Source organism: Pseudonaja textilis, chromosome 7 (assembly GCF_049901715.1).
Source record: "Pseudonaja textilis isolate UNSWEBS1 chromosome 7, rPseTex1.2, whole genome shotgun sequence".
NCBI lineage: Eukaryota > Metazoa > Chordata > Lepidosauria > Squamata > Elapidae > Pseudonaja > Pseudonaja textilis.
The window spans coordinates 42,516,370-42,660,548 of NC_141996.1; positions in this window are offsets into that span (position 1 = coordinate 42,516,370).

The following is a 144,179-nucleotide window of genomic DNA, read 5'->3' on the forward strand; positions in this document are numbered from 1 at the left end:
CCTCTTGCCAGTGAGCCCAAAGTCAGATTTCTGCTTATTCCGATCTAACGCCGGGTTAATCTGCTGATGAGAGAATAGCGCGCCAAAACAAGCGGCAAACTGCAGGCGCCATTTTCTTTCTTGATTTAGAACCCAGCATCACACCATAATTAAATCCCCGACAGAGGTTTAAAATCTTAACAAGATAAATGCTATAGGGACATTTACATTGCTGGCTGATAAAGGACAGCCCAGAAAGAATTTGAAATTCAGTGACTGTTATTATCAGATCCATTTATTGCTGAATAACATTAAATAAGTTGGCTGTTCCCTCACAGCAGTTTAATCAGCAGACCAAGAGCTAGCACCCAAGCCTGTGACTGCCTGTGCACTAAAGCTGTTAGGCTCAGAAAAAATAATATATTATTTCAACTTGAGTCTATCATATGTGGGCAGATCAGGGTGAATTCTTATATTTGGCACATTTGGATTTAATCAGATATATACTTATACATTATTTTAAAAGGGGGGACAGTAAATTAATTTTGGGAGTCCCTGCCCATTCCAGAGCAGGTTTCTGAGGCATGCCAACTGTCTCTAATTGTCAAGCCTCACACATTTACAGCTCCTGCATCCAGGAGTTGCAATGGCAAGTGGAAGCTCTATTAGCTCCACTGCTTCAGGATCTAGAGTGGCAGCCAGAAGGGCCATGGCCAGAACTCAGAGCAAGACAAGGGGTTCAAAGAAGCCTTCCAAGGCCCAGGAGAAAGACACCAAGAGATGTCAGAAGGCACCTGAAGAAATGCCTTCGTGAGGCTGGAAAGAACAAACATACATCATCTCCTCCAAGAGTCGCTCCTGTTCTAACCCCCATTCCAGCACCTCCCCTGGATCTGTCAATGCAATCCAGGTGCAGTACCGTCTTTCCAGACCAAGCAGCCACTTCAACTACAATATCTGTACCAAGAAGGGCACCTGAGGCTTCACCCCCATGGCAGCTGGTCTTTGTGCAGAGGAACCTTTTCCACCAGAAATTCTTCCACATATGAGAGTTTGGATGGAGCAAGCTATCAACAAGGCATTGCAGCAGGAGTGCAACAGACCCTCCTGGCAAGGCAACAGCAAGCAGGTCCTGATCATTACCTTCAATCTCCATGGTCACTAAGCAGAGCAGAATCCATTCAACTTCAGGTACCTCCCCAGGGGGCAAAACTCCCAATAGTTGACATGCCTGATCAGGGCATACAATGCGGGGAAAACCAAATAGATGAGCTGGAACAAATGGTGTCAGTATCCTCTCAAGACAGTGATTCATCCTTCAGCACAGGAGGACCCAGATGACTTAATATTTTCACAACCTGTCACCGAAGTGGAGGTCATTCCAGTCCCACAAATGTTCACTGATTTAGTTCAAAAACAATGGTCCTCTACTGGTGCTTATTCCAATCCAACGGGATATGACAAAAAATTAACCTAATGCCGGAATTTTCTAACTCTCTTGTGGTACCCATAGTAGATGAACCTGTACTAGCCTCTTCCTCCATTATATCTAGTGAAGCGGAGGAAGCTCTTAACACCAGAGGAAAAGAGAGTGGAGTTAGCACTTCACAAGGCTCATCAAACATGAATGGGCCATTAGAGTGGCTATAGCTGCTTCATTGTTTACTAGATCTTCCCTAAAGTGGCTCTCTCACCTGAGAGATCCATTCCTACATTGAATACCAGGCCGCATCCGGACATAGCAAAATTGATGGCAGCTGCAGAATTTCTCTGCAGATGTAACTTTTAATTCGGTAAGATTTTATTGTAGAGCCATAGCATCTCAGATAACAGCACGGCACTTTTTTGGCTCCGCCATTGGCATGTGGATGCAAAACATAAGTGGAAGTTGGCATCCACCCCCTTAGAAAGGAACAAACTCCTGGTGGAATTTCAAAATAAGAATATGATCCTCCCCTCCCTTTTTCATAAATCTGAACCTAGATCATCCCAGTCCTTTCAGAGGGGTTCCTTTCATCTCTTCTATCAAACATCCTACTTGCAAAGATCACAAAGGCCCTTTGAGTACCGACAAGGACAGCAGTCGGAAAGATCCAATTTTGGGGGCAGAAATTGGAAGGGAAGGCAGAAGAAAAGGCCTTTTCGTGGGGCAGGGAATAAATCCTTTTGTTACCCCAAGTGATATTATTCCTGACTCTCCCATAGGAGGACCATTGAGGCTATTTGCAGATCAGTGGGAGGCCACAACATCAGATGCCTAGGTCAGAGAGACCATAAGTTCAGGTCTCTCTCTAGAATTTCTCTCCACATCCCTGAATTTCTTCATGATGTGCCCTGTTTCAAGGGATCCTAACAAAAGGACCCTTATGGAGACCACAATCCTGCATTTGCTGAAGATCCGAGCAATCCAACCTGTTTCGATGGATCAACAAGAGCAAGGATTTTATTCACATGTATTTGTGGTCCCAAAGAGTTCTGGTGGTGGTGGAAAGCAATGCTATATTTAAAATGCCTGAATATCTTCCTGGTCTTCAGGAGGTTTAAGCTCCCTTCAATCCATTCTTGTCAGCATCAGACAGGGAAACGTCTTAACGTTGATAGACTTAACAGAGGCGTATTTAGATATACCTATCAGACCTTTGCATAGCAGATTCTTGAGATTTTGCTACAATGGCCTGCACTACGAGTACACAGCCCTTCCATTTGGTTTGGCCTCAGCTCCATGAACCTTTACAAAGGTTCTGTTGGCTTTAGCACACAATCTCAGGAGTAAGCCAGTCTGGCTACAATGCTACCTCAATGACATATTAATCTTGTCATCGTCCTACTGGCAGGTGGAACTAGACCCAAGTCAGTCTGCAGAATCTCCAACTACATGGATTTTCAATACCCTCAACCCTCATGGGTTTTGACACCCTCAACTCATCTCCTACACTTGGGAGCTATCATTGATACAGTGGCTGGGAAGGTTTCCCTGTCACTGGATAGGCAGAATAAGGGAGCATTAGGGAGTTGTCAAGAGACATTAGATCTCTCAAATGAGTACCTCTGGCCCAAATATCCAAACTATTAGGAAAAATGATTTCATATATTTCTATTGTTCCCTGGGCCTGGCTTCACATCAGAACCCTTCAATGGTTTCTGCTCCTGTATCAATGGTCAGGGAGAAACAAGATCATGTCTAAGGACACCGTTCTGTCAAAGGTCCTCATATTGCTTCACCAGTGGTCCACAACAAACATCAACAAGGACTGCCTTTTCAAGGACCCTCACAGCCTATCACAACAGATGCAAGTCTGTTTGGATGGGGGGGCGCACTGTCAATCCCTTACAGCTCAGTGTCGTTGGTCTACAACAGAACAAACCTGTAGCATAAACTGGCTGGAATTGAGAGAAGTCCATCTGGCTCTTCGCAAATTTCTACCACTGATCCAGAGACAACATGTCCTCATCTTGACCTACAATATGGATACAAAGGCCCATATGAACAGGCAGGGTGGCACCCATTCAAAATCACTAATGAGAGAGACAGAGAGACTGTGCCAATGGGCAGAGAGGAACTTGATCTCCATCAAAGTGGAACACATCTCAGGAGAGTACAACATCTAGGCAGACTGGTTGAGCAGGGCCACTGTCGACCATTCCAAGTGGCTCCTGCACCCGAGACTGTTCCAGGAGATGTCACATCTATTTGGCCAACTGATCATGGACCTCTTTGCCTCACCCTCAACACACAGCTCCTGAGGTTCCTTTCCAGGTTTCCAACACAAGGAATGGAGGGAGTCAATGCTCTACGCTGTCACTGGTCTCGAAGTCTTCTATATGCATTTCCTCCTCTCCCACTGATTCCCAAAGTGGTTCAGAAACTTCTAGAGGAGAAAGCGGAACTATTGTTCGTGGCACCTTATTGGCCCAGTCATTGGTGGTTCACAGATCTCAGGGATCTATTGATCACAGACTCATGGAGAATCCCGCCGGACAGAGTCTTCGCTCACACAGGATCCAATTCAACATCCGGAGCCACAATGGCTACATATGGCACTTGAGCGGAGACGTCTGAAAGGTGAAAAGCTCTCCAATAAAGTCATTTTTACTATCCAAGCGGCCAGATGTCTTTCCACAAACCGTATATACAATACCACCTGGAGCATCTTCTGCAGGTGGTGTGACAAGGTGAAAATAGACCCCACCTCTCCATCCATGGCACAAATACTGGACTTTCTCCAGGAAGGTTTGGACAAAGGACTCTCACCAAACACCTTGCATAGACAGGTGACAGCCTTAGCATCAGTCATTCCCTGTGGTGACCTATGATCCCTTGCTCATCATCTGAGAATACACAGCTTTCTCTGTGAGGCCACTAATCTGAGACCCCAAGTGGTCTACCAGTATTCCACCTGGGATCTAAATAAGGTTCTCACGGCGCTCACAAAACTACTCTTTGAGCCTCTAAGAACCACGAGTCTCCACCTACTCATATACAAGGTGATGTTCTTAGTTGTGATAACATCTGCAAGACGAATTTCTGATCTAGCCGCTGTGTCAGTGAGACAAGATCTCTGCATTTTCCATTCTGACAGAGTTGTCATTCGCTTAGATCCAACTTTCATTCCCAAAATTAATTCAGCCTTCCACAGAGCACAGGAGTTGATACTCCCCAACTTCTGTCCTAGACCATCTCATCAATGGTGGGATTCAATTTTTTTTACTACCAGTCCTGTGGGCGTGGCCTTGTGGTTGTGGCAGGGGAAGGATACTATAAAATCTCCAGGCAGAGGTGGTATTTACCGGTTCTCCAAACTACTCAAAATGTTTGCTACCAGTCTTCCAGAACTGGTCAGAATGTGCTAAATACCAGCTCTGCATCTCACGGTCTAGAGCGACAATGGTATCTATTAGATGTGTGACATGCACTCCAAATCTACATAGACAGGACTGTCTCTTTTAGGGAGACAGAGGCGCTCTTCATCTCTTTTCAACCTGTTACTCAAGGAAGAAAAGTCACATTATCGACAGGTGGCAGGTGGCTTCAAGCCATGATTGCAAAGACTTACGAGACCCAGTCATTGCCTGTACCTATAGGTATTACAGCACACCCAGCTCGGAGTACTGCAACATTGGCTGCTTGGGCTACTCAAGTGTCGATCAATGAGATCTGTAGGGTAGCAACGTGGGCTTCATCATCGCCTTTCATAAGGCACTATAAGCTGGACATTTTTGCTTCTGCAGAAGCATCCTTTGGAAGAATGGTCTTACAACGGGTTCACACGTAACAAGTGGGAATTCGAAATCAGACAGAGACCCTCCCTTAGGACACACCAGCTTTGGTATGTCCCAGCCCTGGATGCTCTGAACAGCTCATCTGGAGAAGGGGTGTTGGTGCTTACCTGATATGCCCATTCTCTGTGAGCTGTGAAGAACATCCATCCCCACTCAGAGTCCGTCTGGTATGGGTCCAATCCTAGCCAAGACTACAGAGCGATGGAGAAGGAGAACAACAATGAACTTATCACTTCAACTTCGCCAAAACTGGGGACACTAAGGAGGAGCCTCAAGGAGGAATGTCCTCAGAAATCAGCTTAGCCTATTGAATAAAAGACAGAAGTACCTCCCATGTCTGGATGCTCTTCACAGCTCACAGAGAATGGGGGTATCAGGTAAGTACTAACGCCCCTTTCATTTAATCCAATTAAAATTCATCAATAACTGAACATATTAAATGGTTGTATAGCTAGTATAAACTGAGTGAAGTATGGCGCTTTGGTTCAGTTCCAGTTCAGACAGGAAAACCTACCTATTAATAAGGTAGTGTTTTAAAGTATAATAAATTAGATAAAATAATTAATTTACGATCATGATAATATGTTCTGAATGTATCTGGGAAAACAGTTATTTTATATCCATCAAAGCACATATAAACAACTGGTAAGGCAACTGAAATTGAAAAGCATTGCTTTGCCTTTGATTTTAACAAAAAAGAATGCATATAAATTATTTCATCTTGGTGCAATATATAAAACATTTTTTCAAAGATTGATGCAAAATGTTTAATTAAATGTAGTCATAAATCTCTGTAAGGGTACTGTATTTTCATGATGGTATTCAGGTCAGTTACAGGATTATATAACTCCAAGGATATTTAATATAGCTTAGTGGAGTTTGTTTGGTGGTTCATTTTACAAAATGAGACTGCGATTAAAAGTATAGTTTTTTCCCCCGTAGCAGAAGTATCTTCATAGTGCTAAAGACTCCAAAACAAGACAGCAAAATAAAAATCATATAGATTATCCAGTTTGTTTACAAAATTATACATAAATATAAAACTGCTGAAGGAATCATTAGATCTATTAAGTAAACCAGTTAGAATCAATGAAACAATCAGTTTAAATTGCATTAATTTCATTGATTTGTGGTAGGCATGAGTATGTCTGCTTCAAACTGATGAGTACTACATATAAAATGTATCCATCTAATTCCATCTTGATATTAAACCGAACAGTGCTTTTCCTATATGTGAGAAGAATAGTTTTTGTTTAAGGCACTGTTTTAGATATCAGCAACAATGAAAGACTTCCCAAAGGATATCATAAAACTCTGATTAACTATTTACAATCAGATTTTGTTCTTTAGACCATTTCTTTCATTGTCTTTGGTGGTTCTGTTGACCTTTATAACATTTTCGACAGTTTTGAAACCAGTATATACACATATGTATGCTTCTCATACATGCATGCCCTGTTTTGTTGCCAGTTGAGGAGAAGACAAGTTCCAACTAGGGTAAAATGCCCCCCCAAAAAACTTGCAAAGAAAGAAATATACTGTATATCAATTCATGTCCCTCTAGCTTGCTAGAAATCCTCAAAATATCATCAGGTTGGTATTTCCAGATAGCCAAGATTACAATTTCCACATCTGAAACCATACCTTGTATGCTTCTGGAAATATTTTCTCATAGATATTCTTCCATATCAGGCAGAACCATTACCTTGAAAATAGGGTGGCTCCTACCCTATTTTTAATCTAATATTCCATTATACATATTTGGGAGTATAGAAACTGCTACCTAATCTGCTGTCAGTTCTGTATAAACTTTTCTCAGTCATTTGCAGAATACATTTGTCATTATGATCTGATTAGATTTGTAATTTTATAAGATTACAATTTATATGTGCCATATACGCATAAGTGCTTAAGACCATATGAAATCTTACTAGCTGTACAGTAAATCAATTTAAAAACATTTTTCACAATTCCATCATTTTAAGGGCATTTAGATTGCTCAGTGTCTTATGAAATTTCAGGGAATATTAGACATATGCATTTAGAATATGCTCTAGTAATATTTTAGAATATGTATATACACATTTAGTGTGATTATTTCAGTACTTCACATCTGTCAGATTCTAACTTCTGAAAACAAAACACAGATCAGAGAGGAAATAAAATGCTTGAAAAGAATAATTAGAAGCTATACATGTAATCTAAAATTATATATAATTGAATCCTGCTAAATTTAAATTGCAACTAAGGCTGTAAAATACAGAGAAGGTCTTGTTTTAGCTTCATAAAGAAGCAAAATAATTTAAATAAGTTATTAATGCGCATAATTATTTCTGCCTTTGAAAACAATTCTAAGATATACTTCTATGATTTTACTCATTGGCATTCAGTTCACACAGTTAGTTCTGTGTCTGGGTGTCATCTTTTATTCCCTCTACTAAACCTTAAAAGGTTGATATATTTCCACAGAAATTCCCTAAGATACCATGCTGATTTCTCCCATGGATTTTTAGAGGCTTGAGATGTTTTATGAATTCCATATTTGCAGAGAGATCACTCTCTAGAGTGACTTTGTTAAAGCAAACTGAAAACCATAAATCTAATACTTTATATAGCTTGCTTTCTGTAAATACTTCATTCCATGTGTACATATAATACAGTTAGTATTAAGATTTGAATATTTCATTGTTAGTTCAGTTAATAAAATTTTAAAATATTCTGGTAGGCAAGTTTAGTAAGTTGATTATCAGTGTTTGATTGTTTCTACAATCTGTTCTGAGCCAGGCTTCATCAAATTTAATAAAACACAAACTGATTTTAAAAGTAAAACTTATTTTAATGCAACACTGGGAATTCTTTGCATTTCCAGCCAAAGCTAATTATACACTGTTCCTCCAGATAAGAGCACACTTTTCAGTGCTGTAGTACGTTGCCCAAAAACAGAAGCCCAATTAAGGCTAACATAAACCAACCCAAAAACCGAGAAAAAAATTGACTAGAGTACAGAGCTTCAAGAAGGACTCAGAAATTACTGAACTGCTTTGTTTCCTGCAAAGCTTTTCATCATCGAGGTCTGACTTTTATCCCTTATAGGAGCAGCAATCACCTCCCAGCCTTACTCCCAAGTCATCCCTTATGCTTCAGCTGCTCTCGCCTTCTAGCAGCTCTGAGCACACACACACACTGGGAACAGGCTCCCCTGGGTCCTCTGTGTCGCTGCTGCCAGACTCCGAAGGCTCCGAAGGTAGCACCCCACTCTCAAATGGTCCTGGCTCCATCCCTGACCCTTGTCCAAGTCATCTCCAGACTCCCTGACTGGTTCCTTTTCGTCCTTACTGTCTGATACCTCTGTCATCTGCACCAGCTGCCGGTGAACCACAACACAATCAGTACTTAGAATTATGAATCATAAAGTAATATATTTGTTACCTTATTTATGTAGCTTGTATATTTACTGTATGAATTAACTGCTGCATTATCATGTTACTATGTTTCAAATATATATTCAAATATTTTTATTTCAGAAAGGCTAAGAAGCTATTATGGAAGAGGTTTAATAACTGTGTTTTTTTGTTTGTTCACTCTATGTAAGGCTAAAAGCAGTTCTCTTTTTAGGGGGCTTTCTATTCTCCAGTTTTTGATTATTCGTTGTTTGAATAATGGCTGATTTGTTTATAAGACTGTTTTCTTTTGACAATTTTAATCTTAATTTTCACAAATATCTGGTGCAAGCCTGATCTTGAATAAAATTTTCAGTTGTTTTTTTTTTTTTCAAAAAATAAATCCAATTTTATTACTTGTTTTAGATTAAGAACTGCCTTAGATATATTTGGGTTATCAGTGGTTTGAAATAAAAATAATGTACCAAGGTTTCCCTCATACAATTTTTTCTTACGTTCACCCAAGAGCTGCCTTTTTTCTTGCATCATACTAAATTAACCTTCCCCATGGGCATCCTAAGGGGATATAGTTCCAGTTTTTGCTCCAATGTGATTTTCTTTCCACAATAGTCTTAAGATCTCCAGGAAGCTGTGGGCTCAGGAAGATTCATGGCTTCCCTGGCATATGATTCTGGTCCCAATATCTGCTGCAGTGCTGCATCTTACAAAGTGTGGGACAGTCTTGGGAGATGTGCTGCATACATGTAAGATAGTATACATGCTGATTATACTGCTAAGAAACTGAGTTACAGGCTTCCAGAGAAACCTGCATGCACTTCTGTGAAGTGTTAGGATATGGTATGGTCTCAAAACTCTTTTTGTTTGGGACTTAATGATGTCTGTTTAATATATATAAATTTCTGGATCAATTCCACAACTAGGTAGAAAATCTGTAACTTGGTGCTGATTTCTTAATTGTTATTATATTACAAACTAGTATGGCTATAGTGTAAGATAACTGGGTGAGTTTCCTGTTAGAAGTTCTTTATCTTCTCCAATCTAGTTAATAGTTCATGAACTGTGACTACAGCCAACATGATCTCATGATCACTATAAACTTGCTAAACTCACTGATAAACTTTAAGATTTTCAGTTTCCAACTGCAGAACATATAATAATTAACAACATAAATAAATAGCCCTCTTGTGTATTTTATTAAAAATTAAAATCATTCATTATTAAACATTTTAAAGTTATACCATAATACTAAAGGGAATGTTTAAAATATTAGTTTAAATATAGAGTTTAATGGATTAATGTGTTGACTGTTATGGATTTATTATTGTAGTATTGGTTTTTGAAATAGTAGAATGTACTAAGCAGAATCTAATTGGGATTTAGGTGTTATTTTAAATTTTAATTTAGGGGAATGATAGAAAGGCATCATACTCTGATTAGTGATTCCAGGGGAAACTATTCTTTTTTATATTGGAAATGAGACAGATGTAAATGGAGAAATGGACAAAAGATATAAAAATATTTTTCTTTAAAGCAAGATTAAATATATAAAACAGAATTAAAACGAGGGAAAAGTGGAGAGGAGTTATATAATAGATATAGAATGGTAAACAAGATAGGTAATGGTATATAAGAAGAGCATGAATTCAATTGAAGTCCATACAAAAAGAGGTAATCTGGGGCCAAGTTGCTTTCTAAAAGAAAGTTTTATGTTTTTATGTTTATGTCTTATGTGTGTGTGTTCTATTAAGAATTAAATAATAAGATCTCAGAGGAAGACTAGATGAGAACAATTATAAACAAGCCAGAGGAAAATATAAATGTGATGATTGAATAGCAGATAAATTAGAAAGGAAATATGATTGAATAATGATTAAAGAGAAACAATGTGGAATTTGGTAAAGGGAATTTACGTGTTTATATGGAAATGGGTTAAATTATAAGTATGTGATATAAAGCAATGTGTTACCTGCCTTGTAAAGATTTACAATGGAAAGAGGTTTTATGTTTTTAATGTTTAATGATGTTTTGTTTTGTTTGTTTGTAAAATCAATAAAACTTGTTTTAAAAAAATAAAAAATAAATAGCCCTCTTAGCATACAGTGATCATACAAATAGGTATCTCATTTTGGAAAGATTTTTGATATTCAGGAGTTTTATGTTCTGGTGCTTGTTGACAACACTTATTGTTAGCACGAATAGCAAAATAGAATGATACACTGTGCCATAGAAATAGGCAAGTTACAGGCAGGGGTGGGATTCAAAAATCCCAACAACCGGTTCTCTGCCCAGTTGCTGGGTGGGCGTAGCCATGGTGGGTATAGCCTACCGGAACTTCCAGGAGGGCCATTTTTTGCCTTCCCAGAGTCCAGAGGCTTCCTTGGGCCTCTGGGAGGGCAAAAATGGCCTCCCTCTGGCTCTGGAGGCCCTCTGGAACAGGGATCTCCAACCTTAGGAAGTTTAAGACTTGTAGACTTCAACTCTCAGAATTCTGGAGTTGAAGTCCATAAGTCTTAAAGTTCCTAAGGTTGGAGACCCATGCTCTGGATGTCGGAAACAGGCCCGTTTCCAGACTTCTGGAACTTCCAAGAGGACCATTTTTTGCCTTCCCCAGAGTCCGGAAACTTCCCTTGGGCCTCTGGGAGGGCAAAAACAATGTTCCCTGGGTTCTGGAGGCCCTCCGGAAGCTGGAAAGAGGCCTATTTCTGGGCTTCTGGAACTTCTGGGAATGCTGTTTTTCGTACTCCCAGAGCCTCCATGGAGACCCTGCATCAAAAACAGGCTGCATGGAGACCCCTGGGAAGGGTGGAGTAGGGTGGGCAGGGACAGCCAGTCAGTTCAACTACCAGTTTGGTGAACCAAATGTAAATTTAACATCTGGTTCTCCTGAACTGGCCCGAACTGGCTGCATCCCACCCCTGTTTACAGAGAACATTAGTAGCTGTCCGGGCAGCAAATTGGACATGCATGATCTAGATAATAATAAATCTGTTAGGAGTTATTCATAGGCAAGAATAGGATGGAATGAAAACTCAAACCAATATCTTTGTCCCTTATACTCATAGACAGATCTATGGCTAACACTAAGGAAATAATAGAATTCTAACATTTGGAGTGGAAAAAAAGATGTTCAAAGGAAATTATTTCTTTTGTCATGCTATATTTTAAAATAGTATTTATCTTATGCTTAAATGTATCAGATGTGTTTTTATAGAATGTATCTATAGAATAATCAAAATTAACAACAATTTAGTATGCTATTAATTTTAATATTAAAAAGTATAGCAAGCAAATGTGAATTTTATTATGTAGACATACATACAAAAATACTTGTGTTTCTAAAAATTAAATAGAGGATATCATTAAAATTAGGGTATATAAAAGTTAATATAAAGTATTCATTTGTAGTAATTACAATATTATAGACAGATGAATCTGTTTCTTTTACCTCAAGGTAGGTAAAGCAAGAAAAAATACCACGAGAAAGATGGTTTATTACTTTTATCTGTACAAGCCAAGTGTTTAGAGCTACTTTTCACCTAGTAAATACTAGTCCTTATCACACAATTATATTTTTGTTTCTGTAAAAAAAAATGTTACTTGTAGTTGTGGGATAATCTTTTTCTTCAATAGGAAGTAATGTTAAGTATAGCCCTGACATTAATCTTAGAAGAGTTTTCATTTTACTGAGATCTCTCCTTTTAATATCACTGCAGGACTCTTAAGTTTCTTTTTTCATATTCTTTGCTGTTTTTCTCAGTTTCCCAAAATTGGGAATAATCTGATCCTAATATTTACAATAACATATTTATTTAAAACTCTATCCATTGCAAAGCAGCTAATAACAATTAAAAATAGTAAGATGTATATTTTCACAAAAAAGCAGTACTATTACTGTTGTATGACTAAAATAACAACTTTTATTTATTAATAAAACAATTCATTAAAATAAATTAATAATTAAATCCTTTATGAAAACTAACAACTTTTTTTAAAAAAAAATATTACTATGAGAGTGATGACCACATGCAGCTCCTTGAAAGTGCTTATTCTGACTTGGAAGCCATATAAAATAAGGCTTACATGCCAGATGTATGACTTACTGGCAGAAAGGACATCTTCAAAAGAACTTTTTTGTTGATCTAAGTAACTAGATAAATGGGGGAAAAAATCACTTGATAGTTAACTATATTTATGGATCTAAATATCAACTCAAACACCTTAAATTATGTCCATTAAGCATTTGACAATCTGTGGAACCATCTTCCTATACTGGAATCACATGTTTCCTGTACCTTCTACAGATAAGGAAAATAGCTGTTAAATTTTATATTGATTGCAATTTCCAGGCACTTTTAAGAACTGTTCCTGTTATATCTGGGAGGACGGTTCAAGAACGGAGGCAAGACTCAGATAGTAACTAAAGCTCTTTATTTGTGACTTCAGATCTGAGCAACTAAACCCAGCCGCAGCAGCCCCTTTTATAGGGCTGGCTGCGGCTAGGCAGCCAATGAAGGCGAATTGAGTTTGCCGCTCTTGGCAGGGCCAATCGCGGCAGCCCGTTTACTGGCCAATCGCATCAGTTTATGGCGACCAATCACGATCGGCTTTCAGCGGGCCAATCAGATTTGCAGGCTACGAGCCTGCTAGTCCAGAACACCCCTCCCCTCTCGGTTCCGTTTAAGGGGTGGAGTAATATAGTCTTGAAGGTAAGCAGGTCTTCGCACCTGTCTGCCTGACTTACGCAGTTCCGCTTGACCCTGTTCAAACCCGGGTTCAGATGGACTGCTTGCTGGATCAAACGGGAACGGTGAACCGGTGTCATGGTCAGGGCTCTCCTCTGGTGCCTCCGGGGTGATGAAGTCCTCAGCCTTGCTGTTACTGTTCTGGCTCCCGGGGCTCGCTGAACCTGCCTGGATGCTGCTTCCTGGCGAAGCGTTCGACTGTCCAGTCTCAGTTGCAGCTGGTGAGTGTTGCCAACCATGGAGCGGTGATCTCGGTGATAGCTTGGAATAGACAGGTTTTGGTTCTAATTCTGAGTTCACTGCTTCCCCTCCCCCCCAGTGTCAAAGTTAGGGTCAGGGTTGGAAGATGTGGTTAGTCTGGAGCGCAGTTGGTCAATATGACGTTTCCATGGTCTGCCATCAGTGGTGAGTAGATGGTAGGAGCGGGGGCCCGTAACTTGAGTTACCTGGGCAGGAATCCAAAGGGGATCCCCAGAAAATTTTTTTGCGAAAACAAGGTCTCCTACCTTGAAAACACGGTGCTTGCTGCTGGAACCCAGGGGCTTTTCCGGGTTGTAGGCAGGGTGCAAACGATCTAGAGGCGATCTGAGTTTCCTGGCCATCAGGAGTTCAGCTGGGTACTTGTTGATCGTGCTGTTTGGTGTGATGTGTTGTAGGAGCAGCATTCTAGTGACTTTGTCGTGGATGTTGCCTTGATCCATTTTCTGCAGGGTTTTCTTTGTAAACTGAACCATTCGTTTAGCCCTACCATTCGCCGCAGGATGAGCCGGCGATGTGAGTGCGTGTCGGATGCCCCGTTCCGCTAAATACTGTTCAAAGGCTAAGGCAGTAAATTGGGGCCCATTGTCAGAGACCAGGACATCTGGTAACCCGTGTGTGGCGAAGAGTCTGTTCAGTTTTTTAATGACTGCCTCAGTAGTGGTTGCTTTCATCTTATTGACCTCAAGCCAGTTTGAGTAGGCATCTACAGTTATTAAGAAGGTGTGGCCTCTCGTAGGTCCCACAAAGTCAATATGAATGCGAGACCACGGACCCCTGGGTGTTTCCCATTCTGTTGGTGGGGCTTTAGGTGGAGCTGAGTGGTTTTCCTGGCATTTGTTACAAGAGGCGACCCAGTTTTCGATTTGTGTATCTATACCAGGCCACCAGGCGTAACTTCTTGCCAGCGCTTTCATACGCACGATGCCCGGGTGTCCATCGTGTAGCATTTGCAAGACCCTTTTTTGTAACTTAGTTGGTACAACAACTCGGTCTCCCCACAAAACGCACCCTTTTTGTGAAAAAAGTTCCGTTTGTCTGTTTTTAAACGGCTTAAACAGTTCCTTAGTGTCGTAATCTGGCCATCCCCTCTCCACCCAGCCAAGAACTCGTGCCAAACAAGAGTCTTTTTTGGTTTCAAAGGCGATATCTTGAGCCGTTAGTGGAGGCGATGGCATTGTCTCTATTTGCAGTACCGGGAGTGTGGGAGCTGGGTCTTCCTGTGGCTCGGGTAGCGGAGAGCGGCTCAAGGCATCTGCGTGGGGAATAGATTTCCCGGGGCGGTATTTTAATTGATAGTCGTAGGCGGCGAGAAATTCTGACCATCGCGTCATTCTGGGGGAGAGAATGTGTGGAGTAGGTTTGTCGCCCGCCAGGATCCCAAGTAGTGGCTTATGATCCGTTATAATAGAAAACGGTCTCCCATAAACATATTCATGAAATCGTTTTATTGCAGAGACAATAGCAAGGGCTTCCTTATCTAATTGGCTATAGTTTCTTTCTGTTTTTGAAAGAGTTCATGAGAAAAATGCAATTGGTGCTTCTAAGCCGTTTGGTAGGACGTGGCTCAGGATGGCCCCTACCCCAAATGGTGAGGCATCACACGTGACAGTCAAAGGTAGTGTCTCGTTATACTGAATTAGTACTGCCTTTGAGGTAAGGAGGTCTTTTACTTGCTGGAAGGCGTGTTCCTCCCGACGTCCCCAATTCCAGGATGCCCTTTTATCGAGTAGTCTATGAAGGGGCTCAGCAACAGTCACCTTCTGGGGTAGGAAGATGTTATAAAAATTAATAAGTCCCAGGAAGGCTTGGAGGTCGGTTTTGTTTTTAGGTCTTGGGGCGTTTTTGATAGCTGCCAATTTTTTTTCTGTGGAGTGGATTCCTTGCTTGTCAAGGAGGTAGCCAAGAAACTCCACCCTTTCTGTGCAAAGCTGGCACTTTTCCTTCTTAACCTTGAGGCCAGCGTTTTTGAACCTCTGTAGGACTATTCTGAGACATTTTTCTAATTGGTTTTTTGTGGGTGCTGCTATTAATACGTCATCAAAATAGGGCACGACCCCTTTTTTCCCTTGTAATAGTCTCTCCATCAGGCTTTGAAATATGCCTGGGGCTACTCTTACACCAAACTGGAGCCTGTTGCATTTGAATGCACCATGATGTGTGACTATAGTTTGGGCTTCTGCAGTCTCGGGATCAACTGGTAGCTGTTGATACGCTTGGGCCAGATCTAATTTGCCAATATTTTGCCACCCCCAAGTGAATGCAGGAGATGTTGAACAACTGGCACTGGGTAGGCGCTCTGCTGTAGCGCGTGGTTGAGGGTGGCCTTGTAGTCACTGCAGATTCTCAAGGACCCATCAGGCTTTATGGGGGTGACGATTGGTGTCTCCCATCGGGCGTGGTCAATGGGTTCTAACACGCCTTGCGCGATTAATTTGTCCAGTTGCTCGTCAATTTTGGCTTTAAGAGCAAAGGGAACTCGGCGTGGCTTTAGACGAATGGGTGCTATGTCGGGGCGAAGATTAAATGAAATAGGGGACCCCTTGTACTTGCCTAGGCTTTCGTTGAACACTTCTCGGAAGTCGTGGACGAGGGCCGCCTCCCAGTCATTGTCTTCAGTATGATGGATGCCAGCCATTCCGATTCCTAATGGCGCGAACCACTGAAGACCCAATAGACTTGGCCGGTCTCGGTCTACGACGGTGAGTGGTAGAATTGCCTTATGTCCCTTGAACGAGACCTGCACATGGCGGGTACCTGCGACTGGAATCCGGTTGCCTTGATAGTCTTTTAGTATGAGTCTCTGACTGCTGAGGTCTTGCCGTCGGATGTTGGGGATTAGCTGCTTGAGTGTTCTCCAGGATACCATGGATAGAGATGACCCAGAGTCGACTTCCATGTTGCACGGTTTGTTTTCAATCGTGACCTCTACTCGGATCTTTTTAGCGTCAAGTAATGAAGCGTGGCCGATGGTGATGGTTTGATGAGCCTCCTCTCGTCTCGTTAAACCTTCGGGGTCTGCTGTACCAGTTCCACTGGTTGCTAGGGCGGTCCCTCTGCGTGGTGGCATTGCCATCGTTTCTCTTTGGGCTGCTCCCTCTCCATCTGGGGCTAGAATTTCTCTTGTTTTTGCATACCTTCGTGATGTGTCCCCGTTTCTCGCAAAAACGGCATATGGCATCTAAGAATCTGCATTCGGATCGGGAGTGGTTTCCCCCACATCCGGCGCATTGGTAGTTGGACTTGCGACCCCGCTGGTCCCGTTGCTCACGCTTCTGACCGGAGCCTGTGGACTTCTTCTTCCTCGCTGTCTGAGGATGACTCGACGTCTTCGTGATGGGTGGTTGATGTGTACTTGTCTGAAGGTTTCCCAGCATCGTTGGTGGGTTGGCGGTCGGTCCCACTGGTTCGACGCATTCGTGCTGTCGATTTACGAGTGGCTTCGGCTGCTGTGGCGTCTGCTATGGCATCTGCAAGCGAGATGTCTCCCTTGGCCATGATCTTGCTCTGGACGGTGGGGTCTCTGAGGCCAAGGACGATGCGATCTCTCATGGCTTCTTTGAGGTTGGTGAAGCCACACAAACCACCCAGGTTCCTCAGGTCTACCACAAAATCCCCAACGCTCTCACCTTCACATTGGTCCCTCTGGTAGAACTCATGCCTGCGAATGAGAGTTGGCACGGCTGGGGTGTAATGGTTGCGCAGGATGGGAGCAAGGGTGTCCCAATCCATGGTTTTAACTTCAGCTGGCTTGGCTAAGGCTTTAGCCATATTAAAAACGGCTGGTCCACAATGGGTTAGAAAAACGGCTCGTTTCTTGCTGGGCGTGGCATCTTTGAGGTTGTTAGACTCCAGGAACATTTGAAATCTGTCCATGTATGAGTCCCAATCTTCGCTAGCTGGATCAAATGGTGCGGGTGGTATAGCGCTGCTTGCCATGTCGCCGTCATTGCGCTCTGTCAGCCACATGCTCCTTCGGCTAGCTCAATTTCAATAGCTTTCGTTGCCTCCACATCCCACCCTCGTCGCCAGTGTTATATCTGGGAGGACGGTTCAAGAACGGAGGCAAGACTCAGATAGTAACTAAAGCTGTTTATTTGTGACTTCAGATCTGAGCAACTAAACCCAGCCGCAGCAGCCCCTTTTATAGGGCTGGCTGTGGCTAGGCAGCCAATGAAGGCGATTTGAGTTTGCCGCTCTTTGCAGGGCCAATCCCGGCAGCCCGTTTACTGGCCAATCGCATCAGTATATGGCGACCAATCACGGTCGGCTTTCAGCGGGCCAATCAGATTTGCAGGCTACGAGCCTGCTAGTCCAGAACAGTTCCGGATAAAATAAGTTCAATAGTCAAGAGAGGATGTAACTAAAAGATGTCTTAACTGGTTCAGGAAGAGAACTATTATAGCTGGTGCATTAGCTGTAGCTATAGAAAATACATTTCTCTACAGAAACTGCTACCAATAAATCCAATGACAGTTGACAAATGAATACCAGCCCTAACGCCAAACCTATTCTTATTTATTTACAACATTTATACCCAGCAGCAGTCTGGCAACTTTTGGCAGTAAATGTAAAATGAATAATTTTAAAACATCTGTGGTACATTTGAGCTAAGTAAAATACAAAATATACCATTTAATAAGAACTAAAGCAATATAATAAAAATTCAAAATAGTAGTTAAAAGATGTTCACTTATTCACTAAAAATCTCTTCATAAAAACTTAGTATTTCTCCTAAAAGCCATCTGTTATACTCTTTAGGTATCCAGTTTAACCTACAATTATAGTCAAACTTCAGAGAGCTACATTTTAAATAAATAAATTTAAGAATAAAGAATTTAGTGATGCTAAAGATCAACAATAGAGAGACCATAATCAAGTAGTCTAAGATGATAATCTTTTCTGTGTAAAGCATAATAAAACAAAATACTTTATGCCTAGAATTTTCCTGAATGATAGAATATATAACAAGACATCAGTAAAAACAATAAATTATTATATCATGCAGGAATGACAATTTTATTTCTACAACCTACTTGATCTCTGTATATCTAAGAGATTCACTGGAAAATAATTTCATTTTCCTTGCTACTTTTTGAACCACTGTGAAATGCAACAAGGATTTTGATGTGCTACATTTATGGCATAAACTTAAGACCAAGTAAATTGAGAACCAAATAAAACAAACAAGCAAAGAGAAAGTGACAGAAGCATGAATAACTTAAGTCAAAAACAAAAGGAACAAATAATATTGTTTTATACAAAAAATATTTTTAGAGGACATATTGTGGATATTACAATACATGCAAGTAGCAAAACTAAAAATATTCTAGTGGATGTTTAGTTTTGTAGTTTTCTATCTTTATAACAAAACCAAGTTTACCATTTTAATTTTTTTAAAAAAGCATTAAACTGAAAAATACTATAACTTACACAAACAGGCATGTTTATTTTCCATGTCCTTTGTATATATCACTTCCATATTTTTTGTATTCCACAGGATTTATACAGCTGATTCTGATTGTTTTGCTGTCTAGAGATTCAAAACCTAACACTATCAATGTAAGATGTCATTTCTCATGTATGCATTAGATACTAGTTGATCAGCAATTCTAATTTACACTTACATTTGGATCAGTCAGTCAAACGTTTATTACAGTCACAGTCAAATCACTTGGATCAATTCTGTTGTCAATAATTATAGAGGAAATACTATATATTCTGTTTCCAATATAATATGACTTTAAAGATTTGATAATGTTACTTTTGTTTTATTTCAATTTACTATTCTTCTATTAATTGTAAACTTGCTACTTTTAGCACAATCAGTATTGTTAATATTGAAAAGCAGTGTGTAATTGCCTTTAACTTGATGCTTGAGCCTTAGGAATTTTCAGTATTGCTTTCCTATTTTACACGTAAACTGTTCAAACATTTTAAGCCCACTTACCATAGAACTAAACTTTTTAAACTTTAAAACTACTTTGCATTTATTGATTCAAACTAACTTTTAAATTGCTATGATCCTAATTATTAGTTTCTTCATTTATATATTTGTTTTATGTAGCTGCTCCCTTACCAAAGAGACCAACAAGATATAAATTTCAACAATATAAATAAACAACAACTAAAACGACAAAAAAGAAATAGCAGCCAAGAATAAAACTTCAAAATTAGCCAATAGGTTCCATTAACTTTCTGATCTTCATCCTTTGGCAAAAGAGTTAGATATTAGGTGCTTCTGAGAAAGCCAGGAGGGTAACGTGCAACTTTGAAAAGAGCCCACCAAATGACATTCTTTAAGTGATAGAATCCAAAGCATCTACAGAGCGTCTCTGTAGCGTCTACAGATATTTTTTAGTAATACTTTATAGGTTTTTTTTCTTTTTTACATATCTCTATTACTTAATAAACAGTGCTGTGACATTTTGTATACATTTACATATCCTGTCTGATAAAAATCTGTACATACTATTTCTATACCCTCTTATGTCTATTATATACATTGTATACATTTTCTTTTCTTGTTTCTATTGTCAATTCAGTAATACCAATTTTCCCATATTGCATAATATTCCATGCCTACTTTCCTTTTTAATTCCATGGTTAATTTATCCGTTTTGGCGCACTCAAAGATATTTTTAATTATTAAACCTTCAGGTGGTGTAGAGTCTTTCTTCCAATACTGCGCATAGGAAATTCTTGCTGCTGTTAATGAGTGTAACACCAGATACTTTATCTTTCCATTGTAATTTCTTTTTATTATCCCTAAAAGAAATAATTCTGGGACAAAATCAATTTTACTTCCAATTAATTAATCTCCTGTAGCCACTTTTGTATCATTTTCCAATATTTTTTCACTTCAGGACATAACCACTATGAATGAAAGAAGGTACCTCGTTTCTGTCCACATTTCCAGCAATTTGGTTTTAAATTTGGATAAATCTTAGCCAATCTTGTAGGTGCCAAATGCCAATGGTAAAATACTTTGTGTTGATTTGGCCCACGCAATCATTGATCCTTTCACAATCTCTTCTGCTCTATCAAATTCTAATAGGTATTTATATATCTTTGATAATAGTTTCTCATCTGGGCCAATCAAAAGTTTGCCTAATTTTTGTGGTTTGATGTCTATTTACTCGATTGTATTCCTAGTTCTGAAGTCGTTGGGGGTGTGGAGACCAATTCTGGATCTTAAAAGATTGAACATCCTTTTGACGTACAAGAGGTTCAAAATGCACTCTCTGCAGTCAGTCTTGAATGGCGTAAGGGTGGGTGACCTCCTGACCTCCATCGATTTGATGGAGGCATCCCTCCACATCTCCATCCACCCCGGTACAGACGGTACCTCAGGTTCATCCATCCACCCCGGTACAGACGGTACCTCAGGTACTGTTACTCGGGTCATCATATCCAGTATAGGGCTCTGCCATTTGGCCTAGTCTCTGTCCCCAGGTCCTTCACAAAGGTCCTGGCAGCGCTGGCTGCGTACCTAAGAACCATCCCTGTGAGCGTCCAGTACTACCTGAATGATATCCTCATCCAATCTTCCTCGCCCCAGCTAGCTCAGAAAGATCTAGAAATGACAAACCGTGTTCTTCAGGAACAGGATTTTCCATAAATTTTCAGAAAAGTCATCTGATCCCAACAACTCAACTGCTCCATTTAGGAGCAGTGATAGATACCAGGCTGTGCAAGGTCTAACTTTTCCAGGAGTGACAGGACAGTATGAAGTCCTTTGTCACCCAAATCAGGACGGAACACATTGTTCCATTGGCAGTTCTCTGTCAGTTCCTGGGAAAGATGGATTCATGCATAGCCATTGTTCTTCGGGCCCAATCGCACATAAGAACCCTGCAATGGTTCCAGAGAGCAGGGGACAGCAATTCCACCTCCAAGCTCAGGGTACCATTAGAAACACTCAGGTCCCTCAGGTGGTGGGTGTCGCCAGCAATAGCCAGGGGGACACTGTTCAAGTAGCCTAGCCGTCTGACCTTGACTTCAAATGCCAGCCTGTTCAGATGGGGAGCCCATCTCCAGCAACAGCTGGCTCAAAGACAATGGTCTCAGGCAGACCTGAAGAACATCATCAACTGGTTGAAGCTCTGAGTGATCTATCTCGCCCTTCTTCATTTCAAAACCACAGTAGAGGGACAACACTTACTGATCTTGACAGACAATGTGGCCGCAAAAGTGCATATCAGCCGCCAAGGGGGCACTCATTCAAAGTCTCTCATGTGTGAGGCAGACCAACTATTTCTCTGGGCAGAGGCTCACTTGAGTTCCATCAAGGCAGAACACATCTCTGGGGCGGCAAACATGCAGGTGGACTTTCTCAGCCGGAGCACGGTGGACCATTCTGAGTGGCAATATCTTCCAGGAACTGTGTGAGAGGTTTGGCCATCCGTTTCTGGACTAATTCGCCATCCTGACAAACTCGCAACTGTTCAGATATTTCATGAGGTTTCCGACATAGGGAGCAGAGGGAGTCAATGTCCTCCGCTGCCCATGGCCCAAGGGCCCTACTTTATTCATTCCCTCCTCTTCCCATCATACCGGGAGTGATCAGGAAACTTATAGTGAAACAGGTAGAAATCTTGCTCATCACAGTGCATTGGCCCAGACAGCCATGGTATGCAGACCTCGTCAGCCTCTCTGTGTCCCAGCCTTGGAGAAACCCTCAGGACAGGGTTTCTCTCAGCCAGGTGGTCTTGGTCCACCCGGAGCTTCAGTGGCTCCAACTGACGACCTGGCACTTGAGAGGCGGATCCTGATGAGGGACAACTTTTCAAGAAAGGTGATGCAGATGATACAAGCTTCCAGGAGGCCTTCCACCAATAGAATTTACAATTTTCTTTGGAAGGCATTCTGCAGTTGGTGTGCTAAGTCAGATCTGGACCCCACATCAGTTTCCATCCCTCAGATCCTGAACTTTTTGCAGGAGGGTCTAGACAAAGGGTTAGCACCTAACACTATCCGAAGACAGGTGGCTGCCTTATCTTCAGTATTGACTTATGGGAACTTGAAGTCCATAGTGCACCATCTGCTAGTGTGCTTCTTTTTAAGGGGTCGGTTAATTTAAAGTCACCTGTTGTACACAGGTACCCAACTTGGGACTTGTCTTAAGGTTTACACGCCCTTACCTTGCCACCTTTCAAGCTTCTCATGTCTACGAGTCTGCAATATCTGTCATTCAAGGTTGCCTTTTTAGTCATCATCACATCAGCCAGGTGAATCTCGGAATTGGCTGCTCTCTCCGTAAGAGAGGAATTCTGTTTCTTCCATGCAGAGTGGACCTGCATCTGGATTCTTCTTTCATCCCCAAGATCAACTCCTGGTTCCACTGCGCCCAGGAGATAATGTTGCCAAACTTCTGTCCAGGTCCTTCTCATCTGCTGTAACAGAAATGGCACACTCTGGACGTAAGAAGGGCTCTACGTAGGTACATAAAGTGGACTTTGCTTCACTGTAAATCTGAATCGCTGTTTGTCTCGTCCCAACCTTCCTCTCTAGGTTTAAAGGTCACTTCATTGACCATTGGCCTTTGAATAAGGACACGTATTGCAAAGGCCTACTAGAGACAGTCTATTCTGGTCCCCAGACGATAAACCACCCACTCTACTTGAAGCGCTGCAACTACAGCCACATGGGCGATGCAGGCTTCGATTGAAGAGATCTACAGGGTAGCGACATGGTCCTCACCATCTCCTTTTGTGCGCTACTATAAGTTGGACACTTTTGCCTTGGCTAAGGCTGCCTTTGGGAGGCAGGTGCTTCAGCAAGTACATGTAGCTAGGGGGACTCAGGACCACAACAATCCCCACCCATAGGGACACCAGGCTTTGGTATGTCCCATCCGTGGACATAGTGCTGGAGAAAGAGTGTTGTCTTACCTGAACGCTTCTTCTCAGCACAGTGATGGAGAATCTACTCCCTCTCTGGGAGGCAGTCAGGTCCCTTGTCCAGCACAGGAAGAGTGGAAGAGCCAACGCCACCAGAGTCATTCAGATAACCGTGCCTTCATCATGAACTGGTGAAAGTGACAGTTGATAAAGGGCGTGGTAAAAGATTAAGGACTCAGTCTCGGGGCAGAAAGGCATGTGTCAACCCACCCGTGGATTCTCCATCGCTGTGCTGAGAAGAAGCATTCTGGTAAGACAACGCTCTATTTCTTTCAAAATTTTATTCTGCTCCCCTAAGAATTTTATAAATACTTTCCCAAATTACCATGCAACCACTGTTAGTAGTAATACTAACTTTTTGTTCTTCCTTATTTCTTTTATGCCCAATGTCTTAAATTGTCTTAAATTATATTAAAATGAGGTCAAGTCAATTACTACTAGTTTATAATTATTCCTTTCTTTTTTGTGTATCAATAATCTAACATTCATTATCTTAATTACTTAACTATTCTATTTCTATTTTATAGACTATATATCCAGTAATATAACTTGGTACAAAATAATCAGTAATTAAATTTCATTAATGTAAGCTCTAATAAATATAATAAACAATATAATATAGTTAATGCTTAATATATAGTTAAAATAGGCATTGATATTTTAAATGTTAAATATACTTTAAATATTCCTGTAAAATATTTCATTCACTAATATTTAACTATAATCAATGTTGTTATTTTCTACAAAATAGTCAATAATTATAAACCATCAAAATAAGCTATACCAAATATGATATAATATGATTGACAATTAATATATAACTAATGTGGTTATTAATATGGAGGTTATAAATCCTAAATGTATTTTGGTTATCTCTTAGATATATTTCAGTCACTGAAATTCATATAGGTACTATAAATTTATATAAATATTATAATCAATATAATCAACGCAGTCACAACATTCAATATAGTGATCCAATTAATTCCAATTAATTCAAAACCATTCCTCTAGAACAGGGGTCCCCAACCACCGGTCCGCGGACCGGTACCGGTCCGTGGATCATTTGGTACCGGGCCGCAAAGAAAATAAAAATAAAATAAAAATGGCAGCTTTCTTCGCCTTCGGTGAATGCTGCTGGGATCAGGGATCAAGTACACAAATGAAAGAAGGGGAGGGAGGAAGCAACCAAAGCCTGTCCTGCTCTCCGGCTCAGCGGCTTCGGTTTCCTCCCGCCTCGTTCCTCTCTCAGTTGCTCTCTCGCTCCTCCACCAGCCCAGGAAGAAACTGCTTCAAAGAAGCCAGCAGGGTGGCTTTTCCTGTCGGCGCAGCTCCTCTGAAGTGCCCGTTCACCACCACCCCGCCGCCCGCGGTTCAATCCAGTGCTCCGTTCTGCCTGCCTGCCTGCCTTCGTTTCTGGTTGTTTCGGAGCAGCTTTGGCTGAGAATAATAACTATTCGCCTCTTTTACTCAGCCGAAGCTGCTCTGAAACAACCAGAAACGAAGGCAGGCAGGCAGGCAGAATGGAGCACTGGATTGAGCTGCGGGCGGCGGGTGGGGGTGAACGGGCGCTTCGGAGGAGCTGCGCCGACAGGAAAAGCCACCCTGCTGGCTTCTTTGAAGCAGTTTCTTCCTGGGCTGGTGGAGGAGTGAGAGAGCAAGTGAGAGAGGAACGAGGCAGACACCTGAGGGATGAGGCTGAGGGAGGCAGGGCTGAGAGGCGGGGCTTCTCAGCCATCCTGCAGGGACTTTTCCTGAGCCTCCCTGAACTTGGTGGTTTGCTGGCAGACATTTTATTACCCGACTAGGTAATAACAACATCAGATGTTATCTAGTCAGGTAACGAAACGTCTGCAAGCAAACCACCAAACTCGGACTCCTCCCCTCCCCCTTCTTGAAAAAGTGTCTCCTCCCCCCGCCCCGGTCCTTGAAAAAGTGTTTCTGTGTGAAACTGGTCCCTGGTACAAAAAGGATGGGGACCACTGCTCTAGAAGACTTAATCTCTAATTAGTATACAGTTACTTGGTTTCACAATGATCGTTTCCACTTCCGACTTAGTTAGTATTTCTAATTTCCCACTTGGTATTGACTCTGGGTCTCTTGTAGTCTCTTTTTCAATTTTTTGATTCTGGGATTCGTTTCTCCTCTCTTTCACAGCATTTCCTCAATCTTCTTCACTGTCTCGTTATCTCTGAGCCGCTGAAAGTGCCCGCCTTCCTCTACTCCACTCCTGCTGCTTTTCTCAACACTCCCCGCCATCCTCTCCAAACCTCTCTTTTTCACTCCTCGATCTATCTCAGGGTTTCAGCTCCTTTCAGTTCAGTTCGTTCGGCTGTTACTTTATTGCTTTCAGCACATGTCAAGTTGGGTCTCTGGATTGCACTCTCTCACTTTCACTTTCACCATTTTTCTATTTCCTTTCCCTCCGTGTTCTTTACACCCCTCTCTGTCACTTTTGATCTCAGATTTCTTCTACTTTTTCAGTTTTAAATTCAGTGAATTACAACTCTTCCCTTCAGCGCGGAAAGTGTCTTGCCTTGTCACTTACCGCTAAACTTTTCAGGGTTAAACCCTCCCTCTGGAGCTTCCTTTTAAACCAAAAGTTTATGGGAATTACTCATTTTAATAGTTCAATTAAATCCACTGCAGATATGGAATTTTCTCACCGGTCAGATTGTCACAGTCTGTTCAAAACGATTCTTTCTTCCTCTTCTATTGTGACTAGTCACAGCTTCGGTTCCACCATGTTAAAGTGACAAGGCAAGACACTTTTCACGCTGAAGGGAAGAGCTGTAATTCACTGAAGAATGCATATAAATTATTTCATCTTGGTGCAATATATAAAACATTTTTGCAGAGATTGATGCAAAATGTTTAATTAAATGTAGTCATAAATCTCTGTAAGGGTACTGTATTTTCATGTGACAAGGCAAGACACTTTCCACGCCGGGTTCGAGGGGAATCCTTTCATTGCAGCGGGTGGTTGGTTTCCTCCTCACTGCTCCCCAGGGGTCCCCTCTGTAACATGTTGCTCCCCAGGGGTCCCCTCTGTAACATGTTGCTCTCCAAGGTTTCTGGGCCTTTGAAGGGTCCCTGTTCATGATAAATTCAGAGCCAAAGGACAGAAATTTGCTCTGCATACCAAGACGACATCACTGGAAGTGCCCTCTCTACAGATTTAATAGGGTGCTAAAGCCAACTAGAGAGAAATAATTCTTCAAATATCTTGGCTCCACATTATAAATGTTTATAAGTAGTACATCCTTGTATTGCACCTGGAAGTCTATTGAAAATCAGTGCAGATCATGGAACACTTCTATATGAAAAGTGACCAAAATATAAATGAGCAATTACAGACCATGTATAGAGTGTAGTCCAGTCTAACACAAAGCTAAGCAAAAGCTCTCTTGGTACTTCATTTGAAAAGAAGTTGTGATCCAAAAGGATCTTAAATTATATACTGTTTCTATCTGGGTAGTTCTACCCTAACTAGAACTAAAGATGACATATTTATATCTAGGAAACCCTTACAAGCCAAAGCCTCTGAGTTCCTAAGAGGCTGAGCAGAAGCCTATTCCTCCTCATCCAGAGACCCACAATCTTAGCAGAATAAAATATGCAATTTATATTTGCTAAAGAGAGATCAGCCACTACTGTATACAAACAACTATGCAATAATTATGTTTATATTCTTAAAGCTAGATCTAGACTTCTCTCATACTGTCTGTTCATTAATTTCTGTATGTTTCAAATCTTTTGTTTTTCTCTAAAATAGGCATAAACCAAATTTATCTTTTATAATTAATGCTAAAATATCATTCTAAGTCTCATTTATTATATGCCATGATTATTTTAGAAAATATATTAATAAAATTAATAAAGAAAAGATAAATCTACCAATAGAATACCTTACAAGCAGAAGAAAGTACCAGTTTGTCATTCAGTATTAATTTTAAAGATGTATCTATAAGTGTTAATGTCTGGTTGGTAATTTTAGTTAAGAATGATTCATTATTATTATTATTATTATTTTAAATATAGTTTATTAATTTTTACAATTAAAACCAGTCACAATACATACACAAATAAGCAAAAGAAAGAAAGAAAGAAAAGAAAGAAAAGAGAAGAGGAAGAGAGGGAAAGAATTTTAAGAAAAGAAAGAAAGAAAGAGGTTACAGGATTAAAAGTATTCTTATTTTAACAGTTTGCAAGATCTTCTTTTGTTTTCATCACCTTAACTTGTGTCATATAACCACACCTGTTTTTAACTTATATCGCTACCTCGTTATTATGTATTGATACTTTTCTTTTATGCCTTATAATATATTATTTATCTTTGGTCAATCCAATTATACCAACAATTCCAGCTGTCATAGTATAGTGAAGTGTCTTTGTTTTTAGCGCCAAAGTCAATTTATCCATTTCTGCGCATTTTGAGATTTTTTTCAATAATCATTTCTTCTGATGGAATTTGGTGTTGTTTCCAATGTTGAGCGAAGGCTAATCTGGCCGCTGTTAAAATGTGTATTGTTATGTATTTGGTTTTTTTGGAAATTTGCTTATCAAAAATCCCTAGTAGGAAGGACTCTGGTTTGTATTCGATCTGCTCTTTGGTGATTTCTTCCAACCAAGTTTTGATTTTCTTCCAATACTTTTGGGTTTCTGCACAGGACCACCACATATGGAAAAAGGTTCCTTCTTTTTTCCTACACTTCCAGCAACGCGGACTCATGTTGGGGTGCATCTTCGCTAACCTCGAAGGGGGGAGATGCCATCTGTAAAACATTTTATAAAGATTTTCCTTGTATGCTGCCGATTTGGTAATCTTATTGTTTCTGCCCCAAACTTTCTCCCATTCCGCTAATGTGATGCTGCGCCCTCGTTCTTACTCCAAGCAATCATATTTCCTTTTACGATTTCTTCTTCTAGTTCTGTTTCTAATAAGTAGTTATAAAATTTTGTTATGTTTTTTTATTTGATCCTAATAAAATTTTATCTAACTGTTGCAGTTTGTTATTAATTCGAATTCTTTTTGTCTTGTTTATATCTGCTTTGAATCTGAAGATAAACCCATTGATCAATTTTATGTCCTTGCTCTTGAAGATCCAGCCTCGGTTTCAAATTTCCTTGTGGGTCTAATAAGTCTTTGTATTTAATCATTTTGGTAAGCTCCAAATTGTTTGGGTGAATCATTGCCTCCATTGTTGAAATCCATGCTGGTACTTTTGTATAATGTTTTTTCCTTATTTTCCTCCAAATTGTTAATAGTGCGTCTCTAATTAAATGTCTATGGAAATATTTTTGACTGGTTTTCCCTACGTCCCATAGAAAGGCGTGCCACCCCCTTTGTAAATCATGGCCTTCTAGAAATAGTATTCTTTTATTGGTTAAATTCACCCAATCCTTCAACCAAACTAATGAGGTGGCCATATGGTATAACTCCCAGTTTGGAAATGCTAACCCTCCCCGGCTCTTCATATCCTGCATTGCTTTTACATTTATTCTGGGTTTTTTCCCTTGCCAAATAAATTTCAGGGTTGTTCTATTGAGTTCTTCAAAAACTTTTTATGTAATTTAATTGGGATCGTTTGGAATAAATACAAAAATTTAGGGAGAATGTTCATTTTAATAGTAGCAATTCGGCCTAGTAGTGAAATTTGAAGTTTCCCCCACGATTCTAAATCTTTCTTTACCTGATGTATCAGTTTATCATAATTGTTTTCTTTAAGTGTCTTACAGTGTGGGGTTAGCCAAATTCCTAAGTATTTCACTTTCTTTGTCACTTGTATCTGCATTATTTCTTCTAGTTCTATTTTCTGTTTTTCTGTTAGGTTTTTGGTCATTAATTTGGTTTTTTTTTTGTTTATTTTAAGTCCCGCTACTGCTCCAAATTTCTCTAATTCACTCATCAATTTTGGTCCCCTGTCTTTTGGTTCTTCAAGGAAGAAAATCATGTCGTCCGCAAACGCTTGCAATTTATATTCCTCTTTCTTAACTGTTAATCCCTTTATATCTGAATTCCGCCTAATTCGTGTTAATAATGTCTCTAATGCTAATATGAAGAGCAGGGGAGAGAGTGGGCAACCCTGTCTCACTCCTTTTTCTATCTTTATTGGGCGGGTGCATTCCCCATTCACTATTATATTAGCTTGTTGTGTGTCATATATAGTTGTTATAATATTTTCAAATTTGGTACCCAGATTCAAATTATAAATTTTTTGAATTAAAAATTGCCAATTCAAATTATCGAAAGCTTTTTCTGCATCTAGAAACATGAGTGCTACTTGTCTCTCTGGGTGGGCTTCATAAAATTCTAGTACGTCTAATACTATTCTTAGATTATTCTTTATTTGCCTAGTTGGAAGGAATCCATTTTGATCTTCATGTATATACAAGTTTAGCAATCTTTTTAATCTGTTTGCTATAATAGAAGTGAATATTTTATAATCAGTATTTAAGAGTGAAATCGGCCTGTAATTGCTTGTATATCTGGGATCTGTATCCTCCTTCAGGATCAGCGAGATCAGTGCCCCCCTCCATGAGTCCGGCATCCTAGCTGCTAGTAAAATGTCATTAAAAACTTCCACCATAAGTGGTCCGATTTGATCTGCTATTGCCTTGTACAGCTCCCTGGGATCCCGTCTGGGCCCGGGGTTTTATTATTTTTCTGGCTCTCTATTGCTGATTTCAATTCCGATTCAGTAATGTCTTTATTTAATAGTTCAGCCATTTCTTCCCCAATTGCCTTATCCTTTACTTCATCTAAATAATTCCTTATTCTATCTTCACTGACATCCTCTCTTTTGTATAAATCTTCAAAGTATTTATGAATGATTTCTTTTTTCTGTTCTATTTCCTGGTATGTATCTCCTTTGCTATCTATTAACTGGTATATCAGTCTCTTCTCTTTCTTTTTTTTTCAATTTATAAGATAGCCATCTTCCTGGCTTGTTGGCATGTTCAAAATAGATTTGTCTAGTTAAGTTCAAATTCATAGTCATTTTCTCTTGATCAATTAAATTCAATTTGTGTTTGACTATACTTATCTGATTTTGCAGTTTGGATTCTTTTGGGTTATTTTGTAGAAGGGTTTCTAGCTCCTTAATTCTCTGTTGTAATTTGTTTTGTTGGGAATATTTTTCCTTGTTTCTCTTAGCATTATAAGAGATTGTTGTGCCTCTTATAACCGCCTTCATCGTATCCCAGACATTTTGTTTCGTGGTTTCTCCGTTATCATTTTCTTTAATAAAAAAATCAATTCCTCCTTTAATTTATTAATATATTCTTTCTCTCTTATTAATTGAGTGTTTAAGGTCCATCTTTTCTTTGGTTTTGCCCTGCCCTTCCATATTACCTGTATTGGATTATGGTCTGCCCATTCATTAGGCAAAATTTCCACTTCTTTTGTCTCATTTGCTATCTCTCCACTCATCCATGCCATATCAATCCGTGTCCATGTTTGGTGGGGATTTGAATAAAATGTAAATTGTCTTTTTCAGGATGTAATCTTCTCCATATATCTGTCAGATTTAGCTCTTTCATCATTTCCCTACAAATCTTGGGGAGCTCTCTCTTCCCCTTTTTATTCTTCCCGGCATTACTGTGATCCTTTTGGAAATCAGCAATGGAGTTGAAGTCCCCTACCATACAAATATTTCTTTTTGCAATTCAACCAATTTTCCTTATAGGTGTTTAAAAACTCTTTTGGTCTCCATTTGGGGCATATATTACTACTAAAAGAATTGGAATATCATTAATCCAGATCTGCAAACCCAGAGTCCTTCCTTCTAAGTCCGACCATATTAGCTCAGATTTCAAATCCTCTTTCACGTATACTGCGATTCCCTTCTTTTCTCCTCATCTGCTGGTGTGGTAAATAATTTTCCTAATTTCGGGCATTCTAAATATTTTTCATCCTTCTTCTTTATATGGGTTTCTTGCAGGCACGTTATATCTGCATTATGTTTAATTAATTTAGATAATATCCTTTTTCTCTTAATTGTTGAATTTAAGCCATTTATGTTTATTGATAGTAATTTTTTTCTTCTCCCATCTATTTAGTTTTGTTTTGCTCTTTGTCGTGTAACAATTCCTCTCTCTTCTTGCGCTTGTATTGATGTAGTTCCTTCTGTCTTTTGTTGTGGATAGGTTTTTCTTGGTTTCCTACCGTTCCAGTTCTATTTTTATGTCCACTGTATTCTTCTTGAAACTTTGTGTCCAATTTCTCCCTACTACTTTGCTCCTGTGGGCCCACCATCCGTTCATAAAAATCCTGGGCTTTTTCCATAGTATCTATTTTGATTTTCCTCTCTTTCCACGACACTAACATTCCTTCTGGAATAAGCCATTTAAATGTGATTCTTTTTTATTTAAATATGCTGCCAGAAATTTATAGTCACGCCTTTGTTCCCTTATTCTCCTCGGTATCTGTTTAAGAATCACAATTTTTTCTCTTTGTAGGTTATAGTTTTATCTCTTGAGGTTCTATATATCATGTCTCGAACACATCTTCTAGTGAATCGTATATGTACTTCCTAGAACAATTGTGGCGTCTTGCATAATTTGTATTGACCCGGTAGACTTCATCAAACTCTTTTTGAATTTCATCTTTATCCATCTTCAATAAACCGGCCAGTATTTCTGCCATCAAGTATTCCAGGTCTTCTTCTTTTGATTCTGTCACATTTTGGAATCTTAGGTAAGTTGCTGCCTTGTCCATTTCTAGGAGGACAAGGGAGTCCTCCATTTCTTTGCTCATGCTTTTGAGATCTTCATCCACCCTTTCTAATTCCCTTTCTGTTCGTTCGGTTCTTTTCTCTACTTCTTTTATTATAACTTTTATTATAACTCCAAGGCCTGCTGCAACACCCCCACTTTATCCTCTACTTTGGAAATGTCCGCTTTCATTTCTGTCTTTAGTTTCCCCATTTCTTCCTTCAATTCATTGATATCTGCCCTTGTTTCACTGTGGTTTTTAATCATTGTTTCTTGCAATCTTGTCAATGAGTCCTGTAAAGTTAGGAACATTGCTTGGATATTCGCATTCGAGATGCTAGTTGACTTCTCTGTTGGTAGTGTTTCCTCTATTGTTTTTTGTGCCATGGGTGAAGTTGTTGTCAAAGTAGTCATTATTGTGGGATTAGCCTTCCTACCAGATTTCAAAGCAGTGGTAGTTGTAGTAGTCATTTCCTTTAAAATTTGTTTTTGTTGTTGTACAATATTGAATATATTATTCCAAATTGGCATTCAGTATTCTTAGTTCTGTAACTAAAATTGACCAAGATCTATCTACCTATTAAGTAGCTATATTCTTGACTAATTAGTAAAGTGTATATATTTTTCTCTAGTTTAACTTCAATATAAAGTAACCTTAACTATAAAATATATTACATTCACAGATAAACCCACACAAAGAAATATAATATTGGTCTAGAGAGCTCTAAGCTTATTAAGTAACTAGTGCTTAATATTCTTACTGTCTCCCCTATATTCCCATTCAAATTATATCAATCTCTATTAATAATAACTTAACTAAATTAATCCAATATTTTAACACTCTAATATTTCATTACTGAATGTACATATTTATCAAGAGGAAATCAGAGGGAAAAAAAAAAAAGCAAGCATATTTCAACATAGCATACCATCAACAAGTAAGAAAGAAGAGAGGCTATTTTAGTAAGTATGTACACACAGAAAAGGGTTGAGGAAAAGAAAAAGAAAATTCCAAAGACAAGAGTTTTTGTTTCCGCTTTTCACTTTGGAAGCTTCCACTTCTAGCACACCGGAAATGGCAAATGAAGATTTGCTGAGTAACAGCTGCCAGTAAGCAATATTCCCACTCGTTTCAGCGTTCTGGATACTGCCTATGGCGTTGCTCTGTCTTTCCCCCCGATCGGCTTCGTTCTGCTTCTGGATCCAATTTAATAGCTTCAATCCAAATGTTAGTGATAATAGAGTCTTCAGACTTCCAAAATTCTCTTTACTTCTTTTTTATTTCCGACTCTCTTCTGCCTGCCAAGCTCTTTCACATTCACTAAACCAATTCTTTTGTAGCCGCTTCGTCTTGGAGCTCACAGCTGGCATTCACACAGTATTTAACAGCCTGAAATCAGTCTATTGTCAGTCAAATATCTTCTCTGCCACGACTCTCTCTTTCCCCCCCGAGCTTGCAAACTTTCACTCACTTTTTTCTTCCCATTGGTGGCAGTCCGGACTTCGGAGCCTCCATTGTTAGGAGGCTGTTCTTGATCGTTGGGCTCTGGAGGGCTTCCTCTTCGTTACAGGGGGGTTGCTTTCCCCACACTGCAGCCCGAGGTTCCCCCACACCGGCACGGGTCTCTCCAAGACTCGAGCACCCCGAAAGATCGCACCAAACTCAAGAAAAGGGAGGCTAGAATCACGAGCGGATTTCTGCCCCTCTGTCCGTCCTTGCCTTGCCACCGGAAGTTTCAGAATGATTCATTATTAAATGGTACAAATTAGATATTCTAAAATGAAATCTTCCCCCAAAAGCAATCAAACAAAAAAGCCAGTAATGAACTGTGCATTTTGTGGTATCAAAACAGATGTGTAAACAAGTTAACTTTGGTTTTGGTTTTTCATTCAGGCAAAATAAACAAATAGAAGTCTGTTCTTAATGGCTGACCAAATTTTAATTTAAATATATTTACTTCTGCAACTTCAGTTAATCTTATGAAATACATAAAAAATACTGTTTTTCCTCTATCCATCCATTATAATTTATAGAACATAGAATTTTCAGTGGCAAATCAGCTTTATTTCTATGTGCTACTTTCAAAATGCAAGGAAGCATATAAATTCAACAAAATATCACTCTTGTGTCTTGATTGCCTCAATACAAAAGCTAACATATGACACAATGCTAGAGTAAGAGGCCTTTATCTGAATTCACAAGAGTTATTTTGGAAAAAAACTTCCAAATGATGATATTGAATTATGCTATGAACAATTATGGATATAAATATCCAATTTTTTCATATGTATCCATTTATATCCATATTTATATGGATATAAATATCCAACATTTTATCAATAATATGATACTTACTGAAACAGGATATGTAAAAGCAAAAATTTTTGTCTCTGAGAATACATAACATTAAAATATTTTTACTTGTATATGGAATTGCAGCAAGACTATAATTGGTGTTTGACAATAAATAAATTAAAGTGTCAAGTCTCATTTCAATCACCTTCAGTAATGATTTTGAAGCCATGCAAATGTGACACTTACTCAGTGGGGACTTTTGGCAACTCTCTATGACTGAACTGTGAAATTAGACTAGCTTGTTCTTTATCAGAAATTTCACACCTACAGAACAAATAGGTTTTTTTTTATAATGACTTAGAATTATAGAATGTTACCATCAATATGCTTATATGATGTAGTGACACTTGAATTGTTTTGTTTAGGTACAGTAGTTATACCTAATGACAGTAATCAAGATATACTATAACAAAATTATGCTACTAGATACTGGCATTATTTATACAATAACGCTTAAAAAAGTTTCCAGACATGTGTCAGCACTCCCAGGTAAACCAGACAGGAAACATAACAAAATGAACTAATTCTTCTTTATTTTAAGGTTATATTAACTGAATCTTGCAAGTAGACCAGGTCTTTGGTAAGTTTCTCTCTCTATTAAGTGATTGCTGTTTCCTAGCTCTCTTGCCTGATTATTTCCTAGACAGCATCTCTTGGTTTCTTTCCCCAAGATCATTCACAGTTCTATTAAGAGAAGCAATAATAATATCATGTACTACATATATAATAATACTTGATAAATATTAAATAAAAACATAAGTTACTGTTATCATAATCATCTGGTTTATCTAGCATCCTTAAAGTATAAGTCATTCTTGACTTTATATTTGACACTAAATATCCCCCCAAATAAAGTATTTAGTAACTATTCAGGCATAAAACTTATGGATCATTACTAACATCAGAAAAAAAGAGAAATATTTGCTTTTGTTGACTACTGTTTTCTTAAATTCACACATTAATTAATCTGTTAACCATTATACATATAAGCAATGTGTAATCCGATCCATTAAAAAGTAGTACAAATTGCACTTAAATATCTACAACTACTTTCTCATCCTCCTCTATCTTTCAACTACCCTCCTTCAAACAGTCTTCGTTCTCCTTTTAGTAAATATTCTTCCTATGTCCTTAATTTATTTCATGGAATAATGTTTTTTCTCATTTATAGACGAATTATAGAACTTTACTATTTTTAGTCTGTTATTACTTTAGATTCATTTTTCTTTCCATATTCTATTCTTTCATCATTACCAAGATCTTGATTTCATGTTTTGTAAAGGGGTTGAATGTAGATTAAATACAAGCTAATGTAAAATTTCATCTAACTATATGGCGGCAGTACATCTAGGAATCAGTGTACACTTATTTTCCTGTAATGTAATTTATATTACATCTATAGAATTCTCAAACAGGGGTGAGATTCTACCAGTTCAGACTGGTTCGCGTTAACCGGATGTTAAATTTGCATCTGGTTTGCTGAACTGGTATTTGAACCAACCGGTTGGCGCTGCCTTCCCCTCCCAGGAGTCTCTACATGGCCCATTTTCAATGCAGGTAGATGCAGGGTCCTCCTGGAGGCTCTGGGATGAGGAAAAATGGGCCTTCCAAAAGTACTGGAAGGGCCTCCAGAGCCCGGGGTAGGCCATTTTCGGCCTCCCAGAGGCCTGAGAGAATCCTCCGGACCCTTGGGAAGGTAAAAAAATGGCCTTCCTGGAAGTTCCAGTAGGCCACACCCACCATGGCCAAGCCCACCCAGCAACTGGGCAGCAAATTCATTGCTGGGATTTTTGAATCCCACCCCCCTTCTCAAGGTATTATGTGTTTACAGTTGGATAGCAATATATATATCAATTTAAGGTTAGCATTTCATGTAACTTATTGGTATATTGTGAGCTCTTTCCAGAACAGCTTGCTTTATTTTGCAGTATCATATAGAGCTAACATGCACATTTTAATTCTTCCCAAATTTTGGACTATTTGATGCATGTACTACTTGTACTATTTAGTGATGATGCATGTACTATTTCCACTTTTTTCATTTGTATCAATTGATTTTATAAACATCATTTCCAGCTGACTTTGCATTTATATGAGTTACCATGTATTAAACTTAAGTTTCTTAACTATTATCAACATTTCTAATTTCTAATCTCATGGTTTACTGTTTTATCTCTGGCAAAATTTTCATTAATAATTTTATTTTATGCCTACTTTACATTCTGTTTTGTACTCTCATGACTGCTTTTTGTTCACCTCTTTCTGCAGGAAACTGATCAAACAGCAGAAAAATAAATATATAAAGGCCTGCCGTCCTGTTTTATTTAGGCTGATTTTTCTGGATTTTGAAGCTAAACAAGGTCAAGTCTTGTTAGTGTTTTGTACCTTCAGGGTATAGACTAAATAGTGAAATCAAACAAAGCAATTTTCCTGTTGCTTCCAAGAAGACTACATGGGCTATCCCCGATTCAGCTAAACTTGATTTAAAGGATAATTTGCCTTTTCAACTTTTGAGTTATTTAGAACAACTGAAATCTTAATTAAAAGATTGAGAATAATGGAAAGTGTTCAAATTGACAATATAGTCAACATAAAGTGTTTTATAAAAATTGAGGAAGCTGTATTGAAATGCAGTAGAATGTTCTGTGTTTCAGTAGAAAAAGGTCACTATAAAATACAATGGTACTTACTGAGAAAATCCTTGATCTTTGATTTTATTCTGGGGCTACAAGGATGGGTGTAAGGGCAGTTCATGCCAATTGCTGCTGGGAAGGCAATATGTAGAAACAATTGATAGTGATACATTTTTTTTTATTTTTTTTTAATTAGTTGCAATTTCATGTAGATTTTTTTTAATTAACAGGCAACTGATATAATAAACTGTGAGAAAAGCACTCTGCTCTCCCATTTGAAAATCCTGTGAATCCAGATCAGGATTATTCTTTCTTCAATAGATATATTTCTGTTTCTTTAACTAAGATCTGAGGTATTGAACCAGTACATTATCCAATCTTTTTAACATTCAATTAGTACCTCTTCTAGCTTGAAAATGAATAAATCTAGACTTGAAGATAAATATGGTAGGTTTAATGTCTTCCTTTCCCATGTGGGTGGGGTTTTTTTTTAATGAAGAAGCAAGAGTGTTTGGCAGACTGCCTGCCAGCCACAAACCAAACAAAAACAAATTCATTTTTATTCATATTCATATAGTGGTATAAATATTGGCTCCAAATGAAAAGAAGGTATAATGGTTTTTCCCTTTTAAAAGCCAATCTGACAGAACAGAAGAGCATGTACAGAATGCACATGTATCACAGCTCAATAAATTCACAGTAGTGAAAGTATGATCTTCACAGTATGGTTCTTTCCTCACAATTTAATATCTCTATAATATTTTAATAGATGTAACATTTTCCCCTAAGTATTAAGTGTCTCTTTAGTTCATGGCTACCATCATCATCCTGTGAAGTTTTGACAAAAATAAGGACATACAGGACTTCGGGTTGTCGGCTTTGCTGACAGCAGGGATTCGCCTTCTCTGCGATTCCTACTGTGCTAGCCGCCTTGGTGCCTCCGATCCTGACGGATTTGGAGGCTAAGGCTGCCCTGTTGGGGCAGCTGAAGATAGGGGGGATCCGGACGGGGGTGAGGGGCATCGCAACCCCCCCCCAGCTGGCAATAACTCCCTTTTCTCAAGACGGTTCCAGCAGTGGTCTTTTTATGGCCACCATAAAGAAGCCGGCAATTGGATAAAGAATGCGCAGGAGGGAGAAGGAGTTTTCTTTTTTTTTTAAAGAAAGTTTTTCTTGGTCGAACTGGGACCTTAAGGATATATTTAACACCTGGGAAAGTAATGACTTGGAAGCTATTGTTCCCGATTGATGTTTTCAGCTGCGAAGAAAAGTGACGAAAAGGGGAAGTTACTCTCCCTCCCCTATGGAATTAACAAATGGACAAGGAAACCAGCCTTTTGGTAGAAGGTAAAACCTAAACTCCTTTGTTATAAGTGGGAAGGGAGAGGCTTGGGAAAACAAATTTTTACTCTAAGACTTTGCTGGAGGAGATGCCTTGAAGATAAAGAGAATTTTCTTTCCCTAATTTGACTTCACCCCTAGAAGAGAAACTGTAAAAGAAGAAGCTTCTACTCTGCCTGGACTGTTTGATGACTGTGGGACTTTGGGACTTTTGGGAACTGTTTTAAGCTTGGAATAACTGATTGGTTTAAGAAGAGGATACAGAAAGAGAAGAAGAAACTTTAAAATGGCTCTATCTCTTGATGAACTAAAAAAACAATATCTAAAAACAAAGAAAGAAGGCAAAGATGTTATGGGAGAAGCCCTTTGTTTCCTAGATATGGCGCTTGCTATGTGTCAGCAAATTAAACAACAGCTGGAAGAAACCGAGGAAGAAGAAGCCATTTTTAATGAACTAAACGGTGTGACTAAGAAAGAAAGGAGAAAGAGAGGAGCGAAAAGGAAGGACTTAAGAAATAAAAAAATATTTATGAAAGAGAAAAAGAAGATGCAAAAACAACATGCTAGAAAGCAAAAGGAAAGAGGAATGCAGAAAGGGGAAATTAAGAAGACAGAGGTTTTGAGAGGAGGGGGTAAAAAGTTTAGGCGGGCTAAGAAGGAAAGGGAAAAGGGGGAAAAAGTTACAAAGATATAAGACAAGATGGAGATAAGGAAATTTTTTTCAGGGATAATGGGTAATATATGGGTTTTTTTTTAAAAGGGGGATTCTGCAAAGTACACATGAGTATTGTAATAGTGGTATTTGTATTATAAGTAGATAACCAGAACTTTTAAGATCTAATAAAAGGCTAAAATATCAAGGTATAACTTTAAAAGGTTTAATAATGAATGATAATAAGTTTTAATAAAATACTAAAGGGAATGTTTAAAATATTAGTTTGAATATAGAGTTTAATGGATTAATGTGTTGATTGTTATGGATTTATTATTGTAGTATTGGTTTTTGAAATAGTAGAATGTACTAAGCAGAATCTGATTGGGATTTAGGTGTTATTTTAAATTTTAACTTAGGGGAATGATAGAAAGGCATCATACTCCGATTAGTGATTCAAGGGGAAACTATTCTTTCTTAAATTGGAAATGAGACAGATGTAAATGGAGAAATGGACAAAAGTTATAAAAATATTATTTTTTAAAAAAAGCAAGATTAAATATATAAAACAGAATTAAGATGAGGCAAAAGTGGAGAGGAGTTATATAATAGATATAGAATGGTAAATAAGATGGGTAATGGTATATAAGAAAAGCGTGAATACAACTGAGTCCATAAAAAAAGAGGTAATCTGGGGCCAAGTTACTTTCTAGAAGAAAGCTTTATGTTTTTTATGTCTGTGTTTTATGTGTGTGTGTTTAATTAAGAATTAAATAATAAAATCTCGGAAGAAGACTAGATGAGAATAATTATAAACAAGCCAGAGGGAAATATAAAGTTGATGACTGGATAGCAGATAAACCAGAAAGGAAATATGATTGAATAATGATTAAAGAGAAACAATGTGGAATTTGGTAAAGGGAATTTACGTGTTTATATGGAAATGGGATAAATTATAAGTATGTGATATAAAGCAATATGTTACCTGCCTTGTAAGGATCTACAATGGAAAGAGGTTTTATGTTTTTAATGTTTAATGATGTTTTGTCTTGTTTGTTTGTTTGTAAAATCAATAAAACTTGTTTAAAAAAAAATAAGGACATACAGTTTCTTACAGTTTTCCTTCTATTTATTTTGGGAGGGCATAGCATAATAATTGTCTTACTTTTAATTGTTCCCTCTTCTTTTACTTTCATTGAGAGATTTGTTAGATCTGTTGCATTTTCAGACATAAAAGAGGCATCCTAAGCATATCAACATATCTTCAGCATATTTGAGGTTGCTGATATTTCAGTTTCGAATTTAGTATTTCTAGTCCAGCATTTCACATGATACATTCTGCATACAACTTAAATAAGGCAAAATCTTTTCCTTTTTTTTTTTGTAATACTCACTGGATATTAGAAATATGATCTATCTTGAAGCTAATTTATACATTAGTTCTTGTCCATGTATTTTTGATATCTGGATTGCAAAATGTTACAATATATGAAACAAGCACAGTTGTTTGTTAGTTTAAGTATTCTTTAGAACTACTTTGGTTTTGTCTTAGGATTGATACTTTTAATTTTCTCATGTATTACTGTTTTCTATATTGACTTACTAATTACAAGTAGCACTTTAACTATTAACATTTTCAAGTTTGTTTGATATATCAATGTCTACAAATTATTGTTAGCATTATTTTTTAGGGTCTGGTTAAATTTACTTTCTGGTTCTAATTCAGTAATTAATATCATTAACTTGATATCATTTTTGCTATTGTTATTTTTATATTCCACATATTCACATTATCTGTTCTAGATAAAAATGCACCCATACATAAACATTCAGCCAACAAATGAAGACTGTTGTTTTTGTTAAAATGTTATGTCGCTCATCTCCCCTTCAATATATAATTTTATTTTTATTAGCATGTAAATTAATGCAATGTACACATTTAAATGCATAATATGGAAAATACATGTAAATACATATAGAGGCTGTATGCATAACTATAACTATGTAATGTTGGGACTTCCTGTGATGACGTCTTGGTGTTGCAGAGTGAAGAGGACTAGCTCCATCCTTTAACTCTGATTTTTCTGCGATTGGAGACCCCTCGAAGGCACAGGAATCTTGGAGAGCAATGCAAAGCAGAGGGGACCCCAAGGGTGTGGTGGGGAGGGAGCCAGCCTCCCACTGCATTGAAGGATTTCCCTCGATCCCAGCACGGAGAGTGTCCTGCCTTGTCATTTTGACATGGCAGACTCAAAATTGTGACTAGTCACAAATGAAGAGGAAGGAACAACTGTAAAGAATGGACTCTGACATTTTGTAAAGAATCCCAAAAGCGCAATAGACTAGATTGAACTTTTAAAGTGAGTAATTTCCAGAGATTTTTGGCAGAGAAGGAAGCTCCAAGGGAGGGTTTTAACCCTGAAAAGTGGCATCCCAAAAGAAAAAGCTGAATTTTTTAAAAAAACTTAAAGCTGAGGAAAGTTGAAAAAGAGAGAATAGAAGACTTTAAAACCGAGAGAGGGGATCATAGTAACAGGAGTAAGAACAAAAAAGGAAAAAGAGAATTCTCTAAGTCATGTAAGGATATGATGAATGAAATGAATCTGGTAGATATCTGGAGAAAATTAAACCCCCAAAAAGAACAGTTTGCTTATTATTCTAACCCACACAAAATTTGGACAAGAATAGATATGGCTTGGATAAACGGTGAATTAATTAATGAAATCAAAGATAGTGAAATCTTACCAAATGACTGGGCTGACCACAACCCAATTCAAATAACCTGGAGAGGTAGAAGAAAACCAAAGAAAAGATGGACTCTTAACACTCATTTAATAAAAGAAGAAGAATATACTAACAAACTGAAAGAAGAACTGAACTTCTTCTTAAAGGAAAATAAGAATGATCTAACTTCGAAACAAAATATATGGGACACGTTGAAGGCATTTATAAGAGGAATAACAATCTCTTACAATGCTATGAGAAATAAAAGAAAGTATGCCCAACATACCTACAAGTAACCTACAACAAGAAATTAAGGATTTAGAAACCCAACTACAAAAGAACCCCAAAAACCAAAGAATACAGAACCAGTTAACGACAACTAAACACAAACTAAATTTACTGGAACAAGAAAAATTGGAGATTAGTCTGAAAATGACTAAACAAATCTACTTTGAGCATGCAAACAAGCCAGGGAGATGGTTAGCCCACAAACTTAAGAAAACGAAAGAAAAAAGATTGATACACCAATTAATGGACGAGGGGGGCAATATGCAAGAGGAGATAGAGAAGAAAAAAGAGATCACTTTTAAATACTTTGGGAAATTATACAAAAAAGCAGAAGTCTGTGAGGATAAAATAATGAAATACCTGGAGGAAGCGAATGATAAAGCAATTGGAGAGGAAGAGATAGAATTATTAAACAAAAATATAACATGGTCCGAACTGAAGTCAGCAATAGAGAAGCAAAGTAATAATAAAGCGCCAGGACTGGACGGGATACCGGTAGAACTTTACAAAACAATCATAGAACAAATTGGACCACTGATGCTGGAAGTATTTAATGAGGTACTCTTAGCAGCCAAGATGCCGGACTCGTGGAGGGGAGCCTTAATTTCGCTGATCCCGAAGGAGGACCTAGACCACAGACTTATTAATAATTATAGACCAATTTCGCTCCTGAATGCAGATTACAAACTATTCTCTTCTATAATAGCCAATAGATTAAAACAGGTTTTAAACACATATATCCATGAAGATCAAAATGGATTTCTCCCATTTCGACAAATTAAGAATAATTTAAGAACAGTGATAGACATTTCAGAATACTATGAAGCCTATCCGGAAAAACAATTTGCATTTATGTTTTTGGATGCTGAAAAAGCATTCGACAATTTAAATTAGCATTTCTTAATTCAAAAAATATATAATATGAACCTCGGCACCAGATTCGAAAACGTCGTCACTACAATTTACCACACTCAACAGGCAAATATTCTAATAAATGGGGAACAAACTGGCCCGATAAAAATAGAAAAAGGGGTAAGACAGGGTTACCCTCTCTCCCCTCTGCTTTTCATATTCGCCCTAGAATCTCTTCTGACGTACATTAGGCAAAATTTGAGAATTAGAGGACTGAGGATCAAATCAGAAGAGTATAAAGTACAAGCTTTCGCTGATGATTTGGTTTTTTTTCTGGAGGAGCCATAGAAAAAGGACACAACTTATTAGAAGAACTAGAACGATTTGGAGAAGTCGCAGGATTTAAAATAAACAGGGAAAAAACGAAATTAATGACTAAAAATTTAACAGGAGACCAGAATAAAGAGCTAGAGACAACAATGGGAATACAGGTGACAAAAAAAATTAAATACTTAGGAATTTGGCTAACTCCACAAAGCAAATCATTAAAAGAAAACAACTATGACAAACTTCTCCAACAATCCAAGAAAGACTTAGATTCCTGGAGAAAATTACAACTTTCCTTATTGGGCAGGATTGCTTTGATTAAGATGAATATTCTGCCAAAATTTCTATATTTATTCCAGACAATTCCAATCAAATTAAATAAAAAAATTTATGGAACTAAACAAGATAACGTTGAAATTTATTTGGCAGGGGAAAAAAGCTAGGATTAACGTAAAAGCCCTACAAGATTCAAAAAGCAGAGGAGGGTTAGCCCTGCCAAACTGGGAAATATATCATACGGCAGCCACCCTACTATGGATAAAGGATTGGGTGAATCTAACCAACAAAAGAACAGTAGTATTAGAAGGCCACGATATGCAGAAAGGATGGCATGCCTTTCTGTGGGAAACTGGGAAACCCAGGCAATCATATTTCCATAGGCATCTTATCAGGGACTCTTTATTAACTAATTGGAAAAAAGTACGTAAAAAACTTTATCTAAAAATACCGATTTGGCTATCTCCAATGGAAGCGATCGTACACCCTAATAATTTGGACATAACCAAAATGATTAAGTACGAAAATTTATTAGACCCACAAGGAAAGCTGAAAACACGACAAGAATTACAAGAGCGAGGATTTATAATTGATCAGTGGGTGTACCTTCAAATTCATAGTAGATACAAACAAGACATTAAGGAATTTGGAATCTACAATAAATTACAGACTTTAGACAAAATTCTATTAGGACCGAGTAAAAAAAAAAAATCTAAGTTTTACAAACATTTATTAGAAACAGAACTAGAACAAGAAATTGTCAAAGGAAATATGATTGCATGGAGCAGAAACGTGGGTCGGAGCATTACCCTAGCAGAATGGGAAAAGATCTGGAACAGGAACATTAAGATCACGAAATCAGCAGCTTATAAAGAAAACTCATATAAAATGTTTTATAGATGGCACCTGCCCCCTTCGAGATTGGCGAAGATGCACTCCAACATGAGCCCCAAATGTTGGAAATGTCAAAAGATAGAAGGTACCTTCTTCCACATGTGGTGGTCATGCAAGGAAACCCAGAAGTACTGGCAAAAAATTAGGCACTGGCTAGAGGAAATAACCAAGGAACAAATTGAGTACAAACCAGAGTCCTTCCTTCTAGGAATTTTTGATAAACAAATATCCAAAAAATCGAAGTATATTACAATCCATATCTTAACCGCGGCCAGACTGGCATTTGCCCAGTGCTTGGAAACTACCTTCTATCCCCACTGAACTTATGGTTATTCAGAAAATTTTACAATGCGCCGAAATGGACAAACTAACCCAAGCATTAAAAAATAAAGAATCCTCAACCTATTATAACAATTGGAATCCTTTGTATAATTGGCTAAACCAAAGATAGATCACCTCTAGGAAAATTAAGGCCGAGGGCCTCCGAAGCAGAGATAAAGAAAAGCACCGCCAACGATAGTTTTGAAGAAAGGACCTTACAGACAGTCACAAAAAATATGGTTTTATTATAATTGTTTTCCCTACTCTTTCCCCCACTTCTCTTACCTTTCCCTTTTTCCTCTCTCAAGCCTTCCTCTCTTTCCCTCTTGGCCTATGCCAAGACCTGTTTGTCTTTTTGTTGTATATAATTTGTAGCTGTGTTGTTTTCTTTTAAAACTAAAATTAATAAAGTTTTTTCTAAAAAAAAAAAAACGAGAGAGGGGAAAAGGAGAATCTGGTGAATCAGCTTGACTGGAGCTGGAAGCAACAAAGTAACAGCTGTGCGGCTATGCTGAGTGAGACTGAGAGAAGTCGAAAGTGTGAAGCAAAAAGAGGAGATAAGAAGAGAGCTTCAGAGGTGACTCTGGATTTGTTGGAGAAAAGCCCCATGAGCAGCGGAAAGGGAAGTGGATAGCTTTGGCGGCTCAAAGAACAACAAGGCAACTTAAGATCTCGAGAAAACTGTGAACGACTGGAGGAACGAACTGTAGAACCACAAACATAATATCTAAACAAGCAGGAGAACTATAGAAAATCCGAAATTAACAACGAAAGGAAATGAAAGGAAATTGGACTATTAGCTGAGACAGAATTGGAAATGAACACTCTAACATCAAGTCTATTGGAGGAATAATTGTAAAATAATTGGTTCAATATATTAAGTGTTTTGAAATATCGATTATAATATTTATATATAATTTATAATATTTGTATTAAGTTTAAAGATTGAAATACTTTTAGGAAAGATTTAAAATACAGATAAAATTTATTATATTTATAGGACTAATCTATTATTAGCTAATATTAATTTATATTTATACTGAATGATAAATATTATTGTAGTAATTCATACGTATTATAAATTACTGTGTGTGTTGGTGTGTGTATTCATAGATTTTCACGGGTACAGGTATGTAGGTCTTGGCGTGTTTGGGTCTTTTCCCATGTAAGATTGAGAGTATCTTGGCAACGTTTCAACGAGGTCCCACTCGCCATGTTCAGGCTGGTGCTTTCAGCTTCGTGCTTGTGCAAGCAAAGCGTGATCGGAGCTGCTGTCTCCCTATATATACTGGTGGGAGGTTGGCTGTGCTGTCATTTCTTGATTGGTTGATGGAGTTGATGTTTGCAGATTCGCTGGCTTTTTCATAAGAACATGTGTGGCTGAAGTATTGGCTGTGTGTCTATCAGCCTCCTGTGTTGTAATGACCTAGGTAATGGGCTGTGTGATGACCTTCTGAGTTCTATTGTTGTGACATCCTGGGTCTTGTGCTGTAATCTCCTGGGTCGTTGGCTGTGTTGCAACATCCTGAGGTTTTGTGGTGTAACCTCCTGAGTTCTGTGAAGTGATATCCTAAGCGAGTGGCTGTGATGTGACATTCCAGGTTTTGGTTTGGCTCCAAGTTTGAGGCTGGCTATGTGTTCATGGTTTGTGTCTGTTTGCTTGGTTTGGGGGTCGGGGTGTGGCAGCTGGTGATGCAGGCATTGTCCGGTTTCTGGACGGTGGTTGTCTTTCGTCTATGGGATGGGTTTGGGTTTGAGTATGGTGAGGGAGAATGTGGTGGTGTCATGTGTTGTTTTGGGTCTGGTGTTGGTTTTCGTGGCTGGGGGTCATTTGTTGATAAGGGCTAGTTTCCAGAGGTCTGGTAGGCGGGAGGCATCGTCCTGTTTATTCATGTTATGTGGGTGTTTCTCTATTTCGATGGCTTCCCTGATTATTCTCTTGTTGTAGTGTTCAATATTGGAGTATTTTGAGGGAACCAAATTAATCTCCACTTCAACAAGAGAATAATCAGGGAAGCCATCGAAATAGACAAACACCCACATAACATGAATAAAGAACTATGGGGAATTAACTAACAACAATCAAAAGCAGGACAACAAGGTTGATTCTATACAAGAGGCGATTCAGAAAAACGAGCAAAAAATTAAAACAGTAGAAGCAAAATCAGAAAGAACAGAGAAAAAAATAGACCAGGTTGACCAATGCATGATGGAAATAAATAAGAATTTGGAAGATTCCCTGATTGATTTGGAGATGGACTGCACCTCTTTCTATTTACTATTTCAGAATATAACAGAGGCTAAGGATGAAGACTTGGGAAAATTGATGGCGGAACTGATAGAAACTCTGGAAAGAGATACCCAAGAGATTACAAAAGACATAGTTGAGGTCTATAGGGTCCAGACTAATTATGCCAAAAGATATTGGCTATCTAGAGAAGTGCACGTCAGATTCACCCGGAAGAATATCAGGGACATAATATATAAAATAACAAGGGAGGAGCTCATAGTGTATAAAGACAAAGAAATTATCACTCTCAAACAAATACCAAGGTGAGTTAGAGAACAATGCAAAGATTATCAATATCTGGCAGTACAATTAAGTAAAGGGAACATCTTGTTTTGATGGATCATCTCAGAAGGCATGCTGATTTCATGGCAAGGAAAAAAGATAAAAATAGACCACCTGGACAAAGCCCAAAAATTATACAACCAATTGACAGGAAAGGAAGAAAATGATAGTAGTAGAGAGAAGTTAGAGGAAGGAAGTTAGGAAGAAGGCCAATTAGAATTAAAGATAGAAGACCAAGAAGGCAAAGCAAAAGAAACACAAGAAACCCAAAAGGAAGAAGGTGTTAAAACTATAACTCAAAGGAATAAAAAGACCAATAGAAATTAGAAACAGGCTAACAAGAACATGGATAAAGAACTAAAACTATTGTCAATAAATGTAAATGGGTTAAATGCAGTAGTCAAGAGAAAACAAATACTGTCAAAACTGGTTAAGCAAAACAGATATTGTGTGCCTCCAAGAAGTACATATCAAGAATCAAGATAAAAAGTACTTAGAATTCAATAAACTGGGGAAACTCTATACTGCACTGGCAGGAAAAAAAAAGCGGTAGTTGTGATATACATTAGGGAAGAAATAGAAGCAAAGCAAATTTACACAGACATCAAAGGAAGAATATTAATATTAGAAATAAAGATAGGACAAAGAGCAAATATTAGTAAATATTTACGCACTTAATAAAAACCAAAAAGAATTCTACAGAAAACTCCATGAAAAAATTGTTGAGATAGGTCAAAAAGTTATATGCATAGTTGGAGACTATAATGAAATAGTAGAAACTACAAAAGATTATGTTTGCGATAATAAGAAATTTTAAAAAAGGAATATACTACCACAAACATTGTTTGATATGGCGGAGGAATTGAATCTAATTGACATATGGAGAACATTAAATCCCTCAGAACAAAAATTTACATTTTACTCAAACCCACATAAATCATACTCAAAGATTGACATGGTATGGACAAATATTGATTTAGGTAAAGAAATAGAGAAAATTGAAATTCCCCCAAACACCTGGGCTGACCCTAACCCCATTAAAGTAAGGTGGAAAGGCCAGAAAAACAAAGAAAAAGATGGACACTGAACCCCTGGATACTATTAGAAGTATATATTCAAAAAATCTCAAATGAGTTGACACTATTTTTCAATATAAACAAAAAAACAACATACATAATTGCAAACCCCATGGGATACAATGAAAGCATCCACCAGGGAGGTAACAATAGCCTTCATGGCAAAAAGGAACAAGGAGAAATGGGGGCAAAAAAACACATTACAATTTGAAGGAAGCGACCTAGAAAAACAAATGCAAAAAAACCCGGGGAGCGATCAAATTAAAGAACAATTGAATTTGGCCAAACACAAATTAAATCTATTACAACAGGAAGACATTGCAAGAGATCTTAAATTTATGAAGCAAAATTATTTTGAAAATGCAAATAAGCCAGGGAGATGGCTGGCCTATAAATTGAAAAAAGAAAAAGAATAATATACCAGCTTCAAGATGAATTAGGAATATTACAAAATAATGAAGAAAAAGAAAAAAGGATTGCTCTAAAATACCTTGAAGATCTTTATAATCAAAAAATAATAGCAACAGAGAAAAATAGATCAGTATTTTTAAAAAGATAGTATCTCAATAATTGAGGAAGAAACAAGGGTTATGTTAAATAGAGAAATTACATTAATAGAATTGAAGGAAGCGATCCAAAAACAAAAGGCAAATAAAACCCCGGAGACAGATGGTTTACCAAGAGAATTATATCAAAAATTAGGGGAATCATTGGAACCAGTACTACTGGAGGTATGCAATGAGGCTTTGTTAAATGCAAAAATACCTGAATCGTGGAGAGAATCATATATTACCTTGATTTCGAAAGAAGGTACCGATGTTAATCAAATAAAAAATTATAGACCAATCTTGCTTTTGAATGCTGACTACAAAATTTTTATGAGTATCATGGCAGGAAGAATGAAGAAGATTTTAAATGAAATTATACATAATGATCAAAATGGATTTTTGCCATATAGGCAAATAAGAGATAATATCAGAATAGTAATGAGCATAATAGAATACTATGAAATGTATCCAGGAAAACAAATGGCCCTTGTTCTTCTGGATGCACAAAAAAGCATTTGATAATTTAAATTGGGAATTTATGATATGTCAGATTAGGGAAATGAAATTTGGAGATAGATTTGAAAAATTAGTAGAAACAGTTTATTCTTCCCAAAAGGCAAATGTAATAATAAATGGAGATACAATGAATACATTTAGAAGAACAAGAGTTTGCCAGGGATGCCCATTGTCACCTCTGCTCTTTATTTTGAAGCTGGAGACATTATTAATAGAAATTATGAAAAACTCAGGAATACAAGGAACAAAAATTAAAGAAGAGGAATATAAATTGCAAGCATTTGTGGATGATTTGGTTTTTTTTATTGAGGAGCCATTAGAATCAGGTCCAAGTCTGATAAAGGAATTAGAGAAATATGGAGAGGTTTCAGGACTCAAAATTAACATGGATAAAACTAAAATGTTAGTAAAAAATATAATACCTAAAAAAAAGGAGTTAGAAAGTGTAAAGGGACTACAAATTACAAAAACAAAAAAAATTAAATACCTAGGAATATGGTTAACAGCAAAATGCTCCTCAATCAAAGAAGACAATTATATCAAATTACTTAATCAAATTAAAAAGGATTTGGAAAAATGGAGGACTTTACAATTATCATTATTAGGCCGAGTAGCAACTATTAAAATGAATGTTTTGCCAAAGCTTTTATACTTATTTCAAACAACCCCAATAAAATTAGATAAGAATTTTTTTAGAGAATTAAACAGAACAATTACTAAATTAGTTTGGGCAGGTAAGAAACTGCAAATAATGTTAAAGGATTTACAGGATAGCAAGAGCAGAGGTGGCCTTGGGCTCCCAGGTTGGGAATTATACCATAAGCCAGCAATACTTGTATGTATACGAGATTGGATCAATCTAAGAAATAAAAGAATATTAACCATAGAGGGCATTACTTACAAAGAGGGTGGCATGCCTTCCTGTGGGATAAAGAAAACAAACCATATCTATACTTTTATAGACATAGAATAAGAGACATATTGATACAATCATGGAAGCAAATAAAAAATAAATATTATCTGAAAATTCCAAACTGGATATCCCCCTTGGAAGTAGTAGTTCACCCTAATATAACGGAGATGAAGAAAACAACCAGGTACAGGGAAATTTTAGACAAAGAAGAAAATCTAAAGAGTAGGCAGGAATTGGAAGGACAGGGAATAAAATTGGACAGGTGGATTTTTATGCAAATACAAACAAGATATAAAAAACACTGTAAGGAATTTGGACAATGAATTACAAAAATTAGATAAACTTTTGATTCGCCCAGATGAAAAATTATTATCTAAAATATATAAACACTTATAAGAATGGGATAGAGCAGAGGAGATTGTAAAAGGATCAAGGATTGCATGGGGTAGAAATTTTGAACATGATTTAGAGCAGTGGGAAAACATTTGGAACACCAATGATAAAAATAACAAAATTGGCGGCTTACAAGGAAAATCAATACAAAATGTTCTATTGTTGGTATATGGCGCCTTCACAATTGGATAAGATCTACCCAAATCTAAAACCAAATTGCTGGAAGTGTGGACATCAACAAGGTACCTTCTTCCATTCTTGGTGGCCCCGAAATGAAGAATTATTGGAAAGTGATTCATATGTGGTTAGAGGAGATAATTGAAAATAAATTTGATTTCATCCTGGAACCATTTCTCTTAGGAATAATTAAACTAAAACAGGAAGATAAAATATCTTATATTACAAATAGTAACAACAGTTAGAATTTCCTACGCACGGTACTGGAATACCTCACAAAGGTTTAATAATTTAAAAAATCTTCAAGTGTTTGGAAATGGACAAATTAACTATAGAACTAAAAGGAAAAGCTGACATGGAATACAATGCAATATGGGAAACATGGTATATCTGGATTGACAATAGACGTAAGAATAGAAAAAGGAAAAAGAATAATAAAAGGAAAAGCTGACATGGAATACAATGCAATATGGGAAACATGGTATATCTGGATTGACAATAGACGTAAGAATAGAAAATGTAAATAATGTATATAATATTTATGAGGGTATGGAAGTAGTATGTATTGAAAGATTGGATAGGATATATAAATGTACATATATTGTCACAGTATTGTTCAATTAGTAACGGTATTATGTATAAACAGAAAAACTCAATAAAGTATTGGGAAAAAAATAACTATGCAATGTCAATCTGTAAGTCAAACCTTATTGAAAGTTTAGTGCTAGTTTCTTAATCCTCCCACACTTATCTACAGTTTTAAGAATGCTAATAGATTCTGTCTATAATAATCTCTTGTCCAGATCCTGAATCACAAGGAGTTGTGGTTAATAGGCATGCAAAAGGTGTTACATGGGTATATCAAAACATGTCCATCACTGCCCATGTCTCTGCATTTGGAAGTTTAAAGGGCTGAAACTTCCAGGTGGACTATAAGAGCAGTTTCATTTAGAGTGCATTGCAGTAGTCAAGCTATGAGATTCATCAACAGGGCATGACTCACTGACTGGCCACATAATCTAGGAAAGGTATACCAGATTAATATGCAAAATCCTTCCTAACTACAGCTGGTATAGCTTCTATCTATTTATTGAGCAGGCACTATCAATCTAGGATAATGTCTAAGTTGCATACCATCATTGAAGAGAAATTCAACTCTATCTAACTTTATAGTTGAGATAATTCCAGTTATATATGGTTAAAAGAGTCACAGCCACTCCTGGTCAATAGTCAGAGACTATTTCTCTCCATCCAAACCACACAGTGTCCAGGTATTGGGACAGAATCTTGACGCTTTCACTTGGCCAGCACATAATTAAATATATAATTTAGCATTAGCAGCATACTGATAATACTGAACCCTAAATTGATGGATTATCTGAATCAGCAATTTCATGTACATATTGAAGATGATGGAAAAAAGTATAAGTTTCATCCCACAACTGAAGGTTATAGGGAATGATTTCCAATTGAACAACATTTAATGGAACTGGCTCCCAAGAAAGGAGGGGAACCACAGTAAAATGCCCATTTCATAGAATTGGTTCAGAAGGATACCATGGTTGACAATTAATAAAGCCAATGTGAGATCAAGGAACACAAGGATGGATTCACCATAATCATCCTGGTTCTGCCCTGGGTCACCAATAAGTGTAATCAAGCTGTTTCAATAATAAGTGTAAAACCTGACTAGGAAATGATTAGGACCTCAACTGAACTGCCCACCAGATTCTCAGGGAAAATCCCAAACTCTTTCAATAATTCCACTGGGTTCATCAATCTGCTGAATTGGCCAATCAAACAGGCCCTGTTGTCCTGCAAGGAGAATTGTCAGTAGTCAGCTGAAAGGCAGCCACAGAATGATCTGTCCAGGGTCTATTTACCACAGCCAACTTGCCGCAACCAATTCGCAATGGCTAACTTGCCGCAGCCAACTTGCTGCAGGACAACTCGCTGCAGGACAAGAGTTACACTAATATCAAAGGAATAGTGGAATAGAATCTTTCTTTAATAAGAAAGGATGCAAAAGGAAGGACAAAATAAAATGTAAACGGCAAAAAATAAAATATTTTTAAAATTTATTTTAAATAATTAAATAAAATTGTTAAATATTCCTGCAATAACTTGTCCCATCGTGAGTTGTCCTGCAGTGTATTGGCTAAAGCGAGTTGGCTGTATCAAGTTATCCCATTCTGTCTGTCCATGGCGATGGACAGATATTTATGTCCACTATTACCAGATCATGTCTCAACCACCCTGAGACAAAAAACAGATACAATGTGCGGCCTCCAGTATGTATGCCTCCTCTGCATAAAATTCAAATTCCATTAACTTCAATATTCTTACAAAACTTGTAAATTTTAATGTGATAGGGAAAATAATTAATTACAGGAAAGTAATTATATTTAATTTTAATTATATTTAAATGTAATTCAAATCAAAAGTATTTTTATCTGTCTTAAGCACTGCTTTTTTAAATCTAGATGTTAATTGTTTATTATCATCTTCCAAGGGGGTTTTCTACTTTCCCGGAGCTAATTTGCTGTGTTATAACAATGACAAAAAGACTTGCAGCACTTGCATGGTAATTCATGAAATATCCCTCTAAGTACACTGTTTGAATAAATAAAAACATTTTAATAATAGTTGTTTAAATGCATAGCATTGAATAAATATATGTGTTTGCCAAGTGTGGCATAATAAAGAACTTAGATCTGGTGTTATGCCAGAATTGGTGTGATTTAACTGTCCATATATGTAAGCTCCATTAATGTTAAATAAAGAATTGTGATTAATTCAATTTTAATTTCTTTTCCTGCTGTGCAAGAATGGGTGTTAAGTATAATATGCATAGTTAGTCTGATTTAATAAAGAGAATAATAGCTTGTAAATGGAATTGCCTTGCATTTAAGTGCAGTTAGGGCTAATGTAACTATAAAGGTGCATTGTCTTAATGCACTTATCATTGAAAGCTGTAAGGACTGCAGAGTTTAAATAAAACAAATATTCTGTCTATTTAAGCTGAAATAGATGAACAGAAAACCACATTTCATTTTTAAATCTTTTTTTTAAGCCCCAAGACACATAAAGCATAAGACTATATCCTAATGATTTTAGAATTGGAATTTATTGGAAAAGTAGCAATTCTATTTTAAAAAAGGTTTTGTAAATCTAATTGATCTACTAACTGAAAGTAGCATCAAAAAGTACAGCTGAGACAACTCATTAACTTTGTTCTTACACGGTGCCCTGGTAGTCGTTTCCCCATTAATGATTTATAGTTTCTAGACTCATTTACCTAGTAAGTTTATAATTTAAGTTATGGTTGGATGCTGCCATGAAGACATTATCGGTAAAATAGTATTTTTCATGAGAGTAACATTTTCAGAGTACTGTGAAAGAGAAAGGTGTTATGAATGAAAATGGTCTGTTGATTGTTGCAGCTTTGTGATGCTTGAAAGTGATAGATTTTGAGTATATTTTATTTTTAAAGGATATTTTATGTTTCTCTAGTATTTTCAGTTATATTACATGAAGTGACAGAGTGAAAGTGGAATGTTTCTCTTGATTTAAAAGTTGAATTTCTGTATATGCAGCTTAAAATGGCCTTACTTAGTTTTCAATCAATATTATTCAAAGATATTTATTGCAATACTAAATATATAGCCAAGTATCTACTATACACATGTAAGAGTTAATTTTCAGGCTAATAAAGATTCTGAAGGCAGTTTGTAAATAGAATCTTGCAAGGGTACAAATTATGGGTAAAACGATTGAATTCCTTGTGATCAAAAGAAAGATACTACACAAGTCTCTGCCCTAAATATCTTAGGAATTAAGTCAGTCTGGTATATGGTATCAGATGAGAAACTGGGAGACATGAATTCTAGTCCTGCTTGCGGCACTAAGCCAAAAGGCTAACCTTGGGCCAAACAGCCCTAGGAAGGAGGCAATGGCAAACTGATGGGAAAAATATTGCCAAGAAAATTGCAGGCACTTCTCTACACACTGTTTGAAAATGACATGATTTAACAGAAGGAGGAAAAAAGGCAAGTTCTTTAATCCTGGAAATTCTTGTAAATAACTGTTATAAATCTTCTTAAGATGATGCTCTGATTTATGGCTAGGGAAAGGATTATTTTCTACTATAAGGAGAAATCATTGGTATTTCTATCATTTGTATAGAAAAGAAATTAACCAGCTATTTTTCATGCCTGTATTTATAAAATGCCTTACAAAGTCCAGAAAAGTTGCCAATTTAAAACTAACTTGTATGTTTTGGCAAGGCTTGTTCTTGATCGCAACTTACTAACTTTATGGTTATTGCTATGCTATACTATACCATATTCTGATCTGAAATCTCCCAAGATATTAATACCTGTAGATTAGTTCTGTAATTCTCCCATGAGCTATTCAGAGCATCCAGTGATGGGAAGGTGCTTCAGTCTCTTCTAGGAAGGCTGGGCTTAAAATTGAGGACACACCTTCTCCACGAGACTCCTCCTTAGCGTCCCCAGTTTTAGCTCAGCCTTTCTTCAGACAGGCTGTGTTATTGTTTTCCTGATCCGAACAGAACACTGGTGATTTAGCTGATTTATTTCTCAGGTCAAGTACCATAGTTTGTGTCACCAACTACCACCACCACCCCTGGGAACTTCCAAAAGTCATTTCACTTGTTTTTAACAAGCGTTCCAGCCTCCTGAGGCTAAAGCCTCATAAACGCGGAGGCTTATCTTTCCGATCTGCCCTGAAGCTAAAAGTCTCTTGTTTCAGAGCCGCTGCCTTAAACTTCTCAACAAGAAGGCTTATCTCTCCAATCTCCCAGCCGCCTCAATTTAAACAGTGCAGCCTGTTTTTCCTTTTATTATGAGGCTTTCCCCACAGAACACCTCAGGGCAGGGAATTAGCCCCTGCGCCTTCCCACTGAGTGGTTTTGCTTTCAGCAGGCCAGGAGGTGATAGCTACTTTAATTTTCATTCTGCCACGAGGCAAGCACCATTGTAAAGGCCGCGTGGTTAAATTTGCTGAGTAATTGTGACAGTCTGTGAGGCAAGTTACCCAACAAGGTTTGCCTTCTTGGGCACCTGGGAAGGGGGACCCCTACCAACAGTCCACTGGATGATAGAGGACTTGAACTGCTGGATTCCACAGGCAATAAGTGCAGCTAAACTAATTTAATTATCATTTACAGACCAATGTGCCCTCATATAGGTGCCAGGTCTGGAGGGGGGTGTTCTGGTCTCCATATTTGATATTACAAGTACTTCATTCAAAAATTGACTTGATTGACTTAAGTTCTACGAATATTTAAGTTGTTAATATGTGTGTGTGTGTGTAAATAACAAAGCAAAACAGAACAAGGAGACAACATTTGCTAAAGGCATTGGGGAACTTTTTATTCCAGGAAGCCCTTCCCCTTAAGGGAGCAGGCCCCTAGGTGTTCCAGCCACCTAATTTCATAGCCTCTTTACATTGCTAATCTATCAAAGGCATTACCATGGCTAGCAACTACAACTCCAGATCTACACTAATTTCTAAAAATAGAGATAAGCCCACGGAGCCAAAAAAGACCTCTAAGGCAGCAGAGAAAGATGCACGCAGACGCCATCAGGCATTAGAAAGGCAGGTGGAAAAACGTACATGAGCAGCTGTACAACCCACCTCTTTACCACTCATCATACCCTCTACCTCACAAGCCCAGAACCCTCCAACCTCCCCTCTGGATTTATCCAGAAGGAGCAGCATATCAATACAACCTCCCCAGGAGGCTCTTTCTAACATTCTCTCCCCAAGGAGGGCCTCAGTGGCAACATTCACGCCAACTGCAGCTGGCCTCAGACAAGAGGAGGAACTTCTGGAGGAAATCCCTGCCAACATGAGGGCGTGGATGGAGCTAGCTATCCAGAAGGGCATATCAGCAGGTGTCCAGCAGGCTATTCAGGCAGGACGAACACTCTCAGCTTTGGTTTACGGATCTCTTTCTGAACGATCTCTGGGCATCACGGATCCAAATCTTCATAGGGTACTCCCCTGACATAACTATTGTTGCCCACTGTCAGAGACCCTCAGTACACACAGGATACAGGAGATCAAAGGGATCCAATGGATCCAATGGAGGAGGGGTCGGTACACACCATTGACCAGGTATTGTCAGAGGTGGATCTGCTAGAAAGGGGGATGTCTGATGATGAAGGCCTCTCACCTGATCTCCCCGTATTTACAGGATTATTCCGCCTACAATTATTTAAATCCCTGCTGTTTAAGGCCAAGAACACTGCACGGCTGGATAATATGGGTATCCTTCCCCCACCAAATACTCCAGGGGAAGCAGAGGATATCATATTCTCTCAACCAGTCATTGAGGCAGAGGTTATCCCTGTGCCGCACATGTTTTCCAATTTAGTGCCAAAACAACGGGCTGCAGCAGCCTCATATCCCACTCCCACAAGACATGATAAAAAATACAATAATTTGGCACCCGAGTTCTCCAAATTTCTAAACACTCTGGAAGTGGACGAGACTATCATTGTGCTTGCATCTTCCTCAGCCATCCCAAGTGAAGCTGAAGAGGCTCTCAAGCCTGAGGAAAAGAGGGCAGCACTAGCCCTCCGCAGGGCACATATCTTGGATGCATGGGCCATCAGAGTGGCCACAGTCGCCTCCTTTTTTACCAGATCATCTCAGATAGCTCCACCACCTGAGGGAGACCATTCCAGCCTCAAACATTAGGGCACATCAAGATGTGGCTAAATTAATCGCCGCTGCAGAGTTTTCGGCAGATGCTACCTTCGGTGTAGTTAAATTTTCCTCTAGGGCCATTGCTTCCCAAATTGTGGCTAGAAGGTTATTTTGGCTCAGGCATTGCCAGGCAGACGTCAAGCACAAGTGGTGCCTTGGCTCAGCTCTCACCTCAGAGGACAAACTATTTGGCAGTGCGCTTGAACCTCTCCTAATTGAAACCAGAACCCAAAAGAAAATTCTTCCCTCTTTTTTTCGTTGATCAGAGTCCAGATCACCACAGCTCTTTTGTAGGGGTTCCTGTCGCCCCTTCTACTAACCCTACTATCCAAGATTTCAGAGACAGCCTGGATTCAGACAACAGACAGATAGACTTGAACCTGGGGACAGATATAGAAGGGGACTCCATCCTAGTAGACAATTTTGAGGAACAGGATCTATGCCCTTCCGCAGGTCCAAGTAACCACCACAACGAGATTCCCATTGGCGGTCACCTAAAAATGTTTGCCGACCAATGGGACTCCTCTACCACTGACGCATGGATCAGGAACACAGTATGATTTGTTCTGGCAGTGGAGTTCAGCTCCACCCCCCATCCCCCGGATTTTTTTATGAAGTCCCCAATTTCCAGGGATACAGAAAAAAGGTTTCTCATGGACACAGCCATAGCACATCTATTAGAGATCCAGGCCACACAACCCATCCCTTCTAATCAAAAAGGTCTTGGTTTTTATTCACATCTCTTTGTGGTCCCTAAAAGTTCAGAGAATGGAGGGCAATCCTGGACTTAAAACATCTAAACCAATTTTTAGTTTACCGAAAATTTAAAATGACCACTCTCCAATCCATCTTACTCAGCATCAGAAAAAACGATGTCCTTACCTCCATAGACCTCATGGAAGCTTACTTACATATCCCAATTAGGCCCTCACATTTCAAATTCCTTCATTTCTGTTACAACAATGTCCATTATGAATATATTGCTCTCCCATTTGTCCTAGCTTCAGCTCCCAGAACTTTTATATAGGTCTTGGCTGCCTTGGCAGCATCACTCAGAGATAGGTCCATCCGACTCCAATGCTACTTGGATGACATTCTTATTCTGGCATCTTCCATCAATCAAGCAAATTCAAACATTCAAACTACACTTGTAACCCTACAACAACATGGGTTCTCAATCAATTAGTCAAAAAGTCATTTAACACCCTCTACTAGACTCATTCACCTTGGCACCATCATTGACACCCTGGAAGGCAAAGTTTTCCTCTCCCCTGACAGACAAGAAAGCATTAGAGATTTGGCTCAACTGATCAGAACTCTTAGGAAAGTACAACTATGTCTCCTTTCTAAATTGCTTCTTGTATTTCTGTTATCCCTTGGGCCCGGTTCCATGCAAGAACCCTGAAATGGTTCCTGTTGCCATACCAACATGCCGGGAGAGACGACACCAAGACTCGGGTAAAAGTTCCATCAGGTCTCGACGATGGTGGACATGATCTGAAATCAACAAGGGATGCCCTTTCAAGGATCCACACAGGTCAATTGTTACAACAGATGCCAGTCTAGTGGGATGGGGGGGGCCCACTTCCAATCACATACAGCACAAGGCCTTTGGACGGATTCAGAGAAGGCACACAATATCAACTGGCTAGAACTGAGGGCGGTGTACATCTCCATTGCAGACACGTGCTCGCCTTAACAGAAAAATAACTACAAAGGCCCATATCAACAAACAAGGGGGCGCTCATTCCAATCTACTAATGAGGGAAGCAGAAAGACTATTCCTGTGGGCCAAAATCCATCTTCTCTCTCTCTAAAGGCAGAGCACATATCTGGAGTAGTGAATGTACAAGCGGATAGGCGCAGCAGAGCCACGTTAGACGAATCAGAGTGGCATCTGGACTCCAAGATCTTTCTGGAGGCTACTCGGAGGTTGGGCCAACCGGTTGTCGACCTGTTTGCCTCCCCACTCAATATACAGCTTCCCCAATTCATTTCTCGTTACTCATCGCAGGGAGTGGAGGATGTGAACGCCCTCAAATGTCACTGGCCCACCCCGTGATCCCCAAATTGATTCAGAAGTTGCTAGAAGAAAAAGTGGACCTACTATTAGTGGCTCCTTATTGGCCAAGTCGAGCATGGTTTGTGGACCTGAAGGACCTCTCGACGGTACCATCATGGAGGATCTCATCATCAGTCATATCGCTGTCTCAAGGCCCAGTGCTACACCCGGACTCCCAATGGCTAAACTTAGACTTATGGAAGTTGAGCAGTGATGTCTGAGAGATAAACACCTTTCTACTCAAGTTATTCACACTATTCAGTCGGCTCGACGTCCTTCGACGAACCGAATCTATGAGTCCACCTGGTCTAGCTTCTGCTGTTGGTATCAGAGGGTTCAGATCGATGCCACGTCCCGATCAGTAGCGCAGTTATTAGAATTTTTACAGGAGGGCCTAAATAAAGGGTTATCATCCAATACTCTGCGGAGAAGGTGACAGCTCTGGCTTTGGTCATATCTTGGGATGATCTTACCTCCATATCTCATCACCCTCGCATTCGCAGTTTTCTGCGTGGTGCCAAGAACTTGAGGCCCCCCGTAGTGCACCGATATCCAACTTGGGACTTAAATAAGGTACTATTGGCCCTTACTACAGTTCCCTTCAAGCCACTAAGGACCATGACGCTTTGATTTCTAACCTACAAAGTAGTTTTCCTGAGAGCAATTACATCTGCCCGAAGAATGTCTGAACTAGCTGCATTATCGGTGCGCAAAGACCTCTGCATTTTCCATTTGGATAGAGTGGTTCTCAGACCAGATCCATCCTTCATTCCAAAAGTTAATTTGGCATTCCATAGAACTCAAGAGCTGGTGCTCCCAAATTTTTGGTCATGTCCATCACACAGGCTCGAACAACAGTGGCACCACTTGGACTTAAGAAGGGCCTTACGCATCTACATAGAGCACATGGTGCCCTCCAGAAAGACAGAAGCCCTCTTTGTGTCCTTTCAGCCTAACATCCTGGGGCGCAAGGTTTCACCCTCTACCATAGGTAGATGGCTAAGGGCCACCATCACTAAGTCGTATGATTCTCACTCGATACCAGTGCCCCAAGGCATTACCACTCACTCCACCAGGAGTGCAGCCACCACAGCAGCATGAGGGACCCAAGCTACAATAGAGAAGATTTGCCGAGCTGCAACCTGAGTTTCTCCATCTCCATTTATTAGAAATTATAAAATTGACGTATTTGCTTCTGCTGAGGCTTCATTTGGTAAGCGAGTTCTGCAACAAGTTATTTAAGAGACAGTTAGGTCTGCAACTCAGACGGAGGCCCTCCCTTAGGACAGTGCCAAGCTTTGGTATGTCCTATCACTGGATGCTCTGAACAGCTCATGGGAGAAAGGGAGTTGGTACTTACCTGATACACCCATTCTCTTTGAGCTGTGAAGAGCACCCAGCCCTACCCTTTCATTCCATCTGGTAGGGGGTCTGTCCCAGCCAGGGTTATTACATAGGCTTAAGCATATAGAGTATCAATACCTCGGCTTCACAAAACTGGGGATGCTAAGGAGGAGTCTCATGGAGGAGAAGGAACGTACTCAAGTTTAAGCCAGCCTTCCTAGAAGCGACTGAAGCACCTTCCCATCACTGGATGCTCTTCACACCTCACAGAGAACAGGTGTATCGGGTAAGTACCAACGCTCTTTCTCTGAAATCTTCTTTATGTTATTTCTTAACATAGGACCATCTGTTTTTCTGGAATCATTTAATAATTAATTTCTCTTATCACTGTCCCTTCAGTACTTGAAAATGCAATTCATTTTATTCTGAATATTTAAATTTCTAGATATTACAAGACTGTTTTTAGGCAGTTTCAAGATTTAGTTCTATTCTTCACAAATACTCTGTAGAATGTATTTCTTCTTATTATACTGTAATGGTCAGAATAGGAGTGAAATAGCTCTGGCTTTTCTTTGTTACCTCAGACTTCACTGAGGAGCTGATGAGCTGTTAGAATACATTAGCTACCTTTTCATCAGCTTTTATTTTCCTTGGTAGCCTGTCTGTATTTCCAAATTACCTACACATGCTCTTCTTCTCTAACTCTCTCCTCTTTCTATTTCCTATACATTTCAGTAATTGATTCTTAAAATTTTATTATATACACACACACACACACACACACACACACACACACACACACATAAAGCCTGATGATGGCAGATGAGATTCTGCCGAAACGTTGCTACAACTTTAAAAGCACAACTACAGTGACGTGGGAAAATACCCGAACAAAGCTGAATGCCATACATACATACATAGATACATACATACATATACATACATACATACATATATGTTTTCTTAAGTTTTCACGGGTACTTACATGTATGGTATTCAGCTTTGTTCAGGTATTTTCCCACGTCATTATAGTTGTGCTTTTAAAGTTGTAGCAACGTTTCGGCAAAATCTCATCTGCCATCATCAGGCTTCTGTATTGTGTTCGTCTGTGTTTCCTGTATTGGAGGCTTTTAGTGCGGCTTGGCTCCGAGTAAACAGATGGCTATCATTTATTAGGAAGCTAGGTTTCATCTGGGTGCCTGGTTTGGGTGTGTTTGAGCTGGAGGTATCGGGGAGGTCTGTTTGTGCCCAGATGTTTGCTTGGTTTGTGGTGTGGAGATTTTTTTGTTTGTGACTGCAGGCTTCCAGATAATTGACATTCTGGTGGACTCATCTCTTCTATTCATGCTTTCAGGTCTTTTTTCAATCTCTATGGCTTCTCTGATAATTCTGTAGCTGGGGTTTTCTATAGTGGCTAGGGTTTTGGTGCCATTGAAGTCAATGCTATGACCTGTGGCTTTCATGTGTTGGACTTGTGAGAAAGTGTGTTCCAGCTCAAACCTCCAGCTCAAACACACCCCAACCAGGCACCCAGATGATACCTAGCTTCCTAATAAATGATAGCTGTCCGTTTACTTGGAGCCAAGCCACACTAAAAGCCTCCAATACAGGAAACACAATGTTGCCAGCCAGTCAAGACCAAAAAAAGCTACAAAACAGACAGAAGATATTAGAAACATCAATCAAGCAGAACACAGCAAACTCCAAGACCAATAAACACAGACCAAGACTCCCAAACAATTAGGATGAAGAAAAAAACATTCTGGCACAGCGCAGGCTAGCACCAAATTTAAAACAGAAACTGCTGTGAAAGTCTGACTCACAGACGAACACGATACAGAAGCCTGATGATGGCAGATGAGATTCTGCCGAAACATTGCTGCAACTTTAAAAGAACAACTATAATTATGTGGGAAAATACCCAAACAAAGCTGAATACCCCCCCCCCACACACACACATACCACTGTCTTTTATCTTACTTTTTTCTTTTTTTAATAATAACAGGTGCCAAAAAAATAATACATGGCTCATACAAATAGTCACTTTTTGCAAAGAAAATTTGAATTTAGAAAGATATATATTTCTATACCTGCGGAATATCACTTGCAATAATATTCTATTTACAACTGAGTCTGCTATTGAGAGAATAATACTAAAGTGTGAAATATAACAAATTTTCTTTAAAAACACTGTGGATGTGCAAAAAATCTATAAAAAATGGCCTCCCACAAAATAATACTATGCAAACTCAATCATCCCTGCAGCTTAAGCTACATGGAATTTTTTTTTAGTATATCCTTTCCTTCTATCTTTGTATGTCTACTTATCTTGAAGAAATCTGACACCTTTTGATTTTTAGTGGGGATTAATGCTGTAATTCTTCAAATATGTATTTAAATTCATTTGACATATTTAAAGTGCTGTGAATACTTCAGGGAAATGCAGTTTTATGGCTATAACTTTGTTTAGAATATACAAGTCTGACATTTCTGGTAAGAAAAGAATTTGCAGAAACTGGTATACATCATTTTCATGAAATATAGCAAATGTATAAAATTAAATAAAACTACTGCTGCTTTACTCATTCAATTAATGTTGCTCTTCTAAATGAATATCATCCGAACACTGATTAACAATGTCCTGGGGTTCTATAGACAGTAAACTAATTTGTGAATACTGTGACTTAATAGCTGCTATACTGCTATTCTATCCAACAAGAATTACTTTTTAGTGATAGAAATTCTGACATAGTTGTCATGAAACAGGAGAGAGAAATAAAAGAATGGAGCACTAATGAACTACTGCACATTTCTGAAACAAATAGGAAGAGGAGGCAAAGCAAATAAAGTTGTGTGCTTTTAAGTAATAAAATAATGAAAGTACAGAAAAACCACTAAGTATGGGCAAAAATAGTAAGAATTTATTTTTAATAAATTTTTCTATTGAAATGCATATATCTTAAAATGCTGCCTCATAAATAAGATTGTTTCTTTAGCTTTTAGTTTGCGTTTTCATACACATACACACACACATTATTTAACTTCTAGTACATGAGATATAAGCCTTTACAGATGGAAAAACATTATTTTCTTTCCATATTATCAATTCAATTTCCATTTTATTTATTTATTAAATTTGTTTACCAGAAATCTTATCACCATTTATCAGGAAAGAATTATTGTAATAGCACAATTAGAATAAATTGTATTGTTATGGGAAAACAATGTCCAACTGTAACTTAGAAACTCATAAACATTGAAGGCAAAGTATTTATCTTCAACTGAAATCATTTTTAAAGTTATTAATTTATCATGATAAATTTCTATGTGACCTATTTATATAGTAAATTAGAACTTATGAAACAGAAAAGCTAAACAAAATAAGGATTATGTTGTCACGGTCTATGAATCAAATACCTATTTTCCAAGTTTAGAAAATTAAAACCAAGAATAAACTATGGTTTGCAATTCTAGCACATTAGAAAATTTATAAGCTCTTTAGTACCATATCGGCAAATTCTTGAATATCAGCGTTTTGTAAGGGACCAGGCAAGCAGCATGCACCAGCTGCATATTCACTGTAAGTTATAATTCTTCCATAACTTAATAGTGAAATATGTGCTCTGCATAGATAAAGTCCCATATTCAATATCAATAACTACTGCCTGAAATTCTAAAGAACTGATACTTGATATCATGAATAATGGCTAGAAAAACAGTGATTGCATTTAGTTAAAATAGTTTGCAGAGGTTATGAGTCTGGTCTACAAAGTATGACTTCAAAAACAGAACAATATTGAATAACTTCCAAAAAAAGTCTATATAAATATTATTTCTCCTATCATACAGAGTTATAACTGGTGGATTGATTATATGAATGGACCAGCACATAAGTTTTTAATAATCCTTTAGATTATTAAAAATATATACTATTGTAGATAGATCCTCCTTACAGAAAAATATGGTATCTTCATAGAATTAACCAAGCAGATACTCATCTATTCACAATAACAATTGCAGCTGACTTGAGATTCATTCAGCTACAGAGGGTTGATTGACCAGCAATAGCAATAGACTTACGTACCATTTCACAGTGCTTTACAGACCTTTCTAAGTGGTTCACAGAGTCATATTGTCCCCAACAATCTGGGTCTTCATTTTACAGACCTCAGAAGGAATCAACCTTGAACCTGTTAGGATTGAACTGGTGGCAGTCGACAGAGTTAGTTAACTCTGTACTACGACCAGTTACGTACCATCAAGTTATTTCCAACTCCTAACAACCACTTAATTTTCTTCATGGTGATCTATCCTAAACTTGTCTTTCAGTGTTTCTAATGATGCACTCATTGCAAATGAAAGTAAATATACATATCCCACTCCCAAGACAATGTTGCAGGATCCAAACTGAGTTGGTGATCAGAACCAAAGGTTTCTTCTTCCGAGTTTCAGGCTCATGCTCGAACCCATCATCATGGAACTCCTCTCTCCAGAATATATGCACTAAGCTATTCTACACCTAGTATTTGTATAGTTCCTGGTTGTGTGTAGCTGTTATTAATTGGGGTGTTTTATGGCTGACTATTAAGTTATACATTTACTCATTGCAATTGTAACAGCCCATCTTGCTGTCTTTCTTTCTGAAATACAATAATTGAATTTGGTGATTTGTCCTTGATTGAGAACTTGTGGTTGCTTTGTTTAATACACATTTGATATATAGATTGAATAAATAAGGGGGAAGTATTGTCACACTCCTATGCCAATCTGGAGCTTGTCCATGTTCTGTCTATATTTTGTCTTGAACTGTATATAGTTTTTCAAAATGAGATGGGATTCCAATTTTTTTGAATATACCATGAGGAGGCCACAGACAGAATTAGCATTATAATACTGCATCAATACAATAGGGCCATTCTTCTGCAGGTGGACCCCTTGACATAACAAATACTTTTTTGCCTCTAAAACAGTAATATTTGGCAAATATTTCTATAAATTATAAAGAAATCTTTATCAAATATCTTTATTTGGTGGGAGTAGAGAATGCTTTGATGCATACAGGTTCACAATTAAATGATAATTCAATATAGACATTACTGTTAATAATCCAGCAGCAAAGTCTATATTTATGCAAGATGTTTTCCTTCATATAACTACATGTAATTTTCTCAATATATGGAATTTTTAGCTAATTTTGGATTGATCTCAGGATTGACATTCAAGAAAAGGGTGATAATTTAGAGGCTCTCCATAAAATAATAGTTTAATTTAAAAAATAGTTTAATAGTAGATTTTATCATATGATTGTCTTAATTTTATATATTTTAGATTAAAGATTGCTGAACATATTTACTATGTTCAACCCAGTGAGAAATTATTTTTATTTATTTATTACATTTATATGCAATCCATCTTACTCACATGATTCTGATCTCTACAGGTATGTACTGCATATCTTCATCAAATAAATGTATACAATGTAAAATTATTTCACATTCTTATGATTCAGAAAATGCATATTATAATATTCCTTCTTATTAGTCACCAATGCATTTTTATTTAGTGACAATTCTTAGTAAATCTTCATAGAATCTAGTTATTCAGATATAATTACTATTATAGTATGAGTCAAATAAGCCAGAAAATGGCAAATAGTGAGAAATAGCAATCAAGTTTCTTGACTATGGTTTATTATCCTGAGTTCAGGGATGATAAGCTGTAAATATAGTTCAGAGCCACTATATTCTATGTAGACAATTAGAATCAATATAGTATGGGTTTATGATTCAGTGTATTTTATTTATTCATAAATAGCTCTGGATTAAATACATGCTTGACATCCTATTGTTATAAAACAGAAATTAATTATTGTATCCAGCATTATTATTACAGAAGTAGTGCATTAAAAATACATAAAAAATGTTTGTGCAATTCATAATACCTGTGATGTGATTCATCTCATTTAATCCCAGATTTAAATATTGTTCTGTCTAATTACTAATGGTATTATGTTAATTTCACATTGATTGCACTTGCACTTTCAAATACTAATTATTAATATTTCTTGAACAACAAAAAGGTATTTTGCAGTTTTGCAAAGGAAAAACAAATGTGTCTTACATTTAAAAAGTTGCTAAAATGAGAACAATCTGTTTACTAAATTATGTTTAAAGCACATATGGTTAATTGACATGTGTATTGATACATCTCTGTATGTGCATATGTATGTCCAAGAAAGAAAAAGGGAAGCTGACAAGTCAGTAATTCCTTAGTGTACTAGAGAAGCATATGTAAAGAAGTTCTTATTGTCACTCATTAAGGAAATCTGTTATATAATTGACACATAAAACAAGCAGTATTTTTTGTCTGTTTATTCTTCAATTTTTAAGGAATCTTTTTTTTATATATATTTTATGTTGGAGAAGCCACACTGTGGAATAATCCTTCTATTGTTGGTACTTTAATTCTAGAAGAAAAGATCCCGCCTTGTGTGCAAATAACCATCCTTTGCTGTTTGATATGCACAGAAATTCAATCAGAGGCTTAATTACATCTTAACATGACTTTCAAACAGCTGGCTAATTCCCTTGTTTCTGATTAAAGAGATTACAAAAATAAAATTTAACATTGCATTTACATACTGCTCTAAAACAAAACATTTACTTGTAAGCTTTAGTCATTTAGAATATTCTTTGAAGCCTGACAAAGAGTTCAAAGCTTGAATTCCCACAAATAAAATGGGTTTTTTGACTGAAACTGTTTTTTATAGCTCTGTTCAGTATTGAACAATATTGAACATTTTTTTAGATTATAAGCTTAAGGATTGGGTATTTTACTTACAATAATACCTAGTACTGGTATAATTATGGCAATCAGTGTGGCTTTCTGTTGAAATTGAATTATTGATTAATGTAATTTAATTTCTTATGAATTTACATATTAATGTAATCTATAAATATTTTAAAATTTATTAAGGCTAAACCATATTGGAAATATTCTGGAACAGCACATGCATTTTAAAATATACATTTTGATCTCCTACTTTGTGCTGTAATATGTAAAATTCTGTATAAGAAGTGCATGTATAAAGATTGAACTAACATAACATCACAATAAACATTTGTTTATTGAATAGTATGCATTTCCATAAAATTAAAATGCTACTCATGCTCTCATTTTAAATAACAAAAAAATCAGTTCAACTAAGAATATTTATATACAATCAAAGAAATGTATATTAATTTATTTGCCAGACTATTGCATTTATCATTACTTATACTATTTTTCTTATTGTTTAATACATATACAGTACCCATCTCATATACATAGTTAAAAAAAACTATTTCATTATATCCTGCTACCTTTGTTGAATGAATGAATGAATGAAATAAAAGATAAAACCCTGTTGATTACCCTGTACTTGTGAAGATAGTCTTTGACTTACAATCATTTATTTACTGGCCATTTAAAGTTACAACAAAACTGAAAAAAGTGAGTTATGACCAGCCCTTATACTTATGACTTTAATATGATTCTGATAATGAGCATCAAAGGATAAACAACCTGCTGCATTTTATACCAATTTCAAATTCTAAGTGATCTTCAAAGGGCAGTTTTATATAGGGTAGGTGATAGATGGCAATAGTCCAGCTGAGTAGCAATAAGACCACTACTTACAACATAGTATAATGTCAAGGTCACAGTGTTCCACTCTATGTTGGTTGGACTGCATGTGGAATACTTTGTCCAGCCACAATAGTATACCTCTTCCCTCCTGACTAAATGATATCATCTACTAAGACCTGAGTGAAGGCATTGAAAAACACTGTTCTCAACTCATTCTGGCACTGCAGAATGGTGTCCTGTTTAGGGATATGAAAGGCAGGTAAATGGGCACATTCCCCCATCCAGGACCTGACAAAGCTTACCCATTGGTGCAACCAATGCTATTTCTGTTTGCACTAGGCCTTCGTTCTCAATGAAAGAGTCCCAGATAATCTGCTTTCACTAGAATACTCTCTACTTGACGACTACTCACTTTTTCAACATATTTTCCTAAGATTGAGACTGGATGATAGTTCTCTAATATACAAATCACATTTCTCTTCAAGGCTACAAGTATTATCCATCTGCTGTGGCAACTGGCACTTTTGGATTCAGTCTATTGGCACTGCTTCAGTTCCAGAAAGGAGGGGCATGGGAGCACATTTCAGAATTCATCCTAGGCAGCATTTCATCCATTTATTGGATTCAAGGTGGGAAGAAATTCCAGGTAACATGGAAAGAGTCAACCTTGCCACTTCATGAGACCTTTGCTGAATCTGAGCAACTCTGTAATGAATAAGCAAAGTTGTAAGAGGACATCTACTTGCTTGTTCCACTCCAAAAGGCTTCTAGGGACAATGGAGAACAAGAATATTTCTCTTCCCTTATTATAATAGGTTTGTTCCCTATTATAATAAGGGAAGAGAAATATTCTTGTTCTCCATTGTCACCCATGTTCAGTCAGGTTTGTTTTTAATCTCCTTCCACAGATGCTACAAAGTTTGTTTCTGATTGTCCCTTTCCTGAAACAGCAAGCCAGTTGGAATCAATAAACAGTTGGGAGCCATCACATAGAGATCCCAGATCAACTCCTGTTTCTAGTAGTTAATCAGAATATCAACAGAAATGATTTCAATTTTTTGGGAAATTTTGGATCCAGTGGCTTCCTGGGAAGGACTGTTCCAATGGTCTGTTTACTCCATAGAAGTCCTGGGTGGGAAATGATATCATCATCCCAAAAGGCTGGATGTAATACCTTCCTTATCCAGATAATCTCTCAAGTATTTTGTGGTGAAACAAGGTTCAGTCTATTCCTTTATGTGTGAAAAAATATATGGCTACCATGGAGTCTATGAACTCCAGAGCCTTCTCTCCCTCTAGGCATGGAAGTGAAGTTTCCCAGGATATGAAACAAGTACACTCCAATCCCAACACTGACATCCCAGCCCTGACAGTTGGTGAAGGAAGTCGGACACAAACCTTAATGGGTAGCCGGCAGCCAGTACATCAACAGGATCCCCACAGGATTCCAAGTATGTGGCTATGAATGACTGAATAATGTTTAATCAAAGTGTCAGCAGCAGAGAACATAGTCATAAATATTATGTCTTTATAGATCAACTCCATCTTTCATCCCTGGCCTTGATAGTTAGGTTGGTCTGAGCTGTCTCCCAATTTATAAGGCAACTCACAAATATTCTCTTTCATCAACTAAATCACCTATTGAGAGCAGTTGCTATCAACTATAGTACAAAATTGCAAGCATTCTAGGGAACACCAGAACATTCAATTTTTCGTCTGCATTGTGGCAATATGGCCATTATAGGTTTCAACACTTTTTCAAAATTATCTTCCAAACTAGAAAATCCTTTGTGATCCTCTAGATCAGGGTGTGCTCACAGAATCGGTTGTTAAACCAGTTGCAAACCACCACTGAAGTAGACGTACTAATAGTAGAACAGTCAGCTAGCTCCAATATTAAAAATGAAGAGGCTTGTCATTTAAAGACATTATGAATTTGCTTGAGTTATTTGGGTTGCTACCATTGTACCATCCTTCCCAGAGTACCCCTATATCATTTCCAGAAAATGTTCACCCTGTAGTTAAGGCACTGAATTTTTCCAATAACCTGGATTGCCACATTGAAAACAAGGAACCAGCCCAGTCACTCTGCCCACATCCTTATCCTTTTATCACAATAGTCTACTTCCTTTAATAGAAGGGCTAGGCATTCTCCTCTTTTTTATGAGAAGGGAAAGACTTTTACACGTTTCAGAATCATGGGGTCTTAATGAATCTATTTACATCATAGTTCTGAGATTCTTTTTATGAACATAGTATTTTCTTCCTGTCTGGAGCGTGTACTGAACTGACCTATCCCCCATTATCAAAGGTTCTTTTTGATTGACATCTCTCAGTTTTTATAATTAAGAGAATGCTCCATCACTGGAGGTTTTCAAAAATAGACTGGACAACCATTTCATTGAGATGCTATAAGATCTCTTGCCTTGAGTAGGTGATTGGACTAGAAGCCTTCTGAGGTTCTTTCCAGCCATATGATTCTATGTGCTATGTTGTCAGTTATGATCCAACACTTTTCAGCATCATTATCTAACTTAAACACATTAATCTCTTAACCCAACTAATTAGGAAAAATAAAATTGTATGATAAAAATATATCAAGTAAACAGAAATATTATATTTATTGAACCAGGTCTGAATATCACCCTTAACAGTATTGTAAATACCTTTGAATGTGAGTCCTTGTGTTAAACAGTATAACAGCATTTTTTTTAAACAAAGAATGTATGGATTTCTTTAATCATGATTTTTAATGATACTTTAAACTTACACAGTGAAATGGTTTAGTCAACAGCCCTTATCAACACAGTATCAGAAATTAGATCCAGAATTATTGGCAAAATCTTATAACTTATAAAATAATACTCCATAACAAGAGACCTTTTATTTTAACCATACATACTATACAAAATGAAACGGAATAGCTTGACATTTTTATAATGAATTATAAATGAGAGTCCTGTTGTATTCAGTGTCTTCAAGATGAATGTGTTAGACAAGTAAAACATTGGACTATTGTAATTTGGATTAGATACAGAATTACTTTTAAAGATCATCATGTCTTTGCATTTTGGAGACTACTCTTTCACAAGTGCCACAACACAGTTCATTATTGACACTAAAAATGGAAGAAAAGTTGTCTTATATTAGAATTTGTTTGGATGCTTATCCCTCCACTTTATTATGTATTTATATTTAACTCAAGTATTTTTTACATCTCTCATAGCACAGCTTTAATATTAAATTATATTGGAATATGTTTTGCTACGTAAGGTAAAAAAATACTGTTACCTGCACTTTGTTTAAGTGGGGCCAGAATTCCAAGAATTCCAGTTATTCAGTCAGTTAATTTTTAAAATAATTTTTAACATATTTGCAGTAACCTATAATACCTTTATTCACAAAACATGCAAACTCAGTCAAAGGTAGCCTCTAGGATAATACAATTATAAAGTTCTGATTCTACTCACAATGGCCGTAAAGAAGTTGTTAGGTGTGGGTTATGCTTTGGAACTTTTTGTCATTTACTAATCTTTTAGGGTATGTGTCATGAGTGGAAGAATATCTATGAGCAGCTGCTTACTAACAAGGTGCTGCTCAGAATTTTATGTGGCACTCATTTCCAGCTGCAATTTCCTTGTTATATCATTTCTTATTTCCTTTCTATCATAAGCAAACCTTAACAGTGCCATTAACCAGGTGACTCTTTATCCAGGGGTGGGATTCAAATTTTTTAAGAACCGGTTCTGTGGGTGTGGCTTAGTTGGTAGGCGTGGCTTGGTGGTCATGTGACTGGGTGGACGTGGCTTGGTGGTCATGTTATTGGCTGGGCGTGGCCAACTCAATATCATTCACATCGAGGCACGTAACTTCTTGCCTGGCCTCTCATGACTGTGGGGATGTTGAAACATTCATAAGTGTGAAAAATGGTCATAAGACACTTTTTTCAGTGCCATTGTAACTTTGAATGGTCACTCCACATAAGCATAGTACCGGCAAAGGAGGGGAAAAAACACTCTAGAGACGTTCCTGAGACAGAAAGTCTAGTACTGCCAAGAATGTAATAAGGGTTAACGGAGAGGCAGTTTCTACAAGCAACACCGGAATGTTTCTTTCCTGCCTTCCTTACAGGATTAGGCTAGTAATTTCTTCTAACAACCAGTTCTCCGAACTGCTTAGAATGTTAACAACTGGTCCTAGCGAATAGGTGCGAACTGGTAGAATCCCACCCCTGGGGGGAATGCTATTCCAGATGGCAAGGACAGAAATTTCATTCTTACAACTCTAAAAACACTGCCCTATTTTGCTATTGGAATCCAAAATAATCCAACTGTGCCCAATATAAGGGAATCGACAAAATCAATCTGAAAGAGTCAATCCCACAAATATTCAAATTTTGAGCCATGAATGGCTTTATTGACGAATAGGTGCGAACTGGTAGAATCCCACCCCTGTCTTTATCCCAGTCAAATGAACAGCAAATTTGTTTTGGGGTTCAGTTTTGTCAGTTTTATTTTTTCTTAGAGAAGAACCCAGTTTAAGTTATTAAGTATTAAACATTTATTGACATCTGCCATTATTGCTGCAAAAGTACAAAAAGGAGAATGAGGAATGAATTACAGATAATGCCCTGAAGGTTACAACTGTTCTGTTTTGAACAGATAGCTTTGAAATTGTGAATTGAAAGCTGATATTCTAACTTCACTTTTTAATGTGAATTCTGTAATTTAGATTTTTTTTTTTAGTGCACAGGACTATGGATGACATTTGGTAGGCATACCTAGCACAATATTCTGAGTATCATAAACAATTCTCTATAATGGTTGTGCTGACAGATAATGATGTTGTAAAAAGCATTAATTTTAATGGCCTGTGGGCTATGTGTGCAAGTGCCTGTATGCATTCATGAGCAGTCAGGTTGCTATTTGCTAATAAATTCTCCCATGAGCTGTTTGGAGCATCCAGAAGTGGGGGAGGTGCTTCAGTCTCTTCTGGAAAAGCTGGGCTTAAAACTCCAGGACGTTCCTCCTCCTCCTCCACGGGACACCTTCACAGCGTCCCCCAGTTTTAGCTCAGGCTTCGTGGTAAGAAGTTGTACACTCCCTGACTGGAACGGTTTTCTGATTCAGCTAGTCAAAATTCAGGTTTGCTCTTGGGTTAATTCGGCTTGTAAATTTTCCCCAATTAATTTCGCGATTTCAAGGCTTGTGGCTCTATTAGGTCATCCCCCCGATCAGTTTGAGAGCAGTTCTTTGTGGCTGGCGGAGCCTGCCACTCCGCAGGCAGCCTGAGACGGCCGCTTCGGGCAATTAGCTTATCTAATTCCCTGATTGTCTTATCTCTGCGATCTTGGCAGAGTGCTCGCAGCCGCGGCTCACTTCTCCTTGCCGTTTCGACTGACAGGATCATTTATCTGACAATTCAGAGAGTCAGCAGCAGCAGCTCATTAAACTGCTCATGCAATTAACATCAGAGATTCTGCCTTCCCACCATTTTCAATGGCTGGCTTCAAGTTCATGCCTAAATATCAGAGGCGTCATTCCTCGCTGGTTTCCCTTCTTGGGGACCGGGGCAAGTACCTTCCCACTCCACTACCCTGGGATTATTTCTCTTTTGTCTTGCTGGCGTTGGATAAGCAGGCTAGTCCTTAAACAGGATTTTTTTTTTCTTTTTGCAATTGCTTTTGGATCATTACATTGGAGTGAAGCTGCAAGTACCATTTCAAACAGCGGGATGTTTTTGACAGGAAAGGATCCATCCAGGCCCTGTATAGCTGGTTTCCCTTGTTGGGGACCAGGGATCCAAAATATTTCTTGCTTGGAGCGCTTGGGGGTTTCCCTTGTTGGGGACCCTTAGATACTGTTTCCCATATACACAGTTTTACATGTAGATATAGGCACGTATGTGCGTGTATATATATCTATATATATATAGCTACAACTTTAAAAGCACAACTACAATGACGTGGGAAAATACCCAAACTAAGCTGAATGCCATACATGTAAGTACCCGCAAAAACTTAAGAAAACATGTATATGTGTGTGTATATATATATATGTGTGTGTGTGTGTGTGTGTGTGTGTGTGTACATACATACATATACATATACATATACATATACATATACATATACATATATATACATACATATATATATATATATATATATATATATATATATATATATATATATATATAGACTTACACTCCTGGAGAAGCGTTCTACCTTCAACCACAGGGGTAGGCATCACCCCTAAGTACAAATAATAATACTAATAATACTAATAATAAAAAATAAAGTTAGAGTCACGAGAATCACTCCTCCACAATGGAAGGTGACAATGTCTTCCGCTCCAAGACAAATAAGTCCTGAGATAAGTCAGTGGGCCCCAAAAAGGCCTCTAAGGTGGCGGATAAGGATGCCCATAGAAGGTACCAAGCCTTGGAAAGGCAGTTGCAGAAACAGGCCAGAGAGGCGGAAAAGATGGCTATGACACATCAACCTCAGGATCCAAGTCCATTGCTGGGGCCCTTGCTGGGGAGGAGGTGGAATTAGATGACCAGGATGTTCCCATGGAGGTGGGGTCGATCCATCAGAAGGACTTGGGGTTGTCAGAGGCTGACCCACTAGAACGAGGAATGTCGGATGACGAAGGCCTCATTCCGGACCAATCTACCTTTTCTGGCCTTTTTTGTCTGCACCTTTTTAAATCTTTACTGTTCAAAGCAAAGAACACTGCTAAACTAGGGACATCAAACCCTCATCCATTATCATCAGGGTCTCAGGACGAACCCGAGGATCTAATATTCTCATAACCGGCTAATGAGGCAGAAACTATTCCTGTTCCTGGTATGTTTGCTGATTTAGTACAAAATCAATGGGCATCAGCAGCATCCTACCCAGCCCCAACAGGGTACGATAAATGATATTATAATTTAGCACCAAAGTTTATAAATTTTCTCAAAACGCCGGAGGTGGATGAGCCTATTGTGGCACTTGCCTCTTCAACTTTTCCCAACGAGGCCGAGGAAGCCCTGAGATCGGAGGAAAAGAGAGCAGAGTTGGCACTTTGTAGGGCACACGTTTCTGACACCTGGGCCATAAGGGCAGCTACAGCTGCGTCTTTTTTCACACGGTCCTCCCTACAATGGCTCTTCCACTTGAGGGATATATTGCTGGTGTCAGATGTCAGAGCCCACCAGGACATTGCTCAGATCATTGCAGCGGCAGAATTCTCCGCCGACGCCACTTTTAATGCAGTCAAATTCTCATCTAGAGCCATAGCAGCTCACGTATCGGCACAGAGACTGCTATGGCTCAGACACTGGCAGGCGGATACCAAGCATAAATGCAAGCTGGCATCGGCCCCAATATCAGGGGATAAATTATTTGGCAGTGTCTTAGAGCCCCTGCTTATTGAGAATAGGAACAAGAAAAAAGTGCTTCCCCCTCTTTTTCAGAGGTCTGAAAACAGAACGCCCCAGTCGTTTCGAAGGAGTTCCTTTTGGCCCTACTATCAAGGCCCATACATTCCCAGATCGCAGAGAACATCAGGCTATAGGCCCAGTTTTAGACAGGATAGGTTGGATTCTTCCAATAGAGGTCAGCAGGGAGGCTAAAACAGAAGAAACCCCAGAGGTACCGGAGGCCGATTTTTTCGTTGCCCCAAGTGAGTCCTTGACAGCAGCTCCCATTGGAGGGCGGCTAAAATTGTTTGCTGATCAATGGGATAGCTCCACCTCTGATGCGTGGGTCAGGGACTCTGTTAGTTTTGGTTTGGTGCTAGAGTTTCAATCCTCCCCCCCGAACTTTTTTCATTAGGAGCCCTAGGTCCATGGACCCCATTAAGAGAGCATTGATGCAGGAGGCTATCAATCATCTTCTGCATATTCGGGCCATTAGAGAGGTCCCATTTGAACAACGGGGTCAAGGCTTTTACTCTCTATTGTTTGTGGTCCCAAAGAGTTCGAGGGCCTGGAGGGCAATTCTGGACCTCAAACGTGTGAACAGATCATTGGTTCATCGAAAATTCAAGATGACTACTCTCCAGTCCATTCTGCTCAGCATCAGAGAGAACGATGTCCTGACCTCTATAGATCTGACAGAGGCTTATCTACATATACCAATTAGACCTGCTCACTACAAATATCTTAGATTTTGCTATTGTGATCGGCACTACGAATATATCGCCTTACCATTCGGTCTGGCTTCGGCCCCTAGGACTTTTTCCAAGGTCCTAGCAGCTTTGGCTGCCTCCCTCAGGATCAAATCTATTCGTTTACAATGTTATCTGAATGATATTTTAATTTTGTCATCTTCCAGACATCAAGCAAATTTGGATACCAAGATTACTCTGGAGACCCTTCAAGGTCACGGCTTTTCCATAAATTGGGATAAAAGCCATTTGATCCTCTCAACTAGGTTAGTTCATTTAGGGGCAGTGATAGATACCGTGGAGGGCAAGGTTTTTCTCTCTCAGGACAGGTTGAATACTATCCAGTCTTTGGCCAGAGAGATCAGAGCCTTAAAGAGGGTTTCCTTGGCAGTTCTATCTCAACTGTTAGGGAAACTGATTTCTTGTATTTCCATTGTGCCTTGAGCTCGATTCCATTCTAGAGATCTGCAATGGTTCCTGCTACCTTTCCAGCGATCCGGAATAGCCACTTCCAACGTCCGGATAAAGGTACCGCACAATGTTCTCCGATCACTCCGCTGGTGGTTGGAAAACACGATAAACAAGGGGTGTCCTTTCAAGGAATCTTGCAGGGCAACAATCACAACTGATGCCAGCCTGGTAGGATGGGGAGCTCACTTCCAATCCTACACTGCACAGGGAATTTGGACTATTTCTGAACAATCACAAAGCATCAACCTGTTGGAGCTGCGAGCAGTTCATCTGGCATTACGCAGTTTTCTACCCCTTTTCCAATCACACCACGTTCTGGTCTTGACAGACAATATCACAACCAAGGCCCACGTAAACAGACAGGGGGGTACCCACGTCAAACTTCTGATGCTGGAGACGGCCAGGTTGTTCAAGTGGGCCGAGGCCAATCTGTTTTCGCTCAAGGCAGAGCACATAGCAGGGGCCTTAAACACACAATAGGACTGTCTCAGCAGGGCCACGATAGATTAGACAGAGTGGCGCCTACACTCACCTGTTTTCTAGGAAGCAGTGTGGAGGTTTGGGCAACCAGTGATCCATCTATTTGCCTCTCCCCTCAACGCCCAATTGCCCTGGTATATTTCAAGGTACACGACACAGGGGGCGGAGGCCGTCAATGCCCTGCGATGTCAGTGGCCTCCCAGATTTCTATTTGCATTTCCTCCACTCCCTGTAATACTCAGGTTGAACCAGAAGTTATTGGAGGAACGATCGGAATTGATATTGGTCGCCCCTTACTGGCCCAGGCGAACATGGTTCGTGGACTTACAGGACCTGTTGAGAGAACAACCTTGGAAAATTCCACCATCGAGGGTTTCCCTTTCGCAAGGGCCGGTACTTCACCCGGACCCACAATGGCTCAGCCTAGCCGTATGGAGGTTGAGCGGAGCCGTTTAAGGACCCAACCGATTTCAGAGGATGCCATTGCCACCATACAGGCATCTAGATGGTCCTCAACAAATCGTATATACGAGGCCACATGGTCTGCTTTCTGTCGCTGGTGCTGGGGGTCTAAGATCGACCCAACCGCCCCATCAATAGGACAGTTATTGGACTTTTTACAGGAGGGGTTGACCAAGGGCCTAACTCCAAATACTTTACGCAGACAGGTGGCGGCCTTAGCCTCGGTGATATCCTGGGGTGACCTTCGTTCCATAGTGCACCACCCACATGTCCACAGCTTTCTTAAGGGTGCTGCAAACTTACGACCTCCTGTAATTCACCACTATCCCACTTGGGAGCTCAGCAAGGTGTTAACTGCACTTACAACTGGTCTGTTCGAGCCTTTAAGAACCGCTCGTCTCAAATTCCTGACATATAAGGTGGTCTTCTTAATTGTGACCACATCAGCAAGGAGGATTTCCGAATTGGCAGCATTGTCAATGAGAAAGGATCTGTGTGTGTTTCATGCGGACAGAGTGGTTCTCAGATTGAATCCATCATTCACCCCTAAAGTAAATTCAGCCTTCCACAGAGCGCAGGAGTTGGGGCTTCCAAATTTTTGTCCGAAACCATCTCATAGACTGGAGCTTCAATGGCATCAACTTGACGTTCGAAGGGCGTTAAGCATCTATCTAGACCGCACGGCATCAGTTTGAAAATCTGAGGCTCTATTCCTATCCTTCAACCCATCTACTTTAGGACACAAGGTGTTGTCGACGACCATTGGTAGATGGTACCTAAAAGTTATGAATGCCAGTCCATCTCAGTTCCTAAGGGTATTGCAGCCCACTCAACAAGGAGTGCGGCAACATCAGCAGCATGGGCCACATGGGCTTCCATAGACGATATTTGCAGAGTGGCATCTTGGGCTTCACCATTGCCCTTTGTCAGAAATTATAAAATTGATGTCTACGCCTCAGTGGATGCTTCATTTGGCAGAAGAGTCCTGCAGAGGGTCCACAGAGTTTAGGAGCAGATTTTGATCCAGACAGAGTCCCTTCCTAAGGACAGGCCAAGCTTTGGTATGTCCCACTTCTGGATGCTCTGAACAGCTCATGGGAGAAAGGGCATTGGTACTTACCTGATACACCCGTTCTCTGTGAGCTGTGAAGAGCATCCACCCCCACCCATTTCTTTCTGTCTGGTGGGGTTCTGTTCCAGTTAGGGATTTAGATTAGGTGATGAGTTCTGGACTTTGGCACTCAGTCTTCGCAAAACTGGGAGACGCTGGGGAGGTGTCCCGTGGAGGAGAAGGAGCGTCCCGGAGTTTTAAGCCCAGCCTTTCCAGAAGAGACTGAAGCACCTCCCCCACTTCTGGATGCTCTTCGCAGCTCACAGAGAACGGGCGTATCAGGTAAGTACCAACGCCCTTTCTAGGGCAGCTAACAAAGATGTATAGGTAAAGGAAATAGTCTTCTCTTTGGCTATCATATATGAGTATCTGAATAAAGGACTTTGAGGTAGTGAAGATTTAAAAATTCCAGTCCCTGCGTTGTTCTGCCATCTAGTGTTTAACAATCATATTTGAGTTTCTTCAGATAAAGTGCAAATATTAATTCTTTAATTTAAAATCAGCTGATAAAAAGCTAACACAGTTATATTTATCATTTAATTTACAAAGCAAAAATAATAATAATAAAAATTATTACAGTGCCTGACATTGTAGTATTAGCTTAGAAAAATATTTCAGGGTTCTATTACTGTCAACTATTTTTCTTTCGGTTTTGAATAGTTAGGGAGTTTTTACTTACTGATGGTTTATTTAGATAATAACTCATTTTTATTTTTATTTTAAAAAGGTAGCTATGGACAAAATATCCCTAAACTGATATATAGAACTTTGCTGATTATATATTTATAATGTGACTGTATCTAGTAACAAAGTTTTTAAATTTCATCTTTTGCTTCTTCCCCAGTGCTGTCAAATTATCTGCTAAGAAACAGCTAACCTAAAGGAACTTCTATGTAATCAGTTCTATCCACCTTGAATTTAAGTAGATTCTCCAGGTAACATTTTTCTCAAGAGGCAGCCTGTATGAAAGCTGCCTCTGGCCATTTCCTTTCAATGACACATTCCCAAGCTTTGATCAAACTTTTCCACCTCCTTTCCCCTCTTTCCTGAATTCTTCCTCATTTTCTCTTTCAAACTATAATTCATACTTTACTGTATTGTATTGTTATTTTCCCTGTTATTTTAGCTGTATGTCAAATGTATAAACTAAACTCAGATTTCCATCTTCTTCCTTAAATGGCTGATTCAGAATGATTCATATTTAAATCCTGTCAATGGTTGGTGATGCATGTGCGCTCACACGCACATGCACACACACACACACACACACACACACACACACAGGATGTACATATGTATGTATATGTTGTATATGTGTTCAGTACCCAAACCCTTAATTATATACAGATATAATGTAAATATGAAAAAAAATGTATTACCCAAAGCCTTTAATGAATCTGAGCAGTCTAATCCAACTAACTAGGGATAGTTAGATATCAGATATATATTTGTTTCATTTATATAGCTCTGAATCTGAAGTAACTTGTGGCAATTTTAAGATATTTATTAGAAACTCTTGAGAATAGGTTTGTTCATAAATTTTGAAGACTTCTTTTGAATAATTTTCTGTGTATATATCACAGAAATATTTTTTCATGTTTTATAATCACATGCAGTCACATTTATATCTGAACTTCTAGATGTAAAAGTTAAATCCATCTTTTGTCCTGTTATATTTGAAAGTGCAATATATATTAGAAAATTGTGTGCTGTAATAAGAAAGTCCAGGATGTTTACAAGCCAACATATAAAGAACTCAAGATTTTTTTTAAAATTCCACATCACTATAGTAAGTGGTCAGTTTCCAGAAAATATCTAGAGCTATATGGAATCTACAGGATCCATTAACTTCCATGGGTGGGCAACTTACCTAATTCTAACCCTTATGGAGGAAAATATGCTACAGTACTTCAACATTCATCAGGAAATAGCTCATGCGTGATAAGATTATAAAGCATAGGATCCCCATTTTTTTGTCCCTTCATAACTTTTACTCACTGAAGACATCTCTGAGATCAGATTTAAAACCATCAATGAAGTGGTTTTTTTAAAATTAGCATCAGCCTAACTTAAAAGTTAGCAGAAGAAATATCAAGATTGTGACTGTATGACTTGGTCCAATTTCTAGGCAGAAGAAGCAAATATTTTCCCTTTCTTTGTTTATTTGTGATTCTAGTTATTCAGTCGTTTTTTATTTAGTTCTTGTTCACTGAAAGACCATTTATTCTTGATTTCATATGTCTTTGCTTAATTGCACACACTTAAGTATTCTATTCTCTTTCAGCTTATTTTTATACCTCCTAACGTATCCAATCCTATATAACAAACCAAGCAGAAACATGCTATTGAGCGTTTCCACTTCTTTAAACAATTATCCTTGTATCAGTTATATACCTCCTTCTACCTTTATCACTACCTGTGTTTTCCTGAAAATAAGACCCAGTCTTATTTTCTTTTCAGTCCCAAAGTAAGTACCAGGACTTCTTTTCAGGTGATGTCTTACCCGCTTAACTTAGGACCACCACAGCCTTGCCTCCAATGTCCTGACCCTGTCATGCCACTGCCTAACTTCTGCAGCCGCTTGCGGCCACTTACGGCCAGACACCACAAGGCTCATCATGCTGGTCCCACTGCTCACAGCAGGAGGCTCTATTATGTGGTGTGCCATTGTGTGTGCAAATGGCAGCACTAGTGTAATGAGTCTTGTGGCCTTGCGCACCAGCAACATGAGCCTTGTGGCGATAATCCTTGCCACATCTTGCCATGAGCCATGGTACCAGCGTGACAAGCCTTTCAGGATTCTGCAAATGGCAGCACCAGCACAACGAGCCACACAGCATCAGCACAACAAGCCATGCGGCAGAAGAAGTCAGGCAGCAACATGACAGGTGTCAGAGCATGGGAGGCAAGGGTGCGTGTCAGCATTCCAACCAAACTAAAGTCCACCCAAGTAAGAATTTGTTAGAGAAGTCCTATTGGCACATCTGGGGAAACCTGAATCTGAATTCCTGCATTTTCCCCTGCTACATTAACACTTAAACTCAGTCCCTTACTGATGACCCTCAAGTCACACTCTTCATTCCACCTCCATTCTGAACTCCCACCAAGTCCAGTCACTCCCCTCCAAATTCCAGCGACTCAACCTTGAGCTCTGGCAAAATAATGTTGTTGTGGTTATCCTCCCTTCTCACTTAACTCTCGTTCCCACAGTTACCCATCCTCCCTTGTTGCAACCCCAAATCTGATTCAAGATGGATCTGGGGCTAACACTGTGGCAGTCCTAAGGTAAGTGGGTGTAGAGTGTGTGGGGTAGCTCCGTCCTCCATCCCTGCCCGAGCTTCATTTTTACATCTGTGCCTTGTTCCACCTTGCACAATCAGATAGTGGGCCGGGGTAAGGCTTATTTTTAGGATAGGGCTTATGTTAGGCAGAAGTGTGAAAACCTGGCTAGGGCTTGTTTTCAGAGTATGTCATATTTTTTCAGGGAAACATGGTATTTTTGTTTCCTCTTATAATTTCTAATATTGCATCATTATTAAGAATTGTACTATGATGTATATATTAACTAGTGTCTAGCTTTTTTCCATATATTTATAACTTACTAAATTTATTTGGTTTTATTTCTATGTCAAACACAAGTATCTTGGTCTTTTTTGTTATTATATTTATCTTCAACTCTGCCATTTTTATATTCCAAGTTTCAATTTTTATTCTGTCATTGTTTTGATCAAATAAATCTTTAATTTATCACTTTAAGTAAGATAAAGTATAGACTAATTATTAACTTTAGTCATGTTCATCCCTCATGCAATACTCCCAGCTAACAGTAAGGGCAACATTGGTGGTTAGTTGGCACATTATAGCCAGTATACTACAAACATAAACAAATCCTAAAAAATTCATCCTATTTGTCATGCCCCATCGGAGCCTAAATCTGCAGATGAATACAAGCTGGAACTGGAGCAGACAGAGATTGAGGGGAAGGTTTCGTTGCCTTTGGAGGAAAATGCGGAGGAGCAGGCCCAGTCAGGCCAGGGTCTTTCAGGATTAGGATGGCTTTTAGGCAGGGATGAAGGGTGGACAGGATGACCAACAGAGGCTAAGCAATGAACATGAGAGCTCAGGTGATGGGCAAGGATCACCCTCCTGATCCTCAAGCACAGAGAGTGAAGAGAAGGTGAGAACAGTGCAGACTGACCCGACTACTTCGGAGGAGAGCATCCTACCTCACTTCACAAGGCATACTTGGGGACCGAGAATTAAGGAGGTGCTGTGGGGAAGGGCATTTGTCAGGAACAAATGCTGAATTCTTGGAGTATTGAGTGCCGACGTTTGAATTTTCCTGGATTCCTATCTATCTATCTATCTATCTATCTATCATCTATCTATCTATCTTTTACCAGTGGGACATACAACAAAAATATGTGGTGTGGAATAATACTTTCTGAGTCATTTTCTAGTCATTCTTTTTTTTTGTCTCCTATCTAGATTTTTTTCATTTTTCCTCCAATCATTTAGATAGGATTCTGCTCACATTCAGTCCACAATGAACTGTTTAGGAATGTCACCCAAAGGTTTTTTTTTAACAGGTTTCCAAAACTTTATGTCAGTTTTAAATTTAAACAGATGTCAGTATTAAATAAGGTTAAATATTCACATATAAAGTTCAGAAACAGAGTGATCTTTCTAATAATGTGTGTTTGTGTGTGTGTTATATACACTTATGCACACAAACACACACACATACACAAAGAGACAATATGTATGTGTATATATTCAATTAGTAATTATGTATATATTCAATTATTAATTTTATATTTGAATAAAACTGATTTTTTTCCGAATTAGAATACAAATCTAACAAATTAAGAATAATATACAGCTGCATTTAAAAGAACAAAAGACCACTGTATTTTTTTTCTTGTAATTATTGTTAATGTGTTTAACAATCATTCTTGTTACTGAATTCAGTATAAACATAATTACTAATGATGGGAAAATACCAATATGACTTTTTAATCATTTGGTGTTGTGATTTAATTCACCATAAGATAATTATTTCATGTCTCATAATTCTGTATTTGAAGTTGCTTAAGGCGGCAAAGTGTGAAAATTAAAATATGATGTTTAGAAAGAGGCAAATCTTTGTGGATAGTTTTTTATGGAGCTAAGTTCAATAAAATGAAGAAAGGGAATGGAAGGAAGGAACGGAAGGAATGAAGGAAAGCAAGAAAGGAAGGAAGGAAGGAAGGAAGGAAGGAAGGAAGGAAGGAAGAAAGAAAGAAAGAAAGAAAGAAAGAAAGAAAGAAAGAAAGAAAGAAAGAATTGAAAATTGAAAATTTTCCACTAGAGGGCAACATGACCTAGGCTTATATTTTCAAGCTTTGTTTTAAAGAATTTGTCTTTTATTGAGTAGATGTGGATGAAGTTCATTGATTCAGTGTTTAGCATTCTCTTGCATTAATTGGTATTGTTATCTGACCTTAACACATGGATATGCTTTAATAGAAGCCTTTTTTGTACTGTTAGGTTGTGAACAGGAGCATTGGTGTGTGTATATATTAATTACAATTAAATTTTAATGTATGCTTTGGTTTATCACTTGGACTGTCTCATTACCACTGTTCATGTCTAAAATGATTTGCAGTTAAAAGGCATGCTTGAAATGTCCATAATGAGGTCCTACATTAGGAGTCATGGTAGAGAATGTCCTATTTGTCACTTGGTGAAAATAAATTGAAAATATTAATCAAATAACCCAGAGTAACACTTTAAACATGGCAGAATGTGAATGTCTGTGTGTATGCAAAGGTGTGTGTGATTGCATGCATGTATTTCATTAAATATGAACTATAACATTCTATTCACCAGGCGCAATAATTACTGCATGCATAATTATTTAAATATATGTAAATATAACTGAAGGTAGCTCTATTGAAATTTTCTACTTTAATTCTCTCTCTAGTTAATTCTACAATAATGCAGCCTAAAATAATCATTTCATTTCAGCCCAGAAATAATGTAAGACTATTCTAAATTTAAATAACTTGTTTTACATTAACCTTTTGAATATAAATATGAAATACTATTCTATCATTTCAATAAGCATTACTTATTGTAAACACTGAAACAAAATATATTTGTCATGTGAAAATTATTCATGATGTGAAGGACAGTGGTAATCTTCCAAATTAAAATGAAATTTGTCAGAAGCACTTTTTTAGATACAAAATCATGCTGTGCATAGATGATCATTGGGTTCAATGACTGCATCCAAATCATAGAAAACTTTGTAATCAAGTGACTATTGTATGATTCTCTTTCAGACTTAAGAGATCCTTAATTTTGCAATTATTTACACATCATTGATACTTTGTCTCTCCTCCAAAGCATACTGGATAATGATGTTGTGGGCTGGTAACTGATTTATTTGGTTAAAAGGTCCACGGAAGTAAAATGGGAAAGATTTATATGAAGACAGTCAAGTAAATTCAGTGTTTATGGTCCCATGTATCAAATCAGGTGCACCAAAAGAAGGATCATCATAATTTTTGATTCTTTGCATAAAACCTGCAATATGAACCTGGCTGTAATTATAGCATGGTATTTCATTGTATTCTTATCAAAATCCCAGGAAATTTTTACTATAGAAAAATCAAAGTTAAAATTTGTTAGCCCAGGTTTGTGTGACTGTGACATGGGTAGCATATAAATTATAGTTTTAAAAAATAGAGCTTTTATTGTATAAATCTGTCTTTTTGGCAACAGTATTACCTAAAAGCTGATAGAAATATTTCTTCCTTGTTACAGAAATTGGTAATTTAAATGAAAATTATACTTAATTACAGTTAAGTGTTCTGGCAAACAAAAAAGTTATCATAGAAGAACTTTAGGGGTACAGGGAAATAAAAGACTATTGTCTGAGCAATGATAGGAAGACAGAACTATTCTTAGCTGATATTAGCAAATTGGCAGTAAGTTTGAAATATGCTTTTCCTCCCTGCAATTATGCTGCTTTTTTATATATAGAGTCAATAGAATCAAAATAAATAACATTAGAGAGTGATAAACATACATTTAACTAAGGGAGTTTCAAAGAAGAAAACCATAAGCAATTTTACCTAATAAAAGGCAAATATCTTTTAAACCTGGTGCTAGTATTATCTAGCAGGAAATCAAGCAGTTTTTCAGTTTTATTTTATTTGGCAATGTTTGCTTCTTAGGATTAGTGTCAGGCAGCAGGAACTGCTGTGTTGTGGGGTGATCAGTCCTGAAATGTTTCTCTAAAACAGAATAATTACATTTCAGGGTTTACTGTGAAATTGATAACAGTGGAAAATATTCATGTAATTTATTTCATTTCACCTGAGTCACTCTGGGCAGCTTGCAAAATCAAAACAACAACAACAACAACATAAATATATATAACCCTAATCCTAACTCCAGTAGACTCTACCTTTCCTGATCCATGGGGTAATACTTATAATGTCTTGCCATTTTCTTGTTTTTCCTTTTAGTATCACTGAAGGGAGGCATAATTTAGTAATTGGTCAATCATTTAATATGGTCTGCTGTATTCTGGTCTTCACGTTTATTGTTCCTGGTTCCAGGTGTAAGATGTATGGAACTTTAAAGTTTGGTCTTTAAGAATTTGGATTACAATTTCAAGAGATCCAAAGTTGAAAAATGGTGCTAGTTATAGCAATAGCACTTAGACTTATATACCACTTCACAGTGCTTTACAGCCCTTTCTAAGCAGTTTACAGAGTCAGCATATTTCCCACTACAATCTGGGTCCTCATTTTACCAACCTCAGAAGGATGGAAGGCTCAGTCAACCTTGAGCCGATGAGAATCGAACTGCTGGTGGTTGGCAGAATTAGCCTGCAATACTGCACTCTAAGCACTGTGCCAGTTAAGGGTTTGGCTTCAAATTGATTAATAGGTACAAGTATATACTGTCTACTCACCCTGCCTCAGAATTATTGAATCTTGAAATAGCAATTGAATATTGAGTCATATAGTTACTATGAACTGTTTATTGTCATTGGTCTGGAGGGCTATTTTTCCAGTCTTTAACCATAGCACCCATTCAAAGACCTTACTGTTGATAAACAGAAAAACATGTTGTGCCTATTAGCAAACGTTATTTTGTTAGATTTGAAATAATTACTTTTCATTTTGTCATCTTTAAATTTCCTAAGGCTCTTTTTTTTAAGGAGTCCTTCAAAGGATTACTGCATATGACAGTTTTATATTATTTGGGATAAGAAACTTTTGGGTTGTTAAGCTGATTTTATACATAATTTACAGGTAGTCATTAATTAACAAACATAACTTGGACCAGCAATTCCATTTCTAACCACTACAATTGCGAAGCAGAAAATCATATGACTGTGATAGACTTATGATGTCTTCCCCTATGGTTGTTAAGCAAGTTACAGTGGTTGTTAAGCCAAATACAATCTGTGATTTTACTTCTGCGTTGTGCATTAACTATACTTGTTGCAAGCTGGGTGGGAAACATGCAAATGTAATGCTGTGATGGTCATAAATTTAGGGATTAATCACAAATCCCTAAAGAGTTGTTCTTTGAATTGTCACTGAAGAAACATTCGGTAAGTAAGGACTACCTGCATATAGAAATTGAACAAGAGTAGTAGTAATAAACAGCCTGATTGTACATCCTTGGTAATAACAGTGTCCTGTTAACTATATTTAAAGCTGTATTGAACTAAATTAAGTTCTTGTATGTAATATACATATGAAGAATAGTGGTCAGTGAACAATAGACATCAATAAATCAGAATAGAGCTGGAAGGGACTTTGGAGGTCTTCTAGTCCAGCCCTCTGCTTAAGCAGGAGACCCTATACCAGTAATAGCGAACCTTTTAGGCACTGAGTGCCCAAAGTGTGCGAGTGCATGCCCAAACTACAAGACACATGGGTGCATGCCTGTGAATGCACAGCAGAGATCTGAAGACCAGCTGGCTGGTGGGAGGTGGGGCATCCCAACACCGGCAGTTCTGTAAGAAGTGAGATATTTTTCTTCTGTGAGCTTCTGTTTCATCATTTTCTGCAAATGATGGAGAGAAACGCCATGGTGAAACGCAGTGGAGCTGAGCAGGGGTGACTGCGTGCGTGCCTACAGAGAGGGCTCTGCATGCCACCTCTGGCACGCATGTTACTGCCCTATACCATTTCAGATAAGTGACTGTCTAGTTTCTTCTTAAAAATCTCCAGTGATGAAGCACCCACGACTTCTGAAGACAAGCTGTTCCACTGGTTAATTGCCCTCACTGTTGGGAAGTTTCTCCTTAATTCCAAGTTGCTTCTCTCCTTGGTTAGTTTCCATCTATTGTTTCTTGTCCTACATCCTACATCTTAGTCTGGAAGATGGAATTGAGTGCCAATTTAAATTACATAGAAATCAACTGTTTTGTAAGGGATATGTAAATAGTAAATGCTAACATCTCCCAGATACAAAGATGTTGCCATAGGCCTAAGGAATTGGATGCATCACAAAAGTAAATATAAAAATGCAAGAAATTAGTCTAAGTGTTACCAGGATGGTGTTGGACTAGAACTGATTAAAATTATAGGAAATATATGTTGTTTTACACAAAGCATAAGGAAAAAAATATTTTTGAATAGATAAGAGTAATTTATGATTGGAGTAATGCATGTGTGACAATAAATGAAAAGTTAAACAAATGGTTTTTCTTTGAACATTGAGCAACATGTGTGATTACTTCCTGGTAATTAATATATTAATGAAAGCTGAATAAGGAATGTTAATGCTAACATTAAGGTGTTTGGGTTACATAAAAGGAATAAATAAGGAGTGCATTGAGATACAAATATACAAAAAAGAATGAATAGAGTAAGACAAAAGTAAATATCAAGAAAGTGGTTATTTAAATACAGTTGATATCTTCAAAAAGAGAGCAGAGACTTTTTAAAAACACAAAATAAATGTTTCAGGTTCTTTGGGATTCACAAGCACAAATTAATATTTCTCATGAATGATTCTCAGACAGGATGTATTAAAATGTATATTAGTGATGAAACTATTTTCAATTTACAACTAATAAATCCTTATGTTCATTATATTAGAGCAAATTAATTCTCTTTCTAATAATCTTTCAATGAATTAGAATAATGGGCAACTTGCATTTTATTGTTTTCACAATAGTTTCTGGCATATCTAAGAGTCAATTTTTTACATGCAATGATATAGAACAAACAAGGATATTTTCGAAGGATATAAAATGAGAGATATAATTAATGGTTTGGTGTGAAATTGATTTAGCTATATTTCTCTTTCTTTTCTAATTTCATACCCTTGATTTCTGTATTATTTCTATTTTTTTTCAGATTGCAGATAAGTAGGTAACTACTTAATATCCTGCAATATGCAATATTATATAAGTCTATTCAGACTTATGCCATGAAGTTTTTCAGAATTTATTACCAAGTAAGAATTATGTGACTGTAGCACCAAATGATTTGTTTCAGTGTCCCAACTGTATAATTTATTTCAGCAATCTTTATGGTAACTTATCTCAAAATTGAGTGTGGATGATGTACAATGTTTTAAAATAACAGTTTAACTACAATCATTGTAACCTGTAACCTAAAGCCGCAAATCCAACCCAATCCAACCCAACATTAAAAATAAAATAATATCAGCCAGCAGATCTCACCTAGACATTTAATCTGAATGCCTGAGAAAATCTTTAATGATGTACAAAGGCTAACTGGATCAGGACCATGCATATATCTGGAAGTATGGTGTTCTATATACCAGAGAGAAGGCGTTCTACCAATAAAGGAGAATATTTGTAGCTCAGGGTTGAAATGAGGCGTCCTTAGTGCTCTCTGACCTTGGTTATTTTTCTGCAGATGTTTCATTACCCAAACTAGATAATGATGCCCTGATGACTAGTAGCAGCACTGATGATGTTACCTAGTTTGTGTAATGGAAATGTCTGTAAGAAAACAAGAGAGCGCTAAGGAACACCCCACCAGAACACACTGCAATAGCTGACATGTTATAGGATGGTTAACATAATAAAATCTAGAAATTAATATTTTATAAAGAATAAATTAGATTTATTTCATATTAAAAATTAGAAGTCACAACAAAAATAACAACTGCCACTGTAATTTGGCATAGTCTTTATTACCATGTTGCTTAGCGACAAGAGTTGATGGTTGCATTTACTGTCATTAAGTGAGGAATTCATATCTATAGCATTTGTCCCAACATTTGTCCTAACTTAATATATGCGCTAATAGAAAATGTTGAATATTTTTTCTGTAGAAAGGAGTTATAAATTCAATGAATGCTTTTTGTAACTTTATTTAATGGCATAAAGTAAGAACAGAACAATAGAATTAGAAGGAACCTTGGAGGTCTTCTGGTCCAACTCTTTGCTCAAGCAGGAGACTCTGTATCATTTCAGACAAGTGATTCTCTAGTTGATTCTTAAAAGCCTCCAGTAATGGAGCACAACAACTTCTGAAAGTATACCGTCCCACTGATTAATTGTTCTGTCGGAAAATTTCTCTATATTTCTAGTTTGGTTCTCTTATTGATTAGTTTTCATTCTTTATTTCTTATTCTGCCTTCAGGTGCTTTGGAGATTAGGTTAACCCCCTCTTCTTTATGGCAGTCCTTTAGATATTGGAACACTGCTATCATGCCATCTTTGTATATATCATTTTATAAAATTACACATAATAGTTAGCAAGTTCTGAATGCAATTTTAGAACATTATAATTGGGCCATTAAGTATATATAATATTGCAATGCCAAATATCACATGTAACAAACCTGACCAATATTTAGCTTGATTTGTTAACTTACAAATTAACTTACAAATTAGATATTGTATTTAATTAGGTAAAGTTACACAGAATGTATAAATATATTTCAAATTAACAGATTTGTCTTTTTATTTCTTGATAAAAGGAATTTACCTTGAACATTGATTTAAATAAATTCCCTTTAGCTTATAATTAAAATAGTGATGATTCTATTTATAATTATATAGAAAAGGAAGAAATCATTTTCATATTATTGTCAGCTATCGGAGATATAAGATAATAGAATGTATCAGGATTCTCATACATTTCATAATTAAATATGTTTATAGTTGATGCCTCTGTTGGTTTTAGAAATAATTTCTTAATTATTCATAAATTTATAAAAATCAAAGTAATAAGATTCAGAGTAATGTTTTAATTACTTGTAAAAAATTACCTTTTTGGGTTACTAGAATTATAAATAAAAGTTTCTGTATTAGAAAAATATGAAATACATTTTTAAAAGTATTATATTTTCTGTTTCAGAAGCTTTTGTTTTTCAGACATTTTAAAAATGTAATTAGCAAAAACAAAATGGTTACAATTCACTAAATTATTGTGGTATATGTTTCTACAAGCTTTTAATGCTATATCTGAGCTGCTCTACCTCCTTTTAGCACTAGCACTAGCAATAGCACTTAGACTTATATAACGCTTTATAGTGCTTTACAGCCCTAAGTGGTTTACAGAGTCAGCATATTATCCCCAATAATCTGGGTCCTCATTTTACCCACCTCGGAAGGCTGAGTCAACCTTGAGCCTAGTGGGATTTGAACTGCCAAATTGTAGGCAGCTGGCTGCAGAAGTAGCTTGGAGTACCACTGCACCACAGAGGCTCCTTTTAGCAATAATGCAGTAAATTTGATTTCTAAATATTTGATTTTTACCCCACCTTTATTTGCCACTGACTACTATTCTTGTATGTGGCTACATGCAAGTCCTGTTTCAGTTATTTGCAGCAGGGGTGGGATTCTACCAGTTCAGACCAGTTTGGGTGAACCAGATCTTAAAGTTACATCTGGTTCACTGAACTGGTATTTCAACTGACCAGTTGGCCCCGTCCATCCACCCCTGTCCCTCCCAGGAGTCTCCACACGGCGTCTGCATGGAGGGTCTGGGAGGAGGGAAAATAGACCTTCTGGAAGTCCGGAAGCAGGCCTGTTTCCAGCTTCTGGAGGGCCTCAGAGCCCAGGGGAGGCTGTTTTTGCCCTCCCACAGGCCCAGGGAAGGCCTCCAGACTCTTGGGAGGATGAAAAACAGCCCTCCCGAGAAACTAGAAGTCGTGAAACGGACCAGTTTCCAGCTTTCGGAGGGCCTCCAGAGTCCAGGGGAGGTTGTTTTCACCCTTCCAAAGGCCCAGGGAAAGTTTCCTACTTCATTTGAGTTTCTTAACAATACAAATACAATTGCATTTTACTCCTTAAAATTTCAGTTCATTCTAGTTTCCAGTCAAAGGCAGCATATATTGATTGCATATTCTGTCAGTTTCAAATTGAATTTGATCATAATGTTAATCAATCTTCTGCCTCAATAGTATAAAGTATAAATTGGAATGATTGGTTGTATTAAAGGACTGTTGAATTAGTTCCCAAAATCTAATTGATGTTATTCAGTCATTGATTATATTCTAGCCAATTTGTGTTTCTGTTCCTTTCTTTATTTTTCATGTGCTTGGCATTAAACACTGTAATTTTTGAACTAAAATTGTCCAATTCCACTGCATCTAATTTCTGAAGCCTAAAATGTGAATTTGTGAACATATCCATTTAATTTTCACTCCGTCAAGATTTCCCATACTCATGTTTTTTATGTTCCAAATTTTCACCTTATCTTTGCAGCTTCACATTTTCTTTTCCTGTACAGCAACATCAGCAGTAGGCACCTGAAGGTTTTAATCTAGCCATGCTGTAAATACTCAGCATTTCCTCTAAAGATGTTGAGTGCCATCTAATCTGTGGGATTTATCATCCATCACTATATGATCAATAATTTTATATTTGCTGTGTAGGTAGTTTTCTTGGTGAAAACAGGACTAGTGTACATTTCTGTTTACATCACTCCTGCAGTATTATTGATGCCTTTGACATTGTCACTAAAGTGATCAATACTTCCAACATTTTTCTATATGGCTACTGCCAATATAGGTGCTTTTAGCTGGGCAGTTGGAATGATCTTTATACCAGCAGGTGACCCTACTGACAATGTATAATCTTTGCATATATGCCTGAAATTCTTCATTTGTAGTTATAAGTTTTACTCTTCTGTATAAAAAAATATAATTCAATTGTTTCTTCTGTGTTTTAATATTTCTACATAAAGGCATATATTTACTTTTTATTATTGTCTGAAATTAACCTTTGTTTTAATTTTAGATTTCTACACTCCTTTTTGTTCAGCTTTCCTTTTCATTATATTCTTTTTAGCACTAGCTTACCACAAATATCAGAGTGCATTTTACCAAATATAGAGACCTAGGGATATTTATTTCAAACTTCAATCTCATTTTTATCAAGCCTTATCAAAATAAGGATAAATAGATAACCTATTTTTTCTTGAATATCTGCCAATATCTAGATCTTCTATTCTGCTAATTGGCAACAGAAAAGCAAGATTTGGTATTCAAATGAGGAATATGTTAATTAAATTTCAACTTTACTGAGCAAAACAAAGCAACATGATACTCAGGAATACATAATCCTGACAAAAAAGTGAAAACAGATTGCCAGGCAGGCTTTGAGCAATTGCAGTCTTCCTTCTAGTCTTTCTTCTAGTTCCCCACCTTTGGCTTTGCTGCTTCTTCTCATACCCAGTGGAATCCCATTTCTCTTACACTTGGTTCCCATAATCGCTCATGACATTTTGTGAGTTATTTTGTGAGTTATCCAGGTTGCGGCATGTTGCCCCATTGGACAACTCACTTGTTGCTCTGCCTCTATTCTTGCATGGAAACACTTGCAGTAAGCGAACTTAAATGTTTGCTTGTGCATTGTACAAAAGGTACACATATATGTAGTCATATATAAACAACCAGCTTTAAAGTAATAATTCATTTTTGCCAACAGTTTTGTACTCTAATAATTTATAGACTTTATCCTTCTAGTCAGTGCTAAAATGGTTTTATTTTATTTTTTTAAAATCATTTTTGTTTCTCTTGTTAGCTGATAGCTTTTTAAAAACAGAGTAGGTGGCATGTTGAACTTTTCATTGCTTCTCCAGACATCTGAAGTAAAAGTTTTCACAGAACCTTCTGCTGGAGTTGATCAAGGAACCATGCTAGGTAAATTCTTAATTATCAGTGCAAAGATAAATAAAGTCATTTATTTATTGTCTCTGTTGACAAGTATTATTCCTCCATGTAATAACTAATTAATTCTTGTAGTTAGCCTACAAGGAATAAAGTGCTGAAGCTTTCAAAGATGTGTAGAATTAACTGCCTGTTTTTTTTTTAAATTTTATTGGTTTTTAATACAAACATGAACAAACAAAACATAAAAACATCAAGCCATCTTCCACAAATATACATACAATGTGTCGGTTGGTTTACAAATTGTTTTGTGCTTCCATTTCGTAGTCTTCAATTACAATTACATTGTATATATTCTCATATTTTCAGTCAAATATTAAATACATTAATATCATTGTTAATCATTTGACTATACTTTTATTCATTCCTGTTTTAGGAAACAATCCATATTTTACTTAATTTGTTTTATGACAGTTCATATTATCATCTCAAATCTATCCTACAATCATTTTGTAGATATAATAAGAAAAGAATACATCTTTACATATTTATTATTTTCTAAGAATCTACATATTTCATTACCATGTTTTATTGTCTAACCATTGATAGAATAGATCCCCAATTTTATAAAAATGTTTATCATCTTGTTCTTTGATTTCAAATGTCAATCTACTCATTTCAGCACATTCCAATATTTTCTTAATGATTTCCTCCTGTAATGGTATTTTTTTTCATTTTTCCAGTTTTTGGCAAATACAATCCTAGCCGCTGTTAATACATTTCCAATCAGGTATTTCAATTCTTAACTATATTTCAGGTAAAATTCCCAATAAAAATATCTCTGGTTTCAAGTCTATATGCTTTTTTGTCATTTTTTTCAACCATGTGTAGATTTTAGTCCAATATTTTTTGGCATCCGCACAAGTCCACCACATATGGTAATATGAGCCAGGTATCTGATGACATTCCCAACATTTTTCAGATTTGTTCTTGAACATTCTTGCTATTCTTGTCGGGGGGAAATGCCACCTGTAAAACATCTTATGCAAATTTACTTTATATGCTGTTGACATTGTCATTTTATAATTTTGAGACCACAGTTTTTGCCATTTCTCTAGATCAATCCCACATCCAAAATTCTTCCCCCAAGCAATCATAGTTTCTTTAACTTGTTCTTCTTCTAGTTTAATTTCTAATAAATATCCATACAATTTTTTAATCACCTTTTCATCAGTACCTGTCAAAATCTTATTTAAGTCAGTCCGTTTATCATAGAAACCTTCTGTTTTAGAATCTTTGTCATACCTTGAATGTATTTGCACATATGACAAGCAATTCATCTTTATACCTTGTTCCTCTAGTTTTTGCATAGATTTAAGTTCACCCTTTTCATTCAATATTTCACCATATCTAACTGTTCCTTCTTATATATTATAGAATAAGAAAATGCTTCAATAGTCGATAGCCAGACTGGAATTTTCAAATAACATTGCCTTTTATTCTTCTCTCAGTTTAACCACAGAGACTCCCGTATATAATGTCTTCTAAAATACCCCTGTGTTTTAGTTTCTTTGTACCATAGGAAGGCATGCCACCCCAACAACAGATCATGTCCTTCTAATGTCAACAAACTAGTATTTCTTAATGTTATCCATTCCTTAACCCACATCAAATTTATAGCTTGGTAATACAACTCGCAAATTTGGCAAACCAAATCCTCCTCTTATTCTGGCATCTTGCAAAAGTTTTAACTTTATTCTCACTTTCTTACCTTGCCATATATATTTCAACACAATTTTACTTAAATCTTCAAAATAATCTTTTCTAAGCCTAACTGGAATTGTTTGGAACAAGTACAAAATTCTGGGTAGTATATTCATCTTGATTGTTGATATTCTTCCTATTAATGACAATTGTAAACTTTCCCATTTCGCCAAATCTAGGGCTATCTGCTGCTTAAGTTTGATATAATTATTCTCTTTTAGTGTAGTGTTTTATAACACTTTTATAACACTTCTTGTAGTGTTTTATAAAATTCTGCCGGAAGTCTATCTGGGCCTGGTGCCTTTCCATTGTTTTGCTTCTTAAGTGCTTCAGTTAACTCCCATCATTGTTATATTGCTTTCTAACATTATTTCAATCTCTTTCGGTATCTGGGGTAGGTTAGCATTCTGTAAGTACTGTTTAACTCTTTCATCATCAATATTCTCTTGTGTGTATAGTTTCCCATAGTAATCTCGTATGATTTTCTTCTCTTTACTTCCATAGCAAACTTGGCCTTGATCATCTATTAATTGCAACATTTTCCTTGATTCTCTCTCCTTTCTCAATTTATATGCTAACCATCTACCTGGTTTATTTGTATCTTCAAAATAGTTTTGTTTCGCACCTCTGATTTTCTGTGCTAGTTCTTCTTTTTCTGTTAGTCCCATTTTATGTTTGGTTATATCCATTTTTAACTTAATGTCCTTTTTCTGTGGCATTTTCTGTAGCTCTTTTTGAAGCCCTTTATACTCATCCTCTAATGCCTTAGAGGCTAGTCCTTTCATGGTATTTCTTTTCCTTGTATAGTCTATTATCAAGCCTCTGACATATGCCTTCATTGTATCCCATACGTTCTGCATTGATGTTTCTTCTTTTTTGTTTTCTCTAAAGAAGAAAGCCAGTTCTTTCTACATCCACTATGTGATGTCTTTTTCTTTTAATATAGTATTATTTAACATCCATCTAGATCTTCTTCTTTGTCCTTTCCAATTAATTGTCATTGGATTGTGATCTGCCCAAGTACTTGTTTCAGTATTTATTTCTTGAATATTAACTAACAATTCTGTTGACATCCATATCATATCTATTCTGAACCATTATAAATGTCTATTTGAATAGAAGGTGTATTGTTTAGTCTTAGCATTTCTTTCTCTCCATGTATCTTTTAAATTTATTTCATCTATCATTTTAAAAAAAGATTTAGTGAGAGTCTTTCTGTTTTGCTTTGTTGTTTTCTGTGCTGTATAGTCCAATTTATTATCTACAATTCCATTAAAGTCTCCCATCATAACTATATTAGCATAGTCCAGTTCAATTACTTTCATATGTATTTTTTTTATAAAATTCATCTTGATTGTCATTCAGGGCATAGATTGCAATCAGAAGTGTTTTCATATTGTCCATTATTTCCACCATTAGTAATCTTCCATCGTCATCGGTATAGATCAATTTCACTGGGATAATATTTTTAATGTATAAAATCACTCCTCTTTTCTTGCATTGTGTCAAAGAAGTAAATATTTTCCCTAATTTTGGCTGTATCAGCAATTGTTCATGTTGCATTTTAATATGTACTTCTTGTAGGCAAATTTTATCAAATTTTAATTTCTCTAATTTATGGAAAGTTTTCCTTCTTTTAACAGCTGAGTTAAGTCCATTTATGTTAATTGTAATCAGTTTTTTCTCTTCCATGGTTATATTTTGTAGTTAGGTTTAGCAGCTCTCGTAGATCTTGGTTCACGTTGTTCTTTGACTTCCACCTTTCCGCCTACTACACTTTCTTCTTTTTCAGTCGCTATTTGGCGGTCCTCTTGGAATTCAGTTAGTGACTTTTCTTTTTCTGCCTCCTCCTCTTTCCCTCCAAAATATTCTGTGTAAAATAATTCAGCTTTCTCAATTGAGTCAATTCTATATCTCTGTTCTTGCCATGTGAACATTAAACCTTCTGGAATCAGACATCTATAATTCACCTCTTTTTTAAGTAGAATTTTAGTCAGAAATTGGTATTCTCTTCCCATCTCTCTCACTCTTCTGGGTACTTGTTTCAGGACCACAATCTCCTTGTCTTTATATTTCAATGTTTTCTCTCTTGCCACTTGCAATATTTGCGTTTTAATGGCTTTCTTTGTAAATCTGATGTGAACTTCTCTTGGTAAGTTATTTCTCATTGCATATCCTGTGAAGACTCGATAAACCTCGTCTATTCCATCCATCATCTTCTCTTTAGTTATTTCCAAAGCTTCAGCCAAAATTTCTATCATTGTCTCAGCTAGGTTTTGTCCCTTTTCTTCCTCTATGTTTTGGAATCTGAGATAAAATTCTGATCTGTCCATCTCCCATCTCAACATCCCACTTTTATCTTGTTCAACCACAGTTAATCTGCTATCAATATCTCCAATCTTCTTATCTCTTTGTTTAACTTCTTCTTCAATTTATTGGAATCTCTCATCATATTTCATCATAATTTGCTGAATGTTCTCCACCTTTTCATCAGTTTTTCCTGTTCTTTGTTCAATGTTCTCTGTTCTCTTTTCAATATTCTTTGTTCTTATTTGTATATTTTGAATTCCTTGCATAATCATCTGCAGTGTCACTTTTTCCTGTTCTTTTTCTTGCTGTAACATTGTCTGTATTGAGTGTTGTCCTCCAGGTGGTGAAGAGGAAGAAGTAGAGGTTGAGGAACCAGGGGCTGTTAGTTTCCTACTCATTTCGGACAATTCAAAATCTTCAGGTTCTTCTAGACCTTAATCCACTTGTGAAATAACCAATTGTAATTCCAAGTAAAAATAGTGGGAAAAAAGAAACCAAATAATAACAATAATAATAATAATAATTAAAAAAAATTCTTCAGGTTCTTGTATACCTTAATCCAATCAATTGGTTAGATAGCAGTAAAAACTCAAAAAAGGAAGAAAAGACCATAAACACACACACAAAAAGAAAAAAAATTGTTAAGTCCTGGAAAAGGCGGAAAAATAGAAAATAAAAAACTAAAGAAGAGAAAAGAAAACTTCTTCAGGTTCTTCAACACCTTAATCCAATTAAAAAGTCTCAGGTATAAAAGAATGCATAAGAAAAAAAAGAAAGCCACAAAAAAAAAAAAAAAAACCAATATGGAAGATAAATAGAAAAAAAAACACAAGAGAAGAAAGACAAAGAAGAAAAAAATGAAAGAAATCATTAATACTAAAGCTTCTCCTTTAAAATAAAATGCAAATGTAAAAATTAGACTTCAAAAACAAACAGAAAAACAAAAACAAGTTCCAAAAGGCCAAAAATCCAAAAATCCAAATAGCTATTACAAAAAGTAAGCTAGTAAGGAGGGGGTTTGTTAAAGTAAGAAATAGCCCAGCTTAAATAAAAGTAGAAAGAGCACACTGCACCTTGTTTGGTTATCCAGGCTTTTGTTAAAGTTTATAACTCTCTTTTCCAAAGTCTTATCACCTTTTTTTTCTATAAACTTCAACACCAGACTTCAGCTATTGATAGAAACTCAGAAGAGCACCTGCAGTAATACTCTCCCATGGACTACCAGCAGGGTTGCTCTTCCTTCTATCTTATCAAACAGGCAATGTCCTTGAAAAGAAGTCTCAGTTCTTTTTCAGTTTTGTCTGGTCAAGAAAAAAAAGAGATACAATATTTCCAAGCCTCTAGTTGGCAATGTTACACAGTTTCTTCTGCTTTCACTTCCCCCCTCCTTTTCCAAATAAGATATAATAAAAATTTATTAAAAAGGGAAAAAGATATTAAAAAGATGACTAGAAGAGGGGTCTCTAGCCTAGAATATTATAAAGTCAAAAAGGAGAGAAAGGATAGGTGGAAAAAAAACAAAAACCAGTCCAGTTTCAAAATATAAAATCATGTGTAGAAAATCCAGCAATGAGAAAAAAAAACAAATAAAAATATTACTTTGACTTCCTGTTTAAAATCTCCGCTTAATCACTTCTGTCAAAACCTTTACAGATTCTTTTTTTTCCTTAGGGTGTCCTTTCAAATCTTAAAGAAAAAATTTTCACCAAACCGGCACACTTTATCTTTCCGTTCTCTTTTGTTTTGGAGCTGTCCCAACTTCAGCAGCTTTAATGGCTGCCTCTTTGCCGCTGGCAAAAAGAGCTTCTCCTGGATCTACCAGGGACTTTGACATGTCCCTGGGATCGACAGGATGCACTCTTTACATTCACTGTCTCTTCAGGACGGTTTAGATCTGTTTGGACCATCCAGGAGCAAAGATATCAGCAACGATCTCAGACCTCCAAGATCACATGCTGTATCATCGTGACACCAGCTCCACCCTCCTGAGAATTCTTGTAGTTAGCCTACAAGGAATAAAGTGCTGAAACTTTCAAAGTTGTGTAGAATTAACTGCCTGTTTTGTCTGAATTATTCAGAATATTTCAGATATGCTGTCACATCTTTTGTCTTTTACAAAGCAATCAATGAGAACTGCTATTGTTAATAAAACTTTTACATGTTACTCCCATTACTTATTTACTTTTATGAAGCTGATGGACTTTATTGTTAATGAAATTTAACTTGTTTTTCCTATTAAGCCTCCTGGGAGAACCGTTTATTCAATTCTCAGTGCAAATGAGAAGTATAAGCAAGATAGAGTGTGAATGTATAAGGTATAGGTTTTGTTCTTTTTATTAATTAGTTTTCAAGACTAAAGGCTTATTTGGGCAATATACTATCATCCTTCTTTTGTTTTCCTTTAGTTACAAATAACCTTCTTCATCAAGTTCCCATATTGCACAACCAAAATTTTCTGATTAAAGAGACATAATCTTTCTCTTTTCAACCATGGACAAGAGCTTGTAAGCATTTCCAGATACTTATTCAACAGGCTTGTCCCTATGACTCATCTCACTTGTCAACAGTGTTTGGAAATAAGTTGTTAGAGTAGTAAGCTCAGAAGTTATTGAAGCTTGGTCACCTTTGTCTCCTCAGCCTTAATCTATAGTCACCACAATCACTATACTGTACTGGAGTTTCACTGGTGTTAGTAAACATATTACCTGTTAACCATTCAGACCTGAATGACCAGTGATGCTACTGTAAGGTTTAGAAATAAGTAAAATTGTTCTATTTTAGTCTAGTGTTTTTCAATGATTATTATGACAGTAAATTTATAAGGAAACAATAGAAATGTAGCAAATAAATTAAATTTGAGACAGATTGCATAGTAAGATTAGCAACAAATGTTCACACATGATATTTCTAAATTTACAAAGAAGAATTTTCTTCAGTATTCTCCTCCATGCTGCTATGAGAGTCCAGGATGGGTTAGACTCCTCTTGATGATGTCATTAAGCTGAGTCTGTTCTTGTATATAAAAGGTCAGTCCCCAGCTTTGACTCAGCTTCTTTTAGTCAGTAAGCTGTGTCTCTGAAAGCACTTTGATAATTTTACCATTCAAACTCTTCAAAAGCAAATACAGCTTTAAACACAGCTCTTGGGGATCCGGGAAGCTGTGTCTTCAGGAGAGCGGGGCTCCGCTCTCCTGCCACGCCGAGGACTCGATGTTGCTAACGTCAGGGAAGGCAAGTAAGGGAAGCATCCATCAACCTCCCCCACAGCCTGTCCCTCTTTCTAACTGCCGAATTTGTCGCTTGGGGCTCTTAGTGGTCTAAGGAATGACCACCATTACCAGAGGCCACAGCATGTGCAGGTGGCCATTTTGGGGGAGCAAATGCTCCATTGCATGAGGTAAGCGGCCATCTTAAGTGGCCGAACTTCAGATTGGCCTCAAAACAAGGGCAGATTTCTTGGATTCCTCGGTAGCAAGGCCCCACTAATAGGGAGAACATTCTGAGGGTAGCTTCCAGCACCCCTTGTGCTTTGGCTATTCTTGCCATGGATCAGGACAAGGCCCAAGCTGAACTTCCTTGTCCAGTGGACCTGGCCCTCCAACCATCCAGAAGAAAAAGACGACAGCGATCTCAATCAGTACAGAGAGAGGTGGCTGCAAAAATTAGGGCTAAGGCTCTGGCCCCCAAGAAAATGTCCAAGACTGAATTTAAGGCTGAGAAACGAAGACACATTGCCTTAGAGAGACAGTTTAATAAAACAATAGAGTAAATGAGAGGGCAACTGCAACAGGCGTCCCAATCAGGAGAATCCCAAGTTTACCAGGGAAACCCTTCTAGGAAAAGGGAGGAAATTTCAGGATCCTTTGGAAACCCTCCATCTTGGTCCCCTGTGAGGTTGGAGGAACAACTTGATTCACAAGACCTAAGCATGTTGGGGCCTAATTTCAAACAGGCCACTGGGGCCTATGCCCCCCCTCCACCCACCTGGGCCCAGGGCAGCTCCCAGCCCAGACCAGAATCTACCTTTACTCCCACTTTGGCAGGCCTTCGATCCCTTGACCCTCCCATTAGCAACAGGCCTAGGGAGATTCAGGATGTTGTCTCTATTGCCATCAGGCAGGGGTTGGCTGAAGGATTCCAGCAAATCCTCTGGCCCGTAGAAAGGGCTCACTCCCTTTTTCCTTCACAACCCCAGGGTCCCTTGCCCCTTCAGAGAGGATTTCATCCACCCCAGGAGCGTAGGGCCCTCTCCACCAACTTAGAATGGGAGGATTATGGGGAGGATGACTGCGCTGACCCTTCTGTGCACAGTCACTCCACTCCCCTCATTCAGGTCAGGAAGAGGGGGAGATCTGGGACCCTAACCTCTCAGAGGAGGAAGAATCTCACCCAGATCAACCTCCCTCAGCAACAGTCTTCAAACCAGCCTTATTCAAACCACTCCTACATAAGGGTCTGGTTACAGCCAAGCTGTTCCCCCTTAGGAAGTGGCCCCCGAACCATAAGGGGAACCCTCTGGGCAAGGAGACTCCCTTTTCTCCAAGCTGGAAGTTTACACAGAGGTCTTACCCTCACCTCTGTTGTTTCCTGACCTGGTCAGGGAACAGTGTGCTTCCCCCACTGCAGGTCCTCGCCCTTTGTCTCATGATAGATGATTTCACAATGTGGGCCGGTCACTAGCCAGCACCCTTGCAGTGCCCCCTGTAAATGCTCCGGTCGTGGCCTCATTCTCCTCCTCTGACACCCCCACCAAGCCAGAGGATGTACTTAAGCCTGAGGACAAACGCTCTGAACAGACACTCAAATGCAACCACCAAGCAGCTGTGTGGGCTGTCCGGGCTTCAACTGCTGCATCGTTTTTCACAAGGGCCTCACTCCACTGGCTGCACCAACTACAAGGCTGGAACCCGGCATCTGACTTTAGGTCTCACCAGGACCACAACAAAATAACAGCAGCAGCGGAATTTATGGCGGACACCATCCTTAATTCCGCCAAGTTTGTAGCCAGAGCCATGGCCTCCTTGGTGGCAGTGAGAAGGCTCTTAAGGCTTTTGAATTGGCAGGCGGAGTTGCGACGGAAATGGAAACTGGCTTCGCTCCCTGTACAGGTGAAAGGCTCTTTGGCAATGCACCAGAGCCACATCTCATCGAGATCAGGGACAAATGGAAGATTCTTTCCTCATCAGGAAAGAAAACTGATTATTGCCCTGCTCCATACTCTCCACCGACATTTTGACTCAAGACTACCCCCGTTTTTCCCAGCCCCAGAGAGCATATTCCCAGCGACAAGATCAACACCCAGATGCACCTGGCAGACAACAACCTTCTGTGGGTAAATGGCCCTTTCGTGGGGGGAGGGGCTATTCCTTCTGTCGGTCGGTTAACTTATTTCGCTTCCAGATGGGAGGAGTCAACGAAGAATGCCTGGGTACTCGACACTGTTAGGTCAGGCTGCAGTTGGAATTTCTCTTACTACACCCAGAGAATTTTGTGTTCTGTCCCGTTTCATGGAACAGTTCAAAAAGGGCCCTTATGGAATCAGCCATTCAACACCTGGTTGACATAAGGACCATCCAACCTGTCCTGGAACATCAATGTGAACGGGGATTTTATTCACAACTTTTCGTGGTCCCTAAGACCTCGGGGGGTTGGCAAGCTATCCTTGAACTCAAATTTTTGGATATATTTATCCCATACAGTCACTTCAAAATGCAGACCCTGCATTCTATTTTAGAGAAGGAGGGTGATCTCCTCTCCTCCATTGACCTTATGGAGGCCTACCTCCATATACCCATTTGGCCTCACCATCATCGGTTTCTCTGTTTCTGTTACCAACACCATCACTTCCAGTATTGAGCCCTCACCTTCAGGCTCTCTTCAGCTCCAAGGGTCTTACGAAGATCCTAGCAGCATTGGTGGCTTCGCTTCAGTCTGTTCCAGTGAGGATCCAATGCTACCTGGACAACATTTTGATACAGGTATCCTCCACCCACTCCACCTATCGAGACCTGCAAATTACACTTTTCTGCCTTCAGGACCACAGCTTTTCCATCAACACCAGGAAGAGCCATCTTATTCCTACAACAAGATTGCTTCACCTGGGGGCTGTCATCAACACAACCCTGTGCCAAGTCTTTCTGTCTCCAGACTGGGGGAAAAGCCTCACCGAGATCATCTGTCAGGTTTGACATCAACACACTGTTCCCCTGGCACTGCTGTCCAAATTATTGGGGAAGATGATCTCGTGCATCGGCATTGTCCCGTGGCACGGCTTCACTCCCGATCTCTACAATGGTTCCTGCTCCGTTTTCAACGAGCAGGAACCAGCCACACATCGATCAGGGTCCAACTCACTCCACAGGCCCTGCATTCCTTCAAGTGGGGCTCTCCCCGGCCCTCCAGAAGGGACTCCTGTTCAAAGAGCCGGACAGGCTGTTACTCATGACGGATGCCAGTCTTCTGGGTTGGGGGAGGCATATGGAGGGCCATATAGCTCAAGGTATTTGGTCCCAGACAGACAAAAACTGCCCCATAAACTGGCTAGAACTCAGGGCCATATCTCTAGCACTGAGGCACTTCAGGGACACGGTAACTGGATCCCATGTACTAGTGTTGATGGACAACATGGCTGCAAAGGCGCACGTCAACAGGCAAGAGGGGGACAAGGTCCAGGGCCCTCATGAGGTAGGACAAACATTTGGGCTGTGGGCATAGAGACATTTGTTGTCGATAATGGCAGATCACATCTCGGGAGTCAACAACTCCCAAGCTGACTGGCTGAGCCAGAGCTTGGACAACCACACATAATGGTGCCTCCACCCATCCCTTTTCAGAGACCTTTGCCTGAGGTTTGGGACCCCAGAAGTGGATCTCTTTTCCACTCCCCCAAATGCCCAAGTAAACAGATTTTTCACCAGGTTTCCTTGTCAGGGAGCAGAGGGGACCAGTGCTCTTCGGTGCAGATGGCCCGGGGGTCTCCTCTATGCCTTTCCTCCTCTTCCCATCATTCTGGCAGTCATTCGAAAGATGTTTGAGGAATGGGTGGAACTAATTCTCCTGGCCCCCTATTGGCCATGGAGGCCCTGGTTTGCAGACCTGTAGCCTGTCTGTAGCCTCTCCCTGGAGGATCCCAGCCCACATGATCTCCCTCCATCAGGGAACTTTGCTCCATGCGGATCTCCAGTGGTTCAAACTGACTGTGTGGCACTTGAGCAGCAAAGGTTGAGAGAGGCTAATCTCCCGGAGAAAGTTATTCTCACTATCCAGGCGTCTCACAAACCATCTATGATGCCACCTGCAGGGTTTTTTTGGTCAACATTAGTCATAAGGAGGGTCTTTCACCCACCTCAGCTTAACTGGCAGAGGTTCTACATTTCCTTCAAGAGGGCCTCAAGAAGGGACTAGCCCATAATACCTTACGACGCCAACTAGCAGCCCTTTTCTCAGTGCTATCCTGGGACTAATTTCCTTCCTTGTCTCACCATCCTTCTGTCAGGAGATTTTTAAAAGGGGCTTCTAACCTTCATCCCCCGGTAGTACACAGGTATCCTTCATGGGACCTTTTTAAGGTCCCATGAAGGATACCATTTGAACACCTTAGGACAGTGTCTCTTTTAATTCTTGATACTAAAGGTGGTTTTTCTGGTATCAATCACATCGGCTAGAAGGGTGTCAGAACTGGCTGTCCTCTCAATCAGGCAGAATCTATGCACCTTTCATGATAATAGAGTTGTTCTCCATCTAGATCCCACCTTTATCCCAATGGCCAATATCTGATTCTACAGGTCCCAGTATACTGTGTTGCCAGATTTCTGCCCACTTCTGCACCACAACTTAGAGCACAAGTGGCACATTTTAGATGTTAGGAGAGTGCTTAGAATTTACCTCAAGTGTATTTCCACCTTTAGGAAAACTGAAGCTATGTTTATCTCCTTTTCCGCATCTCACTTGGGGAACAAGGCCTCTCCTCCCACCGTAAGCAGGTGGGTCAGGGCATGCATTGTACAGGCCTACAAGGCTATCACTCTTCCAGTGCCTCAAGGGCTGACTGTGCACTCTACCAGAAGCACCATGACTTCAGCTGTCTGAGCCAACCAGGCATCACTGGAAGAGATTTGTAGAGTGACCACATGGGCACCCCGTCACCCTTCATCAGACATTATCGTCTGGATTCCCTCACCTCTGTGAGTGTGGCCTTCAGCAGATGGGCACTTCAGCGAGTGATTCCACAATTGGAGTGATCACTGGACGAGGACCCTCCCATGGACATGCAGGCTTTAGTATGTCCCATCCTGGGCTCTCGCAGCAGCATGGAGGAGAATGGGCATTGGTATAATTACCTGAGAATGCCCTTTCTACTATGCTGCTACAGAGCCCAGCCCCTCCCTTGTTTCATCTGGATTCTGGTAAGCAATATTAATGTTCTAGATTCTGTTTCGCTTTCCAGAGACACTCATACAGTCTGTCAGGTATCTTTGCCAAAGCTGGGGACATTCCTAGGGGCTGGCCTTTTATATACAAGAACAGACTCATCTTAATGACATCATTAAGAGGAGTTTAACTCATTAGCTCTCTAGCAGCATAGATAAAAAGGGCATGCTCAGGTAATTATACCAATGCCCATTTTAAAAGTCCTAACTTTGCATTCTTTATTTTGGACAGTACAATTAGCTCACTGTATTTCTAAAACTTAGGACACTCTTCTTTATTTCTGGTAATCATATTATGTATCATTCCTATATATGAAAATTCTAAATTTAAAAACTTAGATTTACAAGGCCAATTTATTAGACAGATCCACATATCATTAAATTACATTCATAAAAAAGAGATAGTATTGTTTAAAGCAGTGGTTCCCAAAGTGGGTGGTACCTCCCCCTGGGGGGGATGGGATGCCTTAGAGGGGCGCTGAGAGTCAAGGGGGCTGGCAGGGGGCGCTAAGAGGTGGCAGGAGGGCGCTGGAAGTGAGCGGCAGGGCACAATTCTGGGGTGAGAAAAAATCCCACTGCCACCGCGGTCGAGGCAAGGCCGCACAGGATCATCCCATTGACTTGCATGCTCTGGTGCAAGGAGCTCCACCCCGAATGCTTTGCTCTCCTTTTCAAACCTCCTACTGCCGTGTTCGAGGCGGTGGGGCGTCGCCCTGAATGCAGCGTTGGGAATAGGAGAGGAAAGCCAGAGTGGCTTTGCTCTCCTTTTCAAACATCCCGCCACTGTGGCGTTCCACCCCATAGGCTCCTTGCACTGGAGGCACCTGCCAAGCAAGTCCGAACGTAGCGGTGCATGAAGTCAATGGGGTGAGCCTGAGAGAGGGAAAGAGAGAGAGAGAGAAAGAGAGAAGGAAGAAGAGAAAGAGAAAAGGGAAAGAAAGAAAGAGAGACAAAGAAAGAGGGGGGATGGAAGGAAGGGACAGAAAGAAAAAGAAATGAGGGAGGGAGGGAGAAGAAAGATAATGAGATATCTATTCTAGTCCGATCACCTGCTCCAGCAGGGTTAGAAGGGTGTGTGTGTGTGCGTGTGTGTGTTTGTGTTCTCCTTGTAATTTACCAATATATTTTGGTTTTGCCTTCTTCAGAATTGGCACTGTAATACATTGGGGAAAAGTAATTTTTTAGGGTGGAGATCTGGTCCGATGGATCCTGTTTAAAGCCTCAACAAAATGTGAGAGCTTCCTGATAGTCTTGGCCACGTTTCATCCACGAAACCTTTAATTAATAGAAGCCAAAGATGTTTCAATGTGCTGGCAAATATGCTGGCAAAGATGTTTCAATGTGGAAAAGGGCCTCTAAACTAGGCCTCATTTCAATCTGATGCATCAGGTATCTCTCTCTCTCTCTCTCTTTCTTCCCCCCTACCCCTCCATCCTTCTATGCCCCCCTTTGTCCATTTTTCTTTCTTTCCCTTTTCTCTTTCTTTTCTTCCTTCTCTTTTTCTCTCTTTTCTCTCTCTTTCCCTCTCCCAGGCTCACCCCATTGATTTGGTGCAACGCTCCACTCGGACTTGCTTGGGCAGGTTCCTCCAGTGCAGTGGGCGCAATGGGGTGGACCTGCGGGGCCAGTACCTAGAATGCAGCAGTGCCGGCATGTTTGAAAAGTAGAGCAAAGCTAGAGGTCGGTAATTTTTGCTGCAAAGAATCACAAAAGCTTCTGGGTTGTGCACAAGAAGGGACACACATGTCAATGCAATTCAGCAACATAAAATAAAGAAATACAAATAAAACAAATCAACAAGAATTGGCAAAGCATCTCTGATTAGATTTTATTCACTATTAGAATCTAATCAGAGATGCTTTGCCGATTCTAGTCCAATGACCTGCTCCAGCAGGGTTGGAAGGGAGTATGTGTTTTTGTGTGTGCATGGCTATCAAAACTCCAAAAACAGGTCAAGTAGTTCTGGGGAGGCCAGTCATAATTTAGAACACTTGCTAAGCAACTGGCCATTAAGTGAGGACCACTTGTATTTGGTTTGCCAGTCACCAAACCACACTCACCCAGTCACATGACCAGCAAGCCACGCCACCAGTCACATGACCAGCAAGCCACGCCTACCCAGTCAGTCATGTGACCAACAAGCCACACCTACTCAATCATGTTATCAGCAAACCACACCCTCAAATTAGGCCATGCCCATAGAAATTTGAATCGCGCCCCTGGGTGGGGGGCATTGAGGATGAGTTTGTAGCACCAAGGGTGTGGTGGACTAAAAAGTTTGGAAACCACTGGTTTAAAGAATCATTGTATGTCTTCATAATACCAGAATAACAGAGTTGGAAGAGACTGTGGAGGTCTTCTAGTCCAACCCTTTTCTCAGGTAGGAAAGTCCAGAGGTGGTATTCAGCAGGTTCTGACCAGTTCTGCAGAACAGGTAGCGGAAATTTGAGTAGTTCAAAGAAATGGCAAATACCACTTCTGACTGAAGATTTTATAGTATCCTTCCCCTGCCATGCCCACCAAGCAACGCCCACAGAACCAGTAGTAAAAAAAAAAATGAATCCCACATCGTTAAGAATCAAGAATCATAATGTACAACACTTAATGATAGTCATAGGGTACAATCAGCAATCAAATCATACTAGGAAACAGTCAATATAAATTGTAAGGATACAAGCGACAAAGTTACAGTCCTACAATCACAAGTGGGAGGGGATGGGTGATAAGGAGTGATGAGAAGATTAACAGTAATAGTAGTGCAGACTTTGTAATAGTTGAACAGTGTTGAGGGAATTATTTGTTTAGCAGAGCTTTCGGGGAAAAACTGCTCTTGTGTCTTGTTGTTCTGGTGTGCAGTGCTCTATAGTGTCGTTTTGAGGGAAAGAGTTGAAACAGTTTATGTCTGGGATGTGGGGGTCTGTAAATATTTTCACAGCCCTCTTTTTGACTCGTGCAGTATACAGGTCCTCAACTGAAGGCAGGTGAGTAGTGATTGTTTTTCTGCAGTCCTAATTATCCTCTAAAGTCTGTGTCTGTCCTGTTGGGTTGCAGAACCAAACCAGACAGGTATAGAAATGCATATGATAGACTAAATAATTCCTCTGTAGAACTGTATCAGCTGCTCCTTGGGCAGTTTGAGGTTTCTGAGTTGGTGCAGAAAGAACATTCTTTGTTGTGCTTTTTTGATGACGTTTTTGATGTTAGGTGTCCATTTTAAGTCATGTGATATAGTAGAACCTAGAAATTTGAATGTCTCTACTGTTGATACTGTGTTGTCTAGTATTGTAAGAGGTGGTAGTAAGGGAGGGTTTCTTCTAAAGTCTATCACCATTTCTACGGTTTTGAGTGTGTTCAGTTCTGGTTCTGGTTACACCACAGGGCAAGTTGTATAACCTCAACTTTGTATGCCAAAACTTCATCATTTAAGCTAGTAAATTTATAAAGAGTACAAATCTGAGCAACAATCTTATCTTAAAATTTTTAGGATAAATAAATTTAAATATATAATAATTTTTGTATGCTTTAAAATTCCAGAATATAACAAAATATACTGTATGCAAGATCAAATGGTTGATCTAATGGTATTTTTGTAGGATATTTAATCTCCCATTAAATTCACATTTACATTTCTGGAAGAATTTACCTGTAGGTAGAAGTTAATTTTTTTCTAGATAGAATTATGTGGCTTTTTGTTTAAAAGTTATAGTAAATGGATGACATAAATATTTTTAATATTGTCAATATTAATCATTGCATAAATGTTTTTAAATATCTGCCAAAAGCATGAATATATTGCTCTTAGATCCCATTCTAGAAAAATACTCTATTCTTCAGGAAAAAGTGTTCATTTTAAAATAATAAACAAATCATTCATTCACAGCATAAAAATAAATCTTGTATCAAAATTACTAAGAAACACTATGGAATGTCTAGTGTATAGATTTAGATTTATTCTCCCTTTGAAACCCAGAGAAAATATTTTTGATGCTTAATGAAAACTGCATATGTGCAGAAGAGAAGAGTATAATTTCTTGAAAATAAATCAATAATTTAATGTAATAAAAGGATATTAACAGTGATTTATAAGTAAGAGGGTATGAAAAGATTTTGTTTCCTTTCTGTCCCAGATGTATCCCCCTATATTTTATAATTACCACCTACATAGATAACTGAAGTCATCACTATATCAGTATAAGTATGAAACAAGCAACCTACTTTGTAGTCTGCAAATAGATCCATTAATTTCAAGAATTAAAATTTCAATTATTAATTATGCTTCTGATCATGGCAAATTACAAGCTAATACACACACCTTGAGCTGTTCCTAAAATCAAATAAACAGAAATCAATTGACTTGTCCTATTGTAAATTAAATATGAATTTATTGTATTAATTAGAAATTTCCAATAAAGTTCAGCACCAATATTTATGAGCTAATGTATCATAATATGCACCAGATTTTGCATCAGACATTTAATAATTAGTTGAACTATTATTAAACTAGTTAGAAAATTGATCTAAAAGCTATACCTTTGGAGTTAAGCAGCTTTCTGTAGAATATAAGACATAAGACATAAGACATAAGAATTTATTTGTCATTACACTCGCAAGCGGGTGCAACAAAATGAGGTGCTCTTCCACAAGTAAAACTGGACAACACCATTGAAAGAAAAATAAAATTAAACACAACAGACCATACAATAATCTCTATACAATTTAAAAATGTAAATACCCCATTACTCTCAGCCATTAAATTCCACAAAATCTTATGACCCTGCATTCAAACTCAAAACTGCACTTGGATAAAAACTGTTCTTAAATCTAGTCGTCCTTGTTCTTAATACCCTGAATCTCCTTCTCGATGGTAATAGTTCAAAGAGCTGATGTCCCGGATGAGAGGAGTCATTCAATATATTAAATATCTTCCTCTTACATCTATTCCTATACCGTTCTTCCAAAGAGGGGAGTGAGCAGCCAATGATGTTTTGGGCCATCTTAATCACCCTCTGAATTGCCTTTTTCTCTGCCACTGTGCAGCTCGAGAACCATACAAAGAGACAGTAGGATAATATACTCTCAATTGAACTCCGATAGAAGGTAGTCAGTAGACTCTCAGCCAGTTGTTGTTTCCTAAGAATCCTTAGTAAATACAACCGTTGTTGTGCCTTCTTAATAAAAGCAGCGGTGTTTGCACTCCAGGTCAGGTCATTTGTAATGATGGTCCCGAGATATTTACATTCAACCACCTGTTCCACACGAACTCCCTCTATATACAGTGGCTGAATGTCTGCTCTTTTTTTCCTATAGTCCACTATAACCTCCTTGGTCTTCTTAATGTTAAATAGAAGATTATTATTTTTTGCACCAGTGGGATAGCTGTAATACCTCATCCCGATATGCAGACTCATCATCCCCAGAAATAAGTCCTACAAGTGTAGTATCGTCTGCAAATTTTATTATCTTATTGTTGGGATGTTTATTTGTGCAATCTGATGAATAAATGGAGAACAGTAGTGGACTAAGGACACAACCTTGTGGAGTGCCAATGCTAAGTGTCTTGACAGTAGAAATATAATCATTCAGTTTAACTCTTTGTGGACGATTTGTTAAAAAATCCAATATCCATAAACAAATAGAATCTGGAAAATCTAGATCTTTGAGCTTGGCTATTAATCTGTGCGGTATGATGGTATTGAAAGCAGAACTAAAATCTGCGAACAACATTCTTACATAATTCCCCGGTGTTTCCAAATGGGATAAGGCCATGTGAAGCACAGTAATAATTGCATCCTCGGTTGATCTATTTTCTTTGTAAGCAAACTGAAGCCCATCAAAGGAATCAGGAAGGCAGGAGATAATATAATTTCGAACTAGCTTCTCAAAGCACTTCATTAAGATAGAAGTTAGTGCCACCGCCTATAGTCGCTAGGACCATTTGTGGGCAACTTTTTAGGCAGTGGAACGATGGTGGAAGCCTTGAGACACACAGGAACCACACTTTGTGTCAAGGATCGATTAAAAATTTCAGTCCACACCCCAGCTAGCTGATCAGCACAATCTTTTACCACACGACCAGGAATTGAGTCGGGCCCAGCTGACTTTCTGGAATTAACCGCCTTCATTGTCTGCCTCACATCCTGCTCATTCACAATGAAGGGGAGGCTCTGCTGAGTAAATGATGGCAAAGGGACAGTTTCAGTTTGATGGATCTCAAATCGAGCAAAAAAATTGTTCAACTCCTCAACCACCACCGCACTACCATCCAAAGAGACCTTTTTGCTTTATAGTTCGTTAGTTGTTGAACCCCCTGCCAAACCTGCCTCATGTTATTACTGAGAAAGCAGTCTTCAATTCTCCTCTTATATTCGGCCTTAGCTTGCTTAATACCTCTCTTCAAGTTTGTTCTTGCAGCACTATAATCTAGATCATTCCCAGACTTAAAAGCCTTATTTCTTGCGTACAACAAGCGTCTAACCTTCCCGGTCATCCAAGGTTTTTCATTAGGATACACCCGGATTCGTTTATCCACCGTGACAGTATCAATACAGTGTGCCATATACCCTAGCACTGCAGCCGTGTGTTCATTGAGATCAGGATGATCAAAAACTTCCCAGTTTGTGCGTTCGAAGCAGTCCTTTAGCTGCTCCATTGCTCCCTCTGGCCAGCTTTTCACCATCTTGACTACCGACCCCGCCTGTTTTCTCAGAGGAATATACTCCGGGGCTAAAAGCAGGGACAAGTGATCTGACTGGCCCAGATGTGGTAGTTGTAATACCCTGTATCCATTTACAATATTCGTGTAGACCTTATCCAAGGTGTTCGATCCCCTAGTTGCACACCTTATATGTTGATAGAATTTAGGGAGGACCACACGAAGATCTACATGATTAAAATCTCCTGCAATAATGAATACAGCATCTGGAAATTTGCTTTGCAAGTTGCCAATTTCATCACCCAGGTAGTCCAGAGCCAAATCTGCATTTGCGTCTGGCGGAATGTAAACAGCAAGAATAATAACAATGCTGAATTCCCGTGGAAGGTAGAAGGGTCTGCATCTAACAGACAGATATTCCAGCTCCAAAGAGCAGTGACGTGTTATAACCTCTGAGTTTTTACACCAAGTCTCTTTAACAAACATACACACTCCACCTCCTCTACACTTCCCCACATTTCTGTCTCTGTCCAGACGATGTAATAAAAAACCGTCCATCTCAATAACAATGTCTGGAATAGTGGGGTCCAACCAGGTTTCGGTGATTAGCAACACACAACAGCTTTTCACGAACTTACTTGAAGAGACCTGTAGCCTTAAATCATCCATCTTATTTACCACAGATCTAGCATTAGTCAGAAAGAGGCTTGGGAGCGGTAGCCACTTCGTTTGTTTTTGCAGCCTGTACAAAACACCAGCCCTGCAGCCTCTTTTCTTGCCCCTTTCTCTTCGTCTTCTTTTCCTTTTCACTGGAGCCACAATCCACAGAGAGCCAGGGAGTCTTGCAATCTCTGACGGTATGTTATGTTTCCAAACAAAGTTAGCTGTTATCTCTTGTTTACACTGCAGTCCAATCTTCATAAGCTCACAATTGCTGTAGAGTATGTTCACCCTGCAGGAAGTATTCACAATACAAGATAATCCACACAAAAACATCCATAAAAAACACCAAGTCGAAGAGCACTGAGCTGCAGCATGTGAATGCGCGGCCATCTTACAAGATTCCAACTTAATATGTTAACTATATTATATTAGCCATATTCTACTGATTTATATGAAATTTATGTTGAATAATAGACTCAAATTCCAACTAATTAGATTTAAGAGGAAAAAAAGAAACATTCATATCCCACTAGAAACAGCAAATATTTTCTATTTCAAATCAATTTGTATGATTAAGGACATTTGAAAAAGATATTTTGGATGTCTCTAACTTTGAAGACCCACTCAGAGTAGACAGTGATAAATCGGATTCAGATTTAAGTCTGAATCTCTAAAAGCAGCTTTGTAATATTTTATAAAATATATATTTATAAAATCTGTAGACATGCTTGAAATACTTTTTTGAACCCACAAACATAGAAACAAAGATACAGCCTGAAACCCACATTCTGATGAAAATGACTGGTATTCTATCACTGACATGTAAGTTTACTTAAGGTCTTTTGGATTTTTAAAACAAGTTTTACATATTTTCTGCATTTTTACTATTGCCTATATGCTTTTTACCAGCCATTGCTTAATCAAGTTTGCAACCATGGAATAATAATAAGCATTATATCATATGGATGAAAAATACACTGATAAATCAGCAATAGCATGGTGTCATCCTATTAGTTACCTTGATATGGTTTTGTAATGCCCTCCTTATATGACACTGGAGTTTCTTTCTGGAGTCTTCATTTTAAGGCTAGACTGCATACTTAGGCAAACTGGATCAAGATATGAATCTGGACCTTGTGGAAACAAGCCTCCTTATGCAAATGTCCCGCAAGGCAGTGTTCTAGGACCAACTCTCTTCATACTCTACATAAATGACCTCTGTGATCACATTAAGAACGAATTTGCGTTCTCTTCGCAGATGATGTAAAGCTGTTCAATACCACAGACTATACTGCCACCCTTCAAAAAGAACTTGACTATGTATCAGAATAGTCAAACAAATGGCAACTTCAAATCTCAACAAATAAATGCTCTGTCCTACATATTGACAAAAAAAAAATCAGAAAATAAAATACAAGCTGAATAGTCAAGACCTTGTTGATGATCCAAGCTCTGTAAAGGACCTTGGAATACTCATCTCTAATGATCTAAATGCTAGAGCCCACTGTAACTACATAGCCAAAAAGGCATTAAGAGTTGTTAACCTAATCCTACGTAGCTTTTTCTCTGGTAATATTACACTACTAACTAGAGCATATAAAACATTTGCTAGACCAATACTCGAATATAGCTCATCAGCCTGGAACCCACAGTAACATATCTGATATTAGCATAGTTGAGAAAGTCCAGAAATATTTCACAAGAAGAGTTCTTCACTCCTCTACTCGTTGCAGAATACCTTATGCCACCAGACTTGAAATTCTAGACCTAGAAAACCTTGAATTAAGCCGTCTTCGGTCTGATCTAAGTATGGTATATAAAATCATACATTGCAATGTCCTACCTGTCAATGAATACTTCAGCTTCAACCATAACAACAAAGAGCACACAATAGATACAAACTCAAGGTTAACCGCACCAAACTTGATTGCAGGAAATACGACTTCAGCAACAGAGTGGTCAATGTCTGGAATACTGTACCTGACTCTGTGGTTTCTTCCCCAAACCCCAAAAACTTTAACCTTAGACTGTCTACTATTGACCTTACTCCTTTCCTAAGAGGGGGCGTGCATAAGCACACCAACGTGCCTACCATCCCTGTCCTATTGTTTCTTTTATTTTTCTTATATGTACCCATTTCATGTATTAATATATGTATATACTGATACCTATTATCTTGTAAGCGATTGACAAATCAAAATAAATAAATAAAAATAAATGTTCCAAATCACCTGGAGAAGAAATCTGAGGATTCCTGCTGCAGACCAGCTCTAATATCCTTCTAATCACAGATTGTGATTCTTTCATCCTCCAGCAAATATGTGAAAGATGAAATCTAGTTGAACAAAGCAACACTTTGTGTAAAAGATCCAAAAAACCCATACTGCTTTCAGCTGGTCTCAAAAATGATGTAAGGGTTTTTTTTTGATAAATAATGTGATCCAATTCTCTTTTTCAACAATTTTAGCACTCGCAGAAATGGTATCTTTGCTCACAAGTGGTGTTCATTTTTCATGTCATTGTTCTCTCAGGAGTTAACATAAATCAGCAGAGCTCAACTATACTTAGTTTCAGTGTGGGACCCACAGCTGTTTCCTAGTTCAATTATGTGATATGAAAGACACTGTTAGTCACAAGTTAGACAAAGTCAGATGTATCAAGTTTAAGATAATATATGTAGGCATGTGTATGTATGTAGATGGTGTTAAATTAAAAAACCCTATTAAAATTATGAGTTATTTAATAAATGTAATCACATATATTATTATAAATCAGAACAGAATCAGAACAGAATTCTATATGATCTTGACAGAATGGAAAAGTTAACGATATGTGGATTCTTGAATTGGCCAGTGGGATTGGGTTAGATGATGTTCAATGTTCAATCATTACTGTCTATGACAAAATATATCTATCAGAGAGATACATGTATACATTTTTCATTTATGCAGGAAAAAAATTAGATATACAAATGAAGAAAGGCTAACAGCTGATTTGATAGTGCTATTGTAAAAAAAGGTTTGGAACATATTTTGCATCTCAAATAATTAGGAGTTTTAATGTTGAATGGACACATGGTTGTAGTAGAAGAATAAGCTAGAGAAATCATGCTAAACATGGATTCCAAGATTAGGATGAAAGCATAGAAAGAAGCTGCAACCCAAATGAGTTATCAATAGGAATGCTTTGGAACAATATTCTCTGGAATATTTTTCCCTGCAGTTGCTGGCCATATCCTGCCCGTTTTTAATTTGAGACTTCTTTTGCCAATATTTCCTCCACATCAAATTTGGTTTGTTTCTGTTACGATTTTAGAAAGTTATTTTTCTCACAGAAAGACTGTCAAGCCCATTTACATAAGTTCTTTCCAAAATATCTGGACAAAAATACATTATTGGAAATAATAGCACTTGTGTAAGTGTGTGGGTGTAAGGTGGATTTATTTTTGGGTGGGTTTATATTTTTCAGTCACATTCCACATTTCTATTTATGTGTACACTGGAGAGCATAACACAAGCTATATATGCTTAGAGTCACGTGATTAGGAAAAGAAGGCTAAGAATGGTGCAATCAGCAGCTTTCTGAACCACTGCGCAACTATTTTCCCATGGGAATGCATTGGACAGATTTTTCTGTGGTTTTTTCCCCCCTTTATTACCCTTGTCTAGAGCCATCCTGCTTTAAAACAGGTTATTTTTTGAAGTAAACCCCCAGGTAAATCTTATGATAAATAAAAATCACAATTCTTTATAGGTGTGTAATTTTAGTCATGTTGATAATTGTTTTTAAACTATTAGAGTACTATAAATCGGTGGTATTCTAACGGTTCGGCCCGGTTCTGCCGAGCTGGTAGTGGTGATGAGCAGTGGAGACCGAACCCGTTCTCTCTGCTGCTCTGCTATTGGGCCCACCCACCTGCCCGGGCTCCCATACTCACCTTTATTCTCTGCTTTTAAAGCGCAGCTGCTTTGCATGGTACAGCAGAGTGACGGATGGCAGCTGCTGAAGCAACCGGGAGAGTGCAGGCTTTCAGGAGGTGAGTTGGAATGCCTCTGCGCCTGCGCAAAGTTTGCATTTGGTGGGCACGCACAGTGTGTGCATATGTGCAAAGCGCGCCCACTAAGCCACGCCCACCAAACCAGTGTTAAAACTTTTTGAATCCCACCACTGCTATAAATCTTGAAGAATGAATGAAATCTGGCACCCCAAACCAATTCAGGCTGGCTCATTTCTGACCAAGTAATATTCAAACGCAGTCAAATGAAGAATATATTTTGGCTAATTATTCAGTAATTTCCAAGTCATTTAGAGTATCATGCAAAGCATCTGTTATGAATCTGGCAAACAAACACAATTATTTATTTTGCAGAAGAATTCTCCCCCACCACCAGCAATATACATTGTAAGTCTTTCCTCCACAAGACTACTCCATTTCTTACTCTTTATGTTTAAAGGATATCTCAAAAATAGCATAGATAAGACTGAATTAGGTCTCATCTATTCAATTAGAATTTCTTAGTGCAGACATTTTTTTTATAGAAAACCCATGCCTCTAAAAATTTAGGGTTTTTTTGGACAGGAATTCTATTTCTTCCCATAAGGACATGAAAAAGAAAATAGTGATAATATAATCTTCAGAAGTTATTCTTCTCAGCTCTCTCTACAATTAGAAGTTACTGACTTTACAAAGACTAATATTTTGCTTCTGCCTTTGGACAATATGTACAACTCTATTGTATATGTGTCAGTCGTACATATTTGGTGGTTGTCAAAATTTCTTAGTTATGATATGGTGGTCTAAATACATACACAAAAAAATCCTTCTCTCCACTATTAAAGTAACAATCAGAATGTAATTTCCTTGTCTAATAGTTATGCATAATAGTTGAAATATGCATTATGGGATCTTGCTCTCTTTTTATGAAATAGTGTCAGGAAACCATTTTTTAACCTATATTGGGTCTTAAATATGACAAAAGTTTATTACTTCTGCTGTCTACTAGCAGGATTGCAAAGTGCTACAGATTCTTTGCAAGATTTCTTGCCCAATTTTAGTTTGTTTGCTTCTTTTTATATTATTTTAAATTTGAATCTTAGTTAGATTGGGCATTACATTGATTTTTGCATTCTTTTTATTTAAGTTCATTGATGAAGTAAAAGTTCTATGACTGCCACATGTAATCTGGCAATCATTTTTTGAATGGCCAATCCCCTTTCCAAGTACAGCTATTTTGGTAATGTGCCCACACATGCTTTCAATATTGCTGTTGGATCTAAAAGTTAGTACAATGAAGACATACAAAAAAAGAAATAAAAATAATTATGAACTATAAATTTTGAAATGCAAAGCATCCAACTCTTCACCAGTTGAAGAGTTGCATGTAGATGTAAAAAGCACATGTAAAAATATTTATCTATTGCTTTTCTTAAAAATCACATTAATGGCAGATACAAGTTTGACAACATTCCAGATGATACCAATAAAAATTCCAGATGATGCCAATAAAATGAAGAGTTAAACAAGATAATAACATGTGTTAGATGTTAGAGATAGAATGTAGAATTCATGATTAAGAATGAATTAAAAAAAGGAGTAAGGATGAACAGTGAAATGAATCTGGCAGCAGTTATCTGAGATAGTTACTTCCAGATTAAAATTCTAAGTTTCTCTCCATATAGTGCTATCTTTTAAAAAAGCTTAGAAAATCAGTATTTCCAAAACATCAAATCCCCGTATTGCATTCAATATCTAAAATATTCGTGTCAATAGTAGCACCTTATTTCAGTTTCACTTATTGTGTATTTGATTTTCATCCATATTTAAATTGTGTCTCACTATATGTGAACCAGTGGTGGTATTCAGCCAATTCGTACCGGTTCAGGCAAACTGGTAGCAAGGATTTGGCATGGGTCACCAAAGAAGTAGTAACATCTGGCTGGCCATGCTCTGACCTGGTTGCTGGTCACTCGCTTGTCCCATCCGATCCTCGCTTACCCTGCCTGCCTGACACTCACCCCGCCAAGTCAGTCCTTAAGGTATTTCTTTTTATCCCTCCCCACAATCAGCTGTTCCTATGATCAGCTGTGTTGGGATTCCCCTTGCTTACTTATTGTTTCACCCAGGAGGCTTCCCTGGAGCCCAGGAAGGCAAAAAATGGAGGGGGGGTACAGTCCCCCCCGCCCCCCTGCACTCCATTTTTGCCTTCCTGGACTCCAGGGAAGCTTCCTGAGAGCAAAAACAGCCCCCCCAGGAGACTTCCCTGAGGCACAGAAGTTCCCAAAATAAAGCATGGGGGGTGCTGTGCGCCCCCTCCAGGCTCCATTTCTTTCCATCCTGAGCCCCAGGGAAGCCTTCTGGGAGCATAAAATGCCCCCCGGAGGCTTGCTCAAGGCCCAGAAGGTCCAAAGAATGGGGAGGGTTGCTGCAAAAAAGAGAGACATGGCCACCCAGTCAAATGACCATGCCTACCTAGCCATGCCCACTAAGCCACGCCCACAGAATCAGTAGTAAAAAAAAAATAGAATTCCATCACTGATGTGAACAATATTAAATATTGCCCTTAAAACATTCTTTGAAAACTTACTCTTTGTCACTATATTCTCATATATTGTAAAATTATGTCTTAATTTAAATATGACTGATTGAACAGTTGAGTGGAACATGCAATATCCCTGCCAAGTCAAAACTAAACCATGTGATTGGATTCACACTTAATGCTCAGCCAGGAATTATTGGTTTTTGAGTTGGAAAGCACATGATAGAAAATAATGTGTTGTGTGAATTCTTGTAAGTTACCCATTCTTGTCACGGGACATATACGAAAGAAAACAATTATATAATTAAAATTTATATATAATTTGGTCATTACATAATGTTTTTCTTTTTCAACTACATTATATAAAAACAAACTGGAAAACATATTAGAAGTTACATGTAGCCAGGACTCTGGCAGATATCAAGTGGGTCCAGAAGCACAGTTATATCCTTGGCGCCATTTTGGAAATATCATTACAAAACTATAGCATGGCTTGTTCGATTTTGCTTTGAAGTGTTGTGAATCCAACTATTGCTTATTCAATACAATTGACAATCTACAAGAAGCTTTGCAAGTTAGTAAGATTTCTTCTGAAACAGTATTCTTGAGATGAACAGGCTTTTGCTTTGTATGTCTTCATGTTCCACTTCTTGTTATTAAAATCATAATATTGTGATCACACAGAAAAAGATTTCTTTCCCATTCTTTTCTGTCTGAATTCCGTTTCTTCCAAGCATAGCATTCTACAGAATTGATAAGGCAGAAATTCTATTCCAAACATGTTTCTCTATATTTCTCAGATACATGTACTGTACAGCTACATAGTAAAAGTTAAGCTTTAGATACTGTTTTTCTTTTATTTGCATCTTCATTCCATTGAGCATGAAAATGAATGTTTTCATCATGCCACCTAACACCCTGTATTAAGTTAAACTCTGCTCTAAGGTCCTAGAGTTGGATCAGAAAATTAAATATTGTAATATAGCTTTAGAACCCTAGAATGTTGTCAGCAATAACACAAGACAGTGATATATTAATGACTTCTGTTAATACTGCTGTTCTCAAAACTGGTAATCATAGAAGGCTCGGGATGAATCAGTCAGAAAGCTATATACTCAAATAGTAAGAGCGAAGGATTGTAACAGAAAATCTGCGGACTATGATTATCTGTACAATTAAATCCAATATCAATGGTATCTAAATATTATAATGACACCATTTATAAAGTAAGATGTTGCTTGGCACTTAGATTCCTTCAGAGTCTTATTTTCAAATAGAATTACCTTGACTGGCTGAGCTGGGACTTGGAGGCATTGCTTTTAGTAGTAGCACCTAATCTTTAAATGAATATTGTACTAAAATAAGACCTTTTATTTTATTTAATTTCAAGGAAGAATATTATAGATTGACTGATGCCACCTTGGTTATAACTGTATTTTCGGATAATAAATGTATTATTGGATCATGATTTTATATAAATATGAATTGCTGTGTGTTTTTTATGATTTTCTAAATTGATTTTTATTGTGGTTATTTTATTGTCAATTCACCAAGTATATGCAATGGTTCATGGTTAATTTGCTATGGATATTTTATATGGAAACAATAGTGTTAATGGTGAGAAGCCATAAGGAAGTCATTGGTATATAAGTGGAACAGAATATATTCTAAAACTGTTCCAAGTATGAGCTCCATGGCAATAATAGAAAATATATTAGTGCTAATAATCATTCTTTTTTTTAAAACAATTTTATTGGTTTTTAAAGACAAACAGAAACAAACAAAACATAAAAACATCCAGCTTTCCTTCATAAATGTACAAGCAGTATGTTGGTTGGTTTACAAGTTTTTTGTGCATCCATTTCATAGTCTCGATTACTGTTACATAATAACTCATATTATCAATCAAAAATTGAATACCCTAGTATCACTATTAATCAATCATTTGACTATAATTTTGTTCATTCATACTTTGCGAGATAACTGTAATTTACTTAGTTTATTTTATAACAATTCATATAATCCTCCCAAATCTATCCTAAAGACATTTTATAGATATAACAAAAAAAAGAAATACATCTTTATATATTCATTATTTTCTAAAGTTCTAAGTATTCTATTATTGTATTTTATTATCTAACCATTGATAGAAAAGGTCCCGAATTTTATAAAATTGTTTATCTTCTTGTTCTCTAATTTCAAATGTCAATCTACTCATTTCAGCACATTCCAATATTTTCTTAATGATTTCCTCCTGCAATAATCATTCTTAATGTTTATCTCATGTCCATCTCGTGCCCATCCTCGTTATAAGAACTGAGGGCTATATTGAGGGCTGAGAACTGAATTTGATTATGTGCTAGCAATTCTCAAAGAAATTTTACCAGGGAGTGTAAGGATTAGCAAAAATTTAAGAATATGTGTTGTTTCAGCTTTCTGCAATTTATCTATTTTACATATCTTTAAATAATTTGTGCAAAAATGTTCAAAAATATTCTTCTACCGTTTAAAATAAATGTTTACATATGCATACTCACATCTTGGGCTTTTTGTCAACCAATACTAAAGCTAAAAACCTTCTGGCAGCAATGGTTATATTAAAGGCATCAGGAAAAACATTAATGAGGAAATCCAAAAACTGAACTGTATAAGATATAAATCACATATATAACAGAATCTGGGTTCAACATCAACTATTTTACACTGTTACTGTGAAACTCATACGCATAATACCAGAAGATTCTTAGAACAAAGAAAGAAAAATGTTTAATCATTAAAAGAGCAGAATTAAGATACAGATTCATATATTCAGTGTTCAATTTAAAACTTAACTATGTTTAAACTATAAATTGTATTATCACTTCAACATTATAATTTTATAAATAGAAAGAATGCTAAACTATATAGCAGGAAGGTGAACAGAATGATTTGTGTCTGTTTCGTGATGATTGCCTTCCCATTTGAACAGAACTATGTAATGCAGCTGTGACATGAAACATGCATGAATTCCAGGCCTAGCTCAGCCAATATGTAGCAACTCTAATTTACTCTATTAATCATTTCTTTAGGTGCCACAAGGAATAAATTCAGAGAAAATAAGGATAGCAAGAAGGGAAATAAAAAAAGAGAAGTATAATTTCATAGTTCACTAGGAATACAAATCAATGGACAGAAAACAAAGAAGTACAAAATCTGAAAGGTACAGCATCAGCACAAATAAATATGATTCATAAATAGAAAGCCTTACAATAGCTTTAGTTTGCAGACTCAGCAGTTATAACATATATTCAACACTTCATTTAATCTCATACTTCCAAAATCAGTGTGCTTTTATGGCCCTTGCAGTATCTCTAATAGCAGACGTATTCATTAAAAGGTGCAGAAAGATGTCCTTTCATACTCTGATATATAGTGATGTTTGATGTGATTCACATCTAATCTTGGAAATAAATATTTTATTATCTTTATTATTTTTATAACCCACCAGTAAAAAACTACTTTCTAAGTTATTACCCAAGTAATAATTAGAACATGAAACCATCAATTTTGGGCCATACTTGAGACATAAAATACTGCTGGAATTATTAACTGGACACAAGCTGAACTGGTCATTTTGGATTGAAAAATGTCCCCATAGTGAAATTGATAGCTTATACTACCCTGCAGAAATGGAAGCAAAAGTTTACTTCGGATTAAATGCTGTCAAAGAGGCTTTTGCGTTAGCATTGGCTGATTACATAAAAGACAACCAAGGACAAGCATTGATCCAAGTTAAAAACTGGAGCTTACTGAATGTGCAGAAAACAAAATATGAATATTTATATGGGGTTCTTCAGGACTCAGGTCTTTCATTTTATACTTTTATTCTTTAACCCCTTCAAGAGATTGAAGGCAACACATATGCATTTTATATCTACCATAATCCTCTGATAGGATAGTCAATATCTCCTTTCCTTAATCCACAGTCATGGTTTTAGATAATACATAGATGAGATACACATAGATAGGGAGACAGAGAGACAGATTTTCCTGTTTTTCCACATTTTATCTGGAACAAGTATTCTGTTATTTTTCCTTATGATATTCAAAATACTAAGTCCGATCATTCTCCCTATTAAGGCTAGCTAATTCCATTGGATAATTTATTTTTCTAAAAATTCCTGGACCATTCCTGGTATCAAGGGGGTAAAGTTTGGTTTGGCATATATATCTAAAAAATAGATTTTCCCAATTTACACTTATTCCATATTTTTCTGGATTGCAGATTATATTATTCCTAGTTGATTCACCAAGAACAATTAATAGATGTAGACATTTTCGTGCTTAGTCTTTATTGATTAATCCAGTATATCATAGATTTATTCTTCTCATTCCAAGAGTTTTTAATTTGTGTGCTTATGTCTTAATTTTGTGTCTATTGAGGATTTCTACAAAAAGAAGAGTCAGTTTATTCATGAAAGCCACCTGGATTACTCATTCTCAGCTAAGAACACCTAACAGAATTGTTGTTGTTGTTGTTGTTGTAGGGAAAATAAGAGAAGGAAGCAGGTTTGAAGTATAATTATATCTTTCAATTCTGGGGCAGCCAACTGAAGCTGTCAAAGTTATGTTCCAGTGCCTGGAAGTTCTGCGGCTTTGGACAGGGAGGCACCATCTCTGGGTCAATCTTACCAAAATTGAGTGGTTGTGATTGTTTGGACCACCCAGGTCTGGGCTATTCCATCTTTTCCCTAGATTAGAAGCCACTTCAGTCACTTGCTCTGATTCCCTCATGATTGGATTACTCCTTTGTACCCTACATGGGGTTGCTCTTGAAGAACTCTCCTCCTCCTCCTCCATGGGACACCTCCCCAGCATCCCCCAGTTTTGCGAAGACTGAATGCCAAAGTCCAGAACTCATCACCTAATCTAGATCCCTGACCGGAATGGAGCCCTACCAGATGGAGAGAAATGGGTGGGGCTGGATGCTCTTCACAGCTCACAGAGAACTGGTGTATCAGGTAAGTACCAACGCCCTTTCTCCCATGAGCTGTTCAGAGCATCCAGAAGTGGGACATACCAAAGCTTGGCCTGTCCTTAGGGAGGGACTCCGTCTGGATCGAAATCCACTCCTAAACTCTGTGGACCCTCTGCAGGACCCTTCTGCCAAATGAAGCATCCGCTGAGGCGTAGACATCAATTTTATAATTTCTGATAAAGGGTGAAGCCCAAGTTGCTGCTCTGCAAATTTCGTGTATGGAAACCCGTGTGGCCCATGCTGCTGATGTTGCTGTACTCCTTGTTGAGTGGGCTGTAATGCCTTTAGGAACTGAGATGGACTGGCATTCATAACTTTTAGCTATGGTGGCTCTCAACCATCCAGCAATGGTCATTGATGACACCTTGTGTCCTAAAGTGGATGGGTTGAAGGATAGGAATAGAGCCTCAGATTTTCAAAATGACGCCGTGCGGTCTAGATAGATGCTTAACGCCCTTCGAACGTCAAGTCGATGCCATTGAAGCTCCAGTCTATGAGATGGTTTTGGACAAAAATTTGGAAGCACCAACTCCTGCGCTCTGTGGAAGGCTGAATTTACTTTAGGGGCGAATGATGGATCCAATCTGAGAACCACTCTGTCCGCATGAAACATGCACAGGTCTTTTCTCATTGAAAATGCTGCCAATTCGGAAATCCTCCTTGCTGATGTGATCACAATTAAGAAGACCACCTTATATGTCAGGAATTTGAGACGAGCGGTTCTTAAAGGCTTGAACGGACTAGTTGTAAGTGCGGTTAACACCTTGTTGAGCTCCCAAGTGGGATAGCGGTGAATTACAGGAGGTCGTAAGTTTGCAGCACCCTTAAGAAAGCTGCGGACATGTGGATAGTGCGCTATGGAACGAAGGTCACCCCAGGATATCACCGAGGCTAAGGCCGCCACCTGTCTGCGTAAAGTATTTGGAGTTAGGCCCTTGGTCAACCCCTCCTGTAAAAAGTCCAATAACTGTCCTATTGATGGGGCAATTGGGTCAATCTTAGACCCCCGGCACCAGCAACAGAAAGCAGACCACGTGGCTTCGTATATATGATTTGTTGAGGACCGTCTGGATGCTTGTATGGTGGCAATGGCATCCTCCGAAATCTGTTGGGTCCTTAAACGGCTCCGCTTAACCTCCATATAGCTAGGCTGAGCCATTGTGGGTCTGGATGAAGTACCGGACCTTGCGAGAGGGAAACCCTTGATGGTGGAATTTTCCAAGGTTGTTCTCTCGACAGGTCCTGTAAGTCCACGAACCATGTTCGCCTGGGCCAGTAAGGGGCGACCAGTATCAATTCCGCTCGTTCCTCCAATAACTTCTGGATCAACCTGGGTATTACAGGGAGTGGAGGAAATGCATATAGAAGTCCGGAAGGCCACTGACATTGCAGGGCGCTGACGGCCTCCACCCCCTGAGTCAAGTACCTTGAAATATACCAGGGCAATTGAGCGTTGAGGGGAGAGGCAAATAGATTGATCACCGGTTGCCCAAACCTCCGCACTACTTCCTGGAAGAGAGACGGGTGTAGGCCCTGCTGAGCCAGTCGGCTTGTGTGTTTAAGGCCCCTGCTGTGTTCTCTGCCTTGAGCGAAAACAGATTGGCCTTGGCCCACTTGAACAACCTTGCCGTCTCCAGCATCAGAAGTTTGGAGTGGGTACCCTCCTGTCTGTTTACGTGGGCCTTGGTTGTGATATTGTCTGTCAAGATCAGAACGTGGCATGATTGGAAAAGGGATAGAAAACTGCGTAATGCCAGATGAACTGCTCGCAGCTCCAACAGGTTGATGCTTTGTGATCGTTTGGAAATAGTCCAACTTCCCTGTGCAGTGTGGGACTGGAAGTGAGCTCCCCATCCTAGCTTAAAAATTAGCTAGTTATTTTAGTCTTTCTTCAGTAACTGTTTAAAAGCTCTTGGAGACAAAAAAAAAAATAGCTTATTTCCTTAATTGTTTCATCTGCATTCTGCTTCAACTTCCTAATTTGCATTCCATTAGCCATACTTCCCCAGTTATTCTAGCTACAAAATGTTTAACTATCATAATTTTATAATTTTTGAAATCATTAAAAAAGAACTATTATAGGAAAATGGAAAAAGACACCATGCAACAGTTTGCTCTGGAAATATGAAAAGAAAACTGAAGCACATGTGGCTATACAAATTTGGAAAGAAATACTTATGTACAGAAAGGCATAAATTTTAAAATATTTGTAATATTTTCATTCTTTTATCTTTAAAATATTTAAATCAAGATTTAGATTATTGTGCTGTAGTTCTTGAAAAAAGGATCATATTTTGAGCTGATGTAAATCATAACATTTTCTTTCATATTTAAACTCATGAGCCAGCACTAATGATACATTTTAGCACTATAGCCATATCCAACTACAAGAAAATCCTCCATAATTGCCTAGAAAGAATTTTCTAGTAACAACATTTGCCAGAGAAACCCAAGAAACATAAGGTAGACAATGATAAGACAGAGCAGAGCAGAACAATACAGAATCAGAACCAATTTAATCTGGCGGACAGAAAAAAATTCAAAAACCTTAAGAAGGACTAAACTATCACCATCTTTCCGGCAGACAGAAACTGTGCCATGGTGTCATGGAGAAAACACAAACATACAGCAAGAAGAATTAACATAGGGCAAAGAAATCTAAGTAAGAAAAGACCTGCCACCCGAGATGAGTTCAAATCATCAAGACAGATGAATTACATTGCAGAGTTCTGAAGGAACCTGATCTCAGAACCACTGAATTATATCTTTCAAAGATCTTAGAGCACTGGGGAACTATCAGAGGACTGGAAATCAGCTGATGTAGTTCCTATCTTCAAAAAAGAAAAAAAAATGGATCCAACAAACGATAAACCAATCAGTACCTGAGAAGATCCTGGAAACCATAACCAAGCAATAAATCTTTGAACACTTAGAAACAAGCCTAAAGCTATTACAGATAGTCCTCAATTTATGAATTATGAAATGTCTCTACAAGTAAACAATGAAGCTCAGGGAGCATCAAAAATTGTAGATTTTAACCCTAAGCTATGTGTATAATCTTCTATTTGTAAATAAAATTACTGCTGTATTTAGATATTCTAATTTTGGTGCCTATAGAGATTTCTTAAATTACTGTAATAACTATACTACTTTGCCACTTCGCTTCTGATTCCATGTTAGTATATTCATTTTATTCTAAGCTCAACTACAAATTTACTAAATCAGAATAGTCTCTTTTTTAATTGAAATATAAAATTAAATTTTAGCAGGCTAGAAGTTATAATATAAATTTTTGGCTGAGACATTTCCAAATGAATCCCATACATTTTCCCTTCAGCTCATGCTCTCCTACAAATTATGTTGCAGCACAAAAATTTCATACAGAAAGTAAATTAAAGAAAAAATGATTGAAGAGTAGGGATTAATTTTTTCTGTGATATTTATAACAGAATAACAACTCTTATAATATTTGAAAAGAATACCTTCATTGAGAGTAACAATATTGTATCAACAAAACTGAAAATATCTGTTTTATATTTTGTAGTAATTTGGCTGATTATTTTGTCATGATAGTATTAGCATTGGAAAACCTCAGTATCATTTGGTCTTTGATTCTTGTCTTTGATTCTTGTATATTCCATAATAGGTAAACCAGTTTGTTGTAGTGATTAAGGCGTTAAGGTAAAAATTCTAGTCCCACCTTAGGCACAAACTTAGTTTAAGTTCTTGTCCCACCTTAGGCACCAGCTGGGTGACTTTGGACTAGTCACCTGTCAACCCTAGGAATCAGGTGATGGGAAACCCACTTTCCAAATGTTGCTAAGAAAGCTGCAGGGACTCTAGATACTTGCCAGGAGTCAGTGTGCAGCCACCAAGGCGTTGGTCTTATTTGCCATTAGTCACTAGCCAAGCATGTATCTATGTTTGACTTCAACCATTATTTTTTTAATGAGACATTGTTATCAAATTTTCTAAGCCATAGAGCAATGGGTATATTTATACAACATGCAGTGTGATTTATCATTAGTTATTAGTTATTATTGCATTGTGTTTATTGTAAAAACTTATATATACAAAAAAGAGGGAGAAAGAAGAGGAAAAGAGAGAGTAAATGTGTTCCAGGAAACTGGAATTGAGCCAGTTTCCTTTCACATTTATTATACAATATTAGATTACATGACATTTAAAAGATGAGAGTGTTTGTATACTGCTTCAGTAAAAAAAAAAATCCAACAAATTTGGATTGGTGAAATAAATAGCTTTGATTCTGTCACTAACTAAAATATATGCTATATATTATGATATGCACATTTTGTCTAGGTGTGAAATATTTGTCTAGCTAAAGCAATGTTGTTGGAAGCCATACTGATAAGCATTTTACAACCACCTAAGTATTTATAAGAACATCAGAGTATGTCATAAGCGGTGGTAATATTGGTGGTAATATTGAACCAGTAGCAATAATTTGGCATGGGTCGTTGAACTGGTAGTGACTTCTGGCTGGCCACGCCCCGAACCAGTTGCCCGATCACCACTTGCTCACTTGTCCCATCTGCCCGATTCTCATTCCCCTGCCCAACTCTCGCCCTGCCCAGTGACTCCTCACTCCATACTAGGTCCTCGTGGCTTAACCTGCCTTTGCCCCAACTGAGCAGCTCTGATCTTCCTACTCACAGGTAAGTTATGCTAGACCCTCCCCACCATCCTTGGAGCTTGCCTCCCCTCCAACAGCATCCCCCGAGCTTGCCAAGCCCCCCCCTTCTCAGGCTCACTTGGCTGACTTCGTTGCTGGCACAGCCCCATCCCAGGCAGGAGTGCTGGCTGCAGCCTAGCTAGCTGTTCCCCCTACCTCTGGGCTTACCTGGCGGGACTGGGAGGGTGGACGGATGTACTGGGCTGCACATGTGCACATTTTGCAGCAGCACTGGGACATGGCTCCTGGAGCAGCAGTGCTGCTTCTGGCCTGGCCTGGCCAGCGGGTGAGTGAGCAGGTGGCCCTTGGGCATCTCTACTGCACTGGAGCTGAGAGGGACAGCGGAGGTGCCCATGTGCAGCAGCCCCAGTACTTCCGCCTGCCCTCCCAGAATACTGTCACTGCGGACATTTGCTTTCTTCCTTTTGTCCCCCAGGACCGCCATTCCCCGCATCTTTCTTCTCCCAAGGGTGAAAGGAAATAAGCCGGTGGCCATGGTGGCTGCATGCTCTGGCCTCTGCCGCCCTCCACCGCCACCACCACCACCACCTGCTTTCTGCCTTATCACGCCGCCCACTGTTCTGGAGCTTGCTGAATCATTTTGTCTGAGTTAGACCAGGTGTGTGTGTGTGTGTGTGTGTGTGTGCGAGTGTGAGAGAGAGATAGAGAGAGAGAGTGAGTAGGCCTTGGGGAGGGCAGGGGGAGACTGGCCAGTGAACTAAGTGCTGAAATGTGACTTGTGTCTCTATTGTAGCCCAGATTGCGGTGCAAAGCGACTGTCCTTGAGAAACGGTGGTGGTTTCCCTGCTTGCTTTCCTGGGCTTCCTTGTATCTCTTTTCCTCCTTTCCCCATCCCGCATCTTTGGCACTTGTCCTGTAGGTGGAAAGAGCTGGGACACCAAGTAAGTCATCTAGAGACTATCCTTTCCATCCCCCCAGCCTCATTTTTATCTTGCCGCTGAGGGCCAGACCCAATGCAAAGTGCACATGGCCCTGGTGCCCCGAGTCCAGATTGCTGGACACTGTCTGGGGGTGTTTGCGTGGACCTTGCGGCATCTGCTGTGTTGGGCATGGATGAGGTTTTAGCTCCTTGGAGGTTATCGGCTTTTTCCTGTGCTAGATCGGAACATCCCGTTTTCTGGGAGTCAGCAGGGCTGCAGACAGCGGAAGGCTCTCCTCTCTATCGGGGAAGGAAACTGGGCTGTTTGGGTCCCACTGCGGCTGAAGGAGAAAGTGGCATTTGGCTTTTCGGGAAAGAAGGAAACATGAAACATTTCGTCCCCTGGAAAAAGCTACCGGCGGTAACATGCTCTTTCTGGGAGGACGGGAACCCAGCTGCGTCCTGTAGCAGCACCGCTGCAGCAGCACCTCTGCCGCTTTCCCAACCAGGTGTGTGTGTGTGTTTATGTATGAGTATGTGTGTGTGTGTGTGTGTGAGAGAGAGAGAGAGAGAGAGAGAGAGAAAGAAAGAAAGAAAGAAAGAAAGAAAGAAAGAAAGAAAGAAAGAAAGAAAGAAAAAGAAAGGAGAGAAAGAAAGAAAGAAAGAGACAAAGAAAGAGGAAAAAATAAAAAATAAAAAGAAATAGAAAGGAAGGGGAGAGTGTGTGGAGTGTGTGTGTGTGTGAGAGAGAGAGAGAGAGAGAGAGACAGAGAGAGAGATAACAGATAATCAGAGTTGGAAGGGATCTTGTAGGTCATCTAGTCCAACCCCATGCACAAGCGGGAGGCCCTACATCATTTCTGACAAATGGCAGTCCAATCTCTTCTTGAAAGTCTCAAGTGATGGCGTTCCCACAACTTTCAAGGAAAGCTGTTCCATTAGTTGATTGTTCTCACTGTCAGAAAATTTCTCCTTATTTCCAGGTTAAATCTCTCCTTGTTCAGTTTCCATCCATTATTCCTTGTCTGGCCTTTGAGTGCTTTAGAAAATACCTTGACCCCTTCCTTCCTGTGGCAGCCCCTCAAATATTGGAAGACCTCTATCATGTCTCCCCTGGTCCTTCTTTTTACCAGACTAGCCAAGCCCAGTTCCTGCAACCGTTTGTTGTATGTTTTAGCGTCCAGTCCCCTAATCATCCTGGTTGCTCTTCTCTGTACTTTTTCTAGAGTCTCAACATCTTTTTTATAATGTGGTGACCAAAACTGGATATAGTACTTTTGGTATGGTCTTACTACGACTTTATAGAGTGGTATTAGTACTTCCCTTGATCTTGATTGTATCCCTCCGTTAATAAAACTTAGGATTGCATTAGCTTTTTTGGCTGCTGCTGCACGCTGCTGGCTCATATTTAGCTGGTTGTCCACTAGGACTCCAAGATCCCTCTCACAGTTACTGCTGTTGAGCCTGGTTTCATCCAGTCTATATGTGTACTTTTGGTTTTTCTTGCCTAAGTGTAGGACTTTACTTTTCTCTACATTGAATTTCATTTAATTAGATATGACCCAGTGTTCTAGTCTGTCAAGATCCATCTAGATCTTGAGCCTATCTTCTTGGGTGTTAACTATTCCTGCCAGCTTAGTGTCATCTGCAAATTTGGTAAGTTGCCCTTCTATTCCCTCATCTAAGTCATTAATGAAGATATTGAAGAGAACTGGGCCTAAGATGGAACCTTGTGGCATCCCACTGCTTACTTCCCTCTATGCAGACTTAGACCCATTAAGGACTACTCGTTGAGTACGGTTTGCCAGCCAGTTGCGAATCCATCTAGTGGTGGTGCTATCTATTCCACTTTTTTCTAGATTACTAAGAAGTAGGTTGTGGTCTACTTTGTCGAATGATTTACTGAAATCTAAATATATTATATCAACAGTATTTTGCTGGTCTACTAATTTCGTCACTGACTAAAGAGAGAGAGAGACAAGAAAAAGAAAGAGCAAGAAAGAAAAGAAAGAAAGAAAGAAAGAAAGAAAGAAAGAAAGAAAGAAAGAAAGAAAGAAAGAAAGAAAGAGAAATAGGAAGGAAGGGTGGAGAGAGAAAAAACTCTGTACTATTATTTTTAATTGTTTCATTATTTATCATATATTAATATTTTACATTGTCCCTATACCTAGAGTGATTTTACTGCCTTTATTTTGCCCAGGTATTTTTCAGGGTTTACATGTCAATAGTCCAGAGCATAAATACATATGTGTTTAACAGAGTTGAAAGGGACTATGGAGGTCTTCTAGTCCAACCCCCTGCTCAGGCAGGAAAAGGTGTCAGAATAACATAATAACACTTAGAAGGGACCTTGGGGGAAACCCTATACCATTTCAGAGAAATGGCTGTCCAGTCTTTTTTAAAAAAAACTTTCAGTGATTGAGTGCCCAGAACTTCTAGAGACAGGCAGTTCCACTTATTCTCACTGCCAGGAAGTTTCTCCTTAGTTTTAGGTTGCTTCACTCCTTGATTAGTTTCCATCCATTGCTTCTTATTTGTCTTCAGGGGCTTTGGAAAATACATTGCCCCCCTTCTTTGTGGCAGCCCATTAAAGGTCTGTTGCCTATCACACTCTTGGGCAAAGCATGTTAGCCATTTCCTTCTTTCAGTGGTCCATCAAAGTACATTTATAGTATATAGATAATAAAGTCAAAAAAGGTGAACAACACTTTTACTGAACTATAGATACATTGAGGCAGCGTGTGACAAGGAATGCTGGGAGGGGAGGGGCCAGGCGAGGCACCCCTTGATGTGAGTGAGATTGAGTAAGCCACACCCACCCAGTCACATGACCACCAAGCACGCCCACCAAATAAGCCACGCTCACAGAACTGGTAGTAAAAAAAATTGAATCCCACCACTGATCATAAGCACAGTGTCATGTTATGTTTGCTCTCTGGGGTAATGATATTACAAAGTATGGGGACCATTTCAGTACAGGTTGTTTTTCTGAGCCACACCAACTCACACTCTGTAAAAGATGAGACCCAGCATGCCTCTTGTGCCAGACCGAATGGGTCATGTAGACATAATTGAGAAGAGGCAATCCCTGAAATAATGCAGACCCATGCCCCATATACTGCTAAATTCAAGATTAGTTCAGTTGTACCAATATTCATCTATGTAATAATTCTTAAAGGGTAAGATAAAATTATAACGCAAAATGGAACTACAGTTATCAGATAATGTCCAAGACATTCTTTAGAGTTCCTCCTTTGAGATCTTCCATACACACAGACCAATTTAGTTCCATGATATTTGGAAATATGTTTAAGAATCAAAAACTCTTCTTTCAAGGATATTTTTAATTGTTTCTTTGTTGTTCTTTAGGAAAACTACAGATTTTACATAGCAGAGAGTCAGTAATCTAAAGACAAGGTTAAAAAACTGTTTTGGTAATAATTACAGTTTTTACAATTTTGTTCTACTTATCCTACATTTACTAAGTTTTGAGGGAAAGTATTGGATTATATATCTATGGAAATTCTCAGTGATCCAAGTCATGCTTGTTCTCTATTGGATTATATAAATAAAATTGTATAAAACATTCCTCGAGGATAATTTTTTTAACTACATACCTAGTATTTGGAATTTGAAAATTGTACAATATAAATGTATTTTGAAACAGTCAAAAGTAAAAGTTAGAAGTCCATTGACTGGCATGCAACAGGAAGAACTTGGAACATAAATTCATACATGAGGATAATTATTTGCAACAAGAAAGAAAACCTGCAGAATGTTGATATGGAGGAAGCTGCACCTTTTGAGTAATTGGTATTAATTACTATTTCTTTTCAAGGAAATGTGCCAATCTCTGTTGCTGAATATGATGGTGTGTTTTAAGGATACCTTCAAGGTTATAATTACTTGTTATCTGCTACCAGCATTATGTCAGAATCATAATTCTATGAGAAGCCCATAACTATGCCCCATTCTGAAAAATAAGAAATTTGCTTCAATGAATATTCAGATAATTGCAATTTCTTAGCTGTGGCAGGTTCTTGAGTTTTATTATTCCATTTGAAAAGGAAAATAAATTTTCTTGAATTAATATATCACTAGCTACTAAAGTCAGTTACAATTAACAATTAAAATAAAGAAGAGTTAATAGCTTGTACAAAAATATGTGTGTTAAGGGCCTTAAAAATATAATAAAAATGTCAAAGCCCTTAGCAGGGTGTCCTTTCCAAATAGGTCGGGTAGTAAGTAATTGAAATGATTGGAACAACAAGCTTTATACAGCTGTTTAATAGAATAGCTGAACAGGATGCCAATTCTTTTCTGAATATAACTTAAAGTGATTATTGTCATCTTTAAAGCCTTTATGTTTCAGGACCAGATATTTGCATAACCAGCTCCTTTCAATAATATCTGTCTAGTGAAGTTTTGGGGAAAAATACTGTGGTTAATCTCTAGTTTGCACCCAAGCACATTTCTACTCAGCCCCCCTGTCCACATCAGAATAAGAAAATGTTTATAGCTCAGGGTTGAACTGAGGGTGCTCTCTGAGCTTGGTGGTTTACTTGCACGCATTCATTGCCAAACTAAGTAATATCATCAGTGCTAGAAAGGAGATATCTTGATTAGGCTGTTTAATGTTTGTTTGTCTGCATTGGTAGATCCTTGTTTGGGGTATTGTTTTGCTTCTTGATTGTTGGTCTAGTGTTAATTGTGACTGATGCAATTCAAAACATATCATACTTTTGTGAAGAAATATAGCGACTTTTTATACTTTCTGAAACATTTATATTTTCCTAAACATTTGTATTAAAAATATTGTGGTATTCCTAATATATGTGTGTGTGTTTCATATTCAATAATTAAAGGAAAAGTTGATTTTTTTAAAAAAGTATTTTTTATTGATTCAGGAAGACTCTTAAACAAACATTTGTGGTTCATTGACTTCTAAAGAGGGGCATGTTTATGTTAAGGATGAGTTTAAGTGTATCAGGGACTAGGATGCTATTATGGAATTGAGACTCAGTGAACTTAAAGGCCAGTCAGTTTGAATTTCCAAATAATTATCTTAGGCTGAATATGCTAAATTGCAATTTTGATTAATAGAGGACTTCATCAAATATAACTGGGTGGTTTTGCTTTGCTGATAGGAGTTAAAGGAACAAAAGCAATTTCTATTGGATGGATGTATTAAGATAAAATACTGAGCTAAACTCAGAAAAAGTGATGACTTTTTATTATATTTTTAAACATGTTTGAAACTAAATGAGCTATGAAATAAATATTTATATATATGTACATATGTAGAAGTTGTGAATTCATAGGCTTTTTTTCCAATTTTCACCCAGTTTCAGAGGTTGGGATTCTATCTCATTTCATAAGAAAAATAGAATGACATTTATTGGCTTATTTGCAGAAAGATCAGTTACCATACTCATGAAAAGCCTGTTATCTGATAGTTCTGCATTAGTAAAACCCGCAGCTGTTCATATTTTCTTTACATAGCACGTGTTACTGTGGCAAATGCAAAACATTTTGATACATCAAGATTACAGAGACTGCTGAAAAGCAATAAACATGAAATAACAAGAACTATATGTAGGAATGCCAGTTAAAGAATGCCTATTAAAAAAAAACAATGCTAAATATTTATTAACGTTTAATTATTTTACTGAGAATTTGAAATTTTCAAAAGTGAAGTAGATAGTTTAAAATAAATAATAATATAAATAAATAATATATTCATTATTAAGAAATTACTGTGACCAATATTTTGTGGTGTTCCCAACATCAGATTTTAAAAATGTATTACTAACATGTACTTGTATCAATTACATTTGCATTAAATACCCATTCTCTGAGTGCAGGCATTTATAATCAAATAAGTAGCTACCAGAATACATGATACTGTACAGTATTACCGCTACCTTACCCGCAGCAAAATCCAGACAATCACTAAAAGGTAGATGGAAACAAATGTTAACAACTTAAGATATCTTTTAACAATTCAAAGGTGACAGTCTTGATGAATCTTGACACAAGAAGCATAAACTTATGAAAAGAGGACAATTAACATTTCTATTCTATGGTTAATTTGTTATTTCTTCTAATTTGAGAAACAGTGGAGTTGTTACTACTCCTTTCTTCAGTGCAATTAGGTCTAAATTATTAAGTTTATTTATTGAACATCTTACTGCCACTCGTTCTTACCATAAAAATGTTTCATTTTATGGACTTTGGAAACAGATGAGCAACTTCAAGAATTATTCATCAATTACCAATATTGAGTATAGATTCTCCATTTAAACAATAGCAAAATGATATTTCTAAATTCACATGATAAGGGGGAAAAACACAAGAACTTAAAATTACTTCAAGATGCTAAAGAAATTGGAGTTTTAGGTAAATGTATTAACTGTGGCTAGGATTGTATTTGCTGAATATTGGAAAAATGAGAAAATTCCATTGCAGGAAGAAATTATTAAGAAAATATTGGAATGTGCTGAGATGAGTAGATTGACATTTGAAATTAGAGAGCAAGAAGATAAACAATTTTATAAAATTTGGGACTTTTTCCATCAATGGTTGGATGATAAAATGCAATAATAGAATATTTAGAATGTTAGATAATAAGGAATATCTTTGTTTTTTCTTTTTCTTTTGTTATTTGACATCATATCTATAAAGTGTTTTTTAGGATAGATTTGGTATGATTATATGATTTGTTATAGAATAAATTACCTAAATTATAGTTATCTCATAAAGTATGAATGAATAAAATTATAGTCAAATTATTTTTTAATAATGATATGAGGACATATAAGTTTGGATTGATAATAGGAGTTATTATGTAACATAACCGTAATTGAGACTACGAAATGAATGCACAAAACTGATGAACCAACCAACACACTGTTTGTATATATGTACGGAAGAGAGCTGATGTTTTTATGTTATGTTTGTTTTGTTTGTTTTTAAAAAAACCAATAAAATTGTTTTTTTTTTTTTAAAGAAATTGGAGTTTTAGATTTAGCAGATTTGAAATTCTTCTTTTATACCTAGTGATGAGGAATGGCTGATTCTCCAACATAAGAAATTAGTCAAACTAGAGGTGCCATGAACTAAAATCTAGGTGGCATACCTACTTATGGTATGATAAGGTTAAAATGAATATTGACTTAAAGAATCTCATTGTTATATGAGCCATACTAAGGGTGTGGAATCAATGTAAAACAAGGTTCTCAATAAAGGTAGTATTTGGGTGTCACCTTTGGAAGCTTTTTTTTTTAGAAAAGCAAAATGGTGAGACCAGACTGGCAGACTTATAGCCAAACAATATTTTTAAACTAAGATGAACCTACACTTAAGTCTAAGGAAGACATGGTTAGAAGGATATATGTCATTGGTTTACATATTTACTTCAAGATACTTAATTGAAAGAAAGATTTGAACCAGGGGTGGGCTTCTCTCAGTTCTGTCCACCTCTGTAGAACTGGTTGCTCCGAAGAACAGCAGACATAGAACCAGTTTTATGTCTACTGCTGTTGTGACCCACCCGCCTACCAGGGCTCTTACCTGACCTTTATTTCCTGCTTTTTCAACTGCAGCTGCTTTGCATGACACAGCTGCAGTTGAAAAAACAGGAAAAAAGGGGTTTTCCCACTGCTGCACACTTGCACGCAGCACTGCTCAGCTGTCCGGGCAGCTCAGCACGTTGTAAATTGCACTTGTGTGACTCGCACATGCGTGCATGATGCTAATAGACAGAACCGGTAGTTATACCAGTCAGATCCCATCCCTGATTTGAACTAGACACAAACAGCTATAGATTTTGCTTATAAAAAGTAAATTTGAAATTGTACAATGTCACAAGGATTAACACGGCAAGCTTTGTACATTTCTGTTGAAATTAATTTGGAGAATGAATATGTGAAGTATTGTATGATTAAATGGACAAAGAATTTGGGGTATAATGTAATGCTTGAACAATGGGGAAATGTGGTCAAAGGATTTAAAATTTACATCGAACTGTAACTTAAAGGAATTTTTTATATAAAGTGAGGTTAAGTAACTGACGGTACTTAACACTTGTCAAACTGTTAAAATATATAGCTAGGTGGTTCAAATGTATGTTGGAAATGTAAATGTACAGTAAGAACTTTTTTATTGTCTTTGGAGGACTTGGCACAAAGGAAAAAATATGGGGGTAAGATTGATATTTTTATACAGAAGATTTTCAAAATGAATATAAACATCAAACCGGAGACTTTTCTTTTAGTCTTAATGCACAAAGAATTTGGAGGAAAAAAATAAGAACTTTGTGGTTATATATGTTGATAGCTTTGAGAATGTGCAAAAATGGAAAGGTATTCTAATCATCAGAATGGAAGAATGGCTGGAGAAAATGACAAAATTAGGTGAGATGGTCAAATTAACTGTTTTAGTCAAAGAAAAGAGCACATTCAAGTTTGTTTTTATTTGCTCCTAGATTTTGTGCTTGAAATAGAAAAAAATAAAACGTTGACTTTGGGATTTGATGATTATACAAGTTTGTTGTTACAGAAATGAATAATGAATATTAAGTATACAAAAGTAAAAAGTTAAGGCTGTAATGTTATTATTTTTATCCTACTTTACTGAAAAGAGTAAATAGAAGTTAGTGCTCTTCCTTTTTTCTTTTTTCTTTTTAGTTAAGCCTTGTTACATTGTAACTAACAGCTAATGGTTCTTGGCAGTACACCCAGACTTTCTGTCAGCTGAGTTTTTTTTATTTGCTGGTACTTTTATTAGGGGCTTGACTTTCTTAAAGGGAAAGGATTATTTTAAGCTTTTTACACTGCTTTAGTGGTTCCTGGCACTGTCATTTTGGAGTGTACTTCCAAGATGGGATGCAAGCTTGGCACTGTCTGATTTTTTACTGCCTTTCTAGGGGCATGTGATCTTTCCTTAAATCTGGATGGTTTCCTTATGATATTTTGTGAGGTAAGTGAGACCAGCTGGTATCTTTAAGTGTCTTTGCTTTCCTATTAGAAGGAAATAAATTTTCAGTACAAGAGTTTTGCATATATATTTTTGTTTTTAATGTAGACTAAAATAACGTTAAAAATTGACAATGTATAGCTAGAATTATAACAGAATAGTGAACAAGATCAAACTCAAAACAGATCAAACTTTATCTTACTGACTTTCAATTCTGAAAGAGATTTCTTGAAGACCATATCAATGGATTCGTTTCTGGAAAGACCTTGCTGAAGAATTCATGATTATCGAATTTTAATTCAGAACAGTAGTGTGCTGTATACTCCGATATAATATTGTTTCCTATTCACACTGTCTATAATCCATAGAAATGGGCAACATTGAAACAATATAACAGTTTCTAAAAAATGATACTTTGATTTATGCTAATTTTCTACATATTTTATAAATGATTCCAGCTGCTATTCATAATCTTGAACTTTTTTTATAGAAATACTTTAGGAAATTTAGTATAGGCAATGTCAATACTCATTTGTGTTTTGTTGCAGTTCATTTTCAATAATGTGGAAAATGGTTAATTCAGACTTCAGAGTGCATTTTTTTTGCTTTGTTTTTTTAATCCTTAACTGGTTAGCCATAGTCTATTACTGTCAGTTATGTTTTCCACAGAAAAAAATAATAAACAAATCTTTCAAAGACAAAATATATATTTTACAAAGAAAAGCATTTACCTACTTTATAAATGTTTTTTGAGGCAAAGATATCATAGCCACTTACACATATTTAAGGTACATGAAAGGAAAATAAGGTAATGCCATTTAACAGGAAGTTTGCAGACTTTCTGGCTAGATGTCACCTGGGAATCATTGCACATTTTCATGACCTCCCTGTAAGAAACTCCTCAGATATCATAGTAAGTCTGATTCATCAGCTGCAGCAGAAGCAATTGAATTAAAGCTGAAATATTTATGTGTCTGACTCCTCACATTCCTAAATAAGCATGCCCTGATCTCTGGATAAGGTTTCTGAAGGAATTCATTTTGCTGCTTCTCAAAGCTGTGATCTATTCCTGGGGATTTCTTTTTCTAAAGACTAAAAAATTGTAGTTTGTATCTGATTTTGTGTTTAAGTCTAAATACTGAGTTGCATTTTTGTGATGTGTATACAGTGTGCTGCTCTTTGGAGATATGTATTTCAGCACTATGAGGACTGGGATCATTTATGCTGTACATGTAGATATTTTGAAATATGTGGCTATTATGCCTCCCACCCTGGAAATACATATACATTCTGCAACTGTATCTGACTTTTCATCCCTAGGTGAAAGACTTGATCTTATCTTACTTTTTGCACATTTTTTCATGCTCCATACAGAAATCAATTTTATGGGGACACATTTGTAGGCTGACCAAGGATAAAAAGATTAACTACTTTTTCTGTCCATAAATTAATGAATCCTTAGATGGTTTCCATATAAATTTTCCACCATACCCTCATATGATATTCTGGCATGCCTCTTTAAAACAGTTTTAGCTTTCTTTGTATGTCAAATTGTTTGCATAACTCCTTACGGCTACATCAATTTTTCTCTACATTCAGACTATCATCTTAAAATAAAATACTGGATTTTACAGTACATAATTCTTACTCACAGAGTTTTGGATGTCTGGGTCTATTTACATATATGTATGTGTATGTGCATGTGGGTTAGAAAGCAGATGCTTTGCTAACTGTTTTGACATACTGAAATAATTTCCTTTTAAAGACTTTGAATTGTCTTCTGCCCAGGATTTCTTTCAGTACTGTTTGAGTATTTTAATCTTTTGATCTATTGATAATCAGTTGAGAATTGTTGTCCATTGCTGATCTGTTTATAATATAATATAGTCATCCCATAGTCATTTCCATGAGAGAGATATGTAATCATTATATGCATGTATTTTTACTGTCATCTACTAGATCAGCAGTCACCAACTGGTGGGCCGCAAGAAAATTTTGGTGGGCTGCAGAGAAATCTCACCCCCAGAGCATCACTCCAAAGCAATTGATCCAGGCTGCATAGAAACACAAGACTGCACTGCCCACATGGCCATCAGGAATCCTCCTCGCCCACTCACTCCTTACCCGGAAAACTTTCCTGCTAAATTGCTATTTTTCCTTTTTCCGACCATCATCTGTTCTGTTGTGCCGGGAGATTTAGATTAGTTAAGAAGCAGAAAATGGTTGGATTTCTTGCTTTCTAGCTAGTCTTTAGATCTTTGGCTCTGCTTTTAAGAACAGCCGAACCTCCCTCAGGACTGAGGGTTTGCTTGCAAGCAAATTTCAGTGCAGACTCACTGCAAGCAAATTTGAGAGACTGAGCTAGCTGATGGCAGATGGATAGATCACTGAATGTGAGCAACTCAATCTGCCTGCTTTGCCTGATTTTGGTTAAAAATTGCTCTTTTTTATAAAAAAATCAATATTTGCATACATGGTGTGTTGTGAATTAATTTTGTGAGTTTGCTTGCAAGCAAATTTTATGTGACAGACTGAGCTAGTCAATGGCAGATAGATAGATCTCTGAATGAATCTGTGATTCTGTGAGCAACTCAATCTGCCTGTCTGCTTTGCCTGATTTTAGGTAAAAGTTGCTCTTTTTAAATAAAAAATTCAATATTTATATAAATATTTATAATATTTACATACAAGCCATGCCCAGCCAGTCACATGACCACCAAGCCCCACCCATAAATTAGGCCACACCCACAGAACCAGTTAGTGGTCCCTGGGATCTAAAATTATGACTTTGGTGGTCTCTGAGGTCCAAAAGGTTGGTGACCCCTGTATTAGATGGTCCAGATTTTTTGAAATGAGTTTTGGTCACTTTAAATGCACAGAGTATATATAGGAAAGGATTTAATGAAAGTATTTTAAGAAGTAAAAAACCACACATGTGGTCTAAGAACATAGCCAATAATTACTTGGAAAATTCCTTTCATGTATGTTTTTCAAACAAAGAAAGGATCAAATGACACATACAGTTTCCCATTATTTCCTTATGGGCTTTCATACAATATAGAAGTAGCATAACTCATTCTTTGCCCATTTAGTCTCAGTTCCCTAAACACTGAATCTACTAACTTTATTCACCAGCTTTCCTTGATAGACTTTTCCAGAATGACACTATTTTCTTTAGGTAAAATTCTGTTGTTCATTCATGTAACATTTTCCAAATTTAAATTAGAATGCAACTTCATGAAATTAATGTACAGTCATTTGTATTATTTTTCTTTTAGTTCCCTGGTATGTGACACAGAAAGATGGATACCATTAGAGTTTTAGTTTGTCTATTTATTAGCTGTACGTTAAATGTGGGGTGATAAATAGCATGTTTCTGTGTAGTGGTTTATGATATATAGCTCTGTATCATATAATAGAAAAAAAGTTTTGTGGAATATTTTAAATATAGCAATTTGGAGACTTGATGCTTATGTTTTCTTGCAAATTGATTTCATTGTCACATTTTACATTAAAAATTATTGCCTACTTAAACCTCTAGCTATATGCAATTTACATTT